The following is a 141735-nucleotide window of genomic DNA, read 5'->3' on the forward strand; positions in this document are numbered from 1 at the left end:
AAGAAAGGGAGACAGCAGCAGTTGAAAACATAAATGTATGTCAGGGTTTTTCTGTCTGGAAAACAGCCAACTGAAAACAAACTACATGGGTATTTTATAATAAAGCCTCACCAGAAAGCTACATAAAATCTACATCTGGCTATGTTTTCCCAGACAAGTAAACTGCATTTGTTCCTTAGGCTATTGCCCCTCAGGATTTTTTCCACGGTTTTCAAATTACAGGAGTTACCACATTCTTTTAAGTCTTTGCATCCTGAATAAAACAGTTCTCAGAATTATCAAAACAGTGAACTGGGCCAGCTACCTTTCATTCCTAACAATTCTCTACATACCCAGAGAGAAAGACAGACAAATGGGAAAATAACAAAAAAAAACCCCAAGTTTAAAAGGACAGAGAGATAGGCTCCATCCTTTATATCAAATCAAATCTGCTTTAGCAGGTCTTTTCTGAGCTCCCCTATCCTTTCTGGCCATCACACTATTTTACAAAGCTGTCACCATATGTGAGATACTTTGCTTCAGGGAGAAAATTATCAAGATGAAAGAATTACTTACTCCACTTCCACCAACCCTGTGAATCATTCATGTTCCTTACCTGAACCACAGCCAAGTGCAGTATTTGTCTCATTCTGGACCTAAGCCATGTACAATGTAACATTTACCAACGATTATTCAAAATATTTTAATAATCCTCTTTCAAATACACACGTTGTGTTTTGGCACACACCACAAGAAAAAACTGTTGATTGTACTGTTCAGTATCTTGCTAAAGTGCCACAGTTTTAGCTGAAAGCTAAACAGCTTTCTCTATAAAGCAAGGAGTGACTTTATTTATTATTTTTCACAAGATTTATCTGAGACTAAGACACATTTTCCCCTGGGCTTTAGTAACAGCAGGTTTTAGACTCTCAAATGAATACTGAAGTAGGTGAAACCCAGTAGTAAAAAAAGTCTGTACCTATGATCAGACTAAGTCGTACCAAAGGTGCCTGTATACCAACAAGCACTTGTCTCATCTAAAGCTCCCAAATATTGCTGGGAATGCCCCAAGTTCACCTTGCAGAGTATTCAAACTCTGTTTCCAGCAGAATCTGGATGAAGTTTCATGTTGTGTGACAGGAAAATCAGTATTGTAGTATGCCATGGTTTAAAAAACCATCCTCAGACCCATAATATTCTCTCCACAAAGAGACACTGCTTTATGGCCAATTAAGATGTTTTACAACAAAGTCCCTGAAACACTTACATGCCCCAGCAGGTCAATTTAGCCCTGAGACTTTTGTGTTGCTGGTGCCAGCCCAGGTCTCCCCCAGGTAGAGCACAGGCAGCACACGTGGAACTGCCCAAACGTCTCTGCAGTAATGGGATTACAGTGAGGATTGGTTTAAAGCCTTCATTTACAGCCATTAAAATAGTCACTGGCTGTCAGATTATTAATCAACTGTCATAATATTCTTAGGGGTGATTACAAAAAGTGTATTTCTGTGCAGTCAGAACGCCCTGCTGTCAGACAGTGAGGGAGTGAGGAGGCAGCAGCAGGAGTGCTGAGGCACAGAAACACTGCCACCTCCTGATCCCCACACACTCAGCTGGGTGAAACCATGCCAGACAGGTCTTCTGACGTGCCTTGGACTCACCTGTTGGGTACAGGCACTGTTCAGCCAGCATAGAGCAATTCATTAAGCTGTACTAATCCACCTTTAAGCCTGAGCCCTGTCAAGCTGGATCTCTTTTCTCACAGCCACACAATTTGGGTGTTTCATTGCTGTAGCACCAGACATCAGCAGCTGCTCCTGCCACCAGCCATGGAAACAAAGCAAATTTAGTTCAGGGAGACTGCAGAGGGATGCAGTGTGAAATGGTACAGAGCCTAACATGTTTTCTTCATGCAGAACTTGTTGCTAAATTTCACACAAAAACACAGGGCAAAGCAGCACATCCTGAGACAGACCTGCTGAGGACCAACCCACCGTGCCCAGCCCTGCCCACCTGCTTTTGAACACTGCTGGGAACCAGGGAAAAAACATCCTTGAAGCCTTGGGTTTCTCAGCCTTTACAAGGATAAGAAATTATAACATTGATTAAACACCTGCAGGGTGTGTGAGATCCGTGTGAGTGTCTTGTGATGTTTTGCAGAAAGCATGTTTTCAAAGAGGTGTTGCCTTCTTGCACCAATGAGCCTTTTCTATTTTGCTTTTCACGTACTACCCTAAATAAAGTGTAGTCTTTCATTAAATAAAGCTCTCTCCCTTTTGCTTCTCCATTCCATGAGGAGCTGTGCTGCATTATCCTTTTTGCTGCTCTCCTATAACCTAAAATGCAACACCTACCAAAAAGCTGCAACTATTGTGACTGTGGAGAGCATAAAAGAGTTTTGTTGTGAAAACTCAAGCATCTCACTCACTGGAAATGAATTATCTCTTTTATAGTCTTTGTGACTCAGTTAATAGCTTTTTTTCCTTCTGATTAATGCCAATATGATCATGGTAAGGACAAGAGTACATTTTATGCTTAGGCTGGTTAATTTTCATTATTGTTTTGCAAGGCATCAGGGTCTCCTACTGAGGCATCCATGTATTCATTACACTTCAGCAGCACAGAATGAAATTGTAAATGAATACTACAAATTTGGGCATTCTGGTTCAGTGGGAATATGAAATTGTGTCAATGGAATAAGTGATCTGTTTCAAATTTCTGGTTATGATATATGGGAGAAAATGTAAAATAAAGTAAGGGGTATTACAGACAACAGCTATCTTAAAATAGTATGTCCTTGAAATAGAGAATAAAAGAAAAATATTCACTCACTTTAGGTAAAATTTCCAGTCTATCAAATAAAGACTATGTTAAACTTCCAAAAGCAGATTTAAGTCAACACCAGAGGTTCAGCTTCTGGAAGTCCATGGATTTTTGATGTGCCTTGTCATACCCCATTTGCACTGGAATCTGCTCTCAAAATTGCCCTTAACACCTCATCATGGGCCATAAATTTACCAAGAGTCTGATAGAATAATTGGCATGTGTGGTATTCTTTTTTTTTCTAATACCAAAGTTGTCAACACTGGGAGAAATGATCCAGGCAAGTATTAGGTTATTTGAGACCAAGAGAAGCATTTTTATGGATTTCTGTAGGTGAGGCTCCACACAGGATGAAATTCAGTAACTGCAGCTGCAGACAGAGACAGTAAATGGTGTTTACTGCTTGTTGCAGGAGTCATGCCCTCATATCACAGAAGCCCTAAAAGTTTTGGGTTGGAGAGAACCATTAAAGGTCATCTAGTCAACCCCTCTGCCACAGGCAGGGACAAATGCACATGTACCCAAAACCACTTTCAGAGTGGAAATTAATTAGAACTGGGTGAATTAGTCTCTGTGAATAATTTAGCAGCTACATTTTACATTAATTGTTGAATAATTTATTCACAAATACATTTTCTCAATTATATGACCTCTGCTGCAAAGTAATGAATGTTATTTGGGAAATAATTTACTGTAGAATATTTATGTGAACACATTAATTCTGAATAAATTTCGCTATTTCCCCATTACTTCCAAATTCACTGTTGGAGTTATCTCAGAATAGACAGCAGCCATCTTTTGTAAGTAACTTGCATTGCCTGCTCTGGTTCATCCTAATTCAAATGTCTCAGTACATATTCCAAAATGTACAAATGAAAAAAATGAAACATGTACAAAATGAATGTACATTTGTACAAAATTTACAAAACGAAACAAATTCAGCTTGTTCTGGACACATTCCTTCTGGATAAAGCCTGGGGACCTGGAATAAACACAGTGATGTGCAGATACAGATGGATAGACCAAGGATGTGGAATTGGATCTGCTGGGTGGGAGCAGGGATGGCTTCACCTGCAGATACAGGAGATTTTAACCTAAAACCATGGGACACACAGGGGCATGTAAGGCTATGCTCTAGTTTGGGTTCCTGATTGGATCTTTGCCCTCAGGTGCCCCTATGGATTGTTGAGTTCACCACTCCTACGGGTCTTTGGATGTGAGAGGAATTACAGATTTGTTTTTACAAACAAGCTCTGGGTCTGCTGGTAGATAAGAATAGCACTGAGAGATAAAAGAAACAACCAGAAGGATTCCACTGAGTGATGAATGGAAAAAAAAGATGTTTGCCTTTACAAACAAACTGTAGGTTTGCTGATAAATGAAACTGAATATTGAAAGATGAAAGAAACAATGGGGGGAAACCATGAATTCCATAAGAATTAAAAATTAAAAGGGAAGGTTATACATTAGAGGGGAATCTTAGGCATTCCAGGAAGTCTCAAGTACCTCAGCCCATGGGGAAAGAGTGGGAAATGCAGCTGGGAAATTGGGATAAAAAGGGAGGCTGCATCCTCCAAAAATCAGAGAGACCCAGGGGAATGCCCCATGGCCTCTCCCTTTATTCAAATAAAGTCAAAGGACTCCTCTGTCTCCTTTTGGACACAAACCTCTGGTGCTTGTGGATTAATTTTCCTGACAGATGTGTGCCAGCAAATCATGGGTGTATTTGTTATTTTTGTTTTGAGGCTCCTGTCTCTCTATATTTATGCCAGGGATTTCCCAGCTGGACCAGTCCTGTTACAGCCACCACAGGGTGGTTATACGGGGGGGAGCAGAAAACCTGGGAATTCTTCAGAAAACAGAGGTTTTAAGAGGGGTTTGAAATGTATCTGTGAGTATTCAAAGTCTCCTTGAGATCTGAAAGGACTAAACACATTAATTCCAAAGCTCTAAAGAAAGCCATAGCCTTTGCTGAAATATCTTTTGTCTCTGTAGTACAAAGACTTAAACTGCTCCTTATTTATGCACCAGGATAGCAGATTGGGCAAAGATGGAGTCACAGTCCCAAAAAATTTTCCAAAAAGATGGAAAATACCCAGGCTGCTTTACAGACATCACGTACCTTGGGCCTTTAGAAGCAGGTGGGAAACTGGCTGCAAATACATAAACTGGCCTGAAATGTATGTAATCAAAACAGCCTTGGGAGCCTTTCTGAAAACAGCTCATTGCTCTCTCATCTTAAAAACTTTATTTCTTCTAGCCATCCTCTCATGGCATTCTGTCCAGCAGTTCTCCTAGCCAAGAGCACCAGAGGAACATGACACACACAGGCACTCTGGCTGGAGGGCTCCAAAAGGGTATTTTGCTGCAATCTGCAGAAAAAAGCAATGCAGAAGCAAAGCCAGGGACAAGTTCTGCAGGATTTCATCACCCTTTACTTGCCATTTTTAATGAAAAGCTGACATCTTAGAAAAAAACTGCTGCTGAATTTGCTTAACCAAATTGACAGTTAAAAGCAAGAGTCCCTTGCTATTTTCAATCACACTGACAGCTGATTTTTTTCTCTAAAAGAGGATAGCATATTTGACATAAATATTTAACAACAGCAAAAAAAACCCTGTAAATATGAAGACTGGTAATTTTAAGCTTCTTCTATTTTTAACCAAACAAACTACTTCTTGGGCTGTCACTGGGGGACTTGTGATTTCCCATGTTCATAAATCAATCAACCATCTGGGACAAAGAATATAAGCAAAGGGATTCACCATCTTCTGAGTCCCTTTTCAGCAGCATTACACGTGGGTGCTATGGAGCTTATTTGTGTTTGAAGCAACCCATTTGATGGCCTGCTGCTCTCTGCTGGGGAAGGAAACAGGGAAATCCTCATCCTCTGTAATTTAATGCCACCACTGGAGGTTGGAGTCCCTCAGGTAAAGAGTATAAGGAAGAGAAACAGCACTGTGTACATTTGGGATGATTTCATCTCCTTCATTCAGAGAGTAAATGTTGACCAAGACAAGACCTTTATCCTGCAGGGATCATACATAGTCCCTGCCTTTCTTGTACCTTTTGCATGCTGTATTCTGAACAGAGAAAGCCAGTCTTTTCTTCCCTGGATTTTGAGCTTCTCTTCCCTTGAGTTTGAATAGAAACAACAGCCAAGACTGCTCAGGAGCTGAAGATCTTCTTCTGCTTTATTTCAATTTATTCTTTTGTTTGTTTGTTTTCCAAATGTAACTGCTTAAAATTATTTTTCACTTTCCTGTGGCAGCCTTTTGATGAATCTGGAGAAGGCTTTCTCATGCACTATTTAGAGTCACACAGGAGAAAGTGAGCAATAAAAGCTTGGGCTGTCACTGCAGTTCAGGCTACATGGCTTCCCTTTTCTGTGATCCCCTCCTATTCCAATAATGGTTCATATAATTTATCCAAATACATACAGAAAAGAAAAGATTATCTGTCCCACAGACACTCAGCTGTTGAGTGGACTTGGCTGCAAGAAATGATTGCCAGGTTGCAGCCAGCTCTGAGCACAGACACCAGGCTGAAAACTTGGGGAGTCACCTCCAGCACCACCCCTTATCCATACCACAGGGTGAGTGATTAGATAGCAGTTCTGGATCTTCACACAACAGCTGTCAGGTGTATTTTCGATCCTTTTTCTGTCCCATGAATTGTGTTTCTAGTATTTGTTACTTTGGTTTTAATACCTCCTGTCTATAATTCCCCTCTAAACAATTTATCATGTAACTGATCTGCAGCTGGAGGAAAATGAGGGAGACTGGGAGATTTGCCACTTTCATTTTACACCTGCTTGGTTACACCTACAGGGTGCTTCTTTTTCATGCTCATTCTCTTCATGTCTCTCTCAATTATAGACAATCTTCTTCAAAATAACATCTCTAAGTAGTTTCCCAAGGGAGACTAGCTTCTTTTTCTTCCTTGCATTTGACCCTCCAAAAGATACCATTAATAGTGACCCTTGGGATACTTTATGGTTCTCTTAGGATGGTGTTTCCCCATTATTTTCATCTATTTTCTCTATCTCTTGCTCCCTGTGTTTGGCTGCTGTGGCATTCCCCAGAAAACATTTTTTTCTGAATTATAATAAAGCTGGATCTGCTAGAAAATTTGCACCATTGCAAAGACCACAAAAGAAGTTGTCCTTTAAGGATACATAGATCTCAAGACACTCCAGTAAAAGGGGACACAGTTTGCTGACAATTCATTTCCTACAGTTTAGTTCCATTTGCTCCCATTCATGGCTACAAATGATGGTGTTCTCAGTTCTGGATCTGTGAACAGATGACTCAGAAGTCCTTAACTGAGGTTCTAGGCTGCATCACAAAATAGTCTTTTTTATAAACCAGAAATGATTGCACAGTGTTGAGCTTTGTTTGAGCTGGGTTTGCTTGACCTGGTAGTTCTCATTCTCACATGACCATGGACAGTGTAATATCATGTAACATCTCATTCTCTCAGTAACCAGAAAATACATTGATCTGCTGAGAGGAGCCCATTCAGTTTTGATTTCTCTCAACACTGATTGTCAGAGGGGTGTGGAGGAGGAATAGGGCCAACTGTGGGTTTTTTGTTGTGGTTTTTCGTTACCAATGAATGGTTTCGTTATCAATGAATGATACAAGGTTGTCTCAGATGACTTAATTTAATTCTAGACCACCTGTTTTTAAAATAACTCATCACCATTCCCCACAGTGGAAGGTGGCATCTGCTTTTTCACCAAATCCTCCAAATTCATCAAATTTCATTCACCAAAGGAGCATCATTTAGTACACAGTCAGAATAACTCAGCCCTCCCTTTTACTGTCTAGCTCTTTTTCCGCTTTGGTTTTTGAAGATCCTGAGGACAAATCTCTTGAGCAGCTTCCTGGGAAGGTCAGGATGCCCTTGGTCCCAGCTGGATTGATGCAGGAGGCTTCAAAGCACTCAGCACCCATTTTTCCTTACCATATTCATCTATATCTTTCCTTGTTCTCCCATAACTCTATCACCTGAGATGGTTTGGACATGCTCAATCTGATTTAGTTTCCCTTTATTTCTCCAGGGTCTTGAATTGCTCTTCATGCCCCATTTAGTATTCCTTTAGAGAGAACACCATTTGGTGTAGATGTAGTGTCCCCAGCCTCAGGAACAGGAGTATGGAGCAATTTCAAGGCTGCTCAACTTCTTTGGCCCTTACTCTGCTCCCTTCCATCCATATAGAATCCCCCACTAGACCAACAGAGTTTTGATGGAGCAGCTGTTTGATTTCTCTCATTTCATCCATTCTTTGCATTTTCTGTTTGAAAACATGGCCCAGACAAGCTTTTGCCCCTCAGTTCAGCAGTGAGATATCACTCATTCTCAACCACACCACCTCACCCTGAAAAAATGAAAAGATGAAAAAAGAAAGGGAAAAAAATCTTCAGGCAAGTAAAGAGCATTAAGTTCTATAAAAAAGCAGGCTGTGTTTCTTAATCACCACCTGCTGCCTGCAAGGGCAATATTTCCTTTTCTTCTCTTAGGAACTTGTTTTATTTCCCTTTTTTTCTCAGCTGACAGGATAGCAGCTCTTCCTCATTACCTTCAGGGAGACAGACAGGCACTGCTCAAAGCAGTGAGAGCAAATCCTCTGCCCTTGTCCAAAGGCACTGAGAGGAGAAATGCAAGCCCCCAAATTCCCTCTGGATTTCCAGCTATGTGCAGCTCACCTTGCTATGCTTTTCCTGTCCTCTCTGCCTGACCTGCAAACACCTGAAGCCCCCCATGGTGCATGGCACTAAAGAGCCTTGTTACAAATGCTCTCACTTCCCCAGATGAAATCTCCTGATCCAAGATGGGAAATGGGATGGAACCTTGTAATAAAAACCAAGCCAGTAACTCTGGAGTGTTCCCAACCAAGGCCAGTCCCTTGCTGCTCTTCTGGGCTGCTTTGCCAGCACCCTGAGCTGCCAGAGTGAGGGAGCTGGATGGGAGCATCCTGAAGAAGTGCATGCTTGTCTCCTAGGAAGGATTTAGAAATGTAAACCCATGTAGGAGGATCTATGCTTCAGGCTGGCTACTCTAAAGTGAACAACTTCTAATTAGTTTCTTTAAATACTGCTACAGGCTTCTCTCAAATTAAGGCAAAGTGTCTTCTACATGGTGTGGTAAATTACACTTAATCTGATTAGGTAGGGGAAAATAAACCAGCTGTACTTCTAGGAGCTTTAAATGTGGCCTTTTAAGCAGCATTTGAAAGAACACTCTTTATATCAACTGGCTTTAATATGAGTCAAAACATATTTAAACAGTCAGTTTAAAATAACACACAACTAAAATAATATTGCAGACCCCTTGTTAGGAGGACACCTTACAGGGGGAAAAGTATTTGAGCAAAAACTGCTGTCACCAAATTGTAATTTACTGACTCTGAAAGTGTTAAAAGATTAGACCAATAGAGATTTAAGATTATCCACCAAGGAAATGAGCCTTGAAATCTGTACCACAATGCATTTGGCTACAATTTCATTTCTGAGAGAAGTTATATCTTTTTAAAAATCACAGAAATATTTCCAAATATGGAAAGATATACTGGGGAATCAGGAAGAGATTATGTCTCCTGGCCATTTCCTCCATCCAGAGGGCTTTACTTTGCAAAGCAGATGAATCACCTTACCCAGATGAGCAATGAAAAGCCAATCCATCATTTTAAATCAATGGTCTCTCCTAAAAGAGGTCAGGACCACAAGCACAAGGAGATGTTGAAAAGAAATTTCAAACTGACAAACACAAAAAGGGTTTAGCAGAATCCCACCCTGTGACCAAAGTGGAATAATTTGTTATAGAATTTACAGAGATCCAAGAGAATATGAAGCACTTACAAGTCTGCCATGCTGAGGAGAATTCATTTTTGAAAATGGCTGGACAGTGGCATTCAGGAGTGATTTGCTGGCTCTATTATTTTTTTCTTGGTGACCTCTTGTCACCTGACACTGAGAAAGCCAAGCAAGGTTACACTTTGTTGCTGCTTTCATATTGTTCCTTCCTCATTAACTTCTGAACCTCAAGACCTAAAGCACTTTTTTTGGGGGGGTAATGGTTGTCAGGTGGGGAATCTGAAGACAATTGTTACTGCTAAGTGCAGAAAATCTGGATCCTTTTCAACTCTCTCAGTCCCACCCAGGCTCTTAAGAGAGAACTTGGCCCATGACTCTAAATGGAAAGGACAGCACAGTTGAGAAGTCAGTATTGTGGAGATCAGATCACCTCAGGAAGGAGGATACCTGTCATTCACAAGAAGTTCTTATTGCTATATACTTTACCCAGTGCAAAATGACTCATCAAACTTCATCATCTGTAATCCATGAAGAGGTAGGAAATGAGGATAACTAGCAGCAATAACAGAAGTCTCCCTTCTTGGAAAAGTATGGCACTTCTTTCACTCTAACCAGCACTGGTGCACAAAAATCAGCCTGGGTCTGCTCATTTGGTCAGATCTGATCAGAGACCCACAAACCAAATCCTACCTCTTAGGGAAGGATGCTGATTAATTTGTTACAGAATCATCCACCTTCTAAACCCATGGAAACCTAAACCAGTTTAATCCTCCTCACTAATGATTACCAGAGCTTTAACTACTTCCATTTTGAAATTCAAAATAGACATAACATTGGGCACCTGTACTTATCTTCATGGAAGTGAAGATTTACATTGGGTTAGGGCACTTTACACAGATAAGGCAGAAAAATTACAGGATTCAGGGACCAAAACCTGAGAACTCACAGGCTCTAATGCAAAACAGGATTCACATTTCTGGTGATGAAGAAAATTAACCACAGGAACACAGGAAGGTGATGGATTCACTTCCTCTATAAGAATGGATGGCTTTCCCATTGGTTTGCTGTAGTCCACACATGAGACAGTAGAAAAATAGTAGTTATTAAATGACATTTTCCACTTTGTTATAGATGATGTCCAAACCATGGCAATGATTCCTCCTGCCTTTACTGTTGACAACATTTGCAGTGGGTACCAGTCCACATTTGGATGCTTTATCATAGAATAAAAGAGGAAATTATATTGTTAAACCCTGGAGCTCAGCTGAAAATATCAGTACATGGCATGCAGCTAGTATTAAAATTAAGTTGTAAAATTGGTATGTAAATATCATACTATCTATCATTCAAGATTCAAAAAGCAGCCAGGAGAACAGGAACCAAAATAACAAAAGGTATGAGCTGTAATTGCATCAGTAGGCATCCTTTAAACCTCTAATAAAGTACTGGAGCTTAGTTGCTGCTGAGAGGAGGAAAAGATGATAGTACCCTGGTTGATGTTGCAGTACAAAGGAAGCAGAGAATCCTCATCTGCAGATAAAAGAGACATAAGCACTAATGAAGACATGCTTAAAAAAAAAAAAAAGAACTCCCTCCCAGTCTAGTAGCCTGAAGGCATCTTAAGTGAAACGCCTGAGAATGAAAACCAATCTGTTTAATTAATGCTGAACACTAATTATTAACACCAATTACATAACAAAATCTATCTCAAGACAGGGATTCATGCACTAGGAAACTGGATACAGTAGACAAAGCAATAATTAAAGATCTGAACATACTTGGTTTTCTTACAAGTTCTAGTGCATTTACAGTGGTGTGAATGCAGGATTGCATCCCTCAGCTGTGGCACAGAAGAGCCATTGGGGCTGGTGAGCTCTGTGATGGAATTCCAACATGACCTGTGATGTTCACTGCCATGGTTTACCTCTATTCCCCCGGTGAAGCCAGAGGCTGCTATTTCCCCAGCTTTTCTCACAACTGGTTTGGTTTAACTGGTCTCTGAGCCAGCATTTTGGGAGTAGAACAAGCCAGAGCTGTCAGCAGCAGCTGTTCACATTCTCTTCTCAAGCAGCAGAGAGGTGGCATCAAATGGAGACAGGAAGTGACAAGTTTAAAATACATGGAGTTACCTACTTCAAATGCTGCAAAAGGTTGAAGATGCTACAAAATACAGCAAAAGTGCAACTGCAAATGTCAGAAAACAGCATAAAATCTGAGGAAGTGGGGAATGAATTGCTTGTTCACCCAGTTTTTCCCATTCCTATTGCCTGAGGCTGGCTGTACATGAGAGAGAATCCTTTCAAGGTTGTCCTTGTACTTGGAACTTCTGAGATTGCACCTCTCTTTTTTTCTTATTCTCTATTAGAAACCAATGGTGATCTTTACAGTGAATGCTAAGGGGGGTTACTATACCTTACTATACTATATAGGGTTTTCAAACAGCTGGGTAACATGGTTACTTGGTGGACACACACTATCCCATGGCAAATGGCAAACACTGGGGCTGGTTGCCTTGTCTGTGGCATGCTCCCATTTTATTTACACCTTTTTCCCTCTGCCTTCTGCTGCTGCAAAGCTGAGAGAACCTCTTAAGATGGAAAAGGCAACTCCTGCCTCAACAGCTGCAGGCAGCTCTGCCCACAGGTAAAATAAGCACAGCTCACCCCTCCACCAGACAGGTTATGCAATTCTGATTGCTGAGTCCTGCCAGCTGCACTTCCAGAGGTGCATATCTGTCTCTGGTACAGTAATCTTCACTTCCAAATAGCTGCAGGGATCCCTAGCTGTTCTTCCTCCTTCAAATCTAACAGGAAAGGCTGAGATGCCCAAAAGCAGACAACCCAAATGGATCATTTTGTTGTCTGACTCGGATCTTTGCACTGTGCAAAGCTCACAACTCCTGCTGACTGCTGAACCCCAGGCATAAAACCTCATAAAACCTCAGCAGTGTCTCCAAGAGATATAATAGTTGATGTTATCAAGAAATGCTGAGCAGCTGTGTCTGATACACTGCCCATAAAGCACTTCCACCCAGCCTAACACAGCACCCTGGATCAGCTGCTCACTCCCTTCCCAGCTCTGAAAGATGCTCACTCAGGTCAGGTCATTTGGCCAGAACTGGTTCTCTCTGGGCATGTGAAAACCCAAAGCCCTTTCTCTCTCTCCCTCTCTGGTTATATTTCCTCTGCCTTCCCCCTAAAAGAATCAGAGCAGAATTTTGCTCAGTCCATCCACTCCCTTCTGTTCCTGCTCCCCATTAGCAGCAAAAAAGCTTTCCTTTGTCAGATTTGTTGGTCTGTGACTGACAAGCAATTACAATAAGTAATTTCATTTCAGTGGAAGATAATAAAACGTGATACCATAACTACCCACAGAGCCCCCAAAGTATTCATGTTCACTTTAATAACCTGGAGAGATGCTGTTAATCTTGACAGAGGCTGCCCAGCAGGTGCTGGGGAGATGAATCTTCATATTCTTTCACTCTTTGATGATCCTTCTACAGGGAAAGCCTCAAGCTGTTAAAATGCAATGGCCCTGCTCTATTTTTTAATTACATTTAGTTTATTAGAGATGCAATCTGATGCATAACTAATCCTGGAGCCTGCCCTACCTTATTGAGAGAGAAAAGGTGGATCTGCATCCCCATGGATCCCATGGGCTGTGGGTGGATCTCTGCATCCCCATGGATCCCAGGGGCTGTGGGTGGATCTCTGCATCCCCATGGATCCCATGGGCTGTGGGTGGATCTCTGCATCCCCATGGATCCCATGGGCTGTGGGTGGATCTTGGATCCCCATGGATCCCATGGGCTGTGGGTGGATCTCTGCATCCCCATGGATCCCATGGGCTGTGGGTGGATCTCTGCATCCCCATGGATCCCATGGGCTGTGGGTGGATCTCTGCATCCCCATGGATCCCATGGGCTGAGGGGCACAGCTGCTTCACCATGGTCTCACCACATCCTGCAGAGGAATCTCATCTCTGGCACCTGGACCATCTCCTGCCCCTCCTCCTGCACTGACCTTGGTGTCTCCACATTGTTTCCCTCACATGTTCTCATCCCCTCCTCTTCTCTGGCTAGAAAAAAAAAAACTGTGCCCCACTTTGTTTAGATTTTCTTCTTGAATATTTTATCACAGAGGGGTTACCTCTCTAATTGGCCCAGCCTTGGCCAGCAGCAGATCCATATTCCAGCTGCATCTCACAGAAGCCACCTCTGTGGCTCCCTACTACCAAAAAACCAGGCTGTGCAAAACCAACACAGAAAGTCATGGGCATCATTTCAGTCTTCTTTTCTTCAACCAATGTATTTCCAAATCCTATGGAAATCGGATTCCTATGTGGAATTTCAGGGGAACTCATTTGTGGTGAACACAGCTCTGAAGCATGCTGCACACTTGCCTCAGAGAGTTAATTCCCCTGCACTCCTGTCATTTCTTTACAGAAAATGCAGCTTTAGAAGAGAGGAGAAACAGATCTGTTCAAGATTGCCCAGATGTTTTTATCCAAATATTTCTCAAAGCAAAACTACAAAATGTTCCTGGTATTGTCTAGAAATCTACTTAAGTTACATCATTAAATATACTTCCTCTTATTCTAGAGGGTCTTCTTGAGTTTGCACAGTGAACATGGAGAAAATTAACTTCTGTATTTCCTTCATATTGAAAACTTGGGAAATAAATAACCTTGGGTTTTCTGTCTTCCAAGAAGAGAGGTGATGTAAGAACAAGCTAAGTGCACATGACTTACCTCAGTCTGAACCAAAGGCAGAGCCTCTTGCATAAAATAAAAAGGTCAAGAGTATAAAGATGTGATCTCGATGGGGAAGAGAGCCAAGAAAACAGTGCAGTATTTAAATAGCTGATTAAATAAAATATAATTAGGGCTAAGTTGGCCCCTTTCCCAGAGTTCATAAACGCACACAAGGAATCTTCTCTGGGGGCATGCAGCCCTACACGTGCCTTGGTTAAATCAGCCCATTTAAACAGCTGACCTTTTTTAGTGTCAGCTTCTGTTTGTTCACCCTCCTCAGTCCTCTCTGGAGCTACCCTTTCATGCTGCTTGCCTCATGTCTTCCCTACCTTTAGATGTGCCAGGAGACAAGTTAAATAAACCAGAACTACAACAGAATGAGAAGTTCCACAAGAACGCTTTTGTTGTAATTTATTTCCCAGGTTTGTGGAGCAGCAGCCTGACTCACACGGCCTCAGAGGGTTTGGTGAGCCCAGCTCCCTAGAGCTTGGAAATCCCAAATTGTAGAAGACTAAGCTGTTTTGAGGGAGGTTGCACAGAGCTGACCCAGGCAGGTATTTGACCTGCTCTCATCAAGCTCCCAGGTTGTCTTGGGTTGCAATACAGGATGTGTCCAGCAATGTGTGTTCTGTCCCCATCTGTTGAACTGGGTGGGGCAGTGACCCTGATCTCCTGGCACATATTATCTGCTAATGGGCCAGCTTTAAACCAGCTGGGGCAATCATCTTTATCTTTCCACAACCCATCCTCCCTCCAGGAAGAGATCATCTGCTGCTGACCCATTCAGTGCCACTGTGTGACTGATAAAATTACATCATCCCACTGGGAGATGCTCCAGCCAGGGGAGCAGCCAAGCCTTTCCTACCCAGATAAAAACTGAGATTTTGGACAGCAAGGTACCTTCTTTCCACTGGATTCCAGAGGAAAGCCAGACCTTCCCACATCATCCCTGGACCTTCAGAGGAAACTGCACCTTCTCCAGGAGCACTGCTCCAGCTGAACCACATCTGCCACTGCAGGAGGATGCAGCCACCATTGAATGGGGCTGCTGCCACCACCCTGACTGACTGACAGGTGTCAGCTTGGATTCTGACTCTGCCAGTGTTTGGGATTGTTCTTTGTAATACTGCATTTCTATTTTAATTTTTCTAGTAAAGAACTGTTATTCCTAATTTCTATATCTTTTCCTGAGAGCCCCTTAATTTCAAAATTATAATAATAATTTAGAGGAAAGAGGTTTACATTCTCCATTTCAAAGAGAAGCTTCTGCCTTTATTGGCAGACACCTGTCCTTCAAACCAGGACACAGGTACACCAAAGCCTGATTTTGTGAACTCCAGTCAGTTGATGTGCTCTCTGCTTGACTGGCACCAGTATCCCACTGCTCTGCTAAGCCTGAGGAACTGATTTTTAGCAGCAAATTAAATCACTTGAGCACAGGCCACCTCCACCTGTTTCACAACTCCTAGACAGGTGGGGTTTATTACATTAGTCCATTTCTCAGGCAGAGAGCTGGCTTCCTGTGTTGACACTGACCATATGGACATATGGTCCACATGGTATGAAGCACATCCCACATTTATAAAGAAAAATTCACACCAGTAAAAAACCTGCAGGTGCCCAGAGAAAAAATAGGTGAAGAGTGGGATAGAGAGGTTGTAACTATATTTCTCTCTGCTTAAAAGACTAAAGTTTGATTTTAAAAACTTGAAGTCAGAGTCTTTGCACTGCCTACAGGGGACTTTGAATCCCAGTTTGATTTGGGAAGAAGGGAGAGAATTGCAGCCATCAAGGCTTTTTTCTCTGAAATGAAACAATGACTCGGGCTCTAGAGCTAGAGGTAATGGAAGGACAAATTATGCTGCTCAAGGAGGTACATACATTTACCCTGCAGTGTCTTGTGCAGGACACACCTCCCTTCCAGGATGTTTTTGTTTAACTCTGATTCCTGTCAAAGTTCATTTGAAGGAGAATAATATAAATTCAGAACACAATCTCCTATCTATATATATGGAAAAATGTGTTCATCCAATAAGTGCAAATTCTAGTCAAACATCACCTCCCAGTTATTTACAATGCTACAAATATTGATTTAATATATACATTCATACTGATGTTCGTATTAATTGATGCTCCACATATTTTGCACACATGGATGTTTTCACACTCATCAGAGGAATAAAATATCAAACACTTTGAGAGGAACACAGAGTGAGCAGAGTCCTAAGCAAACAGACAAATTCTAACAAGTGTTGAATGTGGGTAATGGAGAGGATTTTGTACATTTTGTATCAGATCCTGAGAAATGTCTCAGGAGTCTTTATTATCCCCATTACAGCAGCAAAGATGAATCTGTGAGATGGAAGGCCATGAACAAAATGAACATAAATATTGTAGAGCTACCTAAGGTTAGAGTATAACTCACAGGAGCCTTACCAGACTTGCTGGGCTTACCATGTGTTTCTCCATCCATCCTGTATAACATTCTTTTAAATTGTGTCTACTGAATGTCAGGACCAGGCTGCCCACATGAAAACTGACCCTCCTGGCTGGTAGTTTTGCACTCACTCAGTCTTCCTTTCAGACCATTATTGCCCCAAGCTGGAAAGATAAGAAGAAACTGCTTAGAGACTTTGGCCCATTAGTTTAAAAGTAAAGAGTAAGAAAAATGGAAACTCCCTTTCAGTGGCTAACAGGGGGTTTCTCAGAACCTGTGAGCAGGCAGTGTCATTTGCCAACATTATTTACAGTCCTGTCCTTCTGCAATAAAAAGATGGAGTTCATTCTTCAATGCTGAGAGGAGGGAGAATAGCAGGACTGCCTCTCAGCTGCAGCCTTCCAGCTGCCTGCTCTGCCTCTCACCTCACAGAGCTCTCTCCTACAGCCCTGGGGATGGTATCCCCACAGGTCTCACTCACAGCACCCAGGGATTCAACTGCAAGACTGTGATTCAGAAGGAAACTGCTCAGAAAAAATGTCCTGGTGTCTAAGCAGCTCAACACACCATCTGTAATAGAAATCCTCTCACTCACCACCACCCCAGAGCAGAGACTCTGGACATAAGCACCTGGCAGAAAAGAAATTAAGTAGTGTATAATTGATTTAGACAGCCTAAACTCTTTTAAAGGATGAAAACATGCCTACTTTCACTGAGATCCAGGTGCTGGCACTGTACCATACCTGCAACCCTCCAAGTCCAAAGACATGTTTTTGCCATCTCACTGACTGGCACAATCACAACATTTGGTAAAACCATGCAGAAGTCTCTGATTTTTTCCATTCTGCTGAGTTAGAGAGCTTATGGGCTAAGAGGAAATCCTCCAGTTATCTAAGTACAACAGAGGCCCAGACCACAGCAGTGTGAAAGAAGAAGACACAGCCACCCACCTTGCTCCAGGCTTTAGTCAGCAGCCAGCCTGCTGGCTAATGTCTGAAGACATTCTTTTGAATGTCCAGCTGTGCCAGACATGAAAAAATGACCACAAGGATATTTTTGTGCTAATTCCCTTACCCATTTAGATTCTTTCTCCTTAACCTCCCTTCCACTTGGTTTTTCTGTTTTTCAAATGCATCACAATTAGCAACATTTTCTCTGTGATTTCTCATGTGCTCCCACCAATTTTTTTCTATCCTTTCTGCCTTGTTATACTTTATAAGGAAAGGGACTATTATCCAGATCTAATAACCTAGAAACTCAAATGTGCTTATGAACATTTACCTTCTCCAGGGTTGCAGGAGATTCTGATTTCACTGAGGGAAAGGGGCTATCTTGAACATAAACAGACCAAAATAATTCAACAACCATCCCAATTATCCCAAATTTTTGTTGTTCCCTACTCAGTATATTTCATTTGTCCTGGTACCCTGGCACTGGCACTGGAGGGAGGAAAGCTGGTGTCATAGCCATGAAAGATGAGCTATTCCCCACCTCCAGTACAAGCCACCTTTGCCAGGCTCCTGCTCCCACTGCAGGGCAGTGACACCTCTGCCATTTGCCCCTTCCCAAGAGGATGGCAGGTTACAAACCCACTCCAAACACCTGACAGCAGTCTGACCCAGTTTTCAATGTCTGTCAGAGAAAGAAATCAAGCCACTCTGCTTTCACCTTCCCTACTTGTGGTGGAGGTTACCCTGCCTGTGTCTCTCTCCTTGCCAGGAAAACACCACATTTCCAAATGACAGAGTGCAAAATGTAGGTTCAGCACATTCTGCAATTTATCTTGACTTACACATCTGCATAATGGTACTCCTCCTCTCAGGAAAAGATTCTGATTGCCCAGATCAATCTATTCACAAAGGTGAAGAGAACTTCCTTTTAGCCCTTTAACAAAATAATCTCGGTCATCACAAGATCAGCAGCAGGCATTGGTTTCATTCCTTCCAAATTTGCAGAGTGTGCTTTTTTTTTTTTTTTCCTTTCCTCCTCCTTAAACCTTACTTATATAAGGCTTATTTATCACAGCCACACAGTCTAATTCATGTATATGTATTTAGTATAAAAGCATTTGAATTAATGTTCCCAGCTTATTTACTTTGAAGGACTGAATGCCCCCTCAGGAAGACATATTGATCTTAAAGGAGGCCATTCTCTGATGAACACTGGTTCCTGCAATATTTATGGCATCTGAAGCCTTTTCTCTCCTCTTGATCTTTTGAAAAGAGATCCCAAAGGAGAGTGACAAAGCCTGGAGCGTGGAGGAGGGAGAAGAAATACAAGAGGAGTCCCTTTGCTCTGGGTACAACATCAAAATGTAAACAGGAAGGTGATCAAGGACTGTGGTCGTTTATAAATTAAGCATTTAAAATGGATATTAATAAATATGAGAGGAAAAAACCCATTGAGCCAATTTTGTAGAGAATGTTAAAATGGAGGGGGAAAAGTAAAGATCTGCAGCTTTGTTAAATTTTGGAGCTTAGTTCTGCTAATTTAGGGCATATCAACTGTAGTTTTGAGGCCAGCCAGAAGAACTGATGTCAATGGAAACATCAGAAAGCAACTCCTGCACAGTCTAGCACTTGCCATCTTTTTAATTACTCCATGTTTCTTATTAAAAATAAAATATTAAATACTTCTCTGGCTTCTTCAGAACAGAGTTTGCACTCCATATGAGCTGAGATAGAGAAACGTGCAATTGATATCCATGTGATGTTCTCCCTCCTCCTATATCCTGAAGGGAAATCACAGTTTCTGGCTTGGTTTCTGTTTTCATGGCATAGTACTGAACAGAAAAGATTTACCCAGTGGAACAGATTACCCCAAGGTACTTGGAGGCCAGTGAAAATTTTTTTTTCAGGAAGCTGTGACAAAACCTATTGGATACTTCTGTGGGTGATTGCAGCTTGTGTGCACTCACAGCAATGTATTTCCTCATCTACAAACCTTCAGGTGAGTCTTACTAAGGAAATCCCTCTAATTAGATACCCAGAGATGTCATTTGACACATGTCCTGTGCTGACCTGCAGCTCTGCATTTCCACATTTTGTTTCAGTGTCAACATGAGGGGAAGTGTAGGAATGTGTTGCCAAGAATTTTACTGGAGGAATTAAAATAGCCAATTTCAGGTTAGTTTTAGTTGAGTTACTTGTGGCATCCTGTCACCAAAGAGCCTCTCTTGGCTGTATAAAGCACTTCCTTGGCTTAGGCACGTGGAAGATAGATGTGGGAGCACTTCTCTCATCAAAATGTTTGTTTTAAGGGGAGAGCAGAAAACTGAACCGTGGCAGAGGCTCAAGAGGAGTGATGGGGAGTGTTTACCAAATAGTTCAGCACTGGAGAGATAAACGGACATTTGAGCTCATTTCACTACATAATGTTATTAGTTATATGAAATTAGACTGTCAAATACAGCTCTATAAAATGCAAGGGGAAAGCAAGAGGGCAAAAAGGAGAATGAACACACAGGGGACAAATCACTGTCACTCACAAAGAAGTGCCTGGCAGACTAAGAATTAAGTTCACTCCTCAGGGCAAGCCATCCCCAGCTGTTATATAAATACATTTTAATGCCTCTGTCAAGAGTATAGCAAGAAAAAGGCAACATTCCCCAACACAGTGTGTCAGGTGTTCTCTGTCACTCACAGAGCTTCAAAGAGCCACATTTATATTGCAGTTTTGTCACTTCTCCCTGTAGCAGTGCTCAGGCAGCTCTGGGTTGGATGGATCAGGCAGTGACTGTGGAGAACAGCCAGGCACAGGCAGCAGCAGTAGCTGGGGCCAATCCCCTGAGTATGAGTTACCTCCTCTTGCCATTACTCCAGGTCCTGCTGCTCCCCTTCCCTAAGCTCCAGCTTGGTTACAAATGATTTTGGGGTGACTGTGAGCTGGACTGGAGTCAATCTCTGATAAAGCTACTACTTTATTTTTCATTTTCAAGAGCCCTGCAGCATTTTCTTCAGAAATATTTGCCAGAAGGGTACTTTCTCTTGCCATCACATGGCTGACAGTGCTACAGCTGTCAGTCCTAAGCCCCAACCTTCTGCAGCAAAATCAGAATCATTACTCCAAAACTGGCTCTGTTTGAGATGAGCAGCTCTCAGACACAGCTCCATCAGCTCAAGAGGATTGCAATCACATCCCACCTTGTAAATGCACTTTTGGATTTCTGCTGCCTTTCCCTCTGAAATATGAGTTTGGCCTCAGCTAGTCTGTGATCTCCGAGCATGTGAGAAATACACAGTGGAGACCAAGCAGAAGGATTTCATATGATCCAGCCATGAATAAGCAACTCAAATGGAAGACTATAGAAGAGGAGCTCATTTCAGATGCAAGTATTTCCATGGGGGCCAATGCAAGGCAACCTGCAGCCACTGCAATCCAAGGACCCAGACTTACAGGGAGAGGCAGGTTTTGCAATTACCTTTGGGCACAAATCAATAATTTTTTCTCTTCCTGGCATTAGACCAGTGGAGGATATGGCTCAGCCATCTCTTTCCTTCAGCCAGAACACTGAAAAAAACAAAAGGACAAAACCACCAAGCTTGTGAAAGTCACTGTAACCCTTGTCACGGCACTGACTGGGGAGTGCAGCCCAAATAATTACTCAGGTAACAACAAGCAGGAAGCAGCAAATATCACTTTTACTGCCAGAGAAAGCCAGCATCAGCATGAGGCACAGAGCCACAGCCCATTCCTTGGCAGGCAGGTGTTGCCAAGATCCCACCAAGTCACTGATAAGATGATAATTGTGTTTGCTGCTCTTGTGGTGTGACTTCTGCTGCTTTGCTGATGTGAATATCTGACCAGGCACAAACTGACATCACCTGCTTCAAAGATGGACAACAACACTGAGCTAATCCACAGGATTGCCAGGGCTGAGGAACAGAGGCATCCTTTAGACTCAGAAAGGTGTTGCTTCCGTGATTTGTTCCATTTTCATTTTGTTTCTAAATGGCTCTTGGTTTCCTGCAATTGCTCCAGCAATAGCTCACGTGCAGCTACATGCCAAGCTCTCACAAACCATGTTGGGAAGAGCTTTTTCCCTGGGCTCAGCACCCTGGGAGGGAAGCCCCTGCTGCTGGGGGCTGTGCTCAGCCCCAGTGATGCACAGGCTGTGCTTCAGTGTGCTCCCCTGTGAGAGGCACCTTCCATCAGCCCCACTGCAGCAGCAGCTCTGTCAAACACACCCTGGCAGCTCCTACTGCTGGGAGCACGTGGGATTTACAGCCCTGCACCAGCACAGCTGGCATTGCTCATCCATCATTTGCAGGAGGGGAAGGTGGTTGCTGAGGCAGAGGGAGGTTTCAGTTGGGTGAGACTTGTTCATTGTATGAGTAAGTGCTTCAGGCAGCACACACAAAGCTTCTTCCTGCCCCTTCCTTACCTACACATAGCCAAAGACTCCATCAGAAATACCACACCAGGGATTCCACCCACAAATGCACACAAGGCACAGAGGTGCCTAGTGAGTTGGCCTTATCTTCCTGAATTAAGGGACCAAAGTCCCATGTTAAAAAAGGGATTTCCTGTTCTCAACCACATGCCACAGAAACAGTAAAATCCTAAAAATAGGATCATTTAAGTTGCAAAAAAAACCCTCTAAGGCCATCAAGTCCAACCATTCCCCCAGCATTGCTAAGTCCACCACTAAATCATATTCCCAGGTGCTGTATCAACACAGCTTTTAAATCCCTCCAGAGGTGGTTACACCAACACTCTGCCAGGGTTTGATAATCCTTTCAGTGAAGAAATTTTTCCTAATATTCAGTCTAAAATAGCCACTACTGATGATGGCATAACAGCCTAAATGATTTCAAATTGCATCTTCATTTGCTATGAATATTAACCAGCAGCACAATGAGAGGAAGAAAAGTGTTTTCTAGAGATATATTTTCACTTGAGAGGCCTGACCATAAGGCTGTTGAAATGTAGGATGGAGTGAAGAAAGGGAGGGAGATCATGATTAGCCTGACTCTGTCCATATCCTTAAGCATATCAGTGAAGAGCTTAATGGAATCATAATGAACATGTTCTTGGGTACATGTGCTTTTCCAGCAGGCTTTGCAGCTCTTGTATAAGACAGAGAGCTCCATCTCCTGGGATATAGCTCAGTCCCTGGAACATTAACAGAGACCTTGAAAGGGCTCATCTTTGTAATCTATTTTTTCCCCAGTGTTGAAGAATCCCCTGTGAAAGTACTCATTGATTGTGTGGGAGTAGGGGGGAAGGAGAACATATTTTACTTTTTAGACAGCAGCCTTTGTCTAATACAGCAGTGCCAACAGCCAGCTTGCAGGCTTGGGGTTTAGAAAGACCATAATTCATTGGTTCATTCCAGTGGACTCTAATTTTTGTCCCTGGATTTCCCACTCTTGAGGGCACTGTTAGGCAGCCAAATCACTATCCTTTCCCTGAAGGAAGTCAGCACTATGGTGAGCTGGCACTTCTGCCCCCAGGGAAGTTCCCTTTTTTGGTCTCTGCTCAGACTGGTGGGGTTCCTCATAGAAAATAAGAAAAAAAGCAGGTGGATGCCAAACTGGAAGCTTCTGTGACTTCAGGGTTTTATCACTTATGCTGCACCACTCCAAGTTATTTGGCTCTTGAATCTGGGAATTGACACAAGGCTCACAATAAAAACACAGAATGGTTGGCTGAAGTCATATTAATATGATTTCACAATATTAATCCAAATATGCCATATAAATGTGGAAGTAAAATAATTAAAGAAAATACATTACAAGGGTTAAAATTTATAGCAAACTATGGAAATGGTCTAAAAATACTTGCTGCTAGTACTTGTAATGAAATAATGACAAGATAAAATTGCAGCTCTTTTTATTAGACAATATTATTGAGTCCTTCTGAGGACAGTGTCTGGCAGCTTTAGTTGGGGCACCACTCAGTCCAAGGCATGCACATTACATAAATTCCCACTGCAGGCTGTATCTTTGGAGGGATGGCTGAAGGGCTTTTCCAAGGAATGCCTGTTGATCAGTGCTGCTCAGGACCTGCTGAGCAAAGCTGTGCACACTCAGGTGTGAGTGTTCAGCCCTGTGCCTCTCCAGCCATCCCTGGTTCCTTTCTGTATTGACAGCAGTGTCAGTCCATGCTGGTGCTAATGGATGAGCAAAGGCTCAGTGCTGGAGAACATTGAAAGGCAAATCATAAAAAAAACTAAATCACTCTACAGCTTTACAATAAAAATGGGCATATAAGGGAGATTCAGAAGACATTGCTACCTTGTTCTAAACCAAGTCTGAAATTAGGTAGAATTTATCAGACAGCTTTTGGGCCAGAGATACAACAAATGCTGATGTCGTTATTGCATCGGGTCTCTCATCTATTGTTCAGAATAGAAAGCATAAGATGATCTACAGTGCATCTTTTTTGTTTTCACTGCTTTTCTCTTTGCTTTGAACAATTAAATGATGTAATATGCAATGCTCTCTTTATACAGGTACCCCACAAGTGGAGTGGTGGTACTATGAACTTGGCAAAAATAAGCCATTGCATTATATGCTGCAGAGGGCTCCTCAGCTCATGCCAACAAAGGGCAGTGACATGCTTCACTGACAGAAATTGCCCTTAAACACTCCTAACTATCTGGGGAAGGAGAGAATAAGGCAAGAGGAAAGTGTGCCAGTGTGCAAGACAGCAAATGTATTGCTTTCTCCCAGAAGCAACTCACCATATCTCTAACAACTAATGAACAGCTTGATGCTTTTTTCTGCTGGAGTTATATCTTTAGTTGGATAAGAATTTATTATTAAGCAATATTTTTTAAATGTGAACTCCTCTTTCTCATTTCAGAGACAAGGAGGGTAGAATAGATAAGGTCCAGAGTGAGGTTTTCCAAAAGTTCTCACCATTGTCACCTCTCTGCTCTTCGTAGCAAAGTCACAGCTGATCCCTGAACTGTACATAGCTGCTCTGGAACATGTCAGGGCCTTTTAAATGTGCAGGATGAGGAAAGGAAAGAGCATATCCAACTGCACAGCAAGGTGAAGTGCTATCTGAGAGCAACATTGATTTGGTCAAGACCATTCCGGATAATGTGGTGTCCTGTTTGAAGGACAGGTGTCTGCCAATAAATGCAGGAGCTTCTCTTTGTAATGGAGAATATAAACCCCCTCCCTCCAAATTATTATAATTTTGAAATTAAGGGGCTCTTAGGCAAAGATATGGGAATTAGGAATAACAGTTCTTTACTAGGAAAATTAAAATAGAAATGCAGTATTACAAAGAACAATCCCAAACACTGCCAGAGTCAGAATCCAAGCTGACACCTGTCAGTCAGTCAGGGTGTTGGCAGCAGCCCCATTCAATGGTGGCTGCATCCTCCTGCAGTGGCAGATGTGGTTCAGCTGGAGCAGTGCTCCTGGAGAAGGTGCAGTTTCCTCTGAAGGTCTGGTTTCAAAGTTATAATAAATTGGAGGGGAGTCACATTTTCCATTCTAAGGGAGGTTCCTGCCTTCCTTGGCAGACACCTGTCTTTCAAACCAAGACAGTAGAATTTAACAAACAACATAAAAAGATTATCATACAAGGTTATTATCTCCAGGCTAGAAGGAAAATGAAGAAGTTAATTGGCTGGAAATTAATAAACAAAACAAAAAACAAAGAACAATACAACCATGACCTAGAAGTGGGTGAAGCCAAGTACAATCCTGGGTTGGAAAATGTGGATTTAGAACAAATGTTTAAATTAATGTGTTCAAATTAATATGCATGAAACAAGTGTTTAAATGAATAATGATTTTTTTTTACCCCATTCTTAGAAAATATGCAAGACTTTTTTCAAAACAAGGAGATGTGAATATTGGTAATATAGATAAACATGTCTCCAACAAGAAACCCCTGTGGTTGCAGTCAGCCTGGGCAGTCTGTTATGTGGTAGCCTTAAATATGAATAGAGCAGCTCCTTTACTCCCTTGACTTGCACAATCCATCAGTGTCTGTGCAGCCCTGGCTCCCTGTGGGCTTCTACCACAGCTCATTTCTCATGGCACCAGTTAGTGCTTCAAATGCACCACCAGGAGTGAAAAATGGATAAAGAAATTGGATTTGCCAGTGCTTCTCATGCCAGCCAAAAGAACAGGAAAGAGAAAGGGAAGGAAAAAACTTCCTCCATTGTCAGGGTGTTTGCTGGAAGAAAGACTTTTTTTATTTCCTTGGGAAGGAGGGAGTTAAGGGGCAGATCTGGTGCTGGTGCCAAGACACTGTGTGGAAGGGGATCCCTGCTAATGAGAGGCTGGAATTACTGCAGCACTGCCTTGCCAATGCCCCCAACATTTCCTACCTGCAGAGACAGAACCAAACCTCGTGAGATGGAGCCTAATTAAATTACTGTGTAGCTTCTGAGTGCATCCTAAGACTTCAGCAGCCCATCTTGATGTCTCAGTCATGGAATCAGAGAATGGTCTGGGCTGGAAGTGAAAATAAAGCTCATTTTGTCCCAACCCCTGCCACGGGCAGGGATACCTTCCACTGGACCAGGTTGCTCAGAGCCTCATTCAGCCTTAAATACTTGAGGAAATGAGGCATCCATGGCTTCTCTGGGTGACCTATTTCTCATAGGGAAGAATTTTTGCCTCATATCTAATCTAAACCTACTCTTGGTTTGAATGCTATGACTACATGCTCCTGTAAATAGGTCCTCTCCAACTTTTAGCTTCTCCACATACTGGAGGGCCACAATTAAGACATCCCAGAGCTTTTCCAGGCTGAACAATCCCAATTCTCTCAGCCTTTATTCCTTGTGGGAGCAAAGGCTGCCTTGCAATCACAACAAAATCCACCAGCACAACTTGTGAGAGAAAATAATGAAAATCCCATCTTGATCAGCACAGTGAAGACAGACATCACTCCTCCAAAACCTGCAGCCCTAAAGACATAGCAAATCATGTACCAGAGAACAGCTAGCACCTTAAAATCTCAACTGACTTCTGAAAGCACTGGCTACTATTTTTGGAAGGCAATTCCTTGCTCTGAAGTATCTTATTTTAAAAAATCCCAGTTTTTCCTCCTTTCTGTTGTACTTGTGACAGGAGGATCTCAAGGTGTCAATTACTCTGCCCAGCTGAACCCTGCAGAGATACCGTGTTGCAGTCACCCTGAGAGGAGGCACTTAATGAGATGATTGAAAGGAGTAATCAGGAGCTGGGTGAAACACAAATCTCTGACTATTTGGGATTACTGGCTCTAAACCACAAGTTGAATTTTATTTTTTTTTTATTGCATTTTTTCACAAATCCATGCAAGACTTTTATCCTTGCTTCAAAAATGCAAAATGAAGCAGTGTGCTTCAGAGAATGACATTCCCTGTCATGGCTGGGACCACAGGTCACTGTGGATGTAGTTGGAGATACCAATACTCCAAGAATGGAGTCAATGAACTGGTGAACATGAACAACTCACTCAGCAGGTCTTGCTTAAGGAACCTTTCCTTCCTCAAATCCCTCCTTTCCCAGTCAGTTCCCAGACACTACTGAGCAACAGCAACATCCCCATATTTTCTGTGCTGGTGTTTTCCACAGGGATATTTTCCCTGGTGGGAGCAGCTGGGTTTGCAGCCACAGGGAATTTGCCAGTTTCTCCACAATCCCACAGAGCCCTGTGTTCAGAGGCAGACAGCACCTTGTGCCCATTAGTAGAAATGCTGTTTTCAACAGTGGAAGCAGATGGGAACAAACCTAATAAAAATGAAAAAAAAGACCTGCAAGACAAGGACTCTCATCCAAAAGCTTTCACAGATTGGCAGTGAAAAAGAAATGGGAAATCTAATGAAAAAAACCTCAAACTGACCTGCATGGTGGAAGATGTTTCTCCTATCTCTTTAGCATCAAATATATGACCATAAAGGAGCACAAGTAAGAAACTGCATGGTCTCTGGAAGTTTGACAAGAACAGCAAATAGAAGAGTCTCCATCTTGGGCTGAGGAGAAGCAAAGAGTGAGAGGTGAATCTGTCTGGGATGTATCTTGCCTTTCACAGGTAGGATGTGTATCACAGCACCTGCACCTGATGGGTCTGCTCCCTCCACAGTTTTCCTTTTACAGAAATGAGAAGCACCACCAAGTAGATAAGCACTTCATTACAGTACATAAATAAAAACCAAAAGCAACCAGACCAGTTTTCCCATTAAATGCATATTGTCCCCATGAGCCTGAAATGAAGGCCTGGGTCTGAATGTATTGTTGACAGGAATCCATTTGCAGAGGCATCAATTATTATGACTGCAATAAATCATTTACAAAGCACTGTAAATTCCAAATAGAGTTGAACAAACACAAGGCTTCATCATTACCCATTTCTCTTACAGCCAGAGCTGGGCTTGGAAGAGGTGCCTATCTTAAACAGGATTGATTGGAGGTATTGTACTCAGGGACCTGCACTCTGAAAAAGGGGTTTATTTCAAACTTTGTAAACTAAAGGGTAAACCAAGGTTAAACCTCACTCAGGCAGCTGCAGTGTTAACCCACAGCAATGCCTGAATTTGGAATTTAGAGCTGGCTTGGGAATGCCTGAAGGGGAGGTCCAGATACAGCTCCTTTGCTATGGGGATATGTGTGTACAGAAGAGTTCTCACACCTCTGGAGATGATCAGGAAAACACTCCATGGCACCTTCTGCCTGGCCCCAGGGTGTCACTGTGCTAACCAATGCCTAGGCTCAAGTCACCAGTGGGACTTTCTCCACCAACATTAGGACTCAGAATTTCTCACTGCACCTTTTTAGAACCACAACCTGGGACAGATCCTGTGAGCGATGCTGTGTGAAGGTTTCACAAGTAATGAAGTAATGAGCACTAAGAGTCTGCCCTGCATCCCTGAGCCACACAGTGACACTCTGCAGGCAGCCAGCATGAGGGCAGATCCTGCTCCAACAGCTCCAGTGCTCCTCTGTCTCATCCAGCTGCTGTGAGCACAATTTGCAGACCCTGGGAGCTTCTGCTCAGCCATTAGTTTGCAAATCCCCACCTTACAAATAAAAATAAAGCAATAGGTAGATGGTACTAACACTAGAGAGCAGCAAAATCAGCTCACCTGCTGAAATCAGTTGCTCTTTGGGAAATATTTGCTCTGCCAGACTTTTATTTTGAGTCCTGTGGCTCACTTTCCCTTTCTTTTCTGGGCCAAAAAGTTACTACTGGTTTCTCTGAGCCTGGACACTGCCGACACCTTTGTCTGGGCCAGCCACATTTGGAGCTGATTTCTGCCAGTTGTATCCACTGCAAGATCCACAGAGGCATTTAAAAATTTGCAGCAAGCCACAAAGGCCTTGTTGATCATTTAGCCAAGCCCAGGGCTGTCTGCTCCTGACCCACATCAGAGCAGAGTGACTCCAGCAGGATGAGAGGTGATGTGACCCTGAGGTGGATCCAGCCTCCTGTCAGGGAGGCTGCAGCCTGATCTGCAGGTTTGAGAGGCCATCTGGCCCAGGTGTGAGCCCTGGGCTCCATTTTATCTTCACAGGGGCATCACTGGCAGTATAACAGAGCAGAATCAGGCCCTTTGGAAGCAATGGAAGCTGAGATCCAAAGTCACAGGAGTTGGCACTGATGGTTAATCACTGAGCCAGCAGTGATTTTCTCACACAGACATACCTTGAAATCATCCCCAGCATGCTGGCAGGGACATGGAGAGCCATGCTGATATATTCTGCAGTATGCCATATATCTCTATGCAATTTAAAGGAGTGCTATATCAGCCAAATCTCCACAGAATACTAAAAATACAAAAGAATTTATAAATATTTTACATTCAAGTTCTCTGCTAACAGTTTGCAAACGTCCTGATGGAGCACAATGCAGTTGATGGGTGATTAATTTTCCTCAGTTTTGTGGTGCATTTATCAAGTTGTGTTATTGCTCAAGTGTGGTGGGCAGTAATGGTTTTCTTTGGGGTCCATGTATGGCACACAGCCCTACAGACTCCTGGCCCACAACCCACCCCTGATGCTTGGTCATTGAGTTTAATAAGATAACGGATGCTGGGGAAAAGAATTCATGAGAAAGAGCAATGGGAGGGTGGGCTCTCATGATGAACAAAGGTTACTGAAGACACCAGGAATTCATTCCTTTCTCCCTTCCAAGGCTCACAGGAAACCTCTGCCATGAATTACTTGCAGCCAGGCTGTCAGTCCACACTGCCCACATGGTCCCCTGGCTGCACTGAGCCTCGGGTTGTGTGTGCATCCAGCTTGAGCCTGAGCTCCACCTTGTCACTGTGCTTCCAACCAGAACGAGCAAACTGCACAAGGACAGTGAGGGGGGCTGGAGTTTTCCCAACAAAGGACAATAAATGTGCTATTTTTACCAGAAAAGGCACAAGGATAATTAATTTTCTGTCTGTCTGATTCACATGAAGGCATGTGAAAGACATTCTGCTTCCCCATTTTCTTTCTGTTCTGCTGGATCTGAAAGCATGTCTTTGCATTTCACCAGCTGGTTTCCTTTCTGGGGTATGTTTAAGTTATTTGTGAAGGGAAAAAAAATGCACAATTTGCCTTGCTTCCCCATAAACCCAAAACAAATTCAGAACACATCAGACCTATTCCTCACTGGCCCCACCTGGCACAAGGTGAGACAGGGCACAGGGTTGATACTGACTGAGCTACACAGCTCATTTAGCATCTATGGCTTGTGTCCCTTTCTGAGATCTCCACAGGGCTCAGGGAAGCCCGAAGGAAAGCAGCAACAAGGACATTCCTGCCCCTTTCCCTGCCAGGCTCAGCTTGAAAGGCCAGGCAAACACATTAGACCAAATTACTCACACAAAGAGCTGGACAGAGAGGGAGCCTTTACTCAGCACACATGAGCTTTGGGATCAATACCTGGGGAAGGCAACAGCCAGCTGCACCACTCCTCACCCCAGCTACATTTTGGGAATTCAATACTTCCAAATACCACCGAATTTAGCAGGATTTTGGCAATTCTTACAATGCAAGCTGCTGCTGTGTTTGCCTACACAATTTGATACTGCCTGCCAGCTGGTGGCAAAGCTCCTGGCTGCACCTTGTGAGAAACTCTCCAGTACTCCTCTGCCCTGGATCCCTGAGCTGCCTGGACTTGGGGCAGCTTAAATGGACTCAAATCATCTTAGAAGAGAAGAGTGCACACCTATGGCAAGATTTGAGATGTATTTCCTGTTTGCAATCCTGTGTAAATCCAAACCTTCTCCTTTCTCACAAGCCTTTTGAAAGCATGTCCCTTCAAGCTTGTGAAAAAGTCTGAAAGTACAAAAACTCCTACCCAACTCCATCAGTGGGAAGCCCTACAACAGAAAGAAGTAAACCAAAGCTCTTGCCCACAGGTTGGGAATTTTCCAATTCAGGCTTTTGTGGCTCCCACTCATCTGCACTAATACAATAGCAGGGCCATGCTTGGCTCCGTGGCAAACTCAAATGCAGTTGGCAAAAATGGGGAAAGAGACATGATTGTGTTACTCCAGGGAAAGTTGGTCATTAGGAGGGTATTATCTGGATAGTGGTTATATAAACTGTGGCTGAATGGGCTTTATTTACAATAAGAAAAATTGCCAGAAAGTGATCAGAACACATGCAGTCTGATGAAAAGACTGCACTTGAGCAACATGAAAAGCCAATAATCTGGGAGGAAGTAGCTGTTTGATAGCTGGGAATTTTAAGCAGGGATAATGCTGGGGGGAGGGGTATTTCAAATCTAACCAAAACATCAGTGTCAAAATTTCTCAGCAGTCCCAAACCTTGTGTGAAATTAGAAGGCTGCTGCAGCCCATGGGCCAGGCTCACACCTGATTTAACTTTCTGCAGGGTGTTGACAGTAGTGCATCCCCTGCCCTTTGGCATGTGGCCATTTAACACAGGCAAATCTCATCCTCACACATTTGCTGCCAAGGAGGTCATACAAGCCTGAAGGAATGAATCTGCATTTATAATACAGTGGATTTCTTTTTCATGAGCATGTTCCAAGTCCCCATGAATATGTATGAACTTGTGATGACCTGACTTGTGAATCTGATTCCCATGCCTTCTCTCTTTCACACACAGGTTTTTAGACTCCAACAGAGAATCAGAGCTTTCTAGCTTGTTCAGTATGTGAAAGCTAACTCTTGGTAAGCCTTGTTTCCTTCTCCTTTCTCCTACATGCTTTATCTGATGCAGAGATCAGAACTGCCTACAGGCTCCACTGTGTGGGCCACCCATGGATTTGTACAGCTGCACTGAGAGATGACCCTATTGCTTTCCTAATCCTGCCAGGATTTTGGGATTTCTGCTAAGCATTGGCCCAAATTTTCATTTCCATTTCAGCCCTTATATCTTCATTGGTAATGGACAAGTCAAAGCCCACTGTTTCCCATAAGATCTTATGTTTCTTTTTTCCTCAATGGCTTTGTGTTACATTATGTTGTACCTCACACTTCACTGCTCACTCACTACCCCTCCTGAAGATGTTCACAGGCTTCATCCCCTACCCTGAAGAACTGAGAATGCCAGAACTGAGACAAAGAGAGAGACTGGTATCCTCCCAAGACAGACATTTCAGACAAGCAAGCTGTGAAAGTTTCCTTTTCTCCACAAGATGTCTGACTTCTAGACAGCAAAAGTTAAGCAGGATGGATGCTACTGCAGAGCTCTAATCCCTGAGTTCACAGAGGTCCAAGGCACAAGAAAGATTCTGTGGTGTCAAGCCCCTCTATACAACCAGTCAGAAAAGGGGGTCTGCAATTACCAGCAGAGCAGAGTTAGTTTTAGAATTAAACTGAAGAAGGATTTAAAAAGCATAAGTTTCAGTCCTTTACCTCCACAGACTTTCCCTTCTTCTCATGTGCAAAGACCCACAAGAGTGTCTTGCACCTTCTACAGACAAAGCTATTTACTGACAGCAGGTCAGTGACTGTGGAGCTTCCACTTCTGCATGCAGGATAGGCATAAACCTTCTGGGGTTCAGCTTCAACCTTTTCCTGCTCTTAAATTTAAGCCTCAAATTTACAGTCTGAGATATTTCTTCCTCATAGATCACACACCATACATCCCCTTCCCAGGTCATAATGGTCACCTGCAATGTTACACAGAGCATATGGAGGGAGATGGCTGGATTTGTTCAAGCCTTGTTCCTCCAGCATGATTAGTCCTACATATCCCAGTGTAGGTGCTGACACATATGGCCACAATATTCATCATGCTCATCAAACACACAAGACCAACCTGTTCCTGACTTTCAGCTTTAGAATACTCACAGATTGACAGAACTTACACCAGTTTCCCTGATTATTTTTCTTCTCTGTTTTCATCTGCAGTCCCTGAACTGAAGAGAGAAGCACATGGATTGTTCATTAGAAAATGGGTGCTTTATTTTATGCATTGTTCTGTAAAAAAGAAAAAGAAAATCTCTCAGCTGCCTTGCAGTTATATAAGGTTTTAGTCACACAATATTTAGATAGGTGATCTTTAAGGAAAAGACAGGCTTTGAACAAATTGTCTCCTTTCCTTTCAGGGTTAATGGTGAGCAACATCCAGTTCTGCAGTTGGCTGCAGATTGGTTTTGGAAAAGTGACAGTGACATGGTCCAGCTCTTCTGCCTATTTGTATTGTTTGATAATCTAATGCCAAAGCACTGAGCACAAAGGAAATTATCTTTATAATGCTGTTTGAAATTGTCTTTAATTTATTATCTTTCAAAATAGTCTCTTTTTAAACAAAACTCTCACAGCACTCAGAGATTTGAAGGCTTTTCTGCTGTATTTGAAAAACCCATTTTGAAGACCCTTCTTGAAGCTAAATGAGATCAGCAGTTTCTTTTCAAACCAGAAGAATAGTCATGTGCAATTTCTAAGATGTGGCCAAAATCAGACCAAAAAAAAACCCAATCTCAGAACTAGAACATATCTATCAGCCATTTGGATGCTGAAGAGTTCTGGTAAAAATCTGCTTAGCATAATTACACTCTGTACAAAATTCCCCACCAGCTAACCAGAAATCAGGTGCTGTTTGTCCTGTCTTAGCAAAGAGATGTCTGGTGGCATGGCCACATCTTTAACTGGATGCCTGCTGGTGCTGCTTGGTTCTTAGCAAAATACACAAAATACCTATGATACATTAATGTATCATATTCCCATGACAGCTAGCAGCCATTCCTTGCTTCCTAAAATATTAGGAATGTATATATAAATGTATTCTTCTTTTCCCAGATGCAAACAGTGAAAAGGGAATCAGCCTGTGGAGAGATGAGGATAAGCTACAAATCTCTCTGATCATTTCATGTCTGAGGAAATAATCCTCTGGGATCTCCATAACCCCAAAGAAAATAATGGAAGGTCTCCCAGAAGGATTGAGGCCTCAAGTCAGAAACTCCACCCCATCATGGATATTCACAGGTGTATTCTTACAGTGCTCTAATAGAGCAGGGCACATTTCCTTTGTTCCAGGGAGGGGCTGGGATAACAGGCAAGGTTTGAATTTGACCAAGACCTGAAATAACCACTGGTACAAAGTATGACTCACAAAAACACACAGCCAGGAAACTTCTTTGCCAAATCTGCATCTTTCTGTATTTAATTTCCTAAAATCTGCTCCTAGGTGAATGCTGCTCTGAATGCTATCTGCCTTCCACAGCTCCTTTCCCTGTTCAGGTGTCAGCACCAGCAGAACACCAGGGTCACACAGATGTCCCAGGGCACACCAGCTGCCCACAGCAGACTCACAGCTGCCACCAAGGCTGGGGCTTTCCTGCAGAATGATTATTATAGGAGATTAGGCAAAAAAAAATAAAGAAACCAGCCGGACCTCCTTGGCAACCTGGGGTAGATTTGCAGGATTGTCAGCAGAGGGAGAAGGCTTTGTTTTGTTTGCCTTGTTACACACACTGTAAAGAACATTATTCCTACCCCCATATCTTCTCCTGAGAGCCCCTTAATTTTAAAATTATAATCATTTGGAGGGAGGGGGTTTACATTCTCCACTCCATGGGAGGCTCCTGCCTTTCCTAGCAGACACCTGTCTTTCAGACTGAGACAGGGCAGAAAACATCATCTTTGTCAGTCTCTTTTCACTCCTCAGGGACTTGGCATGTTCCAAGATCCATAGAAAAATCCAACAATCACAATATCTATCTACTTTGAACAAGCCACAAAGGACTTGGCCAGGCCAGCACTGTATCAGAGTACCTGCTGCCAAGCCAGCTTCTCACTGTCTGGCTATAAATCTGGGTCTGACATATGCACATGCCATGTTTTTCAGCTTTCTGGCTTTCTAGCCTTTATTTTTTAATTCCAGAATGATTACAGTTAAGGAATACAATCTCATCAAAATGCCTATCAGCACACAAGCTTGTAAACACTCATAATAAGAATGGCTAATAAAATACAGTTTATTAGCCAACCTTGTACAGTATTTTTACAGCCTTTTCCACTCATCATTGAGGAAAAATAAATCCTTTGCAGCTGTTCTGAAGCTGGCATTGCCACCAGCCTCCTTTGGTCTCACTTTTAACAAGCTGAGTAATTGGAGTCCTTAAAGGAGCACCAGGGTTTTTTATTGCCCACCACAATCCAGTCCTCTGCTCTCTGACTGACTCAGAGAGGAACAATTTCCAAAATAGATCAGCAACAAAACTTGCTTTCCTTGTGTTAAATGATGGAAAAATTCAGCTGCTCAGCTGCCTGAGAGTCCTTGTTTCCTGTGCTAGGATGCCAAGGAAAAATCCAGTGACCCCCTCAGAAGTGTGGTGGATCAAAATCCCTGGCCAGGATTGTGGAAGAGCTGCCCTTGAATCACTGGTGTTAAAATGGCAACAAGCAAATATTTGGAATTAAGTAGGGTAGGGGAAGCCTTCACTCCAGGAAGCCCTAAGGAATCAGTGGAGTGATGGTGGCTAAGTGGTTATTTGTTTAGGGTTTAAGCAAAGTATAAACATTTTGCTTTTATTTATGCCATGATCTTGCTTGTTCTCAGGCACCAAACTGGGCAAATGAGCCACTAGATAAAAAAAAATTGTAAAAAGCTTAAACCATTGATTCACAAGAGAATGTTTTCCTTAGTGGAAAACCATGCATAGGCTTCTCTAGAACAAGATATTTTTTTGTAGGCAACTCTGTTTTTTCCAAGGTACTTGGTGAAGTCAATTATCAAGATATATGGAGTTACTTTCCATGAGGTAAACATAAAACCAACTGCTTGGCCATGAACATAAACCTCCTAAGTTTTCCTCCTCCTTCTGTCCTTTTATCTCTTTTTATTGCTACATTCAGAAGCATAAATTGGTAATTTATTGAAAAATGAATGGTAACATTTACCAAAGTAGCACTATTTGCTACTGGTTTTTACTATGGTTTTAGCAGCTTTTTCCTTTATGTTTTTTAACACAAGCATAAACAAAAAATGATCCTGAAAAGATGACCAAAATTACTTTGTTTAAAAAAAGAAAGCAATAAAATCACAGAAAGGAATAAGGTTTCTTTGTGGAAATGCTTTTCCCTATCAAGCTCCCAGTGTGGCAATCCAGCACTGCAGCCTGGAGGAGGTACTACAGGTAAAGAGATGTACCCAGGGTACCTGGGAGCCAGCCAGCAAAAATCCTCAGTAGCTTCAGTCTGGGATCCTTATCTAGAGTAAGAAAAATCCTTTTGATTGCAGGTACTAATTTAGACCATTGCTTAAGGCAGCCAGATCATCCAAGGGATGCACCCAAGCCCAGGGCACACTCACCACAGGAAATGTGTGATTACAGCAAATCACTGCTTCAGACCCTGCCCAGGACAGGGTTTGCAGGGCACAATTTACATCCCTGAGCAAAAGAAATAATCTTTGCTCAGGGTATAAAGCAGCCTCTGTGCTTAGGGGCCATGTGAGAACAGTGCTGGGTTTTGGTTAGATGGCCAGGATGGTTGCCCAGCTTCCCCTGAGGGCTGCCCTGCAGAGAGGGTGACAAATCCTTGAGGAGGAGCTGCAGGAGGAGCTGGCATCCCCTCCAGCCCAGGTCACAGTGATACCTGGTGCTGCTTATACAGAATGCTGGAACTACCAATTCCAACAGAGTGAAGATTTCAAGATTCAGAGCAAACCTTTGGTCTTCCTGAAGCTTTTCCTTCCCCCAGCACCCATTACAGCCTGGCTGCTCAACTGAGAGCATTCCTCATGCTATCAGCACACTTTAATAAAACCCATTATATTAATAATTCCACATATGTGAAGTAAGTCAGCTGGACTGGAAATTGTCCACATAAGTCATCTGTGACTACACTCCTTACATTTTAATTCTTCCATTTCTTAAGGCAAATCTCTCCCACCTTCTGCTATGTCCTGGAACTGAATAGACAGTGATAACTTTCTGTGGGACAGATAATTCAATTAAATCCATTCAATCCCAGGAGTTATCACAATTCAGAAGGAGGAAGTCTTTGTCAGCTAAACTTTCACAGTGTATAACAAAGGGTCTAATACACTATATATAAAATTTATATAATGACAAGTGTATGAAAATTGTATAGGATTTTTTCTCTAAGAGCAGCATCCTGCATTGAGAGAAAACATCTCATTATAAATACAGCCTCTGAAGCACTCTAACAATCTAAAAATATGGCCTAAGAGTGAAGTCACACTGTATTTAGTAGTGTAGTTTTCTATTTTATGCAGTACTTATGAAACCCCATCCACCAGATGCTTTAGGCTGTGCCCTTGAAGGACTCAGGCATCCTCTGCCATCCTCTCACCAGTGGACAACCCCATAGGAGTGGAAATGCAGGCAGATTTGGATTAGGTTCTCTGCATAAGTGGATTTCATGCTGCTGCCCGTTGCTCTGGGTTAGTACCAGAGATGAAAAGCCAAACAGGGTGCACGGCATGGAAATGCAGAACAGATTTGGTTCAGAGAATGACCTACAAAAAGCCACGAGGCAATGAGCCCTGCTCTTCAGCTGAGCCCCAGGAGCACTGCTGCTCAGCCTGCAGCTCTTGGAAGGCTCAGAAAGGCCCTTGGAGAAAACAGTTGTTAAGGGGAGGTATGATACTGCTAGGGAATTATTATAATTTTGAAATTAAGGGGCTCTCAGGCAAAGATGTGAGGGTAGGGAATAACAATTCTTTACTAGTGTGTATAGCAAGGGAAACAAAACAACTCCCAAAAACCACAGGGGTTCCCCCTCCTCAGTGTCTCAAACACCCACCCATCAGTGCCTCTCAGCAGCTCAATGGGAAAAATATCCACAAATAATAAGGAAAAAAACCTCAATCCCCAACAGGTGGTCAAACCAAGCAAATGGGTGAGAAAAAGGTCTTCAGCCAGCATAACAGCAGCTAAAGACAACTACATTATTGACTGGGTAAATCTGTAATATCTCCTCCCCTCTACATAGGATGAGTTCTCAGACTAGCACCATTAAAAAAAAAAATCAGAAAACCATTAAAAAAATTATCTCCAGTACTGCCCATTAATACAGGGGTTTGAAAATCTGACCAGTGTGGAAGTGGCTTTCTCTAGCCTCACATTTCTGTTTCAACCCTGGGAGAAGCCTTTGTGTGGAGTTAATCCTGATCTGTTGAAGATGATGTATTAAATCAACACCTGCCAGTTTTCAGTAATTTCTCAAAGGGAACAGCCTTTGTGATGGATTTTCTCTGGCAAGGAATGTAACAGAAAGGAATTGTGGTAAACGAAGGAATTCTGCTGAAAAGCCACTCCCAATTTAAAGAAGATAATGAGCACTAGAGCTATTGTGAAAGCAATTAATTCTAATCACTCACCAGACAATAAAATTTAATTATGGGTTCTTTGAAAACGAAAAACCCAACAATTATTCTTAATAGGCTTTTCTTGATGGCAGATAGGGAGCAGAATTTGTTGAGGCTGGTTTTCCTGCAGTTAATTTTTCAAAAAATCATCTTTCAGTTAAGGATACCTAAGCTTACATTAATATATAAACCAGATCTATTGTGCTAAGCTGAGATCCCACAGGACAGAACAACAATCTGCAAGGAACTCCTCAATATGCTTTTATATAATTGGCATTCTCCCCTCTGACATCTCAGATTTTATTATCTATTCAGGGGTGCTTTCAGCTCAGAACAGCTGGATGTCTCCAGCTTCAATTCAGGTACATTCCTGGTAGTAAGAGCAGAAATTACAAGTGTTTGTTTTGCCATGTAGGTGCTGTTTGTGAGCTCAGGTGAGGAGTGCCAGTGGTGTAGCCCAGACCCCAGCACAAGCAGGTGACTCCTGCTCTGTGTCAATGTGGCTGTGGCCAACATCCACCTTCTTCCTGCACCAGGGGCTGCTGCAATTTCACACAGAAAATTATCTACTCTCCTGCAGTCTAGCAGCCTGTCTCACCCAGCCTGAAATACATGAGGACAGCATGAAGGTGGAATTTCTCATTTTGATGTCCTGCTCATCTGTTTCTCTCCCAACCAGCTACAGAGCACAACTGCTTTTGCACCTGAAACAGCTTCCAACCCCTTAAAAAACTAACAAGATGTGAGGCAATCCTGTCTACAAGGAGTTGCTGAAAAGCCTTTACTTGCAATTAAAAAATTTAGAATTTCCCTAATGACTTTAGTGTCAACCAATCTTCCCCTGTTCACTTTGGGGCTCGTGCCTGTGAGAAACAATGCTCACTTTTTAAATTTTCAAAGGTTTATTAAACCTTAACAAAATACAACACAAGGCTGAATAAGGGAGAATTACAGTGCTGGAAATGTTTGTGACCAGCAGCCACGTGCTCATTTACAAAATGCTGCTCTGCCTTTTATTCACACTTCTGTGACACCAACAACACAGGGTGGGGGGAAAGGGGGCTATGGGGAGAACAGAGGACATCTAAATAACAAACCACAATAATATAGCTATACATCAATAAAACTTAATAAAAATTACAAGAGCCAATGATCATATTGCCTACCATGCCCTAGTGCCCTCAGGGTGTGTGTTTTCTCTGGTTTGCCCAGTTTTCAGATGGTGAATGGCAATACTCTCCTGTGTGTCACTGAAGTCTAGGATGACACAGGCACACACCTCCTCCTCAGCACCATCTTTCTTCTTCTTGCTTTACCCATGCTGAGCTCACAGCCATGGTTTGTTACTTGTGTGAAAACTGCAGTGGGGCACTCCATATGTGGTACTGCTCCTGAGGTGCTTGGGGATCCAAATGGGATAGAAATGACACAGCACTACTGACATCTTCATTCAGGAGCAGCAGCTCAGGCTAAGCTGCAAATACCAGATATTTATATATAACATATATATAAAGATACCAAATACTGGTGTCTTTATAGCTCTAGGAAGAGCACTAAAAAAAATCTCAATGCCTGTTTCAGGCTATACTAAGAAATCAGCCCTGCTGGCAGTACAAACACACTATTCATGTCCTTTCAGCTGGCCACATCAATGAATTCAAAATTTGACTAAAGGCTCAGGTTTGATCCTCAGCAAAGGGTCCACTTCACCATTTTGTCTCCCATGAATCCTGACAGGCAGCAAACTCTTCAACCCACAGCCTGTGCTGCTTAGTCAGAGCATAACCCACTTTTCTAAGAGTTGTTCCCAGTGCTTCTGTCAGAAGCAGATGGATTGTAATGCCTCTCAAAGACATTGAATAGCAGAGGGACACTTTTAGCTAGAATGAGGTCTCATTAGCAGAAGAGATCTTGAAGGAGAAGAGCTTGGCAGCATTTAGCAATGCTCAGGAAATCAGAAAAAAAGAACAAGATTATCTAGAGCTGGAAGAGCAAATATTTTTTCCTGAAAAGGCACCTGATTCTCAGTATGAATATCTTGGGTGGTCATTCACCCCAGAGGCTAAAAGTGAAGTAAAATCAGCACAGCAACATTATGCTGGCTTTGCTCTAGTGCAAGCAACTCCACAGAGATCACCACAATCCCATATCCATAAGAAACTTCATGGTATATGAGTAAAAACACTGGCCTTTAATAACAGGAAACTTTCCCTGGGAGGATGAATTCTGACTGAAACACAAACCCTTGGCACTCCTTGCAAAACAGCTGCACTTGCCACCCTTGGATATTGTTTTAGACAATCCAAGATTACAGTAATCCCAAAGCACTAGGACTACTTCCTAGAAATTATTCATTGTTTCCCAAAAGTTCCTTATTATAAAGCTTGAACACGATTTGCAACAAATGCTTTTGTCTTTCAGTTTCATCATTACAAACTTCCTTAAATTAAAAGGGTTTATCTCAAGTGGTATTATCAGCCTGCAGAACTCAGTATGTTTCAATTATGAGGATGAGTGAGAATTTAGCCTACCTAGATAATGATGAAATGTTCTCCATTTAATTAGGCCTCTGTGCAAGCACAGAGAAATAAAGCACAAATGAACCTTGAGAGTGCAAAATACCCATGGTATGTGGGGGAAAGAAAAGAAGATGCCTTCAAGGCTGGTGGCAGTCCAGGAGATCCAGCAACCTGCAGGTCAAGCAAGACTCATTTCTCTGCTCATTGCCAAGAGCTCCTTCAGATCATTGAGTCATTTCTACTTCCTAGGGCTGTCACAAACCTTTGACTGTTTTAAATGGCCTCAGAGCAAGGAGGTTTCCTAAAGTTTTTCACATTTTAAAAAAATTTATTTATATAAAGAATACACTTTTATCTTGCTGTGTTTTAAGAGCTCTATCAGGAAAGCGGGAAGTGGTGGCACTAAGTTATCCAATCTCTTACATTATTTTCTTTTTGCTTTCATCAAGCTTTGCTCCTAACCTGTGAAATGTTGCCTGAGCAATCCCTAAGTGATTTAAAGGGTACTAAGCTCAGAAGAATAAATCCAGGAAGGTGATCAACTGGAGGAAGACCCTGACTTCAATATTCAACAATGTCTCCTGGAAAACCAAGCCTCCAGAACTTCCCATCATTCAGCACACTTGGAGAACTATCCTCCAAAGTGTGCTCAGCAGACTGACTACTGAGAAAAAAAACCAAAAATTAGTTCCCTTTATATTTCATCGCGGCTCTTGTCACAATTTCTTGTGCTTATCTCAGAAGTTGTGCTTTGTACTGTCTCTTGTACCTTCATGAATCTCTTTTATCAGCTCTCTTTTAAAAGAGTAAAAAAGAGTAAAATTATTTGAGTGCTCGTAGATGAGGATATTTCTTAACTCTGAACAGCCTCCTCTTTCATCTGTCATTGTCAACTTCCCCAAGATTAATAAGAAAAGGAAATTTGTAAGAGAGAATCTGTTGAGAGCAGAGATGAGCTTGGTACAAAGGATACTAATTGTAACTTTTTTTTTAGCTCTGCATTGATCCCAACAGCTGTAGATACTTAAAAATCTTTTCCTATCGTGTCCACACAAAAAAAAGAAAGGCATATAAAGAAAAAAACCAGCCAAGCATCACTGTCAGCCTGAAGTAAGCTAGAGGACGATTTCTTGACTCCTTCTGACCGTGACAGAAGTTGGATTTCATCTTGCATCAGTCAGAGCAATGGAGAGGGAGGGGAAGGCACCAAAACAAGATGAAACAAAGGCAGGGGATGGTGTATGAATAGATGGGTCTGAGTGGGAAAAGACATTCCTGTCACTTGCTTCACAGTGGGGGAAAGGACCCAAGGTTTAGCAGCAAAACATTAACATTACTGCAATAATGACAGAGTACTCAGTGTGTGTTCAGCCCCGTTGTGTTTTTCTACAGGATTCCACTCCAACTGCATGAGAGCCTGAGGACACCAAAGAAGCTGTGCACTGAGTTACCTGCAGCAACAGCTGTGTATATAGACATGTACACATAGAAATGATGCCTTGGGTTTCAGATTTTATATTTGTCAGAATCTCTGCTGCTTAGTGTGTAACACTGAAACTTCAGATTAGGAGTTAGGAAGGTCTGTTCACAGGGGAGTTGGACAAAGTAATTCCTTTCTAGCTAGAGAATCAAGGATAACTGGTACCCAAAAAGCAGAAACAACAGAGAGGGAAAGGGGGCAAGGCAGGAGGCTGAGACTCCATAGCCTGGGGCTGTGGTTGGATAATTGACTCCAATATGTAGATGAAACAAAACTTATTAAAATGTAAAACTCATGACCAGAATCCATCTTGAATTTGATTTGGCTCTTGCACTGCCTAAAGTGAATCCTTTCAATAAATACCTATTTTATTCATTTTGCTCTGTCTAGTCTCTGTTCCAGGTCAGCCTTTCCAGGCAATAGTTACACAAATGTCAGCTAACTATCACACTGACTAACAAAGGTGAATTAACAGCAAAGTTCTCATTTTTCCAGAACTGGCAGCCCCTTTACAAAAGTTCCCATCTCTCCAATATCTGCTAGCCCACTGCTCTATCTTCTATCTCTTCATTTGTATTTCACATTTCCATCTCAGGGGATCAGGGCTTCTCCCTTCTCTTGAATGCACACAGCTGAAGGTGTCCTACTGCTCTTTTCCCAGCACCTCCTCACCTCTGGGGCATTTCAGCAGCTCTGCACTAAATGATGTGGTCACTGTCACATATAAGAATGATGGTTTCCTGGCAGATCACTGTTCAGTGCTTTAAAAGGAAGACTTTAAAAAAAGGACAGAATGCAGGCCATGCAGAATTTAAGAATGAGTAGCTGTCACACTCTGGGCATTTATTTCATTTTCAACATAAGATGAGTGACAAAATAAAAGAAGAACATTGCTTTTTTCTCTACTAGAGGTGAAAGCAGGAGAGGTGGATGTGAGATGACACCAGCTGTTAATGGGATTTTTGCCACTGAAAAAATATGTGCAGGTTGCCTTTGGAGTGCTGCTTCATTAACCACCATTAGTCACCCATTTCACAACTGAATGGGTGAACAATTGATGCCTTTGGGCTCTTCTGGAGTTTTGGTTGGTTTGGGGGCTTTTGTTGTTGTGAGTTTTTAAAATAACATCTCTAAAAGTGCAAAGCTCTCCCTGTGCACAGCAGGCAGGGCTGTGGTCATCACAAAAGATAGTACTGAAGAAATACCAAGAGCACTTGGGATGGCAACCAGAAATAAAGCCTGGCTCAAAATTTGGTTTTGGCAAAACCAAATGGTTCAGAGAGTCCTTGGTAACTAAAGGCATCACAGACTCTACACACACCTTTGTGCATATCAGTAACAGCTGTCATCAGATTTTATATCCTGATATGTTTCAGCATTAATTAAAAATAAAAAGAAAACAAACAAAAACAACAGAAAACCTCTTCACCCTGATTCTCTCTCCCTATTCAAAGCTTGTTGGGACTCAAGGGAACTTGGGAGCACACACAAGAAGCAGCCCAGGTTTTGGTCATCTCATCCACACCACCTGAAGTGCATTATTTGCAGTGCTGATGTTCATATAAGGATAACACACCCCACATGCTACAGCAGGGATCTGCCTCACAGACAGCGGCTGAAGGTGCTGCCAGAGCTGAAAAAGCAGCAGAGAAGGTGGGAATGAAAATGAAAGTGTCATTTAACTGGAAGGGGGTAAAGCAGTGCAACACTTTCACTTCATTTTCAAAGGATTTTATTTTAATGCCCACACTCGCGGCACAAAATGTGGGACAGCAACATGTGGAAGTCCTTGGGGAGTTCTCCCTTTCTGAAGCCAGAAACAAAGCTGAGAAAGAGATTTTATGATACAGGGAGAGGCACCTGAATTCACAACATTTAACAAAAATGTAAAAAATAGTCACGACAATAGACTGAAGGACTGAGCAGAACTTGGAAGAAGTTATAGGACACACACATATACAGCCTTCTTCTCCCATCAAATCTGCAGGCTGGAAAAGACCAAACAAAAGCAAAATATATAGAAAGATGGTTAGGTGGATGATGTGAAATCCACTCTTTTTCAGGCACCAGGAGCAGTGAGATTGCAGGCTGGAGAGAGTTCTATGCAGAGTTTCCACTCTCAGTCTGTCTGTAGTGGAAGAGACTCCTGGAGTCCCATTTTCCAGAGTATTTGAGAGCTTCAGCAAAAAGCTTTGTCACCTGTCAACACAGAGCAGAGGAGGAGTGAGCATGGCAAAGGCTGCATGACAGAGCAGGCTCCACACTTCTGCTCTGGCACCTTGAAACCTCCTGGAGCAGGTCCAGTCCTTGAGTTCATCCAAACCAATACCAATCTCAATCTCAAGGTGTATGTGCACAGGAGCTACTCCAGCCCTCTGGAGCCTCTGTGTCCAGCTGGAGAGATGCAGATGTGCCCAGGCTTCCTTGCAAGACATCTCAGTCCCATGAGAGCTGTTTTTCCACCACAGCCCAAATGTAAAGAGAACCAGGGTTACTTTTCCTCAAACTCAGAGATTAAAACTCTACAATCCAAACAATTCAGTGAAAGGCATCAAGCAGGTGTGGTAATAAATTTTGGATGGGTGCCCTTGTGGTTGTCAGAATGTTTTGCTAGTAGGCAAAGGATGCTTCTTCAATTCCCCATTCCTGCTAATCATGTCTGGCCATTATCCCATGGACCTTCAGCTTGTTCCCCCTGCTCTCCACTCACTCCAATCACAGCAGAAGATTTTGAACAGCTGGACACCAGTTCAAGTCACTGGGTTCCATGTCAGTGCCCACCAAAATCAGTGGGAGTTTGGCTGCTGTGCTTAATGAGAACCAGATGTGAGTCTTTTGTGACAGCCAAAGCCACTTGCAAAGGTACTGCTGGCAGCAGGAGTTCCACTTTGCATGGCCTAATATCTGTTCCCCATGTGAAATATCTTTCCCCAGTGTGAAAGGGGTTTGTCAGGAGCTACAAACCCATAATAGCTGGCAACTGGGACTACAATGGATGGCTCTTCTGAACTGGACTGCCCCAAGGATCATTCAAGAAAGCACATCTACATCCTGCTATAAGGTTTAAGGACCATGCCAGGATAATACTCCACTAAAAACTGCTTCCCATGCCTAATTTAAGGAAGTTACGTGCAACCCTGTGTGAGATGTTTGCTCTGAAGTGAAAATGATGCAGCAACAATTTCAGCTGCACAGCACAGGACTCAGGACTTCAGAATTTATATTATTTTGTTTGGTTTGATTTGGTTTGGTTTTGTTTAACTCAGAGCAATGTCATTTTGTACACTAGCAAAAAGAAGATGTATTTAAACCACTGTGTGGTCATGATTTTCAGATACATTATTTGTCAGAGATAATGAGGGTCCAAACAGACTGGAGTCACAGGGGCTTGGAAGCTCTGAAGGCTCTTATGTCCATGAGGAGAAATAACAATATGGGAAGTACCTTGAAGTCAGTGAGCAGAGCAATCCCACTGTCAACAGCCATCCTCCGGATCACATAATTGTCATGGACAAACCTGGTGTTGCTGTTGGGCAGGTTAATCACCAGATCTATTTTGCCATCCATCACCAGCCTGAAGAGACAATGCACAACACAGTATGACAGTGTGTCCTTCCTAATAAAAGCCTCTGATGAATAGAACAGGCAAGCAGCTAAACAATGCTGGAAAATGTCATTTGAGATTGGTCTTTGCTCAAGAAAAAAAAGTTGAGGAGTTTAGGCACTAAGCTCTATTCAGGATTTTGGACTTATTTCAGTTCCAGTCAGCAATGCAAAGCAATATTCAGCCTTGATACAGCTCAGCACAACACTGTTAAAGGCATGACTGACTGTCATTAACAGGCTAAATATTCAGATTTCATGTGTCCTTGTATGAAAATACAGCATGGAGCAATACATCTAAGCCATACTAAGCTGAAACCTCCCTACTGTGGCAATTCCAGACAGAATCAGAAAAACAAAAAGTTTTTAATTTAATGCAAAGTCCTATTAAATCCCTACCATTGATGTCAACAGGGCCAGCAATTTGCTGTCCTGGATTGCAAACACAAATTTGACAAGAGCAGTGGTTCTCTTACCTCCTGACTGAAGGGAGGCTTGGGCTCTGGCTCTCCTGTGATGGCCATGCCACAGGATTTGCTGGGATGCTGTTAGCATTGAGCCAGGCTGAGGTTGCTTCTGTGGCATAAAGCTGTCCCAGGAAAGAAAGGGTTATTTACTATGGACTTCACAATACAAAGCTTTTCACTGAAATCATGTGGGCCTGACCCAACACACAGCCTTGTTGTCAGAGCTGATCTTGGAGGGCATTGTTCATAAAAATGGTGTCTCTCCATATAGAGAGACATACAGAAAACAAACAGAAAATTACTTTCCCAGCTTTCTGTTATCTGTGATTTCCTGATGGATGATAGTCAATGAATGGTAGCACTTCCAGAAGCAGTGAAGTGGCTTAGGAAAACCTAAATCCCTGTGACTTTCAATAGGAATGAAGTTCAATCACCTGTAGTTTTTTTTGCCATGTTTATTTTCTTTTTAATGTTTAGCTTTAAGTTTTGAAAACTAGAACTCTCACCAGTGGCTGTGCTGCTTTTCCATAAGATATGGATGCAAAATAATGCAGAGGAGTTACAAGAGTGATGTAAACACCATAAACACCAAAGAAACTCCAACATTCCTGTAGCAGGTTGAGGACATTTGAGATTTTGAAAGCTCTCTTGCTTTAACTAAGTGGAACCACCTACCTTGAAGCCTTGCTCATGCAGTAGTTCTGCCACACTGAGGAATCTGGGGCGGAAGGACTCCTGAAAAAAGGAAAATTTTTACATATAGCACCAAAAGTAGGACTTGGAACAGAACATTTTTGGGCAACATGAAGCTCCTCCACAAAGCCAAATACACCTTTCTGTGCTGAGTGTGTGCATGGACAGAAATGCCTGCATGTGCATGGACAGTACCATTCCCAAGACAGTTGTCTGGATCCTGAAGCCCAAGTCACTCTGAGCTAAGACATATTTTATTACACCAGAGTAAGTGTTCCCATACTAATTCAGAATGCAACCACTAAAGGTTTACTACTGTATATTAAATATCTGGGCAATTGCCTTCTCAAATATGGCAACTAGAGTCTCCTCAGTTCCTAATTCAATATATTTTCAATCATTGCTCAAACATTTGCTTTCTCTTCTGGCAGATAACATATATGGCTGGGCTTTGGGCCCTTTTAGAGTAACAGGTGAGCAGAAGTATCAGCCTAAGTATCTTTGGGATGTTGAAGGTCCAGCAATGCAAATATCAGATGCAACACATGCCCTTCTCACTGCCAAGGCAAGCCAAACCCTCCTTTTAGCTTTAACCTGGTCTGGTCTAATGCACATTTGCAAGTAAGATTATTACAAGCTCATTTGTTCCTGCTGGAGCTACTGATGACCTAACTTCTATGGGTGAGAGACCAATATCCTGAAGGGTCAACAATTTCCTAAGAAGAAAAGGACTAAACAGGTTGGTTTGTTGTGTTGTTTTTTTGGTTTTTTGGGGTTTTTTTTCTGAGCACTCATTCTGAAAGCCATCTCATTCTGTACATTAGCTGGAAAATATAAATACACAATGTGACAGGGTTGGCAGCTTCCCAATCAGAGAGAATGGGTCTGCCTTGTGGTCAGGGGTGTTGGCTTTCACAACAGCATTATAAACTTCTATCAAACATGTACTGAACACTTGTGACACATAAAGCAGCCTCTCTATGAAAAGAAATTACAGCTGTCAGCTTGCATTGGAGCAGCCTCAGATTTACAAGCTGGCTGAAATAACCTGTGTAAGAAACCATTAGTTACTAAAGGTGAAAAGTACAAGCAGATTTACTTAGTGGAAGGTATTTATTATAGGAGAATTGCTTTTTTTTTTTTCCTTTATCTGAAAAGTTACATTTCTTATAACCCCTCATGTTTTCCAGCAAGCCTTCCTATTTATAAAGGGCTACATCCTTAGTTCATTCAATACAGCTACAGCAGTTCTCACTGAGATCCAGCTCTAAAGGAAGCCAAACCATCCCCTGTGATAATCTTGAATTTTGTATCCAAATCCACTGTGGAATATGCAAAAATCATGGTATATAAGGAACCAAGGCAGAAGGTTATCTTGAAACAACAGACTTGGAGTGCAAGGATTTAAAAATAAAATACTCTATCAATGCTTTCTGCATCTGGTGGTCACCAGCATAAATGGAAGACAGATGGACTCCATCCCAGAGACATCATTGAATAGCCCAATCAGGAAAGAAAAAAACAAAGCTTTTCAACTCCTTTTGCATAAAATAGAAATTATTTAATGGTCAGATCAGGGTTTCAGCATCTCAGATTTCTGCAGATTGTGGGGAGATGTAGGAGATCAGCTCACATAGACTGCCAGAGATCCATTTGTCTAGCATGGAAGTTGTACTCCATGTACCCTGGGACAGCATCAGGCCTCTCAGGTCCTGGGGATCCCTGACCTGTGCAGGGGACTGAGTGCTCACAGCTGAAGCTGTGAACTGCTCACAGTCCCCACCAGCTGCCCAACCTGCCTTCTGCTGTCCCTGGATGCCAAGGAGCACTCACCTGCCTGACCCTGGGGGTGATAATTTGGTTATCCACAGCTCAGCCTGGCACCAGGAGGATTAGCACTGGAACTGCACTGGAACTGGAAGCTCCCCAGCAGGGTGGGTTCACTGCTGGGCATACTGGGCTCAGCAGCACAGTTTGACTCTGGATTTGCAAAGCACCCCAGAAACATTTGCAAGGAAAGCAAGATCTCCCTCTCTGCTCCTGTTAACTACATCTATTTGACTTTTACCTTCAAAAAGGCAGTGTCCTCTAACCTCAACATGATTAATAGCACAGGTGTAAATGTGCAGCATACCAAATCACTGAAATATGAGCCTAGCTACTTTGGGGAGAAGCAGAATTCAGGAACATTTTGCTTCTTATTTCTCTCTCTGCAATAGATAAAAATCCACTCTAAAAATCAGAGCAAGGTGCCAGTCATGAAGCAATGAAGCCTTCAAAACTGGGATGTGCTTTGAGTTCACCATCTACTGCAGGCTTTGTGCTTTCTGTCTTGTGCCTCTTGTTTCTGCAGTGAGGGGCTCCCCTCCCTTTTTTCCAGCCAATATTCAGAGCACTTATAGTCCACATGTCAGGTGAAGGTCAACATTTCAACCTTCCCTTCTCACAGGGCTTTATTTCCCTTCTGTTTCAAAGGAGACCATTGAAAAGTGTGCAGGTGACAATCTCCAGACTGGAGAGGGGGCAATACCTCAGAATCAACTTTGTGTCTCTTGATCTGGAGTTTAATTATAGGAGAAATATGCTGAGATGCAAGAGATCTTTAAGCGATTGATCTGATGTTTTTAAGTTTCTTTTGCAAGAAAATGAACTGTAAACCACTCATTAAAAAGACAGAATCCTACTACTTTTAAAAGGTTTGTGGAGTTAAACTTTTGGCTTTGTTTTCTTTTCCCTTTTTTTTTTCTTAGCACCTTTGTACAAAGAACATTTCACTCAGTTTAACAGCTACTGACACAGAACTTACATAAATGCTTTCTATAGCTAAAATTACTTTTTCTCTGCCCACTCCCCTTTAGCTGCTATTCAGAAAACACACTTAAATTTTCAACACTGGTCTTTTCTTTTTCTCCTCCTGGCTTTGCTTTTCTCCTTTTAAAAATGCTGTCTTAAAATATGCAGTACATACAGTAGACATACAGTACCTGTATGAACTGCCCAGAGTTTTATACTGAACTTTTAAACTTCATCTAGGTAGCAAGAATTTTTCTGCTAATTAGAGGTAACTTAGAGCAACTGCTTCCATGTCCAGATGTGTGTATATATGTTGACATTTAAGGACTCAGCAGTAATCCTTGTTAGCAGAAGTCATGTTCCTTTCTGGATGCTTTCCATACACTTCCTTCATATCCTCTGCTGGCACAAACAGCCAAAGACATTTTTCACACCCCAGTTGTCTCACAGGCAAATTCATCCATTCTGTGGTTTTGTTTTATCAGCTTCATGCAACCATGTAGAGGATGAGCTTAGTGCAAGCACAATGTGAAAATGGCAGGAAGCAATCAGATGGTTCTATGGGGCCCAAGAATGTTCTAGATGTATTGGAAGTCAATGAATTTTTGAGGAACATACATGCATCCTAAAGTTTACAAGTGTCTCTGATTTCAGCACCTTATGCAGTCAGTAACTATTCCTTGATAAAGAACCAAGACTTTTTTCTTTTCCTGAAACTACAGCCTCCTTGCTGATCCAGGCCTGGGAAAGGGGCAGGGCTACTCCTAAGGCAAACTCATCAGCAACTTCCTCACTTAAAGGCTTTTTGCAGAACCCATAGCACTGGAGAGCATTCCCATAATGACATCATTTAAACTTTCTGTTACACAGAGTAATTTTCAGTGATGACAACAAGAGATGAAGCCCTAAAGCCCACGCTTTAGGAGGTAGGGAATTGGGGTTTTAGGGAATTCAAGGAGGTAAGGAATTGGGGTTTCTCTTCAAAAGATTGTTCACCAGGGGTTTGAGTTTCACTGTGTGAGATCTGATGGGCTTCAATCAACAAAGAGAAGATTCCTAGGTTCTGAGAATTAAACACCTACAGAAGATACAGAGGAGGTAAATGGACATTAACAGACATGACCCCTTGGTGTGGTTGGAGACACCTGGTCTGGGAAAAGATTGAATAAAGTACAGCCTGATTCTCTAACACTTACAAGATGCTGCTGGAGAATTTCTTCTATTGCCACAGTTTTGGTGACAGACTGATGTCCTTTAACCCCACTGCACTCAAGTACATTCCCATTGTGATTCCAGTGAGGAGAGGAATGAGACAGTGCCATAGCTGAGGATGCCTCACAGCCCACCAGCATTACACCAACAACCAGTCCACAACACCCCCACAACATCAGCTTTTCTGCACTGTCAATGATGCTGCAGCTCTGCTGGAAGGAAATGTGCCTTCCTGGGGAAAGCTTAGCAGCATGGAACTGCCTCCCTGTTTGGGAGGTGTGGAGGAGAATGGGTTTGAAAAGGGCAAGAGGCAATGCAGAGATGAAGGGAGCTCATATGATGGGAATGTAACATGGAGGGAGCACAGAGGGAGCTCTGGGTTCTGGCTGGGATGTTTCTCTGAGCTGACCATCTACAGCCTTTGCTGACCCAGAAATGTCTCTCAGAGCATTTTGATCCAAGTCTCTGCTTGCAGCTATCCACGAGGGTTCCCCCAGCAAGCTTCTGTAGCTGCCAGTAGAAACTGTCAGGAGACAGAGGGGAACCCACAAGAGCAGCTTTACTGAACCCAGTGAAGATCTCTCCATGCTGTTTGCTCCTCACTGTCTTCAGGATGAAATGCAGAGCACACATTTAAGCCATAAAGCCACACGAATGAAAACAAGGCAAAAACTACTGAGTTCCTCTCTGTTGTTCCTTTCTCAGCTTTGATTTTTTAGGACTCACCTGGATTCCAATCAAAATTCCTTCCTTAGGAAATTTAAACCCTGTGGCAAGCAGAGCCTTCTGGAAAGCAGAGTACACATCGTCCCCAAAGCATGCAACCTGCAGAAAGTCACAAAGAATGCATGAGGGGAGAACCAAAACCAACCCAAAAACGCTGCTTTAAAAAGAAACAGGAATGGCACTTTCAAACAGGATCCTTTATTTCTGTGTGAAGAAGTCAGACTGCTCTGCATGGAGCCTGCAGGCATGTGGATGGGAATAAATCATAAAATCATCACAGACAAATCTCATCATTTTAATGAGGAAATAATGGAGGAATAAGCAGTGGTTTAGTTTCAAACAGCACACAGAGGAATAACAATTGATTCTAAGTTATTGGGATGCTGTATGCAGCCTCTGCTCCAGTGTTTGGGATTGCACTGGAAATTATTTAACATTATAGAAGCTTAGACACCAGTGAGAATTGTGCACACAGGCTTATTCCTCTGTGTGCCTGCAAATAAACTGTAATTTTAAAGAAACATTTGAGGAAGAAACCAGTAAGAATCATTTAGCAGCTTTCCAGCATTCAGAACAGGATGTGGAGCTTGGTTGCTCACAGACTATCACATGATAACAATCTTCTGAAAGGGCTGAGCTGCATTCCTAACCAAAATTTGGAATTCTGGTGACAAAAAGAGGAATGGATGAGCTTTTGTGAAAGTTTAAAAAGAAAAAAACCAACCAACCAACCAACCAACCTTCACTTTTTCTGGTCAATTCCACTTGTTGGAAAACAACCAGCAGCAGAAACTGTCACTGATTTTTCTCTTTGAAATAACAAATCTACCAAAAATACACAGATGGGATAAAGGAGCTGATTGAGAACTGCTCTCTCATTTTCCTCCTATGGTTCTTCCCATCCCAGGGTGAGCCCTCAAATTCATGGTCTCACCATGGTGAGCAGAAACCAGTATTTAATGAAAATAAATTATGATTTGCCAGGTCTGCTGAAGAAAAAAAAAAAAAAAAAAAAAAAAAAAAAAAACCCCAAAAAATAAAAAAAAGGGACCCCCAGCACTCTGCCTTCTCCTATTGTGGGAGCAAAGGCTTCCAGCAAAATAAATCTCTGCCAGACAGATGTGACAAATTCAAGGCCAGATCAAGTCATGTGTATGAAAAATGTCTGTGAGGAATAACTGAGCATTTTACCCAAAGCAAGTTATTATCCTTATTTCACTACAAGAAAGACTTTCATAACTGTCACACTTTATGGCATTTGTGAATATGGATCTTTCCAACTCATAAAAGTTAATAATCCTTCCTTTATGACCATGGTAATCTCTAACTCTGTATAAAGCCTGGAAAAATAATTCTTGTCCCTAGTTACATTTTTATTCTTTTTTTTTGGGTGAGGAGGTTGTCTGTGTATTCAAATTTGTTCTGAAAATCAGGAAGTCACAGAAGTCACTTGACTTCTTTCTGCCCATTAACTATACTGAAAGGAAATCTTCTGCAATACTGATTTCCAGCACATTATGAAGAGTAAAATAAAGTCATTCTGGAGAGATGTGGGAGACCTAGGGCTGTTCTTACTTTGTGCCTGGGTAGAGCACTTTTTCACATTCAAATGGTAATTTTCCCTAATGAAAACAGCTCCTGAAATCCCCAAGCTCACACCCAACAGAGCAGCCCAGGTTCTGCCAAGTGCCTGGTGATGGCACAGCAGACATGAAGCAGCCTCCCAGAGCCCAACAGCTCCCAGATAAACTCATTTCAGGCTGTCACACAGGTCCAACCCAGGGAGCTGACATGCAGGCAGAGAGGGACATCCAGTGGCTGAAAAAACTGGGTTTTCCAGGACACTGTGGCTTTTACAGCTGAGAAAGATGTTTTCAATTTTCTGAGGAAGCAGCAGATGCCATCACGATTCAGGCAGTAATAAGATCACTTTCAAAGATTCATGATGCTTAAAGTCAACTTGGTTTAGAAAAGAAAAAAGCAAATCTAAGACATACCTCCCCAGTAGAGGCCATTTCACATCTGAGGACTGGGTCAGCATCTCTCAGCCTGGACCAGGAAAACATTGGAGCCTGGTGAAAGAAAGAGGCAGAAGAGAGAAAGAATAAAAATGGGATCATTTAAAAATATATAAAAATTCCAGCTATGCTTGGAAGTGACAGAGAGAGACATTATTTCATCCAAAAAAAAGCAGTGGTCAAGGCTGATAAGCAAAGGACTATTTGGCAAAGTGGCTCCCTTAGCATCTTGATGATGGACTGGAAAAAATAACCATGTGTTCCACCAATAAATCAATTATCCAACTCTTGCATCTGCTCATATTCCAGTGGTGGATTTTCAGTCAGTGGTAGCCTACTATCAGTATAATTTTAAGGACACATTTTTAAACAAAAAGGCTGTGAAGCACTTAATTCATGGAACAAGGAGAGAAACTATCTGAATCCAGCTGTTTTTTCAGAGAACACTGTTCTCCATGAAATGTCACATTTGCAGAAATAAAATTATTCCACAAGAATGCACTTTTTTTTGTGCAAACAAGACAAAACTTTGCAGATTATTTCCTATTTTCCCTCTCCCCCATGCAGAAATATACATTTGTAATGTTTTTTGGCTTTATATGCTAATTGAAAGCCCCCTCCTCACTATTATTTTTAATTTTTAATAATTTATTATTATTATTATTATTATTATTATTATTATTATTATTGCTATTGTTATTATTATCTGAGAAATCTGATCACAACACTGAGTTCTCTAGTCTAATTTGATCTTAAAATAAGAAACATGGAAGGGAGGGAGAAGAACAAAGTCTCTGTTAAAGAACCAATGACCACATGTAACAAACATGGAAAAAATTTCCAACTGCTGAGTAATTTTCTGTAGGGTTTCTCCACATCTAAAACTACAGGAGAAATTCAAAAGGTTCCTCAAAAAATGTTGTGTGTCTTTGTGACTTTTGGATCAGCTTTTTCCCCACTGTAAGTAAAATTTTAACTCAAGAGGAGATATGGCAGACAAGACAGATTATTTTAATGTACATTAAAATAAGGTAACAAGCAGCAAAGCCTTCCACGACCTCCCTAATTTTTTATCAGCCATTAACATGAAAATGCATCACTGGGAGCAGACTCTGCTACTGCAACTAAACCCATTTTTATTTAAAATTCAGTCAGTCATTCCCTACCCAGGATTTATTCTTGGTCAGGCCCTGATACTTGCAGCAGTCTGGAAGCAAACATGGCAAGACATTATTTCAGTCACTAAAGCTCAAACAGTGGTGCTCTAATCCACAAAGGAGCAGTTATGTTGAGAAAGAGGAAAATATTTTCCTATCTTCTTCTAAGAACTGCTGAAGAAACAGGATCCTGTGTCCAGGCAAATACCACTAGCAATAAATTGTAAGAGGATTGAAAATATGATGCATGAATAACAACAAACAGGCTAAACTGGAATATTTTTCAAAGTTTACCATTTCCAAAGGTGCTACCAGGTCTTTATATTTGACAAATCCACACAGAATGCAAGCAGTATAAAAAGCTTTGTGGGGAAGTTTTCAAGAACAAAGCTGGGTTTTCTGTTCTGTAGACAGATTTCCCAGGAGAGACAAAACTCCTGACAGTTCAGCTAAAAACAGTGCTGAAGCCCCAGGTCTAAATAGTAGGAATTTATAAAAATAAATTAGACTCACCAAAAAAAAAAAAAAAAAAAAAAGTCTCAAATTTGAATTTAAGATAATGCTTATCTGTGGCATCAAAATGCAATGCAAAGCTGTATCTAGACTGACTGGCTTGGGACACAAATTTGGCTTGCACTTTAATAGTTTTGAACATTTTATTAGTAGAAAGATGCTAAGTGTTTTCTGCTTCCTCTGTTTTCACTTGAAATGAAAGCTATTAAAGCTTGAAAGTTTCTGTATAAACAATTCTCATTATCATTTGGATTTTCTGCATCACTGTTCTAGATTTTTTATGATTAGGAACTTCAATAGATTTGTTTTTCTTCCACTAAGCATTAAAAAATATCCACCATACAGTTTATTATGTTAGGTTCTATACAAGCTTAATAATTATGGAAAGCAAGACCTTGGTCTTACTGAAATCAAAGGATGCAAGGCTTTCACCCCTATTTTAACCAGTGGTGTAAATAAAGGGGATTATGTGGATTTGACAGCTTATGTCCCAGATCCTGCAACTAAAATGTGGGGGACAACACAAAGTTGAGGATATCCACATGTGTATTATATAGTATTATAAAATAGCCTAAATTTCAGTGTCCAGCTCTGCAAGTGTAAATTTATTATGCAGTTCATTGTCAGGATTCAGAGTAGGTTAGATGCTAAAAATAAAGGAAGATTTCGTTTCACTGGATAATTTTCCTCTGATTTTTCTTTAAAGTTTCCAAACAGTTTATCTTGACAGAAACTACAAAAGGCCAATTTGGTCTTTGGCCAATGAGTAAATTGTCCTCTCTGGGCATTAAAGTACTAATTGTATATTAATGTGTTATGTGCTGGCTCTGTGGTGGGGATTCTGTGGTTCTTTTGGAAACCTTACCTTAATCCCAACATATGTGGATGGAAGAATGGGATGTTCCATTGTGGGGAGGGATGACTCATTAACCTGTTTCCCAATCATCACTTTGGTGGCCACATCAATGAAGTCCACACCCAGAGTCTTGGACACAAAGGGGAATGAGCGTGAAGCCCTCAAGTTGCACTCTATCACCTGGTGGGAGTGAAAAAAGAGGAATATCAAGGTCAGGCACTGTGCAGGGAAGAAATAGATTGATTCATATATTTTGAAATCAGCCCTGAGTCCTCTTGGCAGACTGTCAAATAAGAAACACAGAAATGGGGATCATTATTAAAACAGGGAAGGGGGATGGGCAATGGCCAGCCTGAGATACAAGCAGCCTGTTCTTCAGCTGAGATCCAACTCTACTGTCTGAATATTAGAACTGAGGGGAAGCAGATTCACTCAGAAAATGTGTTTTAGTATATCCTAAGTTAATGTGCAAGAGGCATGGAAACAAATGCACAGGCACTGGGAACAGCTCTGGAAGTCCAGCCTGTTCTTTCTCTGTGGTAATGGCACATCCTGAATGACAGGACTATCCTTATTTCCCTCACCCACGTGTGGAACCATTCAGCCAGGCATGGAAGTACCAGAGAAGCTCTGCAAAGTGCTGAGAAGCCACCTGGGAGTTCAAGAGCAGCAGAGGAATTGCTGTGAGAATAAAGAGGAGTGAAAGGGTAAGAATAGTTAAGGTACAACTGAAAAGCAGGGGCTGCACAGAGAAAGACAGGCACTGCTGTGGGAAAGCAAGGAAGGGAAAACCCTGTTCTCTCCCTGTGTGGAGTTTCTGAATAACCACATGTGAAAGAACAGTAGTACATTTTACTCAACTCATAGACCAAACAGGAATTTTCACCAATTATGCATCTCTTCTGTTTCCTGTCAGGTTTTTCTTTTTATTCACTGTTTCCTCAATCACAAAGTCACAAAGGGTCAGACACCTGCTGTACTCCAGTTGCTAATAGCACTAGTAGGACTATGCAGATAACCATCCTAACAGCTTATAGTAAAGGTTTAAACACTTACATTGTCTTGCTTTCTTTTCAATCCCTTTGAAGGCTTAATTTAACATCAAAACAGTTAAAGATGAGAGAAGATATCAGAGCTCTGCAAGCCCTGATATCCAGTACATGGGATGAGGTGCAGTGCTGTCCTTCCTATTCCAAACTGATAATTTTGGGAAGGACAGCAGCCCACAGTGAAACACAGCTGACAGACAAAGCAAGCAGACTCTTCAACCTCAGTGAGAGATGCAGGACCCACACACCTCAGCACAGCAGGGGCACTGCCACACTCACAGCAGCTCTTACCAGCACATTGTTGCCTTGCACCAAGAACTGGATATTGAATGGACCAGAGATGGCAAAAGCCTTGGCAATCTTTTTTGTAGCAGCTTTCATCTATAAAGAAACAATTTTAAAAAGTGTAAATGTGTGTATGTAGAAGAAATAATTAAGTTCCACAAAATAGCATCATGGCAAAAAATCACTAGACTTGTGGTGGATTTCTTTAAGCATCATCTCTCTCTGCCTTGTTTTTCCTCTCTACTCACATTTTGGCAATAGCACTATTTCAAAAACAAAAGTTTAATTTCCCTAGTAACCTAGAGCCTGAAGTGCCATTTGAGGGCAGAAGTAAAAATCAGGTTTTGTGTGTGTGTGTGTGTGTGAGAGAAAGCAGAGAGGAGAAGGAGAAAAACAAAGAATCAAAGCCTTGCCCTGTAGCAATTCCTACACTGCACACTGGAGTCTTTATGCCTTTCCTGGTGACATAATGAATAATGTTTTGTTATTTGAGAATAACTAATAACTAAGTTTTTTAAGTGTCCTAAAAGTCTTTCACCAACATGCCTGTCCCATCACAGATGAGTGGGAGGTAGGTGTCTGAGTAAATACACTCTGGAACAAGCTGGGAGAAAAGTCTTATTTCCCAGGTGTGTCAAACCTGGGGTTTGAATAGCTTTGCTCCAGGAGATGACTATTTTCAGAAACAAGACTTTGGACATTCTTGGAAACAGAGCTGGAGCATAGATCATTGCATTACAGCTTTTGCTGGTTTCCAAGCAAACCCTTAACAGGATGACACAAAGGGGCATGGCACATTTCATTTAAAAAATGCATCTTAACAACTAACTCTGTATCACAAGGTTTATTCTTGAAAGGGGAAAAAGTCAAGATCAGGTGAGGTTCATTTATCCTGATTTTTTTTTTTTTTTGAAAAGCAGGCAGCTAGAAAGTCATACATCTGACATAATAATTTAAGTACTGTGGGAGAAAAGGAGGTGGAAAGAGAGTCATGGCATATGTATGAATTAGACAATCCTCTATTGCTGGTTCTAAACCAAGGAAACAAAAAAATTCCTATGGGTCTAAAAGTGTGCACTGCTCAGATTACTGGGATACAGTTCAGATGATCAAGCCAATCACAGGGGCACTCTGACATCCTTCACCTGCACATACCACTCTGGCCTTAAAAAATCAGTGGTGATTTGACTTCTCCACTGGTGGTGGAGGGAAAGCAGAGTCAAACCCTCATTTCCTTTTTCTCTTTCCAGTGCTGGTGCAACACATACCTTCTCCAAGGCTCCCTGGCTGATGGTCTGTGTGGGGAACATGAGGGTGGCATCTCCTGAGTGAACACCTGCATCCTCCACGTGCTCTGAAATGGCATGTGAAATAACCTGCACACAGCAGAGAGGGAGCACTCAGTCATTCCACCCTCTCAGAGCCTGCTCCTTCCTCCCAGCACAGCCCAGCCTCCTGAACAGAACTGTACCTCAAATGACAATGGGACTGGAGGAGGACAAAAAGTGAATTTCCCAAAATTTTGAAGAGAATATGCCTGAAGCAGACACTTGGCATATGAAGAGGAGATCACATCAGCATCTTTGCTACTGTGGTTAAGCAAATCAAAACCATGATAAAACCTAGCACAGCCTGGAGATCCTAAGGCTTCCTTCCTATCTCTAACACATGTGGGCTCAGAAGGTGAAAGCTAAGGAGGCTTTAAACCAGCTTCCTAAGTTCTGCTTGCCAAAACACAAAAAAGTCTTCATTCCCCAACAAGAACAAGCATGAGCTAACATCCATGGTGTATTATTTTACCCCCACTCTTTTGTGGTGTTTTAGGCAGAGGAAATCCAGGCCTAAGGATTTAAATTTAATTACCTGCATCAAGGCAAAAAAATCTCAATACCAAAAAATTTATTGTGTTTGCTGGTTAAAAATTAAAATTGAAAAAAGACTATTTCTGTTAATTGCAAAGTTTGTGATTTTTCTTTTGCCTTTGCTGAGTAATGAAAGGCAAGGTGAAGTTACAAAAAAATGGAATAACTGTGGCAATTGCATAACCCATGATAAAATTCTGATGAAAGTCATTTCTGAAGCCAATGATTTTCAAATCTGTTGAAAATTATATTCAAAAGGATTTGTTTACATGGATAAGCAATGCTTAAAAAATAACTGGCTAGATGCATACAGTAAGAGAGGTGGAGCTTTTCAAGCACAACAGTTTTGAGCCTAAGATGATTTTTTCTTGTTTCTTTACTATCCTCTGCATGAATATGGGGCTCTATAGTAAATGGTTCAAACTACACATTTTTGCAGGTCTCAGGTCCTGAAAAAACAAGTTTAATGTTAAAGAAAAGCAAAGTACTTACTCTTCCTGCCTTGGCTACAGCATCCATTTCCACCTCACGGGCATCTTCTATAAATTTAGTGAGTACCACAGGGTAATCCTGCCATCAAGACAAAAAAAAATTATGAAGTTTTTTTAAGAGAGTATTTGTAAACCACCTAGGACACTTTGGAAGCAAAAGACAGGATATCAATCTATTAATATCTTCATTTCCACAGATAAGTGAACTTTGCAAAGATAAAATGGGGGAAACTTGGTAGGATTTCCCCAAATACTGATGCAAAAAGTTTGAGATCTCCATAACAACACCAGGACAAGGAAATTTGGGGCAAAACCATAGAAGTCATGGCACAAAGGAGATAACAAGAAATGCATGGATGCAATGACCTCTAATCCTATCTCCTAAAGACAGTCCTTAATCCCAGGATCAATTCTTCCTTGGTCTGAGCCTCCCAGCCATCCCACTGGACATGGTGCTTCATAAAGGAACTGATCCTTGGCATCCTCAGTGACTTTGTAGAGTGTTTGTTTGCTATTTTAGAGAAATACATTTTATGCAACTGATCCATTCCTTTCTAATTTCTCTGCCTGGTTTCCTAAGTCTCCCAGGGAGAGGTTGCCACAAATTACAGGAACAACCTGTCTTTGACTCCCACTGCCTTCCCTGGTACTCATTGTTTTCCTTCCTCTTCTTCCTGCCTGTCTCTGGGATGCTAGCACACACTTTCACTCTCCTCTAATACTTTCTTCTTCCAGACACTTGCTCCCAAAAACTCTAATCTGCATTCTTCCTGGCCAGCTTTGTGCCTCAACATTTTACCTGTCCCATCCACTATTAACTGCCTATTATTTATTAGAGAATAAAATTAAATAAATGACAGTTTGTGCATGTTTTAAAGGCTCCTCTTGAAAAAATACCAAGCAACTCCAGAAGTTATAAAACACAATTCCTTCCATTTATCAGTGCAAGGGTAAATTCACAGGCAAGGACAATGCTGAAGCCTACACTGTTTCATAAATTTAGTGGCTTGTGTCCTGTTACTTTCTGTCTTGCTGCAATTTTTCAGCTGAAGATTTTATATGTGCACACAACCTTGTTTACTTCAATCTGTCTCAACCTGCATCAGAAGTTTGGAACATTATTGTCAACATAAATGCCATAATGCCACAACACTGAAAGAGCAAAGTCATTAAAACAACAGAACAAGAACCAGTCAGGGCCTTTACCTGGAGAAGGTCTGCTGGATGAAGCAGAACTACATAAGGCTTTGGAACCAGAATAACTAAGACTTTGTCCCACAAAGATGCTCACAATTAATACTGGGAGCTTCTGTGGAACCATTTCTTGCTGAAAAGTTAAACTTGCACCATTTGCCTCATGTACTTAAAAATCTCATGGTTTTGTTCTTGTTCAAGCTTTAACCACCTAAAAATCCTGAGAAAGCAGTAATATGTCTGCCTTCCGCAGCCAGTTATGTTTTCAGAGAGTTCCTCTTTGATTCATTTATTTGTAACTCCAAGATCCCTGGGACAGCAGTGTTTATTGTGCCACTGTTCTGAACAGTGGCCATTAAAAAATAAAATAAAAGAAGAGGAAAAAACCTTCAGAAGAGATGCCAAGATGAAGCATTTAGCTGCTCCAAGGAGCCAGGCAAAACAATAGAGAAAGTGGGTGAAAGATGCTCCTAGTTCTATGTGGTTGGCATAACCTGCCACTGGCAGGTCTGGAAGGGTCCCAGCTCAGTGGACTACATTTATTTACATAATTAAGTGGTCACAAATGTACCTGCAGGTAAAACAGCTGCCTGCTGCTCCTACTCCATGCAGGCATCCTGCTGGGGTCAGTAAAGGATATTTGCACAGGCTCCCAAGTTAGGGAACAAACTGAGGAGCCAAACTCAGCTCCTCTCCAGGCAAGGAAGGGAAAGAGTGAGGAAACAAGGAGATAGAAAACACAGGAAACATGAAACAAATAAGGGCAACACAAATGGAATTGGCAGCACAAAGAGGTACCTGAGAGACTCTGGTGGCTTCTGCTAAGAACTTCTTCATTTCCTCTTCAGTGAATACTACATTCATTGCAGACCCACTGGGAGAACAGCAAAGAAGATAACTCAGGTAAGCTTCCCTTGTGAATTCTAGGGAGAGATCAGTGTTAGGCACCAGGACACAGGCAGAGGTGGTACCCAATTACTCTCCACTATCCTTCCCAGAGAAGACAGGAGACTGCTGGAGTCAGTGAGTCAGAGGTCTCTGAATTCTTCAGAGAGAAATCAGAGTGCAGGGATTGAATAAGTTTTAGAGTGAGTTCTAATGCTTTTAGTAAGCAAGAGCTCTCAAATGCCACAGTAGCAGTGAGTGAAGGGAATCTGAGAGAACATGGCTCCAGAACAAGTGATTCAAGTCCATTTTAATGACAAGAATCTTACAAAAAAGATGTTGCATTTCTACCACTGCTGCCCAACTTCCCCTTTCCTTTGTTGGGCAAGTCCACAGAGGCTGTGGGGAAAAGTGGAAGAAGGATCTATCAGTCTAATCAGCCACTATATCCTAAGACAAATAGACACAGGTACCTAGGTGATTATATCTACCTCTTCAGTTGATATAAATCAATAGAGTTCAAGAAATCCATGAACTTGTGTCAGTAGTACCACTGAGGATGTGAGCTGGTACACACAGAACCTAACTGATGGGGAAAGGCATTTAATTTTCCAAAGAAACAGGCCAGTATTAAAGGCCAGAGGGTATCTGCCCAGAGGATGAAGAAATCCAGCTGTAGACTGCTGCTCTGCAGACAGACCAGGCAGAGGGCTATGCTAGGGCTTTTCACATACTCATTCCTCAAGTTTTACATCCTCCAGTTCCATCTTTCCCCCTGGAGTCCCCCTACCCTGCACTAACACACATGGAATGGGCCCAAAATGGTTTTAATACAGATGGAAACAGGCTAAAATAAGTATTCCCTAACAATCTGGTGAATTACATTAGCAGCACTTTTTACATTATATTTAGCTATATTCAACTGTACTCCTGACAGGAGGACTGCTTTCTAATTTTGCTTGAAACCTTACTGCAAGTCTTAGAGATCAGATAGAAAAGTCTCATTCAGGAGTATCTTCTGCAGGATATTTCCTTCAGAGCTGAAGAAACCCTTTTCCTTTTCTTTCTTTAAAATAAAAAGCGTGCTTGTCCCAAAGCCCCAAAAACTGATATTGAGCTTCTTCATTTTGATATGAGTGTCTTTCATATGAAAAGAATCCTGTCTCCAATTTATTTTCACTTGTAAACTGTGCCCAGCAAACTGTCTCTCTGTGCTGAGTCACCCAGCTATGAAGAAACTTCTCACAGAGAAGAGCAATCATTCACAACTTGTGAGTTTGCCATGTGCTGGTGTAACCTCCTCAAAAAGTCTGTCTGGCTGTTGGAAATGAGGGACTTTGTACAATGTCTGTTTAATGAGAAGCAGCTGCCACAGTGAAGGGACATAAAACATGCCTGTAAGCAGAGAAGCTTGGCAAATAAGAACCTGAATTCAAAAGATGCACTGTCATTTTCTGAAAACAGATGCCCATCTCAATAAACAGCCTCAGCAGGTTACTCTTTTTCCTGGTGGCAAACAATCTTCTGCCTTAATTGTACAGGTAACAGTCTCAGGAACCTGAAAGAATATCCCAGATGGTTTTGGCCTTGAGATATGCAAAAGGTAACACAGCTGAACAGACATTCTTATGATTATGTTCTACCTTTGATCTGTGCCTGATGGACTTCAGGGATCCATTGGCTTTATTAATTGGTTTGAGCAGTTGTCTCATGGGCAGCTTAATGCCATGTGCCCCTAGCACAGAGTTTTCCACACTGAAATTGTTCTCCCTTGTCTCAGAGAGGTTTTTGGAGTCCATACCCCACAATGTTGAGCCTTACCTCAGAACATAGGAGGGCCTCAGCAAACAGGGATAACTCACGGACCTTGCAAATTCAACTGCATCTCTCTAAAGAAAGGGAGGAAAAATATGCTGTGAACAAGAAAATATTCTAAAGTCATTCCAAAATTTCAGTTCTAACTGCATTTGCAGTTTGATGAGGGGAAAGTAGCTGGGGACTGCACAAATAAATTCCTGGTTTCAGAGCTGTCCATAGAGCTTCACTCTATGGGAAAAAAAGAGCAATGCCAACACATCTCTATTCTTTTGAAATCTCTACCTGCTAAAACAGATCTCAAGCCCAGCAGGATATCTAGACTAGCCTGTCAGTGGTGCTAACTTCTGCTGGGTATATAGCTCAGATTGTGTGAGAGGATTTAAAGACATTTCCCTTCCAGTTTCCACTCAGTGCCAGTGCTGCTGTAGCATCACTTTACAGGGATCAAAAAGTTCTTCAACATGGGCAGTAAAAAACTGCCAAAGGCCTTCAGAATCTTGAAGTGTCTCAGTGACTCAGTCCTTCCTGAGCAGATGCACATCCCAACCCCCAGCTGCTTCAGCATTTCCCAGATGCACATCCCAACTTGCCAGTGTGCTGACTGCCTTCCAGGGAGCCTGGGCCACCTGCAGCTCATCCAGGATAGCTGAGAATATGGAACGATCTTCTGCCTGGTCAATCTTCAAAGGGTTTGTGCCAAGAACCTTCACTCCACTCTGGTGCAGTGGTACTGCCAGGTTATTGGGAATCTGCCCACCCACAGAAATAATGCAGCCACTGCAACCCTGTTGGAAGACAGAAAGGAGTATGGTCATGTCCCAGTTATCTTAATAGGAAGAGCTGTCACAACAAAAATCCAGTATTTAGATTATGCCCCTTTTTAGGTTGCTGTGAACAAAGATCATAGGGCCACAAAGATGATCAGAGAGCTGGAGCACATATCCTACAAAAACAAGCTGAGAGAGATGGGGCTGTTCAGCCTGGAGAAGAGAAGCTCCAGGAAGACCACATTGCATCTTCCAGGGCTTAAAGAGAATTTCTTAAAAAAGAGGAAAGTGAGTTCTCAGGTGGGCAGATAGTGATAGGACAAGGATGAATGGTTTTAAACTGGAAGAGGAGAGATTCAGGTTGGATGTTAGAAAGAAATTCTTTACACTGAAGGTGCTGAGGCCTTGGCACAGGTTTCCCAGAGAAGCTGTGGCTGCTCCATCCCTGGAAGTGTTCAAGGCCAGGTTGGATGGGGCATGAAACAACCTGGGATACTAGAAGCTGTTCCTGCCCATGGCAGGGAACTAGATGATCTTTTAGATCCCTTCCAACACAAGCCATTCCATTGCTTTACCATAATTGTGCTGATCCAGAGGCACCCAGGCTGCAAAGTGTGATTTGCACTGTGTATCCTCCCTAAACCAGAAAAATCCTCCTCAACATCACACAAAACTCAGCAATAACTGGAGGTCAAATGCCAAGGGAAACCAGAGAAGTTTGCAGCTCTAAATCCTGCTTGAACCACAGGCTGTTACTTTGCATGTCATGTTTAGGTGCTTCTGCTTTCCCAGTGAGGATACAGCACTGAGCTGACTCGCCTTGCTTTCCAGAGGAAGGGCTCTGCACTAGGAACATGCATTGCACCCCAACAATCTGCAAAGCTAAGGACACATTAAGGGCTAACTCTTTTTATTTTAATCAAGGCTTCTTATTCCTGACTAACTCTTTTTTTCTGGTAGTGCCCTGGATGGTAGCAAGTATTTCAGCAAACTGTCATAGGTGTTCATTTCCACACAGGTTTTCTGTAAGCACTCCAATTCCAGAGGCAGATGGGGCAGAGCAGGTGGCACAGCATCCTCCAGCCACAGCAGAGCATTTCACATCTGTCATTGGGCAGCATCACATTTTAAGTGAGAAAATAATAAACAGTAAATAACAAGAGACAGTTGATCTTGCTTGCTAACACACACTTTCCTACAGGTGCAAATATGGGCTTTTTTTCTTTTTACACAGAAGCCCTAATGCTTTCAAGTACAATCTAGTCAGGTGTGAAAATTTTCAATAGAACAAAAGGAGCACTTTACTTTCAAATTAAAGATTTTGAAACTTTTCCCAAAGGACAATCTGGCCCACAGAACAACTCCAGTGAAGGGCTCTTTTGAACCAAATGTGTTTTATAGTTTTACCCACTTCTAACAAATGAGAAACATAAAGCAAGTGATCCATGGTTTGGCTCTTAAAGATAGTGAAAAAATGTTCTTTTAATTAACAAGTGTGTTTTTCCTGAAGGTCAGCCTCACTGGCTTTCCTGGAAGAGGAATTCCTTCATCAGGGATTTAAAGGGATTTGGAATGGCAAAACTGCAAACTGAGAGCAGGATGGACTGTAAGTGACTGGGCAAAAATAGATGATAAATGCTAGTACAGTCCCCACTCAGACCTGATGTGGTAATGTCCTACCATAATAAAGATACAACAGTCTGGCATTTGAGCAGCACTTACTATTCCAAGATATTTGCTCAGCAAGCTAATATACAGCATGAGATGATTATTCTTCTCCTTTTCACTGTGTAGTCACTTATGGGATGCTTATGGGATGCTGGCCAACAGCAACCATGTGAAAGAGCTTAGGTCAGGCAGTGAAAAAGGACAGGGGCTGTTTGTGCCCAAAAGTGGTTGTGTCATGACATCAGAGCTCACCATCTCCAGCTTGGAAGAGAAATCTATGCCTCAGTGCTTCCAGACCCATCCAAAACAGAGCAACTCCCCCCAGCCCCTGAACTCTTTATCATAACACATGGTTAAGAACCAGAGAGTGAATAAGTAAATCCCTCCTTGCAGCTTGGAAGGAGGGTAACAAGCAAAAGTACCTTTGCTTCCAAGGTCAACTAACATCTTAATCTATCCTTGACATATGTGAAATGTGAAGTATCCCAGCTAACAGCTTCTCCTCAGCTGCTTCTCATTTCTCTCTTTAAAACAATTTGTTACTGTGCATCTAAAATCCAAATACTGCCTACATCAAAGCTGGGATAGAATTAGGGACTTCAGCCCTAAGGAGACAGAGGAGATTCCTTATTCAAGGAGATAGCAAAGAATTATATACTGATTTTTACTCAAGTAGAACCATAAATTTAATCTGCTGCTTGCTTTAAAATTCTGCTGGTTTTTTCCCAAAGCATGTTCCCACCCAAAGAGCAACCACTGTCCTGACAGGGAACATGACTGCTCCACTGAGAAATGTGGGCAGGCAGAAAGGGACCCCACTGCATATCACTTTGTCATCAGCCATATTTTAATTATAAAGAAAATTAATAGCATCCTTGCCATTAGATATCTTTAAAATATATGCAACACATAATCTAGTGAAAAAAGCCTAAGAGAATTATTTTCCCTTTTATAACAAAAATTGCTCTTTTTATTACTACCTTGCTGTTATGTCATTAGTAATAGAGCTGGGGTTTCTTTTTCCCTGAGTTTGAAAACAAATTAGACCATTAAAATTGTACCTAGGAGCCTCCTTTACTTTTATGAATTGTTTCAGAATAATCTCCGAAACAGAAAAAAGAATCAGTAGAGGCCCTCAAGCAGATAGATATTAAAATAAAAAGGGAACATCTTCTCTGGAAACAAAAAGCCAATAAATCTGAGGGAAGGAATTTATTCTTTTTTAAATTATTGTCCTCACAGACTACCACCTAACTGCACATTTGCAGTAAATTAAACTTTCCTCCAATGAACAGCTCTGTTATGCAGAGCTCAGAGTCTGGTGAGTCACTGCAGCTGTGAATGCCAACTGGAGGTTAGAGGACACAAGGAAGTGAAAGAGGGGGGACAGCTGGGTGCATGACTAGGAGAGGGCTGTGAGAAGCTGTGTGCACTTCTTGGTGGGCAGCTTCCAGCTGTCTCAGTCCTGCTGGCAAACTCATTCCTTTGTGCAGCCTAATTTAGCTAATCAGAAAATCAGGGACAAAGCAGTGCACCTATTCACTGGGGCTTCACAGCTGCCCAAACTCTATTGCTAATCCCAACAATGTTTAGGGAGCTGTAATATCATCTCTGCAAAGGGCTCAGGGTTGTGTCCATTGTTGCCTGATGCTTTTACATACAGTTTGCCAATCATCCATGATTTTTCAGTTATGTCCATTGAAACACCAGAGGAGATTAAAAGAACAGTCTGAAATCATGACGCTGTTCATGCTTTGTATATGAAGTTGGGAGAGATGGCTGTCTACAGGATTGGTGAAGGATCTCAGAATCGAATTAATTTTTAACTTGATCTTTTTCTTAGGGGCTGAATTCCAGCTGCATTTGCCTGAGGAAGTATTCTGTTAATAGGACATTAGCATTTGGCTCATCCATTTTTCCAAAGAAAACAATGGAGGTCTGGGCTCTCCCTAGCTCTGCCCAGATTATTTTGTTTTACTCTGTGCAAGCCTATCTACTCCTCAGTTTCCCTACTTGAAAATCAGGCATAATTATACCATTACCTTGTGCCTCTGCTGAAGAAAAGTGGTTTTACTATTGGTATTTACTATTCAGCTTGGGAATTATTAGACAGTAAAGCACTGATTTTGGATGTTTAGGCTCAGACTCTGACAGCTTTCACACCTCCAGCACAAACAAGTTGGTTTTTTTCACACCCATGCCAGAGTAGCAGAATCCTCTGCAAACTCTGGGTACAAGAGGATGCTGCTGTAAGACCTGGAGATTTGCACTGCCTCCCATCAAACTGGCCAAGCCTTGCTCTGACAAGCAGGATAATGCAAGTTGCAATATGTATTCAGTATTCTTTTCACACATTTTTCTTACCCAACTTGCTAATTACTAGCACTCCATGTGGAAATGAGCTCCCTCATCACCTATCTCTACCTTCTCTTTGATCCTGCAGTAATTAGATGTTGTATTTCATCAGTGTTATTTGTCTGACAAACTGTCACAACAGTTTCCTCCACGCCCCTGTGCAGAAGTTCAGTTCTGTTAAGTAAACAAGAGTTCAGTGCTTTTAGAGCTCAGCCCCATGGATAATCCTAAAGCATTCAAAAATCACCCTTTAGTAGTCCAGAGAGACACCCCAGTCTTTTGGCCTCTTGAAAAATCTGTTTTCCAGTAGTAGTCTCCTGTTTTCACATAAATTTTAAAAATAGGTAAAATAACCTGTACAAACAGGAAAATATGAACATGCAATTTAAAAATGGTTGCAGACAGTATTTTGCAAATGGCTGGAGAGCAGAGCCTAGATCCTGGGACAATTTCTGATGTGCTTTGGTTCCAAATTTGGGAATGATCAAAACATGGCCAGATTATAAAACCATTTTAGAAATTTGCACCCATTCACAAAGGAGATAAGCTCAGATCACCAGGAAAAGGAGTCAAGAAAAATCACAAGTTTAACATGATCTCACTTCTGCAAAGTTGGTTCAGCAAGTTACATGGCCAACTCATGCTGAATTTTAGTGCAGATGAAGTTCCTGAAAGCACCTTTAAAAGCCTTAGCAACAAATGCAAGATGAGTGTGTTATCCACTAGAAATCAACATTTTCAATATTGGGGCCAACTGTTTACATTATATGTCCCCTCATTATCATTATTATCCCCTCATTATCAAATATGTCTGGGACTCTCCTCCATCTCTTAGATCAGCACTTCTGAACACTTGAAAATTGCTAAAAGACCAGTCCAATGCCTGGATGAGGAGCTGGAACATTTTATGGTTTGATAGCAATTCCAATGCCCCTCCCTGATCTGTATGCTGGACCACATCCACCTCCCAACTGTACTGCAGAACCAAGCCTGCAAGTTCTTGAGCACTCATTGGTGTGATGCACAGAGCTCCTTCAACTGCTCCAGGTGGAGGATTTGTGCTTCAAATCAAGGGTGTGCTTAAGTGCTAAAACCCAGCAGCCTAAGGGCAGAACAGTTTGTGCAATAAATGCCTGTGCAGCAAATCAAGCCTGCTTGTAAATATTGCACAATATGGCCTCTTACAAAACAATTTAGTATGTATTTGGCATTCTTTATTGAATAGCCTGCTAGGAGCATCAGCAACATTGAGACCCAAAGCAAACTGCTTTTGCTCTCTCCCCTCACCCCCAGCTGCTTCGCAAGCTAGCGACAGGAATTTTGAAAATCTGGCTTGCCTTGTGGCTTTTTATAGTGCTTCTGCTTCTCTTTACCTCATCTTGGTAGATGTCCAGGATCCTTTCCAGTGACAGCTCCTCAAAGTACAGTCTGTCACACTCATCAAAATCTGTGCTCACTGTCTCTGGGTTGCAATTCACGACCACGGTCTTGCTGCCGAGCTGACGCAGCGTGCGGATGCTGGAGACAGCACACCAATCAAACTCCACACTGCTGCCTGCCAGGAGACAGAAAAGTGGGCAAGCAAAGGAAGGATGCAGAGAAGAAAACATAAATAGATATTCTCAGCACTCGAGCCTAAAGAAGAAAAAAAGCCAGCATTGCCTCCTGTCAGCTCAGAGCTAGAAATGTAATTGTCCTCCCATGGAAATTAATCATCCATAAAATGTGAATCTCCAAGCACAACAGGTAAATTGGCTGAGCTGCTCAGGAGTGTCAGACCTCTCTAACATGTCTGTCATCCTGTGCTCATAAACACTTCAGTGTGCTCTTCTTTCTATCCAATCACTGCTGCCCCCCAACCAATGCACTCTAAGATAAACCAAAGAGTGGGATAAACTAAATTGAGTTCCTGTTATTACAATGCTGCTTACTCCAGGAAACACAAAGCATTTGCATAGATGTGGTGTGAAGAACAGAAGACTGAGGTGGTTTTCAGCTTGCAGAAGAGCTAAACCAACAACAGAAGAGTTAGAAGATCTCAGTGGGTTTGATGTTCCTGTACACTGACTCAGCTAAGGCAGATCAGTACAACACTTCTCCAGCCACTCTGTGATCCTTTGATCCTGCTTTAAAGGCTACAGTGGCTATGGCAACACAGTGGGACAAGCACATCCTACTGTCCCAGACCCTGAGTGAGCACTGTGGCCATCTTGAAAGGAAAGAGGCACAGAGGGGGCTTGGGTGGGCACCAGGACTTTGGGCAAGCTGAGCTCCCAGGGTTTGGGCAGTGCTGCAGACTCCAGGGAACACTCGAACTGAGACTTGTGCAAACAGCTATACCCCACAGATTCTATGCTCAAACATCTAAGGTACAAACAGAGAATGATCCATATCAAAGATCATTAAATGGTTATGCTAACAGTCTACAAGAAAACCCTGGCTCATCATGCTGTGTTCAGTCATTAAATGATCATTAACCACTGATACTACTTTTATATATAATTGTGTGACAAGATATGTTAGAAATTTGGTCTGTGCTTAGTTGTTGCCCCCACCCACCAAGTCACAAACTGATGGCTGGCACAGGTCCCTCTCTGACAGACACATGTTGTTTCCCCACTTCTGCCAAACAAGTACCTCAAAAAATGCCTCAACTTCAGTTACAACCCCACAGAAAAGACAGGAAAATCAAATCTGAACCTGGATGTTTCCCAGAAGGGACACCACATGCTCACTGAGTTTTTGTATTCCACTTCCACTACACAGGTATTTCTATATGCAGAAGAAACCTCAGCTTTGGAACCCAATGGTCATCTGGAGCCCTCATCTGACTGCTCCAGATAGAACCCGGGAAAACAGCTGAGCAGCTGCTAAGTGTATTCCAGGCACATCCAGTAATGATCATATCCAAACATGGGAAGAGGGGAGGCAGAAAAGAAATAGTATTATTGGTAATGACTGTGGTGACATAACCAGACACTGCTCCTCAGGAGACAATTACTACATCAACATATGCATGTTTTTGAACTCACTTTCATGTTTCAGTCTATGTGCACACCTTAAACAGAGCACTCTGCTAGCCCAGGCCAGTGATGGAAATAGATTTATACTGTTTTTAGGGCTGACACACATGCAAACCCCCTCCCAGGACAGGAGATGTCCTCCTGGAAGCAGGTGAAGAGTGAGGATTGCTGAGGCTATATGTGTGCAGGAAAGATGTGTTAAAGCAAGCACTGAAGTTCAAGTGTGTGTAACTGCATTGACTCATATCATGTTTCTACTTGGCAACTTAGTTTACAAGAAACTTCAAAGAAACTCACTTTGGTTTGAATAATTTTCTTTCTAAACATAGAATATAGCATGACTTTTGAAATGGCCTCACTTCCCTCAGATATTTTTACTTCTTTGCAGAAGTGTGAACATATTCAACATTTTCCTGCAATATATTTTCAACTGTTTTCAAATAAAAATCCTAAGGGTTGTTTTGGGTTTTTTTAACCTAAAACTTAGCTTTCACAGAGGAAATTAAAAAAATAATGTTACATGTTCAACTTCCATCCAAATCATTTAGCTTCTTCTAACCTGGAAGAGAACACTGAGTTGATCCCACCATTTTCATTTTTTGTAGCCTGTTGAACAGCAGAATCATTCACAAAAAAGAAGCCTAATCATGGAGTGCTGCCCCTGATTTCAGTCATCTCAACATTCACACTGGAAACAGAGTTCAAAAAGACATGTCCTACAAACAGCAAGAGGAGTGCAGCACATGACCTCTCCAATCCAAGCAAAACAAATGGATGGAGTTTTCAATTGCAGCTTTCATAACCCATCACGAGTTCTGGGAGATGCAGAGCAGAAATATTTCTGAACAACAAGCAGATTTTTTCCTTTTCAATAATTACAAGCTATTTGGAGAGTCCCAGGCAAAGAAAAAGTGAAAGTCATCACATACAGAATTCAGCAGTCTGTCTATCCAATACTCACAGCCACGAGGAAACTGTTACTCTGTATAATGATCTGAGTGGGTTGAAAGAAAAAACCACATACAAAGAATTGCTTATATAAAAGCAGCTGAAGAGATCAAAATATTTTCAGTCACCCACACTTACAGCTGTAAAATGCATAGTGACAATATCATGAGCTGGCAGTAAACATATAAGATAGGTATGGGAGCAACAAACTTCTTTACAAGGTATGAGGTTCTTAAGATCTTAACATGAGAAAAAAGTAAGATTAAAAAAAAAAAATCTGTAAAACTTTGTGGAAAACACTAAGTACCAGGTGAAAAGTAATCAAATTCTCCTGCTTTTTTCCAGGGTGTGAAATGAAATCTTCAAGCAAATATAAAATGCAAACCTTCTGTTAGGAATTGATGTTCTGTGCACTGTGCTCTGAAGGGTGTTTTCAGCACATGAGAAGAGGAAGAAAGGAACCACAAGAATATCCAAAGAAGGCTTGAGGGGATAAGGAAAACAGAGAGTTGTAAGAAAGATTTACCTATGTGATATGGTCCACAGCCCAACACCATCACTCCACAGTCATCAAATTTTACATCATGTTCCTGGGAAGGGAGACAAAAAAGTCATTAGGATCTGTACTCCACAGCACCTAACACTGTGCTTTTCAGAATAAACAGCTTCTGGTGTTCAGCCCAAATCCAACAATCTGATCCTTCAGGACTCCAGTCTGATCTTGCTCACTGCAGTGTAAATCAAGAGCAGCTCTCCTAGAATTAGCAGAGAAACAGCACCTCTGATATGGCTGCTCAAGCAGCCTAAGGACCTGTGAAGCTCCATGTAAAAATAATGTTAGGACACCTACCTGTGCATGTACAAGTGACATGTGACAGGCTCCTAACAGCATAGGGGCATAAACAGTAAATGCACTGGATCAGGACTGAAATGAGAGAAAGTTCCAGGCATGCTGTAAGGGGATAATATGTAAAACCATCCACAAGAATTGCTACAGATACCAAGGCATCTGCAAGATTTCCAGAAAAAGAGAAAAAAGAGATCAAACCAGCCAGCAATGAGACTTGTTTCTGAGGGTGCCTACCTGCCCATTGTACGTGACGTACAGGTAGTTAGTCACTGCTGGGTATTCTGCTGCCAGGGTGTCAATCTGTGCAAGAAAAAAAGGGGAATGTGACTTGGCCACTGCAAGAGTTTTGGGGTTTTCTCTTCTGCCTCCTTCCCTTTCTACTGCTGTTCCACTCCTATTATTTCCCCATCATTTCTTTCCTCATAAGGATGTGCCCCGAACTGTGCCATTAATGCAGCTTATGCCTGGCCTTGCCCCAACCCTACAGTTCAGTCAACACAGCACTCTACCATCTCTTTCTAAGCTGCAGTTTTAGCTCTGCACCTCTTTGGTGAAACACCTGCACAGCCCAGGAACTTCCCCTGCTTGCCAAGGCTCTCTAGTCTGTTCTAGCCATCACTCTCTAGTTTGTAAAGCAGATTACAGAGATTCCTCCAGGTCTTCTGTCCTTTATAAATAGATGTCTGGAATCTTCAGACTCTACTCTTGACCCCATCTTACTCCAAACACATACATGATATCACTAAGAAATCTTGTGGAGTGGCAGCTCAATGACTATGTGTTTATGTCACAATATAATTCGTGCTTTGATAATTAAATGGTACACAAAGTAAGAGTGATTTTACACCACTTTGTATGTAGTTTTCAACAATTTCTTATGTAATTAGTCACCAGAAAGCCCAGAAGAATAATTTGCCCACAAGGCTGTTCAAAAACTATTTGTGTCAACTACTAACCAGTAGTAACCAGTCAGAGTCACCAGCAACTGCTGAAGTTCCCTGAATGACCATCTGAAACACTCCTAAGAGACTACTGAATAAGGAACAATATGAAAGAAGTCTTGACATGTATTTTTATGCTATACTGCTGAAAAATCTGCCCAAACTTCAAGCCCTTCCAGGAATCCCCACTGGCTGTCCAAACCCTTGTCAGCCATGGAGAATGTGACCTCACATCATTAGCACCATGTGCTCTGTTGCTCATTATTGTTGCTAATACTGTGACTTGTACTTCATGGCCCAAGAAGAAATATATGCTTTGAAGGCACAGAGGCAGGCACAGGTAGAATGACCTTATTAAGTGTGCACACAAATCAACCCAGTGCCATATGCAGCTGAAAGAACACAGTGCAAGACCAGGCATGTTTCTGTGACCAGGTGAGCCACAGAAGAAAAAGAGCAGCTGGGGAACAGAAGAACATCAAACTGGGCCTGAGGACACAGGTGAACTCTTTCAGAAACATTCAATAATTTGGGTTGGTTTTTTTACCCTCTTTAAGGACAGTAAAACAGCTGGTGGCAGTTTAATACCAACATACCTTAAATTCAACAGAGCACCTAGTGACACTGCCATGAATACCAGATGAGCTCATTAGGCTCATGCTATCACAATGAATAGCAAGTGAGCCCATAACAATAGCACACTTCAAATCAAGTATTAGCCTGTACAAATTTACTACAAGAGAGGAGAGATATGTTCTTCATGGTCCTACCATGGTGGGCCAGCATTTTCAGCCTTTTCCCTCAGTCACATGTGTTTCTCCCTCAGCCACAAAGAATATGAATAAGAATATTCTGAGTCTCTCTTTGAGAATGTTCATGGCATTACACTGATGCCTGCAGTGCAGAAGGAACAGCTACATGGGTGAACTGTGCTCTCCTCATGTCAACATCTAAACTCCTGAGGGTGTTAACAGAGCCAGGGGTTTCTAAAGACACAGAGGTCTCCTGCCACTCTTGGAAGTGATGTTTCTCACATACCTGTTTCACCCAGGGCACTATATTCTTCTTCAGCCTCAGCTGGCGGCACTGGACTTCAGTCAGGCTCAGGCATTTCCCAATCTGCTTGTCAGAAAACCCCATCTGTTTGGCTCTCCTCAGTGTCTCTTCTGGAATTGTTTTGCTGGGATTAAATAAGAAATACACCTCTTAAGCATGAGGCTTTGCAGGAATAACTAGAAGATACATAAATGCTTTTGTCTCTACACTGCTTAGAGTTGCTATAGGATCATGCACTTGAAGGCAAGAAATGGAAGAAGACTCAAACATAAAACATCTTTTTTTGCCCTTGGTGCCCCTCTATAGTAGTCTGCAGGCAGGCTGCAAGCAGTAGGAAGTAAAACACTTATCTTCCCTGCATTTTTGAGACAGGAATCAGTGACTCATGAGATCCATCAGGCTGTACCCACATTAGTTTAACACAACCTGGCTTTCATCTTTTCTTTCCCCCTTCTCTGCTCAACTATAGGAGAGGAGAGTAAGTGAATAGTTTTTGTGTGTGCCTGGCTTCTAACCAGTGTCAAACCCTGACACCACAACAACTGTATGGTCATTTACCATTTCAGCCTCCACAGAGGACCTACAGTGATTCCTGTTTAGGATTCAGTATCCCTACAACTCCATGCCCAAACTTAATATCTCCCTTACATTCTTCCTCTCAGTCTAAATTTTAAACCTAGGCCTCACCAGGCTGAGCTGGACCAACAGTTGTGCATGTGCATCCATCTCCTGCCTCTCATTGCAGCTGCCCACTCCACTCAAAGGAATTAAATTCTTGAAGCTCTGGGATGAGCCATTCAGAGGCACAACTGTGTCCTGACCCTGTGACCACTGTGCTGAGCTGGGAGACATGCCTACAATTTATCCCAACCAAGTTTTCTTTCTGTTGCTGAAGATGTTCTGCCTACCTTCTGAAATGGCCAGTCTTTGGAAAAAAGCATCTCACTTCAGAGATACTTAGCAGAAATGACCTTTAGAGGTCACACAAAAGGTAGTTTTTTTCTTGTAACAATCTCAACATACCGTTTTCCATATCTTAGTGTTGCTTCTTGAATTAGGAAAATGGAGAGGGGGGACTGACCAGGTAAAGCAGGGGTACTTTTTTGATTTCTTATTTACAACCAGGATCTCCCAATGCTTCCATACATTCTTGTTCTCCTGGTTTTGCTTTTCTGAAGTCCTAGTTTTTGCTGTTTATTTCAAACACTTGTCTTCCCACCTGCCATATCTGAAGATCAATATTTTCCTGTCTATTTTGCTCTTCATAGTTTTATCTTCTCCATTCCCTCTACATTCATTCTACTCTTTTCTCTCCTACTCTTCATCCTTTTGTTTTGACTCCACCCTTACAGTTTCTTCCTCCCTCTCTTTCTAAGCTACCTTTTCTAAGCTTAGCTTTTGCAAAAACATAAAAAAGCCTGTACTTTCATCAGCAGTTCTGCTTTACACCTTCATTGCCAAGAGCATTATTGCCTGCCCAGTAAATCAATATTTTTCCAATAAATCAATTTTTTATGAGCAACCAAGCTCTGAATAAGGAAAAAGGAATGATTAACAAACAAGCGATTTTCCTAAATCAGAGTTTTTGAATTATGTCCTTTGCTTGATGGTATTTTTAAATAAATACTATTATTTTATTTGTATGGGAGAAGAGGGGTAAAACCATTTTATTTGAATGTGTCAGGAAACTGAAGCATGAAAAAGAGTCATTGGACTGGATTTTCCACCCTGGCTTGAGCACAGAGCAGCTCTGCTGCCCTCAGTCAAGTTAGGCTGGTGTGAAACAGGTGAGAGTCACACAAGTGTCAAACCAGCTGTTCTGAGAGCAGAAACTAGAACTAGAAACTTTTGAGTTCAGATCCCTGGATAGGCAGGATTTGCTATATGAATTACCCAATGCCACCTCCCTCCTTACCCTGGAGTATGTGAAGAGAGCACTCCACCTTCCTGCAACAGCACACAAGAAAGGGAAAGCTGGTGAGAATTTGCAAGAAAGAAACACTCACAGTAATTCCTCTCCTCTCCATGTCCCAGCCTGGCCCCACAACCTTGGTCTGCACTCAGGAGACTCCAGGCAAGAGCATCACCTGCACTTCGGATTTTTCTACAGCCTGCACCACCCTTCCTACTGCAGCACAGCCTCCTCTTCCTTAGTGTCAGGAGGGAAATTGTGGCTGCCACATCCCTGGAAGTGTTCAAAGCAGGATGTACAGGGCTCAGAGTAACCTGGGCAGGTGGAAAGTGTCCCTGCCCATGGCAGAGGGTGGAATCAGATGAGCTTTAGGGTCTCTTTCAACCCAAAGCATTTTATGGTTCAGTGAAAAAGTCCTGCCTAATCCAGCAGGTTGAGTTTCCCAGGTTTTGGATTTCCCAAAGTAAGATCCACTTTGTGGCACCACATTGTATTAAAACTCATGAGTTCTATACTCCAGTATCTCCACCAGGAACCCCTCTGCTCCTCTTCAGCCCATTCTGCGTTCTGATCTCAGCTCAGAGCCAGGGCTTCTTGCACAAATCATGAACACCAGAACTGAAGGCACGGATGTGTGTTTTTACAGCAAACTCCACCAATTCTCTGCCAAAACTGATGCTAGCAGTCACTGGCTATTAAGGACTCAGCCTCCTTAGAGTGAGTGAGCAGACCTGATGACCCCAGGAAAATGAGCCTCTTTCAGAGCCTTTTAGTCCCTTGCCCTCCCTCCCTTCTGCCTCAGGAGCACACATAGCTGGCTGTCATTTGATTACTGTCACAGACAGCAAATTGCCTTCATTTGCAGCTTGTTTTCATTCCATTTCTTGTATCTCATTATAACAATATCATTCACTGTCACCCTCTCTTCCAGCTGGGAGGGTAGAACAAAAGCAGTGATTATTTTGCACCATCATTCATTTGCCTTGGGCTAGCTGCTTAAATTAGGTTAGGCCACTTACTAATCCAGGCAGAAAGGTAACTAGTTTTTTTACAGGAAAACCAGCATGCAAAAGAGAAAAGACAAGTTCCTAGAGGGGAAATGAGACCATGCATTTTTTCCATGCACTTTTCCCTCTGCTATTCCTAAAGCATGATAGAAGAAAGCAGCAGAATTGGTCCACCATGTTTAATGGGAACTGAATCATAGAATTGTAAATCTTCAGCACTGGTATGGAAATCAGGCTACATGTACTGGACACACATTTTCATAACTGAATAATTTCCATTTACTAATCATGGCAAGTTTTAGCATTTATGTCTCAACTTTCATGAAATAATATAAAGAAATATGCAAACAGTATGGTAGGGAGGTGCTTATCTTGCAGATAGAAAACAGATATGCAGAGGTTAAGGGGTGTCAATTTTTAAGGGGCAGTTCCCACTGCCTTTGCTCCCAGACAGCCCTTTAGACAAGCTAGAGACACTAAAGCCAGCAAGAGGAGAATCAGGCTGATCTCTTTGAATATTTGAGAGCAAATAACCCTTCAAGCTCACCAGAAATCCAGCACTAAAAGACAAGACAAAAATTCTCAGTCCTGGATACACCAAATCACATGACCCAGTATCACATCCCTGCCTCCCACTTTCCCCTGGAGCATCACTTACTTTTCCTACACAGAGCAAAAAGTCTTCCAAAGATTAAATCCCCTCACTGGCTTAGAACAAGTTCTGAAACAAGGGAAGGCTAAACAACCATGGTTTCAGACTTCTGTAATGCTCCTCTTCCCAATGTTTGCCTTCCAAAATGAAAGTCAGGAATTTTAGAGCTTCAAACCCAGACAACTAGACTTTTGCACACTGCCATGATTATTAAATGATCATTCACCTCCTCAGAAAGCTGAAGTCCCCTGCTCATTTTGCAGTTTATAAACAAAGCAAGCCTTTCCCCAACCTTGCTTGTGTCTGTTACAGCTTCCAGCGTTGATTTGTAGTCGCTTTTAGTTTTAAATTCCACCTTGTCATCTTTGGAACTCCATCCACCCAACTCTTAATAATAAATAGTGAGAGAAAATGGAATAAATTCTGCTTAATGAAGAAATTTTCACCTGGCACAGAGAACCTGGAGAAATCTATTAACTGACTGGAGGAATGCTGACAGCACTGGAATTATCAGGAGACCCTGCTCTCTCCTCCACTTGACCAGCTTTCATCTGATCCACCAATAAAGATGCCAGCAGAAGAAACATTCTTTTTCTTGTCCACCAAATCAGCCTCTGCTTGTTTTTAGATATCCTGGATGTGCACAGAGGAGCTGCAAAGGTGAGCACATTCAGGCTCAGCCCACAGGCTTTAAACTCAGCTCCTCCCAGTCTGAAGTGATTTAAGCCCAGACTAAACTTTAAGTCAAATTTCATTAAGGCAAGCAAAGTGCACCAAAAGTAAGAAGTGCTGAAAGCAAAATGCATTATGCCCAGTCCTCAGAGAGCTCTTCCTTTCTCAGTAGTCTGATAAACCTGCTGAATTTCAGGCTGAATCATGTACAAAAGCATAATCTTTCTTGTTTCCTCACTGTCCTGCTCTGCTTCAAGGCTCCTAGTGGTTTCCTTGATTACTTCTGATGTTTTACAAGATTTTGAACATGCTGCAATTAAAATAATGAGGTCATGGTATAAATTCTCTCCCTGCTCCTCTTCTCTAGGAGACATATTGTTACCAGTTTTTCCCTCCTCAGAAACTCATGACAAAAAGCTGTCAAAGGAGCCTTTAAGGAAGCAGGAACTGTAAACCAACAAATCTCACCCACAGAACAATTGTCACTCCAGTTCTCTGCACCTTTAACATTCTGGTCCCTGGGCTAATAAATCTTATTGTGGACATTTTGATTTAAGTAACACAAACCTCACACTGTGCCCTAAGACCTGAATGACTCATGCATAAGATTAAGTGAGCTAAAGCAGCAGCTCACACCAAAACACAGCCAAGATATGGGTTGTGGATATTTCCTGAAAGCCTATTTTCTGCCCCTGGTAAAAAAGAGCTTTGAGATCTTTGCTGGGATGTAGCATTGTACATACTGGTTACAGAGACTCCCCAGTGGCTTTTTAAGGCAATGCCTGTATATCCTCTGCATCAGGGAAAACATACAGATTGCATTTTCACAAATGTACAGATGCTTTGAAAGAAAATACAGCTGTGGAATTATTACCAGTGGCTCTACAAGACAAACAGAAAGTATCTTATGTTAGATCCACACAAAGCACAAACAACAGTGCTGAATAGCTGCTTATATTTTATTCTCTTCATGTACTGAATTCCAAAATTCTTCCCAAGCCTTTCCTGCCCCACAGTTCACAAAGAAGACATAAGTAACCTTTTCCACTATAAATATGTCAAATTCTCCAAGGCATAAATCATCACAGCCTCATTTACTATCACTGTACCTTGATGCCCACACAAGACCTGTGTGACACACTCTAACCTGTCCCAAAAGCAGGAACTGCTGCTGAGAAAAGAGAGGATGCAGCAGAACCTGCTGAAGAGCACAGGTTATTGATGGTCTGAGTTTTCCTGCCTGCAGCCCTTCCCAGCTCACCTGCTGGTGCCAGGTTTTCATTCCAGCACCTGCATTTCTGTGCCTGCTCCACCACAGTCATGCTTCCAACAAACAGCTTTCAAAGCACACCTTGCAAGTACCCAGGGACAAGGGCTCCCAAAAGCCCTGTGCAATAAACTACTCCCATGGGCAACTGAGCAGAGCACCCAAGTACAAATACTAGGCTGAAGTGGGTCTGCACATTCCCACTTTTGTCTTTCCCCTTTATAAACCCATGTATCTTTGGGAATGGCAAGAGTGATAGTCAGGACTGCACTTACTCCTTCCAAACACACAACAGGCCAGGAGGTGTTTTCTCACAACGCCCACAGAGAAAGGATGTATTTTCCTTCAAAACAAAGCTCCAAAGTGTAAAATTATCAATATATGATTGGTGCCATCATTTCCCACTGTTAGCAAGCTGCCTAGCTCAGTATCTGCCAAAAAAAAAATTACCTGCTGTTTCCCATTAAGGTTAATTTGAAGAGTTGAGATGTCAGGTGACAGAGTTCAAGTCACTGCACTGCCAGACTGTCTTTGAGACTCTGGGCAAGCTCACCATCTCTGTCCTTTGCTCTTCACAATGGTGGTTTATTATGCTCCTCTTTCTTCAATTGAATTCTACTGTACAGCCTTTAATCAATATTGAATTGTTCCTCTTTGGGCAGTATACTCATACTTCTGTCTGCTGCTAAATGGCTTTCCTGAATTTTACATGGATTTTCTCCAGCAGTGAACCTGACCCCACTACCTCCACTTCTCCCCCATCCCTATGAGCTCTCAAGTAATGGAAAAGACAATCAATTGCAGGTTCCACTACTGCAGAGATACCTAAGTGACTTAGGAACTGAAGTCCTATTGATTTTCAACCAGGCTTTTGTCCCCAGGTCACTTGGGCCTGAGTGATGATTTCACCATAGCTGCTACCCTTTTACCTCTATTTAATCATGTTTGTTGTACATTCACCTTGCATACAGCCCTTCTTCCCATTTTCACTCATGGGACTGGCAAGACCCAATCTAAGGGAATAATCCCCAGATAACAGCACATCCTATTGCACTGCCACAGCAACATACACCATCACCTATTCATGGACTGACAGCATGGGATGGTGCTTGCTCTTCCCATCTCAGTGTGCACAAGTGGTTTTAGTTATTTATGTGCATGTGCAAGGTAGGGAAGGCTGATGTTAAAATTACATTCCAGGTATAAAGGTAATTGGTCAGATAATAACAACAACAACAAAAAACCCAAAAAACAAACACAAACCAAAAAAACAAAACTTCAAATGTAAGTTTCCAAAATAAAAAATATGTAAGGTCACAGGAGAGATACAGCATAGGCACATGTTTGGCATGTCTGTGAAACAACTTGTTATTCTCAAAGTAACTCAAAATGGCTTTCTTTTCCCAATTCAACTCAGGCCATTTGCTTTCTGCAGCCACATCACATATCTGAAACAACTATTTCTCCATCCTAGGGGGCCCAGAGGCAGAGTCAAATGGAACAGTGCTGCAGTGTGACAAAGCTATCTAGTCCCACCCAGCACCAGGTTCAATCTTCTATAAAAAAAAGTTCAATGGGACAAGGTAAATGGGGAAGAGGGTGCTTTTCCCAGTCCCTACAGTCTCTGCAATGCCTGTCCTTGCCTCTACACCACATATAATGCACAAACACTTATAGGTCAGGAAGTTTTTCCCTTAGCACAGCATTATCCCACATAGCCTTTCACATGTGTAAGCAGATCACTGCATGCATCAGTGACAGCTTCTGCTCACCTCTGAATTGCTGCATGTGGTGTGTGAGAGCTGCTTCCTCTCAAAGGCCTCCACCTGCCTCTGATCCCCTTCCCCATCTGTCACACCCACTTGTTCCAGCTCCTGATTTCCTCTTGGCAGAGACCATCTCATTACCAGTCTCTACAACAGCTATGCAAGGGCCAAATCAAGACTCTTGTTACTCAAACTGCATCCAAAGCCTCACTGCAAAGAACCCCCAGCCAGCAACAATGCCCAGGAACAGGGCAACTACTCCAGTCCTGGTAACTCTAACAACAGAAAGATTTAAAGCAGTGATGGCATCAGCTCTCGTTCTTTTCAACTGGAAATCATCCTGCAGCACAGGTAGAACTCATGCCAGGCATTATTGGGGGCTGGAAACAGCTGGCTGCAGGAAGAGCACATGTGTGCCAAGTCTCATCTGCATCACTCAATTAGCTTTCCCTTGGCTGTGGCACAGATATGTTTCCTGGTGTGGCTCACTGCACTAGCCTCTTAGTTCAAGTCCCAAGTGTTTTTCCCTGGCTCTTTGCCTTTGTGCCTTCAATGAAATGCAGCTGGACAGCCCATCCCCTCCCTCCAGTGGGAGTAAGACAGTTTTCTTGCAAAAGTGTGAGCAATTATAGTGGAGTGAAAATCTGCACTGGTAAGTGAATGAGGGTAAGATAATTTATATGCTCAGCCTGGAAAAGAGAAGGCTTTGGGGTGACCTAACTGCAGCCTTCCAATACCTGAAGGGAGCTGACAAGAAAGATGGAGAGAGATTGTTTTAAAGAGCATGGAATGACAGTCATGCTGAATTGATTTTTCCTTTTTTTTTTTTCTTTTATATATTTTCTATATTCTTTACACATATATTTGTAGCTCTGTAGCCTATTGTGGTATCTGTAGCTAGCATTTTACCTACTCTATTAGACAGAAAGACAACATAAATTCCCCAGTGGCTCCAAGGTTAGGTTCTCTGCAGAGCCACAGTTGAAACCAGCTCTCTGAGACACATTTTCATAAAAAAAGCTTAGTTCCTATCTAAAAGAGGGGGAATTCAAAGAGGGTTGAACCACAGGAGGAATAACCTCACTACTCATGTTTTTAATTGGGGATTCTTGTCAGATATGCTAATTTGCTAAACATATAAAAATTGTATATGCAATATGCTATGTGTGAATCTTTGGCCTTTTCCACCTGGCAGATTGTGCACCTAAGGATCCTTGTTAAAGTAACCCATTTAACTTAACCACCTAACTGGGTCTGGCTTTGGGTTCACACTGATAGGTGAACATGTCATGAAACAGGTTCACACTGACAGAGAGAAGCTTTAGATTAGCTATTACAAAAAAATTCTTCCTTGTGAGGATGGGGAGGCCTTGGCACAGGGTGCCAGAGAAGCTGTGGCTGCCTCTGGATCCCTGAAGTGTCCAAGGCCAGGTTACACAGAGCTTGAAGCAACTTGGGACAGTGGAAGATGTCCCTGCCCATGCAGAGAATTGGAACTAGATGATCTTTAAGGACCCTTCCAACCCAAACCATTCTGTGATTCTGTGGTACCACCCACAATCTGACTTGAATTGCAAGAGTCCACTTCCACTTGTGTCTGATATAAATGCAGGGCTGGATAGTGTGCAAGGGCTCTCTGTAGCAAGCTGCCTGTACAGCCTGCTGCCTGGGCACCTCCAGGATGAAAAACTGTGTAGGGTAGTACCAGCTACTGATCACTGCTCATATAATCACCTGCCACTCATTGCAGAGAAAGGGAAAGCAACCTCAGGGATACAGGAGGTTGAAAAAGATTTGCCTCTGTGGAGTGATGATGGATTTATACCAGCTGAGGTGCAGTTACAAGCTCAAACTGATTCTGCATATGTTGGGTTTTTTTCCTCAGGAGCTGCACACATTTGAGAGGCCACATACAAATGCAACGTGACAAAGATGTTAGAGGACAAAAACTTCTGCAGCCAAACAAGAGATTGTTGCAAATAATCAAGCTACTCCTTCTCTCCCACATCCCTCTCCACGTTTATTTTTGTTTAGCTCCAGATCCCGGCTGTTCCGGGTGCAAGGGAGAGGGAGAGCAGCTCAGTGAAAAGCTCACAGCTGGTCCCAAAGCAGAGATGCTGCAGGTGAACAGGAGCAGCTCAGAGCTCCCTGCCTGCCCTGGCTCCCAGTGCCATCGTGTGGTGACACTGTGAGCACCAAAAAGGCAGAAAAGCCAACAGCACTCGGCCAATAATTCAGCAAGGAGCCTCCCCCAACCTCGTAAAAACATGAAAAAAAGCTCAAGTCAGCAAGAGTCTGAACTGAAATATAGCCCACTCCTTTAATTTACTGCTATCTCTCCTGTTGGCTTTTATATGGTCATTTTTCTTGAAGGAAGAAGATTTATATTTAAATGTGTCTGGGAGCATAGATGTTTGAAAGAGTGGTACAAAAGCAATGCTCGCACTGCATGATCACAGCAAAGCAGAAAAGTTCAAAAATCAATAGTCCAGGTTGGCAATAAAATGCAATGTATGTGACCCTCAGGTGCAGTAAGTCAGGACAAGTCCAGTGCTGAGTTTGAAAGGTAATTCTGTCCTAGGGACATGAGTTACTCATTGCAGGCCATCTACATTTCCAGTCTTAGTCTCAGAGATAGTGAGGATTTTCCAAAATAAACTGTAACTTCCATAATCCAAGGAGCTATTTTACCAAAAAGAGCATGCTCCAAAATTTCTGCTGACTGAGATGGGTTTTGGGACAACACTGTTTATTCCAAGCACTTGAACAAACTTCTCAGCATTGACAGCATCTGTGCTTACCATAGCTTTCCAAGCAGGATTCCAGAAGAACTGTTGTGTCCTAGGACAAGTTTTTTTACCTGTTCACTTCCTTTAGGATCCTCTCCATGTTGGAAATGCTCTGCATCTTATACAGGAACCACTTGTCAATGGCTGTGAGTTTGTGAATGACATCCACAGGGACTTCATTATCCAAGGCCTGCCAAAAACAGGATAGTACCAAACAGCCCCTTTAACAGTCTGCAAACAGGTAGCATCAAGTACATCTCATAAAGAAATGAGTTTTGTAGATCAAGCTGCACAAATCAAGTGTTCATCTACCTCCTGACCCTGTCCCCTGCAGCAACAGAAACTGTGCCCCATGAGGAGTGCAGGGAGGAACCAGCCACTTCTCCCTGCTCTCTGTTTCAGTGAGAGAGGGAATTTGCTTTTCACAGGGCCAGCAGCCAAGCTGACTACCAGGCTGGGTGGCCACTGAGAACATGTCCAGCTAACAACAGGGAGCCACATGCAGGCTGCAGTGACCAACCCTCCATCTGCACCTCTCACCACTCAAACTGCCTAAAGCTCAGGCCCACTGCCAACCTCCTAGCTGCAAATGGAAAACAGGAAGCTCTGGATTCTCAATTGCTTTGGAGCATAGATCTTGATTTATCCCTGAAATACAGAGCTGAATCAAAGCATGTGGCCTTGCATTAGCTCTGAAGCAAGGGAAAGTCAGGTTCTGGGTGATGCTTGCAGCTACAGCATAGCTCTAGCTTCTCTCACTCTACCTCAAGATAATGTCAAGACCATTCAAATTTCTCTTCTTTGTTGCTGAGGTTATTGATTTTTTTGTTTTTTAATTAATTATTTACAACCATGGGGTTAAAAGAAACCCCACAGAGGTATTATTCATAAGACAATGGATTACAAAACATCATAATATTAAAAAAACCCCAGCACCTCAGAGAGACCTCAAAATGATGTATTTTCTATCAGTGCAATTTCTTGGGTCTCACCACTGGTGTACAGTTACAACTCTCCTGACAAAGCAACTATAATCAGCCATAACGATAATGCCAGCACAGTATCTTTGCTGAGCTGAAGTAATCAGGCTCATTAATTTCTTACATGCTTAATTGTTTTCTTGCAGGGCAGCATCCCTGGAACTAAGCCAGGGCAATGCCATTGAAAAAAAATTCCAGAATTAATGCAGGAATGAGGTTGCTCCACTGCACCCCAGCATTATTCCCCCGAGTTACAGAACCTGGGCACAATGTTGGTGTCATCACCATGTGCTTTCAGCAATGCCAGCTCAGAAAAATGGGCCACTCCAGGCAGGCACCACATGGACAAGGGATGGGGTGGCAGCTCTCTACAAAATACTGACACCACCTTCTGCCTTTTCTAAAGAATTCCCAGACAGCTTGCCTGTTCCTCCCTCTTGCAATTATCCTCTTGTTCTGAGAGCTAACAGCTGCTCACTGGAATATCCTGTGTGCTCACAAGCAGTGGTGAAAACCTCTAACACACATTTTGCTCCTTTAGAGTGTCCAGTCACATACACATAAACAAAAGGTAGCATGACCACATACTCTGTAGCTAGATATTTTATTTAAAAAGTCCCAGGGATCTTCATAGGAAACTGAAAAAAATCTATCCCTTCCATTCATTAATCAGGAGGAACAGAGAAAATCAACCATCTTCATCCCTGTAACATGAATCTGGAGACTGGGAGAGAAGAATGAGTTTACAGACATTTCTTGCTCCCTATCACCACACTCCAGGGGCAAATCAGGTTTACAGATAATTATGTAGAATTTGTCCAGGGAGGCCCTGAACTCCAATGGCTTTCCTCTCTTCAATCCTATATGGAGTACAGCCTAAACACACCATGGAAGCAGGATGAGTGAGACACAACAGGACAGTGTGACTTTAGATCCCTGCTCAACTTCAAGACCATCCCATCCTGTAGGGACTGGCCCATGTTGGGCAGCCAAGGGTTTTACAAGACTGCCTTGGAGCAAGCCTGGCCTCCAGGACAAGCAATGAAGGGCAACTCAGCTATGCTTTCTCTAGGACCCTCAGTTCCACCCAGACTCCTCACCAAAGAGTGTTTATTTGCCTATGGACAGCAGCACAAGTGCAAACTTCACATCTGCAGTGTGGACAGCTAGGAGAGCAAGGCCCTGGTGTGAAACAGAGCATGCACTGACTCCACAGCCTAAACCTTCTGAGGCCACTTGTACACAGCCTTAAGAGGAGCAGAAAATGCCTGACACAACCTGAGCATCTCTGCTCATCAGGCTGTTCCATCCTTGCAGCACTCCCACTCCAGCCAAGGAACAAGTCTCATCTATGTCAGCCTCTCTCCTGTGCCTTCTTTTACATGACAACAGGGAGCCCCATTACAACAGCAGTAGCTCTGAATGGCAGCTGAGCTCCCTTCCCTTGCACCTGAACAGTTGCTGTTGTCATCATCCAACAGGCAAAGGAGACAGAAAAAGTAAAAAGCCTTGGAGGGCTGACTAGTGGGATTGGAGTGGGGAGAAAACATAAAATATAACAAAGGTCCATCCTGTTTCAAATGGAGCTGATGGCTAATGGGGACTTACCTTGTGCTTTTAAAGGTCAACAAGCAGGGAAGAGATATCCATGCAGACAGCCCCAGCTGCCAGAAGCACCTCTTACTTATACTGCTTGCCTCAGTTATTAATGGGTATGAATTAATGCACTATGTTGGGCAGAGGCAACTCTTTGTAACGAGCACTGAGTTTGTCCTTGCTTTTTCCAACAGATCCCAGTGAAAGTAGCAGCAACTGGGGACACCCAGTGTTCAGTGGGACCCAAACTCACCTTCATCTCCCCCGATTCCCTATGTTAACATGGGTCTAATTTTAATCTTTCATAAAATCTCTCTGAACCACCCAGAGACTCAAGCAGTAAGATTTCTCTCTCATAAGAAAAAGGCTGTAATAAAGACCAAACACAGCTGCTGAAGGATGAAGACATGCACTTCCCCAGCTTGAAAAGCAAGAGATAACAACTGGACAAGCCACACATTTATAAAATACTTTGTGATTTTTTCTTCAGGCCATTTATAAGAGGAACAGCTATATGAAAACCTTTTGACTAGCACAGCACAGGCTCAGCTCCTCACTCATGTGGAGGTGTCACAAGAGCACAGAGGGCTTAAAGACTCCACCACACAAAGTCAGGGGCACAAAAAAGAGTAATTGAGCATTCCCTGCCAGGAAGGTCTTCAATCTTAAAAAAAATCAACAGGTAAGCAGGAGCTGTGAAAGACAGCTGTGCCCTCCTCTTCACAGAGGGTAAGGACAGATGGACATATTACCTGCAGCAAAATCAAAGTGTGAAATTGCACCTACCTTCTAAAGTAAATAACCCCACATTTACCACATGGTACACTCAGGCAAACACTGAGAAGATGAAGGCAGAAATAAATCCTCACCCCAGTCCCCTTACAATAACATTCTTTGTTACATGGGCACCTTCAAGGCTGAAGTGATTTCACCAGTGTGACAGGAGAGGGGTCAAAAGAATGCTACAGGGAGCTAAGCCAGTTTTGAAGAACAGGACATTTCTTGTCTGTGAAATTTAACATAGAGTTGTGTAGTTCTTTTAGTTTTAAGCCCATACCAATGCAACCATTGCAAGCAGACAGTGCAGCTTGCCATTCTTTATCATCCTTTGCTTCAGTTCTCAAAAGAATCTTTATTTATTCCTTTGTAATCTGCAAAACTGACCAATTTTGACAGGCACTTCCACTAGTATAAATCAGGGCTGAACACTAGCCAATGCTTAGCAGCCAAATATAATCTCATAGGAAAGTAATCCAGGTGTCCACCAGCACTGAGCTACAAACTATAGTAACATCTCTTACAGGACACCAGAATGGTCCTGATGCTGAATGCAATGAGCACAGGCTAAGCTTGTACCACCAAAAGGCAAACACATTGCCTGAACATGGAAGATGCAAAAAGCATAAGCAAGAATCCCACTCAAGGCATTCCCAGTGAGCCTGACAGAGGGAAGCAAGGGAATGAAGAACACTCAGCCTTTGTCACCTCAGCTGACCCAATCCAGTAGCTCCAATTCAAGGGATGTAGGTCAAGGTCTTTATCTTTTGTTACCTTGGCTATTGCATATATCCGAGTGCTGGATGGCTCAGACAGCTCCTTCTGGAAATCCACAATGGCCGGCCAGGCTTTATTCATAGGCAGGTGTGCAACAAAGCCATCCACTGAGGGGTGGCACATCCTCAGGGCCTTTTGGAAGCTCTCCTCAAAGGTGCGTCCGATGGCCATGACCTGTAAGGGAGAGCACACCCAGAGAGCTGCAGTGAGCCAAGCCTGGCTCTGCCCTCACCTTGGGCTGATGTGGCCAGCAATGTCCCCATCTGTCCCCATCTGTTGAGCCGGGTGGGGCAGTGACCCTGATCTCCTGGCACATATTATCTGCTAATGGGCCAGCTTTAAACCAGCTGGGGCAATCATCTTTATCTTTCCACAGCCCATCCTCCCTCCAGGAAGATATCATCTGCTGCTGGCCCATTCAGTGCCACTGTGGGACTGATAAAATTACATCATCCCACTGGGAGATGCTCCAGCCAGGGGAGCAGCCAAGCCTTTCCTACCCAGATAAAAACTGAGATTTTGGACACCAAGGTACCTTCTTTCCACTGGATTCCAGAGGAAAGTCAGACCTTTCCACATCATCCCTGGACCTTCAGAGGAAACTGCACCTTCTCCAGGAGCACTGCTCCAGCTGAACCACATCTGCCACTGCAGGAGGATGCAGCCACCATTGAATGGGGCTGCTGCCAACACCCTGACTGACTGACAGGTGTCAGCTTGGATTCTGACTCTGGCAGTGTTTTTGGGATTGTTCTTTGTAATACTGCATTCCTATTTTAATTTTCCTAGTAAGGAACTGATATTCCTAATTCCCATATCTTTGCCTGAGAGCCCTTTAATTTCAAAATTATAATAATAATTTGGAGGGAGGGGTTTTACATTCTCCATTTCAAAGAGAATCTTCTGCCTTTATTGGCAGACACCTGTCCTTCACATCAGGACAGCCCTGACTAATAGAGCAGGGAGAATTCCAACCACAAACACAATCACATATAGGGATGGCAGCTTTGGGACTCTTCCCTAAGATAGCCCTGCTGTAAGGGCAGCTGACTTTGGTACTCCCACTTCTAGATCTGACTCTGCTCATGGTATCAGTGGGGAGTTCAGGACAAGTGATTTCTTTTGGTTTCCATCTCCCTGTCTGTAACACACAAGAGATTGCTGCTCTCTGTAAACTGCTTTAAGGGAAGCACTCTGGTAGAGAGAAACATTATGTGGCAGCATGGGTATAGTAATATAAAAGAATATTTCTGTTTAACAGCCTATTAGAGATAGAAACTCACAGTGTGAATTTTAAGGTTCAAGAGAAATCTGCTGCTCTTCCTTTAAATTACATTTAACAGTAACTCTCCCCTGTGAGGGTTCTCTTAAATGATTACTCCTCCTTGGTGTAGCAGCACTGGGGTTTCCCTCCTTCACTCTTGACACCATATCTAATAAGAAAACAAGCCTTTCTGTCTAGAAATCTGTGAGGTAACAGAGCCCTATCTCAAACTTTTACATTTTTATTTCCCAGTGCAGTAAGACCTTAACAGCATAAAAATCTTCTCAAACACAATGCTGAAAAGTGTCAAAAATAAAAATAACATCACTTTCTCTTTTCTCACAGCTCCAGGCCCACTGCCCAGCACAGCAGAGCTCAGAAAAAGTCAGGTCAGGCTGTTCAATTAATAAAAATGCAGTAGGTGGTGTGATCTGGCTTCAAGTTCAGGCCTGGGGAGATGACTGTGCCATACTAATAGAGACATAGTGGCAATAAACTCTTTGCTTCAAAGATTCTGCCTCCTCCTACCCACAGGTCCTGCAGATAAATCTTCTTGCTCAGTACCCCCACCAGCTGCAAACTGCATCCCCTGGGCTTCTCCATCCCTGCTTCAGCTCACCTGCCCTGTTAGAGCACTGACTCTCCCTGTATCTCTGCCCTGCCTTTACCCAGCACCCTGCCTGGAAAAGGACACAGGGTCACACTCCTGTGACATATGAACACTGGAGGGGCTCAACATCTCCTTCTGCAAATGTGTATGGCCAGGAAGTTCCACAGCTGATGGTGCAACTGTATTTAGGAACTCCAGTTCTACAGAACAGTCCCAAAACCCCTAAGGAGAGAGGGTTAATATCAGGAAGCATCATCTTGCTGAAAACAAAAAACCCACCTCATTACCATTAAAAGCCAAAACTGGCAATGGAAGATCAAATTCTAATTAAGCTTTCAAGTTCTGATGAAGGCTTCTTGTTCAATGACAACAGTGATATTAGGAACATCTTGCATGTCAAAGTAATTTAATAAAGTAGCTATTTGAAAAGGCAACTGAAAAAATACACAAATAATTATTTTGCTTTGATAGCTGATACATAATTAACTAATTAAATGGTTGATTTACCAATTTTGCTTCATTTCCCCTTCTTAAAACGTGATCTGAAAATACTCTTACTGTCCAGACATCTTAAAATCTGATGTAAGAGACTTCATCTCTAAAAGAAATCAAAACTTGAGTGCAAGATGACAATTTGTGTTTGGATTTCAAGAGGAGAAATAGGCTGAGATCTGGCATATGGTTTTAACACAGAGGACAGATAGGTTTGGAAGAACTGAAAGCTGTTGCTCATGGGCAGCACTGAAAATCTTAACACACTACTACTAGTGAAATTATTCTGTTATTAACCACCACTACAGAACCTCAAACTAAAAAATAACTCTGAGAGTTTTCGAGTGAGTGTTAAGAATGGAGTCAACCCCAGGTGATCCACAGTGATCTCTTCCTTTAAGAATCAAACCATTTACGAATCCACACTGTGATATCCAACATTACACAGTCCTAATTTCCATTAATTATAGTACTGGATAAAAACCATTTGAGCTCAATATGTATCTTCAAGTTCATTAACTCCTTGAAGATGGACATTCTGAAGGCTTCCAAGCAAGAGAAATGGCTTTCCCAAGTGGTGGAATGGCAGGTGAGAGCCTCACCTCTCCCACACTCTTCATGGAGCTCCCAATCTGGTTGGAGGTGTGCTGGAAACGATCCAGATCCCAGCGGGGTATCTTGGTCACAACGTAATCCAGGCTGGGCTCAAAGCAAGCAGAAGTTTTTCCTGTCACTACATTCTTGATCTCTGGCAAGGGAATCCCCAAGGCAATTTTGGCAGCAATGAATGCTAATGGATACCTGTCATGGAGGAGAAGCAGAGAACAGTAGAGTGGAATGAACTTTGCATTTGCAAATCCCAGGAGTGGATCCAATTAAACAGATGTGAGGGAAGGTTCCTGTGCTCAAGCACATCAGGACCCATCCAGCCTCCAACCTCAACACATTGCAGAGCTACCTCCCAAAGTCTGGGACTTGCTTTTTTATCCACCATGCCACCCCTTTCAGCAGCTGTCACATCCACATATCTGACAGATATGTTTAGCTGCAACTCTGTCTGTCACTCAAAAAGAAAACAATCAAACACCCACTGTCCAACAACAGGGCTTATCTCCAGCCTGCTATGGCTCTTAAATAACCATAAGAGTTGTTGAGAACTGCAAATTAGAGATTAATTTGTGCCTCTCAACAGCATCTGCAAAGTGCAATTAAGAAGCCAATTTTTAAACAGCCTGCTTTGACCATCCTTATCTTGATTAGTTTATGATTAGCCAACAAAACAAAGGCAGCTAGCAATGCCATTTGCATCAATCTGACAGACAGCTCATTAATAACTGTGCCCTCTGGGTCCCAGAGATGATTTGCAGCCAACATATGGATATGGTGGATGTGCTTTGTAAGGACTAGGCTCCCACACATGTGCCTCCTGGGAATTTTCCCATTTGCAGAACAGCATCAGCAGGCTGGAATGACCTGGAGGGCTCACCAACCCCACCCTCCATCTCCCAGCAGGAACAACTCTCCAAGGGTCAAACCTAGCAGATGCTGACAAGAAGCTTCCCATGCAGAAATCTGTACCTTGATGACCTGACTGCTCCAGAATTCTAACAGCCAACTTCAGTCTTCCCTGATGAAAATGTGGGTTATGACTCCATGTTTTAGCTACATGGAGGGCAGATGCCACACTTCTTTTCCTTTGTAGCTGTCACCTACTTATTTAAACAATACATTGATCCAGATCCCTTCCTCTCTCTTTCTGTTCTGCTCTCCTCGATTTTTTTATTCATTTGTTTGTTCTGTAACATTTTGGGGTTTTTTTAAATAATCTTACCCTGTTGCCTTGGAGGCCAAAGCTGAACTTCTTGAGAGTCTGGCATTAACTTCAATGATGTAGTACTCCAGGGAAGTTGGATGCAGAGCAAACTGGATATTGCACTCTCCCACAATGCCCAAATGTCTGACAACTTTGATGGCACGATCCCTCAGCATCTGAAACTCCTCATTACTGAGTGTCTGGCTTGGAGCCACTACAACAGAATCTCCTGTTTGTCACAAGGCAGCAGAGAAGGAAAAGGTGAAGCAACTCAGCAGCAGGAAATTGTGGACACACAAGTCACTGTCTTTGTTAACCCACCACAAGTAATGATACTACCAGAGATTACAACTTGTGCAAGATGAAAAGCACAGATCATCAGAAGCCCAGAGTTGGAGACACCATATGGAAAACACCATCACAGGGGTAGGTTTAGTCTGTTTCACACCCTATCTGGCTGTACTCAGGACCTGAACTGTGTTTTCCTAGCCCACTTCATCAATGACAAAGCTCTGTCAATAACACCAGGCAGGACAGCGCATAAAAAAGTCATAGAGCCACCCTGTGCCCAAGCCTACCTGTGTGGACTCCCATAGCATCAATGTTTTCCATGTTGCAGACAGCAATGCAGTTATCAGCAGCATCTCTCACAACTTCATACTCTATCTCCTTCCAGCCAACCACTGACTTTTCCACCAGAATTTGGTTAGTCATTGCAAATGCCTGGGAATAGGTTAGGGAAAATAAACACCATATAATCCCACAACACCCCTCAAAACCTCACACCAAACCCCATATTGCACATTTAAGACTTCTGTGACTTATCTCCAGATATCCCAGACCAAACAAAAGATGAAAATAAGTGAAGTTCATAACATTGATAACAAGCACTTTTTTTTCCTCCTTCTTTCTTAAAAATTGCTTTACTGTGATTTGAAAGGTATGTTTGAAAACACTTATGATAGGATGGGGGAGAAAAGGGTTGGGCATGTGTGCTTGCAACAGTATATAAACAACAAATAGGACTATAAAAACATCTAAGGCTTCAATCATGCAACAGACATGCTTTTATGTGGGCAACCCCAAGGACTTCAATAGAGGAGTGCTGAAAAAAGCAAAATGACTGAGTGATGGGAGTGTTGGTGCCAGCAAACACTGCATAATTAATAGCATTAATAATGCTCCTTGTCATTGGCATACTAACCAGAGGCAAGGGTCATGATTTATTCTTAAACTAATCTTGAAAGTATTCCCCAGCACGAGGCAAAAATGAAAAGTACAGTTTGTTGGTAAATTAACATAATCTAAAAGAATACATGGCCTTAATATTAGCAGATAGAAAATATTAATCAATACTTGCTTAAAACCCCAGAAAGTGATGGGCACATTATCCATCCATCCTTTAGCAAAGCTCCTTGTTACAATGCTGCCCATGAACTGGCTTTTCAGCCTGCTCTGGCTCTTTCTCAAGTCAAGCTGTTACTTAAATGTTGCCCTTAGCTCAGTTGCCAAAATCACACATAAAAAATGAAGAAAAGGTTTGAGGAATGTCACTTCATGCCTGAGCAGGAACTGACTTGGTGGGGATGCAGCAGGAGCCCCTAACCACTCCTGCAAACCAGTCCTGGAGGCTCCTGTACCTGGTGCCTTCTCTCCCTCAATGAATAGACTTCAGAGACACAACCTCAAGGCCAGGTTACCTGAACTAGCTGTGCTATCAAACACCCAGTGTCCAGTTATGTAATTATAAACAGCTCAGTCCACTGCCTGAAAAGCCAGTTCTGAATTACTACAGATCACCTTCATAACTGATGGGATGTGGAAATGAGTATCCAAATTTGAGTTCATTCAACAAGACCCAAACTGCTTTTCACTGTGAATTTTGAACTATCAGTACTGAACTGGGAGGTGCTGTAGACTCTCTGAGGGACAGGAGGCCTTGCAGAGAGATGCAGATCAATTTTAGCATTAAGCTAGGATTAATGGGATGATATAAAACAAGTAGAAATGCCAGACTTCAAACTTAGGATGAATTACCACCTGGCAGAAGTAGTAAGTGGGAACAGCCCTGCAGACAGGAATCTGAGGGTGCTGGTAGGCAGAAGGCTTACTTTTTAAAGTAAGGTAAGATTAACAGGCTCAGCAAACCAGGAAAAGACAAACCCAAGGATCCTAGAGATCCATAGGGATAGAGTTTTATTTCCTGAAATTCTGCATTTTCAACAAGGAAAAAAGCTTTTGATTTTTTTTCCCCAATTATCTGATTACTTCTCACAGCAAATGTTTAAACAATCCCAGAATCCCAGATTTTCTATAGAAGAAGAGCTGCCTTCATAGCCAGAGACAACTACAGCTGGTAGTTGTCAAATTATGAAGTGTCAGACTGATAAATGAGTTTTTGACCCAGGAAATGTACCATCTTTAGACAAAAACACAGAAGAGGCCCAAGCCTCCCAGCTCTTCTGTCCCTAAGACTGCATTATCATTCAGCATTTCTAATGTTTCAACTTCCTTGACTCTGCTCATAATAATTTACTTTTGAAAGTAGGTGAATATAGGCCAAGATATTTCTTTCCAGACCAAAACTGCTGAAAAACTTGCTCAAATTATGACTTGTTTGTCATGATTTTAGAAGATCTGTCATTGAGCCATTTCCATTATCTGCCAGCAGGAAAACTATGAAAAGAGGGCAGATCCTAACCAGGGCAATATTTTACAGAGAAGATGAAATGTAAGATATGTACAATTCCAGTGTCTATGACATCAAAATAGTATTTTAAAAGTCAGGTGTTCAGGTCTATTCCCCAAGTTTGTAGTTCCAGACATACCTTTGTCCCAAGGTCCAGCAAACTTTCCTTGTCAGGACAGATGCCAGAGCCCAGACCACCAAGGGCATAGGCAGAACGTATCATGACAGGGTAGCAAATCTTCTCAGCTGCTTTCAGAGCATCTTCAACCTTCAAGGAGAGGGGAATACATTTCAGAAATAGACAGCAATTCAGATGAATAAGGTCTTCAACTGATCACAAGGTTAACCTGGAAATCCCATCAGGAAGACACTAGACTGAAGATGAAATGAAAATAATAAAAGTTTGATTTATAATATTCCCTTTTTCTGCCAAACAGCAGAAAACTGGAACATGCACTCAAGGAGGTGTTTTCTGTCCTCAGCTGTGTATGGACTGCCTTGCTGACCTGCCATGGGCAATGTCCTGAAATTATTTGTCTTCAGAAACTTCAGCATGAAATAACCTCTTCTACAGAAATCCCAGTTCAAGACATGTTTGATTTCCTCCAAACTTGAACAGAACTTTCCACCAAACTGAATTTTATGTTTTCATACTTCCTTCCTCAAGATTTCAATACTGCTGATTTTGGGGACCTGGAATCCTAACTCTAAATGGCTTGTATATGACATGTCACATACTTTAGTGCTGCAGCACAAGAGTTTCCCCAATATAATTTATTTTTCTTATAAATTGGCAAATTAGGTTAGGTTTTTGCAGCACTTAATTGCATTTTCACTCATTTTTAATCATGGGGACCCAGCATTAATCACCAAGGAGCTCTGCACACACTACAGCATCCACAGTTGTATTCAGCTTTCACTCTAGAAAATAAGAAATGCTTTTACTGAGTCAAATGGGCAACAGTAATAGCAATCTTCAAATTGATCTGATTTACCGATTCCACTGCAAGGCTTGGAGCAATCTTTTCATTTAGCTCAGTGAGTTTCTCAGAAAAAAGCTTTCTGTCCTCTGTAGCCATGATGGATTCAACTGAGGTACCAAGCACCTTCACACCATATTTCTGCAGCACTCCTTGCTTGAAGAGTTCCACTCCTGCAGAGTAAACAAAGACAGTTCTGAGGACTGAGAGTAGATGTAGAATCATGAAATTAGAGAAGGACAGAATGGTTTGGTTTGGAAGAAACCACAAAGCTCATCTCATTCCAACCCTCTGCCATGGGCAGGGACACCTTCCACTAGACCAGGCTGCTCCAAGCCCTGTCCAGCCTGGCTTTGAACACTATCCAAGAGCAGCCACAGCCTCTCTGGGCAACCCGTGCCAGGGCCTCACCACCCTCACAGAGAAGAATTTAGAACATTTAGAACAAAGAAAGCATTCAAATGATATCTGATTAGCTGACAACTTGTCTGGCCTCATCCACAGCTATTATTTTATTTTTTTTCAGAACTCCTAACCATAACATGAAATTTTCCATCCTCAAATCCATGAAACCTAGGACAATACTATAGTTAGTGCTTGGCCATCATCTGCACCACAGGACAAAGCAGCACAGATGAACATTGGTGCAAGAAGTTATAGGAAGGCAATTTTTCTTTTTGATCTATGCCTCAAGGTGGTCAAAATATCCCAAATAATGATGATAATTAAGATTTAAGATAGAAAGCAGGATATAGGAATTACTTTAAAGTATGAAACCCAGCAATCAGATGTGAAGTTAATAAAATCATCCAGGATGGAAAAGACCTCTAAGATCAACAAGTCAAATGATAACCTAGCAGCACTCTGTACACCACTAAACTATGTCCCCAGGTGCCACAACTACACACCTTTTGAGCACTGTTTCAATACCTGCCAATCCTTTCAGTGAAGGCATTTTTCCTAACACCCAATCTAAACCTCCCCTGGTGCAACTGAAGGTCATTTCCTCTGGTGCTGTCTCTTGTTATCTGGTAAAACCCATGATTTGGGGTGCAGGGAGTGCAGGAAAGGCACCTGTCTCCCACTCACCACAGTTGAGAGCAGTCTGGCCACCCATGCCCAGAATGATTCCATCAGGATGCTCTGCCTTGATGACCTCCATGACAAACTGTGGAGTGATGGGCAGGAAGTAGACAGCATCAGCCTGCTTTAAACCAGTCTCATTGGTCTGCACTGAAGCAATGTTTGGGTTCATGAGGACAATTTTCACATTTTCTTCCTGAAAAATTAAAATCTGTGTTAAAAATTTAGTGGGGAAAAAAAGTTAGCAGCACAGCAAGAAGAGATGGAGTTCATCAAGCAGTTTACCAACAGCAGATTTTAAAAAAAATTATGTATTGTCCTGTAAGACTTCTGGTCTGAAGGCTGAGCTAATGCCAATTTTTACTGTTGTGCCTGTGAAACTTGAGGGAATGGAGGTTCCAACATGATTCAGAAATTTGATTGAAATTGTTTAACACATTGAGGAGTTATGTAGGAGTTAGATAGGTACAAACTTCAGCATACTCGTGTCCATCTTCCTTTGGAAGCCAGATTAAAGGTGCCAAAGCAAAAAAAGTTAATCAAAAGCTTATCTTTTCTTGCCAAGCAGTAGGTCTTGGAATTTCTCAGATTTTTGTACCAACTAGTAACAGTAACAAAAATACATTTTTTTCTTTGGCTTACCACAGAAATATTTTATTGTCCTGGTATTATCAGTTTTAAAATCTCATCCCATAACTTTTTTAATCTGATATTGCACATATTAAAAGACAAAACTCTGCCTTTTTATGCAAGATGAAGGTTAGCCAAAATTTTGCATTGCTCTTTGTCACAGATGAGAAACTGAGATAGAGTGATAATAGATTATCTGTTTATTTTATCTGTTCCCTGCTATAACAGTCTTGCTGCTCTTTAGCTACAGACAGAAATGCCCTAGTTTGCTCATTAATAGAAAATTCTGAGCCAGAGCTGGGCTGATCAATCCTTCTCACTCTTGAAATACTAGCACATAATGAGGAAACCAATGAAGTTTTGCTAAAAATGATGAATGTGGCCAAGCTTAAAAAAAAAAGTGCCAGCCACATGCAGCAGACATGCAGATACAGAAAGTTGTTCTGCTGCTTTGTTGAAAAGGTGAATTGAAAAGTGCAAAGGCTGTGGCCTCATTTTTTATAAGAACTCATTCTAATCTCCATCAAATTCATGTAAGGTTAAAAACTGCAAACTAACATAATTTGCAAAAAAAAAGCTAGTTATAGGTGCAAATTACATTTCAAAAGAAAGATTTGCTATATGGAAGTTGTTAAAAGGTTAAAAACTTACAATTCCCATTGAAAAGAGGAACAGTGATGATATTTTTAAAATATTATAAAGAAACAGACTGGAGAAAATGCTATGGAAGTGTTGCATCAGTACAGAAAGTGCTGGTTTCCCTCAGTTCACAATAAGCATGAAAATGCCATAGGATTTTTCTATGTTTGTTTATAATTGATGATTGTTTGTCTCACTGCTTTGGAGGAACAAAGAAATAGCTCACCTGGAGCAGTGGTACTCTCACTCAGAGCTCTCAGTGTTCAGGTGCTGGATAACATTTCCTCTCCTTTCTTTGAAAACTTAAAATACTGCCTTAAAGACTGGCTGTAAATCTCTGCTGACCATTTTTCCCTGTGAAAAGTTGGTTGTTTTTTTTTCACTGAAGCACACTCTCCTTGGAAATGTGTGAAACAGGGGTGGGAAAGAAGATATTAAATCTGTATAGAAAATATTTTGGATTTAGCCAAATGATCCTTAACTGGGTAGTTTTCATGGTGATGGTGAGGGAGGAGATCAAAACATTCTTCTCTAATAAATGTACTCAGAAATCCATGGGTACAATTCTGTTGAAACAGATGGGGCAGGGAAAAGGTTATCACTTTTCAACAAGCTGGACTATCTGCACATCTCAACTCTTTCTTCCCTGATGATCTGGGACAAGGTATCTAAAAAACTAACTAGCAGTGATGATGAGGATAATTCATGAGAGAATTTATGCTCTCTGTGCTGAGAGACAGGTTTCATTGATATCACATCATTCTGCCCCAATTGCTTGGGATGTTGGATTTTAATCCACATGCTGTTTGTCCTTGCAACCCTTTCCTTCAACTTCTTTTAGTTCTTCATAAACAGCACTCTGTTTAATGGCCACCCATCCTGATGGAGAAAAATTTGTTACAATTAATTAAAGTAATGAATTAGTAATACTCCAGGAGGGCTCCATTTCTCTTTTTGTGTCATATCCACTTGTATTCAGCTAAATTGGGATAACTCCCACAGAAAGTTAACCAGAAGATTTTCCAGGTGACCAAAAGCTAGTCTGTTGTCCACAGATGCTTCCAGGTTTTCCTCTTCAGGGGATGTTCCTGCCTTTGATGAATATTTTTTTCAAATACAGATTTACTGACTGAGGAAGTCCCATCTCCTCAAGGCCTTTTAGTCTTTAAAAGAAGCACCCATTTAACTGTCAAGGACTGAATATTAGTATCAGCACCTTCTTATAATGAATCAGCATCCAAGAGCCAATGAAGAGCAGCAGCACACAGCAAAATGAATCAGAACATCAGCACTGAGAATCAACGCTGATTCATAACAAAATGTAAAATAAAATGAAGAAGACTAAGGAGAAATTTCTCCTCTCTTCTGTTAACTGTCTGTTCTCTCCCAGCCATGTTCTGCTTTCCTGGCAGACTGACCAGCCACTCCTCTCTCACATGCAGCCCTAAATGCCTCTGCCTGAGGCAAGGTCAGGAAGGGCAAGCTCTGCCTCTGGAATGGCTGAACAGCCTACAGATCACAGCAGACTCTGTGGGAGGTCAAGATGGGGAGATTTATCATTTTAAAAATCCCACTTTATTCCACAATCCCAAACTAAGTTTAAAGAACAAAAGAGGAAGAAAAAAAAATTTAAAAAAATTTAAAAAAATTTTAAAAGGAGATAACTCCTTTCCAAATGAGTCATTATTGACACTCCCCAACTCTGGGATCCTCCACTCCTTGTCTCTTGATGATGTGGGAGTAGCCAGCAACAGCAATACAACCCATCACAGGACATTCTTCTCTTTTACACCTTCTCCTAGCATGAAATTTTGCCCTAGTAACCTTCCTAGGACCTGTTGTGGAAACAAAACTTGACATATGACCTTTAAATAGTTCATCCCATTTAAAATAAGCACCATTTAGAAAACCTGCTTTGATGAGGGGCCTTTTGTATAGCAGTAGACAACCGTTCAGCTGTTATTGGCTTTCTACCTTGCAGTGTGTTGACATGCCACAAAAGTTCCAGGTTTTCAGCTCATATTCCTCCTCCTCCATTTCCATTCAGTTTAACAAGCCTGGAGCAAGCAGGCACACATCACAAATAAACTGCTTGAAGACTGCCATGGAAACCCCAAGAACATCTTTCTTTGAAAGATAATCCTGAGTGGTTTATTCACATCACTCAACCAGCAAGTTGAATGACAAAAATTTCTCATTTATAGTAATTTATCCTCACCAACTTCCCTGGACACAGCTGGACACAGCTGGATCAGTTTAGCTGTGAGAAGGGAAAGATGAGGTTAGTATTTCCACAGTATCTCCTCACCTTCAAGGCTTTCACAGCCTGTGATCCAGAGTAGTCAAATTCCCCTGCCTGTCCAATTGACAGACCCCCAGATCCTAGAATGAGAACTTTGGAGACCTGCAAGGGTCAAATGGCATGAAAACAATCAGTCCCAGTGTAGTGAATGTGAGACTATGCAGCACTGAACAGTCTTAAATTACAGAACATAAGTTTTCAAAAGAGAAGTCACTTTCAAAATCACCTCAGTTTTACTTTATACAGTATTTCTACTAGAATTCTTCCATATATCTCCATTTAGAGAATTATGTTACTCGTGGATAGAGCAAACAATAAACATGTTAATTGTATCATGTGCTCATAGACAACCATGCCTCACTTTGGCTGCCCACAAAATCCTGCTGCCTCTAAGACAGCAGAACTGTATGAAATTCAGTTCACATAAGGAATTTCAGACTTATTTGCTAAGCAACCAAGCACCAACATTATACTGCTGGCACAAAATCTCATGGCCAGATTATCCCAGGGCACCTCATTATACTGCTAGGAGAGTACCTTTCTCAGGAGAGCTGCAAAGAAAATACATGAAACATCAGAACTTAAAGCTCTTTCAAAGAAAACAGAGTTGATAACACAAGAGAGGCCAGATGACTGTGAGATAAGCAGCTGTCAGGACTTTTATAAGAGAATCCTCCTTTGACTTCCATGTGCTATTTCATGCTGTGGGCTCAGAAGGAATTAACTGGCTCCCAGCCTTACTGACAGGAATGAAAATATGTGTACACTGACCTCCACTCTAGAAGGTGTCACTCCAGCCTTGGGAAGGACTGAGGGAATGGTGGTGCCTTTCCCTCTCTTAACCAAGGAAATGAATGAATCAAACAGGAACTAGGAAATAAAAAAACCACATGTATTTACTGCCAAAGGTGAACTAAATATATACCAAGCAAAGAAGGAAAAATCAGGCCATTTGCGAATCCATGCAATCAGCTCTGCTCTGCTGCCTTCAGCAGGCAGATTTGCACCATCTCAGAAGAGGAGATCATTATTTGAAATTTATATAACAACTTTAACACATCTGACAAAGCTGCATTCAAGAAAGTGAGGTCATAATCAGGAAGAAAACACACATCAATCATGTCTGTGTGCTCTATGTGGCTGCCAGTGCAATGAGTGAACGTGCACCAAAAGCTAAAACACAGAGGAGAATACAATGAAATAGCTCAGGGAACATCTGGAATGGTGTCTACTGCAGAGCAGAGTTCTGAACAGGGGTAGCTAAACATCAGTTGTGTGAAATCAGTGTTGTCCCTCCAGAGGAGGTTCCAGAAAGTGCTCTCCAACCAGGCAGGGCAGGCAGGCAGCAGGACCCTCACTGCAAACAAGCAGCTACAGGCAGTGGGACAAACTCCCCAGCCACCCCACAGCTGCCAGGCTTCTGCCACACAGCCCCTGGGGCTGGCTGAGTGCTGGGAATTACCTGTGCATGGATCCTGCAAGCCTGTCAGGATAGGCACTATTTTATCCAACCATCCCAGCAGTGGGAGTGCACACACAGCTGAGTGTTTTGAGCTCTCTGATACACACTAGTCAATCAGATTGCCATGAAAGTTTCTGATATCAAGAGATTTACTTGCAGATTTAATCAACATCATCAAATTAAGATTAAAATAAGCATTTCTAGGTATTCTTCCATCTTTGTCTCTCAGGGAATGCTAAGTAGTTTATTTATGTTCAGACATGCTTCCTCTGCCTTCCACATCCCCTGATGCTGCTTAGTCATATTCTGTGACCACGAAACCAGTTGTTACAGAATTTGTGTGAAGTCACAGATGGGGGATTAAAATTTTATTTCACTTAGGAGAACCAGAGTGAGGAAGTATGAATCCATTTACATAACTCTACAGTAATTATAAAATTTGAAAGTGGAACTAAAGTGTATTAGAAAGTTAATGATTTTATTACAAAGCATCTGGCTAGTATTTTTTACTGTTAAGATAAAATCCTATACCTTTTGCAGTTTCTTTTGCAAGAGACTTGAACCTGATCCTGCAAAGGCTTAAGCACTTTAGTAACAGAGATAATCCCACCAGGACTCAATACATAGACATCATATGAATGGAAACACTGATCCAAAGCACTAAGAAGTCAATAGACCTCTTGCTGCTGATTGTAATTAGCTCCAGATCAAGCAAAGCAGACACAAGCCTGTGCATGACTGGGCCCTTTGCTAGGATCCTGACAATCCCAGACCCAAGATTTAGGGCCATCACCAACTGGTACACCTGCTGATAAACATCTGCACTCACAAACCCATCTGAAAGCAAGCCCAGATCAGCCCTCATACATTACCTCTGTGTCCCTGGGCCCAGGATTTGCATCTGGATAGAACTGAGCTGTGAAAATCGATCTGGTCTCATGCATAATTCCCTGCAGGAATAAAAGTGACTCTCTTAGACACCTCTTGACAAGCAAGTGAACAGAAAGCCACACCTTATCCCTGTAAGCACTGAAGGCCAAAGAACTGATGTGTTTCTAGGGGCTGTCAAATTGACATTCCCACTCTCTTGCTCTGCTGTCAACCCTCAGCTGTCCATGGACTGGGGGGCACAGTGGAGACAGAGCTTTCTGATGAGCTGCAAGCATCTGGCAGAGCAGGCACACAGGGCTCCCTGTGACAGAGCCCTAGGACTGGGCAGAGAAGAAAAACATACCTGGCAAGAAAAGATCATCTGGGACAAGGCTGTTATGGAAAGAATGGTTTAACCATCCCAAGCTGATTGGTTCTGTCATTAAAAAAGTGGATTTTGGTCACACTCTTGATTTCCATAATTCACTTTAAATGCTGACACGAGGCCTTGATCTCTGCCCTGGGTTGGGTAGAGTGGTGAAGGGACAAACGATAGCTATGAAGGACCTGAACTGAGTTTAGAGATATGTTTGTAGTTTTAGTTGGAGCCAGGAGAAAATGATTTCTCATTTGAGTGGCCTGATAGCACCAAGAAGCATGATTCACAGGGAGACTACCCCATAGGTGTCATTGCTCATGGTCCCCAACTCCAGATGGGGGTAGAGAAGCTCCTCATGAGGAAATTCAGGGAAAAGAGTCCTGATCCAAGCTACCCCCCTTAGGAATGGGAAAAGGAGCCCAAACAGTCTCACATGGAGCCACAGTGCCATCCAGAGCCTCAGGGTGGGATGTCAGGATAGGACAGGGATGAGAGATGAGGTACTGATCACAACATTATGGCATGAATTTCTGCTCTTAGAGTAAACAATTCCACCAGTCTGTCATATTTTCTCTGGATGTTCACATTTCTTGTAGTTACATGCAAATATCTTTTAAAAGTGTTCACTCCATGCCTTGCCAGTATTTGGAAACCTGTGCTGGCCCTGTCCAGCTGTGATAGGTCAGGTCAGCCACAAGAAATGCTTTATGTTTTTCAAGCAGAGGAATGCAACAGAGTGCACATGATAGACTGTCCAGCCCTAATCCTGTTTGTGCATGCCAAACCAACACAATCCTTGTCCCTTTACATCTATGAAGATTTAGAAGACTATTGCTGCTTTGGGGCTCACAGAAATGTTTTTTAGCTCACATGAGCAACTAGATCCAGAAGACTCATGTCCAACCTTACCACCTTTGTCTCTAAATTCCAGCTAAAGCAAACATGAAAGGCCTGGGAATGAACAGGTTTAGTTTGTCAACACAGTGAAAATAAACTCATTTCAAAAATTGAGCCAAACAGCTATAAACTTTATTTATCAATGTTTTGTTTGGTAAAATTAGTTTATGTTTAGATGTCCTTCTGTGTTTAGATATCCTTCTGCAAGGATAAAGAAAACAGTAAATGACAAACAAAACTTATTCTAAAATCAGCAGATGGGTAGCTCAGAACAGCACTGCTCAATCTGCCAGACTCAATATTGGGCATTAATATAAAACAAGAGAAAAAGGCATATTTCCATGAGGGAAACTGCTTTGAAAATACCTTCTTTTCATTGATTTCCTGATAATTAACATGATTTCACTAACTTGCACAACACTGGACATCATGGAAAATATTTGATGTGGGCAATTACAAGCCTGAGATCTCAAACACTGATGTCACTTGACATTGGACTTCTATCTTAGATGGTGTAAGCTATTCTCTAGGGGCATAGGGGTTAGCTATTCCCCTCTTCCTCATGAATTTAGTCTTTGGGCTTTAGTCATTGGAATTGTATTTACAATAACAGACCCAATTAGAAGGCAATAAAATCCCTTTTTTGTGCTGAGCAACATAGAACCAACACAACAAACTTTTGACATAGGCTTGCACTACTGTGGCACAAGCCCTAAGAGAATGGCAGCTAAGTGAGCAACACCAGCAGTAGGGAAATCAGGGAAATTAATAAGGCTTCTGTTCAGGGAAATGATAAAGTCACTGTTGCAATCCAGTGCAGTGAGGCTGGCACAGGGGTACCCATCTTATCCTGGCTGTATAGCAGGGCTCCAAGTAAAGCATATGGCCAAATCTACAAATTTAGCCTTGACAATGTGAGAGCAGGCTTGCAGGAGGTGAAATGAAGCTTACAGAAGGTGAAATAGAGGCTTGTCTGTGCAGAGCTCACCTCATTTGTTTGGTCATTGGCATTCACAAAGAGAGGCTTCCAGCCAGGAGGGAGGGCAGAGCTGCTGATGGCATAGCCATGGTTCTGAGCAGTGATGACAGCCTGCCCATTCACTGCATTCAGGACAGGCTGGTTCTGGCCTCTGGAAGAAGAAAGGACAGAATTGCCAAATGTGCTCAATGCCACAATTAGGAGGGGCTCATAACTGTGGGGCTGTACATAACAGTTCAATAGCAGCAGTAAAAGACAGGCAGCCAATCTCAAAATGATAAAGCCTAGGAGAAACTATGCTATTCTTCAACTTGATAGGGATAAATTAGATCAAATACCTTCAAAAAACACTCAAATACAGTAGAGCATGGCATGGCAGTTTAAATTAAAGGCAAGGAGAATGGCTGGGATGGAGGTCCTAAGGCAGCACAGCAGCAGAGCACAGCTGTTCAGAGCCCCTTCCAATGCTGAGCTGCTGTCTGGGAAGAAGAGCTGCCATACCTGTTGGCCACCTGCATCTTGTAGGAAGTAGCTCCAGCTGCTATTCCAGTGATTAGATGCCCCATGCTAATTCCAAACAGGGGTTCTGGACGATTGCTCTCCAGCACCTAAAAACGAAAAGGTTTTCAACAGATATTGCAGTGTCTCTGTCCAGCAATTCCAGCATAAACCATGCTGTTCCTTCACATACTTGGGAAAAAGCTCAATGCTAGAGTGGCAATAGCCTATGAAGGAAAGTTTCCTCCTTTTCTTCTCAGAGAGAAGTCTCAGAGCAGAGCTTGGTGTCAGACTATTCACAGGGAATAAGCAATGGCACTGCATTACAGCCATTTAGTGTGTGACAAATCAGTGCTGTTCTTTCCTAAGGTCACAGAGGACCTGAAGGAGCACAGGCAACCTCAAGGCACTGGTATGGTAATTGTGGTCATCATGTTTGCCATGTATTGTTCACCAAGATCTATAAAGCCTTGTTGTCACTATTGGGCTGGAGACAAATCCCACAGGACCAACATGAAGAATATTCCAGGCAGCTGAAAAGCCTCAACAACATTTGGGCCATAACAGGTTAGTACTGCTACTTCAAGCACCTGAAAAAAAGACAAAATAAAAAGTATAATGAAGCTATTGGCATTGCACTGTACCTTTCTGACATTCTGAATCACTTTCTGGGCCTTCATGGGATCCCCTGGACCTCCAGAAATTAGAAGTCCATCATAATCCATGCCAGTGAAATCATGGTCCCATGGAACCAAATGCACTTCTGCACCTCGCTAAAAAAAAAAAAACAAACAAAAAACAAGTAGGGGAATAAGAAATTAAGAGAGGATGGGAACAAATGAATTTTTGTAAGGAGGTTCTTTCCATGCTGTCATGTCCCAGAGCTTGAGTTTGTGTTTCAGTCATCAGTTACCTCTTTTGCCCACCATGCAGCTTCTTTCCACTATCTGACCATATTTCTTTCACAAAACTGATAGACTTGAGCCACCTCTGTGTTTGTCATGTTACTCTGAAATTCACTGAGATCAAAACTTACTAATGGAAAGCAAAATAAGTGTGTATGTGCACACATGTTCACTTTCAGTGCATTAATCCTAACTGCTAAATTAGGGTTACACAGCTTTGTTCCATGACATGCCAGAAACAGCCCTACACATCAAAACTGAGACAAACATCCACATTAATTAAAAATTTAATTCAGGGAAACCCTGTGCATCTAGAGAATATGAGGACATTGCCTTCTGTCCTCCTGTGTGGATAAAGAAGCAAGAACTGCTACATCACTGTGCTAAGAACAGGAAAAGCTTTCCCCAGAATTCTAGAATCAAAGAATAACTTGGGATGCAAGAGCCTCATGAGGTCACCAGGTCCAATCCTTGTGCAAAGCAGGGGCAATTTCCACTTTAAGGCAGGTTGCTGAGGGCCTGGGGGAACTGTGGTTTTAATATCTTCAGCAATGAACATTCCACAAGTACTTTGGGTCTATTTTAACCATTCATCACCATCATTGCATTTTCCCTCCCCATTTATTTCTTTTTAACAGTGTTGGGTTCATTGTTCTTTAGGGAAGCTGTGCCTCATTTTTTGAAAACTCATGTTTTGGGGTTCTTCCCATGGCTGAGAGGCTGCTGTACAGGTCCTCTTCCTTATTCCCTCAATACATTGTATACCAAGTGCAGAAAACAGCTCCCAGTGCATAGAAATCATCCTAAAATTGGTGTCTCACTTTAGGAGGGCAGCTAACTTTAAAAGACCAGGTGTGGAAGGTGTGTCCAGGTGGAAGGAAGGCTCATGAGCACAGGTGAGGCTCTTGCCAAAGCAAAACAAGTGACAGGGGCCACCAAGCACTGACCTACCTTTACCAGCAGACGGATAATATTGTGCTTCAACCCACAGTCAACAGCCACAACTTTAATTGGATTCCCTCTGCCATAAATCTTGACTTCCTATAAAAAGACAGACCATGCTGTAAATGACAGATCACAAAACACAGAGAAGATGGGCAGCAGAATAACTTTTCACTGTGCACTTTTCACTTTTCCACGTGCAGCAACTGGTGCTTAACAATAAATTTATGTACAAATCTCCAGGGATACTGCAGACATTAGTGCTTCCTTCATCTTTCTGTGAAAGTAGAAGTTATAATGCTGTTTTATATACTGTTGATTACAGCAGTAATGCAATTCCTAAGCAATCACTTGTTCCCATAACTAATGACAAGCTTCTTTCCTGTGTGTCACCTCATCAGCAGTGAAGCAAAAAGCCAACTCTCACATTACTGCAGCCCAAGAGAAACAGGCCAAAATTTATCTCACAACTTCTCCTTTTCCAGCTACTGTTCCTTAACCCATTCCACAAAATAAATTGTTCACCAGTCCCAAATCTGTACCATCATGCTTTGTACACCCAGTTATCTACTGTCACAGCCAGAATGGAAGAAAGTGAAGTCAAACCACTGTATGTTATATGGCCTTGATATTGTGCCATTGCAGACTCACTGTCAGACAGCTCTAGCTGATGTAGGGTTATTTATGGACAGGTTCTTTCTGAAGCTGCTGAATTATTTTACCTGACTGCAGGTAGCAGTTATTGATGTTATTCATCAATAAGCACATAAGGCTGCCTTCTTCCTCCAAAAAACAAGCTCTGTGCTTACCTTCACTTACACTCAGTTTCTGAAAGTTTATACTGACAAATGTACTTTGTCCAAAGTGGCTTTTCTTTTGTGCATCATGGAAAAAAACAAGTTGTTGGGGGGTTTTTTGTTTTGGTTTTTTTTTCTCTTTTAGACTAAGTAACCCCCTTTTAATCAGCTTCCCTGGCATCCATATTTCACATCTGGGCCTCCTCATGAAAAGATACTAAAATCCATGTCCAATGGCTGGTGCAGAGTGACAAACTGAATTTTTTAAAAGGAGAAATATGGCCAGCCAGAAGGAAAGACATCCCCTCAGCAGATAATTCATAATGAAGTTTGTTAGCAGAATATTGCAACTCCTCCCCGTGTGTTACCCTAACTCAGCTCTTGTTTGAACTTTTATCTTTGTGGAGATTGAAATGCAGATGTTTCTAGTGATGCCTTAGGATTTAGCTTTTGCTTTTTTTTTTTTTCAGATCCTGTACTGCTTTAGTGTACAACTTTAAAACTCCACAGCCTGTCAGCTACTGTTTTCCTATTTTATTTAGACCAAACATTTCTTCTGTAATTCAAGGACACCTTACAGTCTCATACCCTGAAAAGTATAAGCAAAAGTGAGTTGTGGGGGAGCAAACTGTTCATATGACTTCATTTTATGGGTCTTCTACCTACTGTCCTTCAAGCTGGTGAGTTTCAAAAATCTCAAGAATATTAAGGTGCTTAGTTTTCACAGAAACTAGCTAGTGTTCTGTGTCAGAGACCCCTAAGAAAAGCTCACCCTCCTTTTCAAAAGGGGCTTTTGAAGATCCCTCAATTTCTCACAATACCCATACTTTAAAAAATAAGAAAACATTATGAAGCAAAGACTTCCTTCAAAGGTTCTCCTTAGCTGTTCTCATCATCAGAGGGAGTTGTGGGGCAACACTACTTCAAGATACTTTAATTAACCTTACTTTTAAAACTCTTATCACTCTAATTAGCTATGATTTGTTACATTTCCTTCAATAAATTATTTTAGACGTTGCTGTCTCCACAACCCACCTGTCACACTCTGTCCTGCAGAGACCTGACCTGTCCCCTGCATCTGGCCAGGGGTGTGTTTAGAGGGAGAGACTGGGAGCTGGATCAGAAAACTGTTAAAATACATCCCTTCTAAAGCCAGAGGATTTCCCTCACCCATAAAAAACTGTCCCAGTCTGAAAGAATTATGTGGAAGGGCTGCAAACCAGTGGTTGGGGAGAGTAAAAGCTCCTGCTGGCACTAGTTCTAAGAACAAAAACAGTGTGTGAGCCTGCATGTGTGGAGAGATGTGACCTTTTAGCTTGGACTGGTTAACTATCTCTCATCTGCTCTGCCACCCTGGCAATCACACACACCAAAAAAATCCAACAGGAGTTGGAATACTGGCAGTTTTACACATTCCTTACCTTGGATAGGCAATGTTAGCAAGCACAGTCTACATCACTAGCATTTAATCAAGGTGGCAGGGGGTGGGTGGGATATAATAAGAAAATCAATCACTCCCAGTGTACAATAGATAAGCAGATTGCAGATCATGCTGTATGTTGATTTACATGAAAATCACCATTTGGCAACAGATAGATTATCATGTCCAGTAATTACCAACATTAAACAGCTTACTTCATTTACAGCTTTATATGTGATGTTGGTTTTTAAGCCTATAAAATGAAGCTATAAACATAATGAGACCACCAAAGTGCTGTTAATCTTATTATATCTCCCTTTAAGAAGCTATTTTCAGCACCTTTACAGTAATTCTGTCTTAGCAATTGCAGAGTTTAGCATCAGCAATCTTACTGTTTTGGAGATGCTGACTTGAAATGGCTCCACCTGCATCTTGCAATCCTAGATCACGACCTCAGAAAGCAATTGCCATCATTCTGTGTAGCAACAAAGCCCTTACTCAAAACACAGTGGATGTGCTGGCATGAGCTGGGGAGATCCCCCAGGATGCCAGTTACTACAGTAAATCCAATTTCCATCCATCTCCTGGATGGAGAGTGCTCCAAACTCTCCCTGGCTCACCAACCAGTCTGTTCAGGACTGCTTTTCATCCAGCCCATGAACACACTAGCTTGTGTGCACAACAGTACACAAGCAACTATTTACAGAGCTCTTCCAGAGCCTCACTGATCCTGAAGGACCTGCAAACACCACAGCAAACATGGAATTTGCAAAAGGGACTCATTCTCTGTCTTTGGAACACACAATCAGAATGTGGTTCAGACCACATTCAGCTCAACACAAACCATTTTTTATCTCCAACATTGCACCTAAGGAGCCACAGGAATACTGAGAAAACAGTCCATAAAAAGTCTAGAAAGGTGCATGGTTTAGAAAAACATCTTCAAATTGTTTGTTTAGAAAAATTGGTTGATCCCCAGAGAAAATGAAAAGCAGTTACTACCTGGAGTGTACAGCCCTAATACTACAGAAAAACTCCTCACCTTTGTTGAAACTTCTGCAATTAAGTTTTGCTCATTTGGGTCTGAAAACTCCACAGGTTGACCATCAAATTCAATCTTCCCAAGCACTGTGCCCTGTGGAAATACACCAGAAAAAACAAAGCATGAGCAAAGGAGAAGCTGTGAACACTGGGACAAGGTGTTGACAGGCCCAGCAACTGAAACAGCTGTTTAAAGATGGTGTTTCTTAGTAGTTTATAACCATTTTTAGCATTTTCACAAGTTTATGAGCCTTCCTCAGTATAAAAAATCTGTTTAAACCCCTTCATTCAGGGGAGTGACATTATCAGCAGTGATATTTGTTAATAGGCAGTCTGGAAAGCTGTGTTGTGACATGAAATTATCTTCTGAGAAGATCAGAATCCAGATCCCCACATAACTGTCATGTAGATATGGGAGAAATCCACAAAGCAGCTCAAAGATTTTTTTGGTTTTGGTAACCCACTGTGAGGTTTTCAGCTGCCTCCTGTGGATAGCTACAAGGAAGCAGAACTGCTCTAAGGCAAAGCTATGTAGGAGGCAGGTCAGCCCAGCTGATTTCTGAATAAGCTGTTAAAAATAAAAATCACCTCCAGCAAGCCCTACTTTATATTGCTGTTATTACCTGAGAGAAGCTAGGACACTCTTGTTCTGCCAGCAGCATATCCTTCTCATTGAAGTTCTCAGTGTAAAAACAACCCCAGCTTTGGCTTTGCCCCACTCCTGCAGTAAGTGGAATTAATCTAGGACTAACCTCTTCTCAGCATGGGAACAGGCTGTGCATTATAGAACTTTAAGGGTAGAAAGTAAAACAGAGGAAGTCAATGTTTTGTGGTAAATTTATCACATCCCAATTTCATGGCCAAATATGTTAAACTCAGCTTGCTCTGTGGATATTACACCAGTATTCACACTGGGATTGCTCCTTGGATTTAGTGATTCTCCTTTGAGATACTTCCCTGGCTTGCCATACCTGAAGTATTCTTGCTATTTCTTTAGGGCAAGCAACAGCCAAGATCTTGCACTGCCCTGCACACTAATAAGGGCAAGTTTTAAAGAGAGTTTTGTCCCTAACAGTGGCTGACATCCCATGTCTTCTTGAGTAGCACCTCACATTGAAAGCTGCTCCAAGCTGCTTCACATGAAGCAGAAGATAATCATCTTCACCAAGTTTTGTTCTTGTAAACCAAGGTCCTGAGTAGTGCTTGAGAGCCATGGTTCTGAATGCCACCATGCAGTGAGTCCCACAAAAGCTGATGACAAAGCTCTTAAAGCCCTTGTTCTCAGCCAAATGGTGCCCTGCATCAATTTAACAAGCCATTGCTTATTTCTGCATTTATCATAAGGAAGCCCTGTTCTCACCCCCAATTTTTATAGAAACAGGGAGTGAAATTCTAAGTAGTTTTTTTCAGCCTGAGAAAACTGGGTGAAGAGGTGAAATTATGCACTTTCTAAAAAGCCATACACCAACACCACTCATGGTGTAAGTCATGGTGTAATGGGAGTCACTACCATACACTGCTAAGTTACAGGACAAACACTGGAAGTATTAATTTTGGATAAAAGGAACAGTGATCTATTATGTCTTAAGAAAGCAGAAAACATTTTTCCATTGTGCATTGTATTAAATTGTACTTGTATGCTATCTCTAAGAGCAGGACAATGCCAACTCTTCTTAAAGAATTCATTTCTACAAATATGCCTCTATTCAAGCTGGGCCATTCCTGTTTTGTTCTGTGGAATGAAAGGGGGAATAAGGTTGGGCTGCAGACTGAAAGTTGATCACCTGAAGAAAAGAGCAGCTTCAAATAATCCATTAGAAAAGAAGAGGCTCCAAGGTAAATTTACATTCAGACTGGCTTTGATCACCATTTCAGCCAGTGTGAAGTGCAGCTTCACATCAACCTTCACTCCATAACATAATCCTGCCCATGACCTTCAGCTGTCAGCTCTTGAAAAACAGAGGAAAGTAATGACTATTGAAAACAATAGCAGGCTTCAGCCAAAGAAAACCAGGTTAGGAATCCTTCTTAGATGACTATAGGCATTCCTTTGTCTCAGAGGAGCAGGAGAATTTCCACTGACCAAAGGTGCCACCATCTGCAAACAAATATCCACAATACCCCACAGACTTGTTGCTCTCTTTGGCTGTTTCTGAGCTAAGACATGCTTGATACTTCCACCTGTTGTGTCTGACACTCCCTGAGGCCTTTCATTTACATCACCTTTGCTGGCTGACTTATGCAGGGCAGGAAACCCAGAGCAGAGCCAGGGAGAGGAGAGGGGGCTCCTCGGGATCAGAGCATTGCCCAGCAGTACAGGAGCCTTTGGAAGAGCAGCATCTGAAGTCAAGGTAGCCCAGCAACACCATTGCTACTCCAGGTTTGGAAAGAGGCCAGCATCAGCAAAGTTCATGCAGCTGGATCAAGGGAAGCATCTCATACCTTGTCACGAATCAATTTGGACAACATCCTGGTATCAATCCCATACAGTGCAGGCACCTGAAGAAAACCCAAGGATAAATTAGAGAACAAGCAGTTAAAAATAGTTAGCTGAGTTGCTCAAATCTATTTTCTGCTCTACAAAGCACAAAATCAAGAGCTCATCTTTCCATCCAGGTCAGTTCTTATTGTGTTGTTACACCTAGATTGCTCACCTGTTCTTCTTGCAGCCACTCTCCCAGGCTCCTAGTAGCCTGCCAGTGGCTGTACTCATTGCTGTAATCCTGCACCAGTAAACCTGAAACCTGCAGAGAGAAGAAAAATCATTTTGTACTGTAGGATCACCTTTGTACTCATCCAGTACCTTCAATTTTCACTATTTATTCTCCACAAAGCATATCATGGACAGGCTTCAGGCTATCTCATGACTGTACCTGGGCCTTTTGACCAGGAAATCTATAGAAGAATAATCTGTTTTGGTAACCAAATCTGCAAATTGCACTGAGCTGACAAAACACTTCTCGTCAAAAGAAAGAAAATGGAAATTTAAGACAAGGCAAAATGTTATATTTTTATTCCTTTTTTAATATGAAAACATTTCACTTTTAAGTAACATTTCATTTCAAAAGTCAGCTCCATTTTTCAATAGAGTTAGTGTATAAAACAGTCATTTCACCTCAGAACAGATACTTCCAGAAGGCATGTAGCTTAGTACAGAAATCAAGATGGAGTATTTTTTGTCACCATTCCTCCAAAGACTAATATCCAGAAGAAAAAAAAAAGTTGAGTATCACTGATTCCTTCTATGAGGGAGCCAGTAAACTCTTATACACACTTTCAGGCTGCTGGGCACAACCCTTTGATCAGCACTGCTTCTCCCACTATCACCTTGATCCCATCAGACTCCAGAAACCTCCTGAGGCCCATTTCATCCAAAGCAGCTGTGTCAGGCACTCCACCATTCCCAACTGTGGGGTTAGCCAGGGTAAGAATCTGTCCTTTGTAGCTGGGGTCTGTCAGGGCTTCGGTGTACCTAGGTGAAGAAACAGTAGAAGAAAAGTACATTGGTCTGGAGTCAAAAGGAAAACAAAGACAGGTCTGAATTCCCATATGACAAAAAGACAGAAATGGTATTAATGTGAAGATATTCTCAGAATAAAAAGAAACACATCTGTGAATATGCACTGACTCTGCCATTTGTGGTTAAACATTTGACATGGAGAACAAGGAAAGACTTTGGCTCTTATGTATTATTTAAGAAAAGCACAGAAGCTATCAACAAACTCAGAGTCCTTTGACTTAACATGAAAAACAAGTAGAGAGAGGACAGGGAGGTCTGAGCCCTGCACAGCATAGTTTCTATCTCCTGGCACATATTATCTGCTAATGGGCCATCTTTAAAACCAAGTAAGACAATCATCTTTATCTTTCCCACAACCCATCCTCGCTCAAAAAAAAACCCAATCATCTGCTAATGGCCCAATGAGTCCCACTGTGTGACTGATAAAATTACATCATCTCATTAAAAGATGCTCCAGCAAAGAGGAAAAGCCATGCCTTTCCTACTTAAATAAAAACTGAAATTTTAAAAAACAAAGCACCTTCTTAGCACTGGATTCCAGAGGAAAGCCAGACCTTTCCACATCATCACTAAGCCTTTTAAAAAAAATCTGCACCTTCTACAGGAGCACTGCTCCAGCTGAACCACATCTGCCACTGCAGGAGGATGCAGCCACCATTGAATGGGGCTGCTGCCAACACCCTGACTGACTGACAGGTGTCAGCTTGGATTCTGACTCTGCCAGTGTTTGGGATTGTTCTTTGTAATACTGTATTTCTATTTTAATTTTCCTAGTAAAGAACAGTTATTCCTAATTGCCATATCTTTGCCTAAAAGTCCCCTTAATTTCAAAATTGTAATAATTTAGAGGGAGGGGGTTTACATTCCCATTTCAAAGAAAAGCTTGTGCCTTTCAATCCCCATGTTCCCACCCACAAAACAATCACCTTCCAAGTGCTTGGAAGCTGGTTTGTGTATCCCTGAGGAAGGCAAGTTGAAGACAATGCTTTGGGATTCAGCATTCCAATCCCACTCACAAGGCCCCAGAGCATGTCCTATCCTTAGCCCAGTCAGAAGCCTAGCAGTTTGTTAAGCACCTGCCTTAATGCCCTTCTCAGCAAGGACAGGTCCAAAAGCACATTGGAACACTCTCCTGCAGCAGAGGACCAAACCTAGAATCCCATGAAATATTATCTCTGGACCTAGGAGATCCAATCTCACTTTCAACCAAGGGTAAATATGGTCTATATGCTCCTATTCTTCAGCTTCAAATTAACAAACAGACCTTCACTTTCTCCCTTAACTAGAATACTGTTGCAAATATCCCTTAAACAATTACTGTCTTTCAACCCAAAACCAGATGCAATTTAGCAACAGATGAAGTTATCCCCACAAATATTGAGCCAAATGCATGAAGACACTTCAGGATTAATCTGTCCTATACAAAATATAATTTACTACTGTCATTATCATTTAAACAATACTTAATTGGCAACTCCAGCTATCTACCAGATATCAGCAAGTCACAAGAGACATTTTTATGGAACACCAGACTTACTGCCAGAAGATTAATTATCAAACACTGGGAAACTCTTCACAAAAGCAGGACTGGCTGCCGGCAGATATAGACAACGCAGCACACCAGCCAGCTCTGAGAAATGACAGGTCAAACAAACAATGGGCAGGAAATATTTTCAGGTAAGCCTCTCCTGATGTTCAAATCTGTATTTGCTGCTGCAGGTAACCAACCACACAAAGCACAGTGTGATCTCAAAACTGCAAAAGGTACCAGGCACATGGCATTGTTCTCTCCTTCTGAGCTAATTGGTTATGCTTCCAAAAGACTCCTCATTACTGGCAGAGCTAATGTAATTAACCTTTGCATGTCATTTGAAGGACAGAGAGCCATTGGGTCTGGGTGGGGTGTGCAGGCAGAGTTTGGACAATGACCTTTGGGCAGGAGCAATGTCATGTGGAGCACAGAGGAGGAGGTGGAAACTCCAGCTCCAAACGTGCTGCAGCATCAAATCCTTGCTGTGCCTGCCCAAAGGTCTGCCTGATTTCAGTAAACTCGCATCAACCCATCCTCTCACTAGAATATCACAGGAAACACACACATTTTTTGGAGGTAAACACCTTTATGGGTTGCAACTCCTTTCTTAATTGGAAATCTCTTTTTGTTCCTATATCAAACAGATGGCTGCAACAGTAGGTTTCTTTTTTTCAGCAAATGCTTCTGAAAAGTTTATTTTCATGTTCTTCTATCAAAAATTCAACATTTCACCCCCAAAAGGGTGCTCTTGGCCTTCTATTCCAGAGTAGTATGTCAACATTTCAGCAAGCTTCAGCTACCTCAAGCCTGAGAGCTGTATGCTCACAGTATGCTTTGCCTCCCATCTCTATAACATGAATCAGAATGTGGGAGTCCAAATGAGGAGACACAGTGGAAAAGCCTATTAATGACCCCAGGACAGAGCCCATGCTGACCCACTCAGCCCCTGGAAACACCCACTTCACAGAAAGCAGGTCTGAAGATTGTCAGCTCCCCTGCACTAACCTCTTGCTCCCTATTGTGACAAACTGCTGCCTGCCCCAGCAGCCTGGACTCTTCTTCACCCTGGCACAGCCTCCTCCTGTGTCAAGGAGAAGGGACAGCTGTGTCCCTCTGGACACACAGATCTCTGTGATCAGGAGGTACAGCTACAGGTTCCTTCCAACAGACACCAACCCCAGCACTGGTAGGAAACCTGCCACTTTTATGTTCTGCAACAATGCTGCAAACTCTTGTCTTCCATTTCTCTGAATCAATCAAGATCATGTTCTGTGTAGGGGGCTCTGAAGACACCACCTTACATTTTGAATGCTTTCTCCATGCCCATATGCCCCCTCAGTCCAGAAGAGATCTCTGTCACAGCATCCTCTCCAAATGATTAGACAATGAACAAACACAACTTCTACTGCCACAGTAACATGTGGAGAGGAAATTAATCTTTCAGGTCCTCCTAGACTTTTGTGATGTGCCAAGATTTATGGCCCATAATCTATCAACAAGAAGAGAATTCTGGCGCCCTCCATCATTCTGATCTATATTAAACAGTGCCTTGTTGGCAGGTATATTAACACTGCCAGTAATTAGTGCTGTCGAAATGCTTAAATAATTGTCTCCTAATGCAAAACTCTGCAAACTGATTCCCCTCTGCAGCAATTTAACATTCTCAACAATGATGCCATTTAAAATTCATCCTGTGAGTACTGAGATCTCAAAAGGAGAGCAGAATTTAGAGAACACAATACAAGCAAATGAGCAAAGACAGCTATGAACTACTGCAGAAGAAGCTCAAGCATTAACAACTTCAGAGATGTCTTATCTCCCCAAGAACCTGTCCCTGTCCTTACCAAAAGCCCCATTCCTCAGGCCAGATTCACTCTGCTCAAGCAGTTCAACAAAATCAGTATTTGGCTGCCAACCTAATTCAGCACAGGCTTCTACCACTCAAGAGAATCAGGCTAGGTTAGGCATGAATTTCCACCCTTTAGGTGGAAAGGCACAGAATGCAAAAGCATCCTTACCTGTGCCATGAGCCAACAAATTACATAAGAGATGGGTCAGAAAGGTGACCAGCCTGGGGTTCAAAAATGTTGCACTTGGAAGCCAAGTTCCATTGCCAAGAAGGCTGCAGATGCTTCAAACCTCTATAGCTGATCTGGGCACAACAAACAGCTTCTCTGCTCTGACTCAGCAATTCAGTAGGAAGTGATCAGAACCCTATGTATCTCATTATCATTATTAGATTAGTCTTTAAAGGTGTTTATCACCACAAATCTTTGGCACAACATATTTGCCTGAGACATCAATTCTGTCTCTCTCTCTCTCTCTCTATATATATATATCTGGACTACAATGTAGCCTTATATAGAAAACTACCTGCTTGGATCAGGACCATACCAGCTTGGGAAAAGCAGCTTTCACACTTCAACAAGCTTCCAGAGAAGTACTGATGCTCATATGCCACTTGCTGTTGCCTTACCCAGAGAGCCCCGTGTTGAACACAACTTCCCCTGCTGTGGAGGATGGATAGCCAAAAGAATAGCCCTTCATCTTCATCCCATTGTCCAGCACCAGGCTCGCTGTCTGCACCTAGAGAAAGGCAATAAAGAGACTCAAACACAGGAGGAAAGGCTGGATGTTTATACAGGTGACACCTGGGATACCTGCTTTGCATGCCTAACACTGTAAGTATTCCTGCCTTCTCCCACTCCCAGCTGCCAAGACACTATTTCTTTTACTAGTCTGATGCCTTTTTTTTTCTAAGACTTAGGAAACACTGTTATCCTAATGAGCTGGCAAATCTCACTGCAAGCAGAGCATATGCTGCTGTTAGTGTGGTATCACCCTTCCCTACCCCTTAGCTCATTTTCTTCCACATATGACATCTTGCAATTTACCAACATCGTAACCCTGTAAGGAAAGGATCACTTGTGTCCTCAGTGTTTGCTCAAGGGCTGCTGCTGATTCTGCTGGCTTTCATCCAGCTCTGACCTTTGATAGGTGCTTAACTTCTGGTGCAACCATACAGCAATGCCACTGAAAATGAGTGTGGGTTTAGTTGAACTGGTGTGAGACAGCAAAAACCAAAATACTAGTTTATTCTGCTGCAGGACACTAGACCAGAGGAACTCATAGATCAGATGGATGCTCTGTAACCTCAGGGATAGTATAAATTGTCCTGGAAGAATCAGCTATGAAACAAGCAGCCTAGAGCAAACCTTACTTCTTCCAGAGAGTGTTTAGCAGAGCTGAGTCCCACACTAACTGAAATCCCTCACAGGATACATCACTATTTTACAGCCAAGGCAAATGGGACAGAGTGAGTTTAACAGAAATCCTTATGAGATTCATTATCACAACTGGGTCTTTGTACATGTCAGACTAAATGTACCACCCTCTTTGGCCCCACCTGGAAACTAAACCTTTCTTACCCTGTCCAGCCACTGGGTGGGAAACCACCAGAGAACTCCACCTTCTAATAAATAAGTGATGACTACATGCACAGCAGATAGGACAGAATGAGCTGGGAGATACCCTCAGACAGCAGGATCACTGGTGACATGCAGAGGAAGAGAAAGAGTAAGCAAAGCTGTAAATAGATCTGCCAATGAATTCCTGGACTTAAAATCATTTGGATGATGAACTTTCAGGACCCTCAAAAATCTCCACTTCTGGAAGGCAAGTACAGCTGTCTCCTAGGCACAGGCAGAGTGACCACCAGTGCAAAAATCCCAGTGGTCTTGTGCCACAGGAAATGTGCCAAGTGTGTCCACAAAAAGAAGCTCTCGTGATTTAGCTTCATATTTGTTTCTTTCACAGAACTATTCCTCTTACTGGGATTTTTAAAAGAAAAATCAAGATCAATTTTCTGCAGAAAGGAGCTGGAGAGCTACTTTCCATTAGCTGTAAATCAGATGAGCAATCACAGCAAGGAGAAATTTCATTCTCAGTATTGAACATTTTGTAGCCATCATGACAAACATTCATTTAGAGCCCCTCTGCAGTTACAAATACCACACAGATCAATTACTAATGTACTGCAAAATACACTAAAAATCAAACTGCACTGCCAAGTAATTGAATTCTGTGCATCTGGGATGCTTTTAGCCTTGCCATTTTTTCCTCATTAATGTCAAACACCCAGTCATTCTGCAAAGATTTAGCCATAAGTTTTGGAACCTTCCCACATCATTGGACAGTTCAGTCAGCCACACCAAAATCTCCTCCCTCCCCAGTCATAAACAGAATTTTTGGGGCTAAATCCCTTAGGTTTGGACCAAATTAAAATGACAGGTTGGTGGGCTCTTTAATCTCCCTGCACTGCAGAGAGCTGCCAGACATTCAAAACACTGCACAGGGTGGTGTGGGTACTTGGGTTTGGACAGGAAACAAAGTCCACAGTGGTAGAAGGACCAGAAAATTTAAGATTCATCCAAATGGTGAAGGCCAAACCCCAGAGAAATCACTGTGAGCTCCAGAGCCTCACTACTTGACAGGGATCTGCACGACCTTCCTCCCACCACAGCCCACCTCCTTTCCATACCAGACAGCACAGAAATCATTTCTGTTGAACAGAAACCCTTATTATACTATTAGAGCCCCTACACAGTGTTCAAGTAATGCAGAAAAATGTCCCTGAGTAGCCATAACCTGCCTGCAAGTTCAGCTGTAGCAGGGGATAGATGTTCAAATGTTTTCCTCCCATCCTTGATTTATTATTCTTAATTAAGTGGTTGGTTCACTGAGCATTCTCAAAGCAATTATTCTTGCTCACATTTCCAGTGGAGGTGTTACCATATCCCTAAGCTGCCAGCCTACCTTGTTTTTTCAGTTTTGTTTTTGAGGTGAAAAATGATTTACAGGCTAGAGTGAAGGCCTGTGGTTGGCTCAGTCAGGGATCAGCTGGGAGAAATACTTTCAAAAAAAGAACAAGCAAGAAATAAACAACCCCCGAGAGCCTCCATGAGGTCCTTTTGTCTTCACCCTTTATAAAAGCATCCCCACATAGCCTCAGATAAATCTCTGTTGTAATCTTAACTAAATTGTTTTTGCCACACACTCCCAATGTAAGATTTGCAATCTGATTTCTTCTTCCTCCACATCAGTAACTTCACCTTTAGCAGAGGGCCCTGTGCTCCAGAGAGGTTGCAGCATTCTTCAAGAGCTTTGAGGATGAAGATGGTGAACAGAGAGGGTCAGGCTGTTGATGTTGTGTTGATAGATTTTGTGTATTTTGTCAAGGCAACTTGAAGAGTCAACTAGTTCAGGTCCCACTTCACTTCACACATCAAGTAAAGGAAGTTAAGAAGTTAAAAGAAAAACAAACTTAAACCCAGTAAGAAAGTAAGAAAGCAGATGAAATTAGTTCCAGTTGCTTCCTTGCTGTATAGCAGCTCTCCCCATCTAAAAAATGGATGATAAAGATCTGCAAAACCTCCAAATATCTACAGTACAATTCCACACAGCACAACAGTCTCTGCCACATTTCTTGGCTCACATCTGTCTTCTGGCTGCAGAACAGCTGACATATCAGAAGCAGAGAAGAATCCAAAGCTCCAAGATTCCTTCTACAATAAAAATCTACTGCAAGGACTGAGCTACCTTTCACTCTCCCAAGACCAAATAGCCAGCAACAAAGGAGTAGTTTTCTCTTTGATGAAAAAATCAAACTGATTCTTACTCTTCTTGTGACTACTATGCCATCACAGGCTGGAAATCTGGATATGGCTAACAGTGAAGACTTTCTTTGCCAAACCTGTGCAAAAATATCTGTATCTATTTGATTTTGCTCTGGCACATTTGTCTCTGGCTAATATTGAGAGAAGACAGGGCAAGAAGAAGCTTCACACTTAGGATATTTTCTGGGGAGAAGCACTGGATTAATTCCTTTATCATCCAAGAAAAACCCAAAGAAAAGAAGTACAAGAACCATGGTAGAAAAGTCACAGTTTCTACAACTTGAACTCTTCTCAAGGCTGTTCACAACAATGCCACAGACATTTGTCCATCACAAAACTCAAAGAAGAAGAATGAAGCAAGCCAGATGAGGCACCTGTCAAAAGTTACTGAGGACCCATGGAAATGAGCACCCCTTCTCCCCCCAACAGTAGCAGTGCACTAAGTTTCCCCATCTCTAGGGGAATGGGCCCCCTTTTACATCCCCTTCACCCCGAAACAAGGAGTGTAGTACCTTGTCACTCATCTTTAGCTTCCTCACCCATCTCTCTACTCTCCTTGCAGTCACTGTCCCATTTCTTTCCACCTGCCTCAAATATATTTGAAGAGTCCTTTTGCAGTAATCTGAAATAGTTTCTAAGGCCAACACTCTAAAAAATCTTCCTTGTCTCCCTCTCATTTCTGACTACATTTTTAGCTCATTCCTGGTGGTTTTTATAGCTCTCCCAAACCTCTCTTTACTGAGCCAGCTATACTGTTAAAAGCCACCTATTTATTGCTCATACCACCTTTACATGCCTATTTAACTGCATGGGCCTCAGAAGAGCATTAAACAATAAGAGCTTCAACTCACAGCCTTTCTGCCTATTCCTGAATTTTAAGCAAGCTTGATTAAGCTGAAACCAGTGATGCCAAACATCCCTACTGAGAGCCCTGAGGGGTCTCTGGTCTGCTCTCTGCCCCTCTTTCACTCATGGATGCCCATCTCTTCTTTAAAATGGAAGGATGGGGTGTAATAAGGAAATATGGACCTATAAGTGCCCACATCTAACACTACTCACCTACAATGGTGAGTTTAACTGGACAGAATACAGACTTGGGAGAAGTATTATTAGGCATTCTTCTAAAACTACCACCTCTCCCTCAAGCTGTCTATTTAATACATAGGTTAGATGTTTTCCTTGTATTTTGTTATGCTTCCTAAAGTAGCCCAGTGAGAAAAAGCAATTAAAGGCAACTAAATGCTCATTTAAGCCTGCAATAATGGAAGAATGAGACCATTACCCAATACTGCCATTAGTCCAAACACTGCATCATGGATCATAGAATGTCCTGAGTTGGAAAGCATCCACAAGGCTCATCAGGTTCATCCAACTCCTAAATGTCCTGCACAGGACAACCCCAAGAGTCCTACCATGTGCCTGAGAGTATTGTTCAAATGTTTCTTGAACTCTAGCATGTTTACATTGCATTTTACACTTTGCTCAAATTTCTCATAAATACCCATTAGCTCTAATACTGGTTGGAACACCAAACCCAGCCACAGGTCACTGCTTGGTCACTTGCCTCACAACTAGACTTAGCTGCCACACTCTGATGCAAAGAAACTGGCAACTCATGCGCTGAAGGAAGGTGTATAAACAGGAACACTTCTTGCCTTATCCTGAATTCCTCTGCAGAGGAATTTTTGTTTTAAAAGTATCATAGAATCATAGAATGATGCATTATTTTAAATATTCAGCTAATTCATTCTCATATGGATGGAGAGATCCGTTCTGTTAGCTATCAGTCCTATAGAAGGGTGAGGTGTTTCTAAAGAAAATACCACATAATAATTAACTAAAACCCTGAACTTCCACCTTTTGGTGTCATTTACCCTATAACTTCCACTCCAGACTAGACAAAAAGTATGTTTGCTTAGCTAATAAAACCATTTAGCCAAGAACCCCCATGCTTAGGGTTCAGACAAATTTCCTCTGGTTCATGTTTCCAGGTAAGCCCTGTTATCTGCAGCAAGTTATCTCTGCATGCCAAAGACATCTATTAGACATAGTTCAGTCACTGTTACCTTGATGCTCAACAGTCTGGTACCTGTCCTTGAGAAACTCCAGTGATCAGCAGACATGTTGCAAAACTTCAATCTGCCTTCCAAAGTCTTCACCACTTTGCAAGCTGTCAAAATTCTTGTCATCTTGAAAGCTGCAGATGGGCAACTAAAGTTTAAAGAACAAAAGAGAAAACAAAAATCTGCTTCTATGTATTTCTTCAAGCTTTGGTGCTGGCAGTAATATACTCTTGTAGATCACAGGGGAAGGGAACAGAGGTGCAGCAGGCACACTGAACTGACTGTACAGCACTGCCCTCCACCCTCCCATTTATTCTGCCCTTAAAAGTCCCAGGTTCAGCCCCAACTCCTCCCACCCCTAGCACAGGTTCCAAAGTGCTGACTGTCTTCAAACAAATGAAAAATAATATTTTCACAACAAAAAATAAATGGTTGCAAAAGAAGAACATCTTTGGGTGATATTTCAATGGTCAGCACATGAAATAAGATTAAATTTTCCACATATTATTCCCTAACTACACCTTTGTGACTACAATATTTTGCCTATAACACTACACTCTTCATAAAGAAAAATACTGCTCATTAGCCAGAGATGAAAATGCCTCATTAAGACAAAAGCTGGGGTAGAAGTATGCCCATTTATTATTCTTCAGGAACTTTTGAAACCCAGGTGATCAAAGTTGTAATTGTCTCAAAGCAATATACACACAGATTTTTGTGCAGCTGGACACATTCTGCTGTAAAGGATTTGGGTGACTTAATCAGTTCTGGTTTGAGATTAGTCTAAATTGACACCAGTACCACATAAAAATATTTCCTGTGCAGCTCATTATACATTCACCGGGTTGAACAGTCAAGACAGAGAGAAGAGAGCAATGGGTTTGGGTACTCTGCATGACATGAAAAGCTTTTTTGGATATTTGAATGAGAAACACCTAGAAAAGACCCAAATCCAGATGATTGAAAGAAAAAGAGATAGGGTAGAAGACAGACTGAGTGTAGAGAAGTTCATTGCTTCAACATGGGTTTTACAGGTGTGAAGAGCTGGGAGAACCAAGCCAACAACTTCACTGTGGTTTAGGACATAATAATTTTTCCTACAAGAAGATATCCGACAGTCATCCTGATTCATTGAAGGAGCTTGAGAGACACAGGTTTTGCTTTTTGCAAACAAAGAAAAACAAATAAATACAGAGGACTGGAAAGTGGTTTTGTTAGCTCTTCTTCCATTTGCTTGGCTCTAGTCTACAGTGATCCAGAAGCCAAAGCCATTATAAGTGACTGGATTGAAAAAACCTATACCTTGAACAAGAAAGGTCATCTCAATATACCAGCATGTGAGCTCACACAGAGACTTTCTTCCAAAGTCCCATTTCACATTATGTTAGCTTCAAACTGCCATGAGTGTAATACAGAGCATTTGGAAGGTTATTTGTTATGGCTATACTGAGCAGGAGATTCCACACTCCACTTTGCTCTCTGCCAACATCAGGGAGTGACCTTGGGTCCTGGGAGAGATGCTTGAACCAGAATCAAACCATTTTGGCAGTTTTAGCACCCTAAGTGCCCTGTTCCATCATGTGAGCTGCAGAGAGGCTGCACCATGAAGCTGATGGATCCACATGAAGACCCAGCCCTTCCTTCCACCATGAGGCCATTCATGAGCACAGGACAGAAGGAATGAGCAGAAAATGGATCATGCCTTTGGGCAGAGTGGCATTTTGCAGGTGCAGACAGCTGCATAACCACATACACACTGTGTTCAGTGTGTCAGGGATCTACTGCACACATACAGACCTAGTGTGGCAGCTGTATATTAAGGGATAAATGCTATATGAGTGAACCACAGGCAAAAAAAGTTTACTTCATCACCTACAGAGCAAGGATGTTCCACTGGCTACTGCTTTATATTTGACTGCTGTCTTCCCTATTTTCATGCATGTTTTATTACCAAAATTGATTAAGTCCACCTCAGACTTTCTGAGGTTAGGAAGGTTATACCTCCAGTATAAGAATCTTAAAACCTCCCCCCCTGTGAAGGACTTTCCCTCTGCCAAAACCAGGAGAAAACATCCAAGGTATTTGTCTCACTGCCAACATGCTAAACAAAGGTCACAAACTATTGACACCTTAAGCCCAGAAAATATATAATATATTCCCTAAAGCAGCTTCAGCGCTGAAAAACCTGTGAACACACAAACAAGCTTTCTGTGGTTTGGACAGATTTTAAGTATGCTCTTTGCCTAACATAAAGACCAGAAAAGGTAGGATCACTAAGAGATAGAATCTCTTAGGAAAAATAAACCATAGAATGGTGGGAAAAGAGCAGAAATCCACGGTTTTATGAAAATGCAACCACACTGCTAAGTTTAGAACTTGCCAGCCAGTGCATAATTCCAATTGTAGCACCCCTACAGAAAGCTTGGGCAGGGGCTCTGGAGGGAAGATGTCTCAGAGAATTCAGGAATGGCAGAAGATTCACTCGGATGAGAACAGTTCAAGTACTGGAGGACAAAGTGGGAAATTGCAGTTCTGGCTTCCTTACCATGTCTTGGGTGTTCAGAGAAAGGCTGAATGCCTTTATCTTCATGTTCAGTTACACTGTTTTACAGAAAGAGAGACTGGGGGGAAGAAGAGCAAAATGCTCAGCAAAATGGAGACCTTTTTGTTACTATTTACAAGTGGAAAACCCCAGAAACAATATTCATCACATAGCCCCACTGGACCATAAAAAATGAAACAAAACCAGTGGTCTGTGGATTTGCAAATCCCCAGGGACAAGAAATTCAAAGAATGCTAAGTACCTGCATTTTCAGAGGTTTAAAACAAACTGCTTGATCTTAACAGAAGAACTCAGAGCACATGGGGCCCTGCTTAGATGCCCCTGAAGTGTTGCCCCAAATTGGAAGCACCTAAAGCCATTTGTCACAGCTGGGGAAGCTCTGCTTTAAGCAACCAAGCTATGCAAGATTTTTCATTTCCAAGTTTTCTGTGAAAAGCACAAGATAGTTCCAATTTTGCTTGAGAAGCAAGAGATCAGGGCCAATTTGTGAGCATTTTGGGCCAGATCCACATCAGTGCAAGTCTCAAGTAATTGCCTTCAGCTCAGTGGAGCTTCAAGTGGCATAAGTCTCCCCTGGATTGGGACAAGTGTTAACAAGCAGCCCACATGAATTGATTGGACTCTATTTCTTATGGGTGAGATCAGAGAAAAGCTTTTTCCCCTCCATATGTCCTTCAGATACTTTTGGAAATCTCTCCTGCCATATGTCAGATTGTGTCTGATTTCTGACCACCCTGTCTTGTCTCCACTAAATTACATTTGAAAAATATTGACTGGGAAAGCAGGATAGTTGAAAGTTCCAGCAAAACTGCAATTCTCTGCCACCACTGGGAAGAAGACAAATATTCTCCTCCACCTCTACAGCTCACACCAAATCCCTCAAAGTGATTTTGAAACATTCTCTTCTATTTCAAGGCAAGCTCCACTTGCTTCCCAAGGAACTTACAATGCAGAGTTCTGAAAGCACCTGAAAAATACCGAGATTTCCCATCTATTTCCTAATCAGGTGTTAGTTTATCAAGAGAAATCACTGCAGAACTAGGTAGCAATTTTTTATCAAATCTCATTACCTCAGAGATAATAACTTACTTTTTTTGCAGTATGTATTGGGGGAATAGACAAAGTTTTCTTGTTCACATGCAAATGAAGTAACAGCATCCAGACATCCCCCATCACCCAGTCCTCTTGGATTGCTGCAGGTGAGAAAGTTGCTTTGATCCAATCTTAGATCAAATGAAGCATTTCAAGAAAACCCTTCAATGTTTAAACCTTATTCCTAAATCCCAACCTTGCAGCTCTCATTTGCATGCACAAACATGAGCCCTAAGGCAATGTAAATTTATCAAAAACTCAAGGTGCTTTGAACAGGACATGCAAACTTCATGTGAGTGAGGGCTGAGAAACAAAATTCCAAAATCCAGGCTCTCCTTCTCATGATCTGTGGCTGACAAAGGCCCAGTCTGAAAAAAACATTTATAGTTAGGGATGGAAAACACAGTACCTATAACTTGAAACTGAATGCCACTTTTTGTTTGGGAGTCCAAATAAACAAAAGTATTAAAAAAGTTTTAAATTGAGTTTCTCAAGATCTGATTTTATTAAGTACTGCAAGTAGTTATTTTCACTACTACAGAACACTTTTTTTTAGAGATACTCTTTTCCCTTTTTTAAATTAAAAAATATTTCCTTCTATTTGTTTTTTTTTAAAACACAAACATAAAAGCAAATTTCAGTTAGCACAATAACTGAAGAGTTTCATTTTGATATTTTAATTGAAATGTCAAAAAGCATCAGAATCAAACTGAGATGCCATGTCATTTTCCTTCAAAAACATTAGTTCAGTCCAGCTGACAGCTAAGAGCAATTCAGTTCTGTGAGGTAAATAGTTTGCTCTGGAAACAGACTCTCATGCCCTATTCACAGTTTCAAAAAATGAAAGAAATATGCCTCAAAACAAACAAAGTATCCAGGGGTGGTAGCAAATACTACTGGAATTCAGGATACAAAAGTGTTTGCAATCACTTAACAGGCCCTGTGACAGTTTCAATTAACATCCTGTATGATAGTTTTAAAAGCTAATAAAGATTTTTCATTTTGTAAGGAAAAATAATATAACAACATCATTGAAAATCTCAAACCAATGCCACATGAAACAGCTTTCTAAAAAAATAGCAAATTTATTGGTAATTCTGAATTGTCTAACTTGGCACCTCCCTTCTTTTCCAGATTTTGTCTTTAAGCAAAAATCAAGACAGCCTTTTGATGAATAAAGAAAAATTATAAAATGCTTGACAATAACTATTCCCACATTAGAAAAAATATATTTTCAGAGAGATTACACTTTTTATTAAGGCTTGAACAGCCCAGACTCCTCTATCTGGGATACAGAGCCCATGCTTCACCCAAACTTGACAAAGATAAGGCTCTTATCTGCAGCAAGAGAAAAAGAATCAACATCTTGAAAATGGGTCAAATTTCATTGCTGCTAAGATTAACAGCTCCTCTTAGATCAGCTGACTTGGAAGAAACAGAGAAAACCCTTGCAGTGTCTGGAAAAGACTGATATTACTCCAGGAGGTCAATTCCAGAAAGTCCTTAGGCAGCAAAACCCCAGACTGGCAGAGGCTGTAGGAGGGTGATAAGGATAACCCAAATTGCAGTTTGCTCCCAAAGCCACGCCTTGGACACAACTCTTATCCCCATGGTGATGCAACCAAGGCAGGCTGGCCCCAGGAATCCCACAGATACCTGGAAGGTGTCTGCAGTGTTAGACTTCAGGCTGAACTCCATTTACTGAAAGATGTTTGGAGGGAGCAATATTCCTCATTCCCTGACATTTTCTAAAAAGACATTTTTACAAATGGGGGCCAGGATTGGCAGCAATCCTTTTTCCCCTGTGAGTCCAGAGGCTCATACATTTCACTGGCTTGTTACTGTGGATCATTAAAAAGGCCAAACTGGCTTTATGAGAAGACCTACACAAATCCAGTCTCCCCATGCTACACATACTTTACAGACTCTAGAAATAACATGATCTTACAATGCAAGATTAGCTCCATTTGCTCAATATTCCTGTCAAACTTCTTTCTGTAGCAGCCCTGTTGTGTGATAGGTTGTCATACACCAGTGTGTTTGTTGTATCAAAGAAAAACAAAATTGACTTGCTGTTGATTATATTATAAAGAGATAGGCTTTTATCTAGGATGAAGGCTACAACATACACTGTCCCCAGGCTGCTAATTTATGCATATAATTGTTTATGTGCATTTGCACAGTGTTCATTGGGCAGTTTTATCTTTTTTCTTTGACTTGATCATCATCCTTTCCCCAGTTATATATGATTTCACTAAAAACAAAAATTCTATGACTGAATCATTTTCATGGACATTTTGACCTGAAACAGATCCCCTGGTCCAGTCTTCTTTTTGGGTATGTACAGAGCATCCTGGCCAGCCCCATCATACACAACCCTGTGATGAGTGATCTTGGGTCTATGACCAGGGCAAATTTCCCAGAAGGGGGTAAGGAAATGAGTAGAGAGAGAAAGCATCCATCAAAAGAGATAAGCACCACAACAGAAATGTGTTACAGGCATTTCTATTTCCTAGAACACAAGGTACTCACAGTCAGGCATTCTAAAGCTGACTCACAGGAACTGCCACTGGTAGTAAAGCTACCTGCTGCCTGGACTACAACAAAACCCAGATAAAAATGGGTTTCTTGCTCCCAGCACCTTAGTGGGTCAGGCCTAAAGCTGCCCTCATTTTAAGGAAAAAAAGCAGCTCCACTGAAATGGTGTAACACATGACCAGCCCTGATGATTAGCTCATGGGCTTGTACCTCAAGTATCTGGGTAAAGGGTCCTCTGCCAGCCTTATTTGAACCATATGCCCTAAGATCTCTTTTAGCACAGCAGATATACCCAGTGACAGGACAGGCTCAATGCTGCATCTGGGGAGATTCAGACATGACATTAAGGAAGATTTTCTTTACTCAGAAGGTAGTCAAACACTGTAACAGGCTTCCCAGAGGTGGCTGATGCCCCAAGCCTGTCAGTGTTTAAAAGGCATTTGGGCAGTGCAATTAATATATCTATATTAACTGTAACTCTTGGCCAGTCCTGCAGTGGTCAGGCAGTTGGACTGGATGATCCTTGTAGGTCATTTCCAACTGAAGCATGCTAAATGAGAAGAAACAGAAAGTTTTCTACAGAAAGCTTCTTCCCTAATTTCCTGATAACAAAAGTGAATTAATCATCCCTCTGGTTTACCCATTGGAAAGGATATATACAACATATCTCTCCAGTCCAGTTTCTTACCCTTTAGCACCTGTGCAGTGCTAGCTGTCTCTGCTTTTGTGGGAGGGAGAGTTAACATTTCAAAGGAGTTACTTAATGTGGCCTTGGCCTCTCACCTTATATACAGCATCTGTGATCAATCAGCATTTTCCTTGTTGCATCATGCCTGGCACTTCAAATTGGAAAGATTTGCAAAATTTGTTTGTCTTAATCTTGTCCTCACTCCTACCTTTTTTTTTTTTTTTTTTTTTTCCCTGTGGATACCCTGGGGAGAAAAGATAAAGATAAAAAGCTTTGACTGTTGCCCACAGGACTATGTACTGAAGCATTTTCTTTAACTTACACACAGATACACATTAGGCAGATACACACATGAGGATGCAGATCTCTCTTCAAACAGCACAGCAGTCTTGCTGTATGGATCTGTGCTGTCATTTGAGAAGGGATGTGATTTTGGCTGATTAAAAACATTTTTAGGGCTGGAGAGCATTGAGGTTTGAAGAAGTAATTGATGCTGTCAGGTAAGCATTCAGGACTTCAACCCCAGAACTCCAACACAGTCAATCCAAATAGCATTGTTGTAATAGCAAGGGAGGTTTATGAGCTAAAGTCTTAAGACTGTATCATGATCCATGAATACAGACACTAGATAAAGGTTTTTACCTGAATACACAGAATCCAGGATGGGTCAGGTTGGAAGGGACCACACTGGCTCATCTGGTCCAGCCCTCCAGCTCAAGCAGGGTCAACCCAGAGCAGACAGCACAGGATTGTGTCCAGATAGGTCTGGAATATCCCCAGTGAGGGAGACTCCACACCCTCTCTGGTCTCTGTTTGAAAAGTTCTTCCTCCTGTCCAGGTGGAACTTCCTGAACATCAGTCCCTACCCATTCCTCATGAGGCATTGCTGGGTCACACAGAGAGCCTGGTCCCTGCTCTGAGCCCTCCCTGCAGACGGGGACAGGGATGAGAGCCCCTCTCATCTGTCTCTCCTCTTGAGGTTGAACATCCCCAGTTCCCTCAGCCTTTCCTTGTCCAAGAGATGCTCCAGGTCTTTCTTCATCTCTGCAGCCTCCAGGACCTGCTCCAGGAGTTCCTTGTCCCTGATGAACCAAGAAGCTGAGACTTGGATACTCCAGATGTCCCTCACCAGAGCTGAGTAGGACAGGATCACTTCCCTCAGCCAGCTGGCAATACTCTCCTAATACATCCCAAGATTCCTGAGGCTTTCTTGGCCACAGGGGTGCACTGCTGTCTCATGGAGAGCTCAGTGTTCACCAGGATGCTCAGGTCCTTCTCCACAGAGCTGCCTTCCAGCCTGCAGAAGTGCATGGGGTTAATACATGCTGCTGTACTTTAACAAACACTGCATTTTCCTTAACAAAATCCCTGGGAACAGTCCCCTCCCCACAAAGACCAGCTGGCTCAAAGAGAATCTGTGCTTTTGAGCAAGGGCTTTCATTGCACATCTTAAAAGAGGTGTGTGGGGCTGATGTGTCCAGCAATGTGTGTTCTGTCCCCATCTGTTGAGCTGGGTGGGACAGTGACCCTGATCTCCTGGCACATATTATCTGCTAATGGGCCAGCTTTAAACCAGCTGGGGCAATCATCTTTATCTTTCCACAGCCCATCCTCCCTCCAGGAAGATATCATCTGCTGCTGGCCCATTCAGTGCCACTGTGTGACTGATAAAATTACATCATCCCACTGGGAGATGCTCCAGCCAGGGGAGCAGCCAAGCCTTTCCTACCCAGATAAAAACTGAGATTTTGGACACCAAGGTACCTTCTTTCCACTGGATTCCAGAGGAAAGCCAGACCTTCCCACATCATCCCTGGACCTTCAGAGGAAACTGCACCTTCTCCAGGAGCACTGCTCCAGCTGAACCACATCTGCCACTGCAGGAGGATGCAGCCACCATTGAATGGGGCTGCTGCCAACACCCTGACTGACTGACAGGTGTCAGCTTGGATTCTGACTCTGGCAGTGTTTGGGATTGTTCTTTGTAATACTGTATTTCTATTTTAATTTTCCTAGTAAAGAACTGTTATTCCTAATTCCCCTATCTTTGCCTGAGAGCCCCTTAATTTCAAAATTTTAATAATAATTTGGAGGGAGGCGGTTTACATTCTCCATTTCAAAGAGAATCTTCTTCCTTTACTGGCAGACACCTGTCATTCAAACCAGGACAAGAGGGCACAAAGCACTGGCATGTGAGTGGGATCAGTGCTGAGGCTTTAGATGCAGTTAGGCTGTCCTTCCCCTGAAGATATTTTATACTCTATTGTTCCTGTCACCCATTTCACTCTGACACCTAAAAATGTTCAGCAAGATTTAAATCAAACAACCCATGGGATCATGGAATCTCTCTAAATCCCAAGGCAGCAGGTCCTAATTCTTTGTTCATTTGAAGAAGACAGGATCTCAAATACTGAACAGTTTTGTCTGTTTCAGCTTCAGGAAAGACAAAGCAGGTGATCACTGAGAAAAATTAGGGAGCTCCAGTTCACACTGAAAAGGCCAAGAGAACACGAGATTTTTTCCTTCTTCCTCTAAGCATGCAGATCTCTACTTCAAAGAGCACAGGAACTAACCACAGTGCTGAAGACACCAAAAAGGCCTGGCTGGGTTGAGCTGTGCTCTGAACTTCTTGGGCCAAGTTCCTTGCACTGAGTATATCAAATATATGTAAGGGTTTTAAGCCTACTTCAACTAAGAGCCATAAAAACAGGGTTTAGTTTTCAGATAGTTATAATTATATCATATATATTGCTATAAATATATCAATATAATTATTTCTATTTCAGTAAAATGAGAAATCAAATTGTAAAGCAGAGTAGTCCAAAGGTAGCCTGTTCATTTTCCTGTACTGATTAAAGTAATTTACACACTCACTTTTCCATCTTTATCCACTGCCATAAATAAATGAAAAGCAATTTATTTATTTCTACTTCCTATGGATTCCATCATACTACAATCCATTGTAACCAAAGCAACCATAAACCAACACATCCAGTCCAATGGGTGTTACAAAAAGCCTACAAAAATCCACAAGAGCTAAGTGCTGCTGGGAATTTTACCTTTCCTTACTCTGATCACAGAGATCTCAGCACCCGTGTGTGCTTCAGAGACCACAGCAAAGGGTTGATTTATATAGGCCATACATGGTCAGGAAGAGCTTCAGTTTGTAATTTCTGGCTTGAGGGAGAAATATGGCTTGAAAAATACAAAATACTGGTATAATGGAAAGCAAATATCAGCTGGTAAGAAGGGTGAGTGCAAAGTTGTAGGGACACAGATCCCAAGAATGTTTTTACCCAAGTGTTACCTTTTTCCTCTTCTAGCCAGAGTGTCAGCCAGCCACACACTCCTGCAATCACATTTAGCAATAACATTTCCAGAGAGCTAAATTCTCTCTCTCCTTCCTCCTACCCCTAACAATCCCCTGCAGCTGTGACACACTCAGGAGTGTGCTTTGAAGAGTTTAGATGCTCATTTTGGGCAGCTTGGGTCTGATTTCCAGCATCAACAGCAGAAGAAATTGGTCTCAAGCCATGATGTTGGAAAAGATTTTAAAAAAGACTCAAACTTTTTATTCTGTTGATTCCTGTGAAGCTTAAAGCCTTTAACCATACAAATTTCTGGCTTTTCCCTAGTCCTCCTCCTTTCCTGACCATTACCACATTACTTTATGCTGGCCAATACAGATTTTTCATCAGACTCTGACCCTAATACATTTACCTGTGCAATCCAGCAGGTGGAACAGCAGTGCTGACACATTGTGAATGCTTCCAGTTTTCTGTTTACCACCATCCTCTCATTATCAGCTTCCTGCAACAGATGGACTGTAATTTTACAGGCACAAGAAGAGTCAGTAACTGGGTGGGAAAGGCAGGAAAGGCTGCTGCTTTAGTAGCAAGAACCCAGGGGGAAAAATAAAGGCAGAATGTTGTGGAAGAAATATGAAAACCTATGTTTAAGCATTAGCCCAGAATCAGACATGAGGCAGCTGGGGCAATTCAGACTGTCTTCTCTGCCTTTTTTTCCATGGAAATGGGTTCTAAGAGATGCAGCTGAAGACATAAATAAATCTGTTTAAAGCTATGATGTTCCTTTTGTTGGGACAGCACCCATTTTGATAGCATCAGCTACAGTCCTCTCCAGTAAAGGTCCTTAACAACATTTCTATCCATACAGCTAACATACAGTCTTTCCAAATTTGCAAAGTGTCATGGGGGGAACTGAGATTAAACTTGATCTTTTCATTGCCTGCATGTCCCAGGAAAAATCACAAAGCACTCCTTTTAGATTCCTCCCAAGGGCAAATAAACAATAACTAAAAATCAACGAAGCAAAAGAAGGAATGATAAACTTTTTATGCTTTGACACTTGTCAGCTTCCAAGCTTAGCACACTGAAAATGCTATTGTGTAATGTATTCCCTTATCCTCCCCTCTATGCACCTATAATAATGCATGTGGAAGGTAGGAAGCCATGAGGCTGAGAATCTAATGAAGAAACTTTGCTTTGAGCAATGTTATGAATTGGAAAAATATTTTCAATCCCTAGTGGCTAAGCTTTAAAAAGCTCTTCTGAAACCAAAACCAGGACAAAATACCTCCAATGCACGAAGAGCAGGAAGCTCTCTGACACACAGCAAGCTCTGTTCCTGTGTTCCAGGCAGTGACCCATCAAGAGATGTCACTTCCCAGAGAAGAAAGAGTGGTGCTGTGTCCTGGCAGGGCCAGCAGGCTTGTGGCTGAGTGACAGGCAGCTGTGCTGGCCCTGTGCCAGGTGGGGTGAGCCCTCCTTTCAAAAGGAAAGCACAGCAGCTCGCTCTTTTAAGAGAAAAATATGAAATAATATTCTCAGGTGCATATCCAGGCCTGCCTTTCTGCAGTGCTTTAGTCAGGGCCAGTTGTTTTGAAAGGGTCAGTGAAGTCTGGTCTCAGCAGAGCTCTCTGAGGGTCATCTAGGAAAAGCCCTGCTGATCCATTTTCTTTTTGTGCTGTGCCTAAACCTCAGGGGAGCACACAGCAGCACCAAACCCAGCACCACAGCTGAGGAAGAGGACCTTCACCACACCTGCCTGTGGAGATACCCACGAGCTCCAAAGGCTCTTTACCACCAATTCCATCTTTCTTATGTTAATGACTATTAACACTCCAGTCCCTGCTCAGTCATATAACTGTCAACACGATTAAACTCATGTCAGAAAGGACAGTTTGATCCATCCTCTGCATTCAAGCTGACTCCAAATCCAGCTTCACTCCAAGAAGCAACCAGCTGCATCTGGGGCATTGCAAACACCCAAAGTCTTTGCTGTTCTGAACATCTGAACAATGATTGTTCAGCACACATTTACAGCCTCTGGAGTGTTCCACAAGAGACAGGAGTCTATAAGAAATTGGACTGATTACATGGCATCACACATTTATGGGGGCAAGATTTAAAGTAGTTTATTTAGATGTTGCAGGGCATCTGTGCACTGTTCCGTTAATAACAGCTATTAGCAGCACAGGGGTTGTGTTAGATGATGCTAATGAATGCATACCTGTGTCTTGTAGGTGACTCACTGATTCCTGCAGGAGGGGAGAGTGGTTGCAAGGGGATCTGTAAGCTACAGGAAGACTTCTAGTTGCAAGGAAACACTTTGGGCTGAAATTGAGCCACAGATTTTATCACAGCCAATCTCTGAGAAGCTGGAGACTGTCACCTGCTGTGACTGGCTTTGCATCAGAATGTGAATCTCTCCTTCCTCACCAGCTGCCTTTCCTTTGGGATCTAAAGGCCTGACAGAGCTGAAGAAGTGTTTGGACCATACCCATGGGCACATGGTGTGGCTCTTGGGGAGTGGGACTCTGATGACCCTTGTAGGTCTCTTCCAACTCAGATAACTCTGTGATTCTGTAATTTCCCTGAAGGAAATGAGAAGCTCTGGATAAGTTCCTCCTCAGTGCTATCAATTCCCTCTCCAGTCACGGGAAGGGCCACAGAAACAAAACAGTCAGACAAAGCCTAGCAGGAGCAAGGCACAGGAACCAAGGTAAGCAAACTCAATGAAAATCCAGGATGAGATATCTTCTGAGAATTGTCATTACAGGATCTCTAAGAAACAGCAGATACCTCAAACCTACCAGGATGGCAAACCTAGGACCTAATGGCACATATTTACTGACCAAGACAAAGCTAGACAAAACTATTCCCATAAAGGTGGATGTGGATAATAAACATCAAGATACTGGAACAGGTTCCAAATCATTGCTGGATCAGGACACATTTGTAAAGCTGCCTGGGTGTCCCTATTGTTGATAGTATAAACACTTGGGATTGAAGGTCCTTTAAAAACATGATACTCAATAGTTTTTCACAAAAAAAAATTGCACACTCTGTGCAATAGCAGGCTCCATTTTAAAGAAGGGGTAAAATGCACCAAATGAAAAATTGAAATTGAAAAACTCCCCTCAGAGTCCTTAGAGCATTGTAAAGCCTAACTGCATTGCTCAGTGTCACAGAGACCCTGGTCACTGCCACCCCAAACTGTTCACACTGCTAAGCAAACAAGTCAAATCATATTTACCACAGCTCATCTATACATATGCAAAGGTGAATGGAGGTTCAGACAGATGTCAAACACAGAGTGAGCCATCAGTCATATCCATATACTGGCAATCACATCCAACCCTCTCACTAAACTTTAAAGACAGGTTTCAGGATGCTCCACACAGAACTGCTTTAGTCATTATAGCCAAGCAAAATAAATCTGACTTGATGTCTGTCCTATCCAGGAATCAAATTCTATCAAAGTCTCAACAATCTCTACTGTCCTCCAATTACCTCATCACCAAAACAAAGTTCTTTATCCAGTTTTTTAGCAGTTTCCTGACTGGTTTACTTTGCTCCTGACCATATGTAGCCCTTACTGATCACCTCTTCTGCTCTCAACTTCTCTCTTCCATTTGGTAAAATGGATTCTCACTGCTTTGGGGGATATCGATATCTTACTGTCCAGGAGGAGGAGAAAATGATAAAATGTGACAAGATGATTGCTACATGCAGAACCACTGCTCCGTGCTCCTTACACACTGAGCAGGGCAGGGATGCCTTCCCGGTGTGCCAGGCTGAGGACACAGGCACTGGCAGCTCCTCCAGGTCCTTCCTTGTGGGACAGAGGCATCTAGTGGCTGAGCGCTGAAAGAGCAAGAAAACCACCACATCAGTCAAGGCTGAGTTTAAGCGGGATGCTGCTGCATGCAGACAGGTTGTTACAGAGCTGCTCGGCTGTTAACTGCTCTGCCCAGGCTCACATAAAGCAAAATATAAACACATGGCAGCTCAGAGAAAACCCTCTCAGGGCCCAGGCTGTGTTGGATGCTCAGGAACACATGGCACCAGCAGCCCCCAGCACAGCCACCAAAATCTCCAAAGTGGGAGGCTCAGCACCTACTGTGCACAGCTGTGTCTTTGTACTTTCCACCTGCCACAGCATAACTCTGTGAATAATCTCCTCTGAAAGCTGCTGCAGGTGATGTCCCCTGGCTTTGAGAGCCAGTGGGTCACCCTCCTCTGGTCATGCTCATGACACTGTTCAACACTTCACAGACATCCACTGCAGCCCTTTTCAGACACCTCTTTTCCAGCCTTAGTCCTTGCACCTGAGTCATTCCACATAGCTGATGGTCTGGTTTTTGTCCTATGACTTGTACCTCCTGCTTCAAGTTCTGCTATCTTGTTTGAGTGGAGATCAGGACATAAAATAGTATGTGAAATGCAGCTGAGCCACAGACACATACAACAGCATTCCTAGTTTTGTGCTCTTTTCCCTTCCTACTTTATTTTTTTTTTTCTTTTGCCTTGTGAGCAGTGTTTTCACAGCAGTACCTACTACAGCTCTGAGATCTTAGTGGGAACCACTAGCTCAAAGCCCCCCACAAAAAGTGTTTGTGCATGGAGTCAGAATTCTGGGTACTGAATGCTTGGCTTAATAACCTGGCCACAGGTGACACAGGAAGATACAAGTGAGCTCTGCTCCCCAGAAACAGTATCAATAGAATAAGCTAGAACAGGTCAAATTCTGTGACTAATACTTAGCCTTTGATCTCTTGAGCTGCTAAAATAAAAACAATCAATGCTATACATAAAACAGGGAAAATACAATAAAGATGTTTTCCCCTTCTCCTGGATATCCCTCTAAAAGGAAAAAAATCCACTCATAATGCTGAGATATAACACTTGTCTCACCTTCTTAGCTTCGGAATGGCATTAAGACAATTTCTTGATGTAGGTTTGCATTTTTACTGAGATTGAACATGGGGAGCTGTGGCTCTAATATAAAGAATGGCAAAGTTTTTAGAGTTATTTCTAGTTTACATGTAGCACCATGGCAGAAACAACATCTGATATCCAAAATTGTTATTTAAAATTAAGAAAGGGCATCTTTGGTTTTGATCTTTTATATGTCCTAGGACACTTTGGACGTCAATCTTAAGTATACAGTATCTTTAGCTATGCTGCTGCTGAATAAATAATGTGTAAGAGAGGCTAATGAATACAGCTGGGAAGCTTCTTGCTTTTACTCTGTGCTGTCTGAAACAGGAACACAAAGAAGCCAACACCAAAAAGAAACAAACCAAAGCAGAGATGGGGAAACAAATGCCACAACTTGGATTAAATCTCTTAAATGTCCACAAAAATCTTGTAGTGCAGTAGTTCTGCTGAGACATCCCTTGGGCAACTTTTCAGCAGATGAAACCCCTCCCACCACCCAAGTACTTCGCCAGCACATTTTTCCAGGACATCCTCACACACCTTGAGGATGACCGTGCTCTGTGGAACACTCCCACACAGCCTCTCCAATTCCTTTTTCTAGCTGACGAGGCTGTGAAGGACACTCTCCCCTTGCTCCCTGCACTCCCTCACATCCAGCACGCAGCTGCACAGGAGAACAAGCAACCCTCACATTTCCTGTTATGGGGTTACCATGCCAAGCCCATCTGGCTCACAGCATGGAGCCTGCTGTGTCAGGTTGGTCTGACCCTGAGAGGAGGCTGTGGAGAGGGCACAGATGGCAAGCTACCATTCTGGAAAGGCCACTTGCAAGCCCACATCTACACTGCCCACATCAGGCAGCTGCTGCCTGGTGGAGATTGGCTGTAGGGGAGTTCACAGAACTGATGGATGCCTGCAGGCAGTGAAGGACAGTCTCCAGCAGGAAGATGTTTCAGTATGCCCTCAGGCAGGATGCCATGTAGTATGCAAGCAGCTGTAACATCTGCTTGTCAGAGATTCTGGGTTCAGAGCCTCATTGGAATGAGGTTTTCTTCAAGGAGGACTGTGAAAGATCCATTTCATTCACGTAATCCACAGATATGCTACCAGTCCAGCTGGGACAATCAACAGCCAGGATTCTTACATTGCTAAAATTTAGTAAGGATTTGTCTATTAGACAATGCTGTGGAGCA

General features: G+C 42.2%; 1 protein-coding gene across 1 annotated transcript; it reads right to left on the minus strand.

Moving 5' to 3' along the window:
• Positions 1-44232: 44232 nt before the first annotated feature.
• CPS1 (carbamoyl-phosphate synthase 1) lies at positions 44233-120254 on the minus strand. The gene is made up of 37 exons (XM_079310611.1): positions 120154-120254; positions 115954-116098; positions 115281-115370; positions 115069-115125; positions 112628-112720; positions 109378-109467; positions 108166-108294; positions 107525-107631; positions 107033-107174; positions 104771-104848; positions 103208-103306; positions 102443-102538; positions 98872-99061; positions 97798-97955; positions 96942-97070; positions 94692-94836; positions 94132-94342; positions 92903-93101; positions 89932-90108; positions 85876-85994; positions 75722-75863; positions 73977-74042; positions 73419-73482; positions 70295-70476; positions 64718-64916; positions 64135-64198; positions 62227-62302; positions 60236-60313; positions 59150-59257; positions 57888-57977; positions 56557-56727; positions 54001-54075; positions 52004-52102; positions 47255-47314; positions 46589-46701; positions 45954-46083; positions 44233-44708 (listed from the first exon to the last, which is right to left on the minus strand). Exons 1-37 carry the CDS (start codon positions 120228-120230, stop codon positions 44610-44612), a joined length of 4347 nt encoding a protein of 1448 aa, XP_079166737.1. The 5' UTR covers positions 120231-120254; the 3' UTR covers positions 44233-44609.
• Between the last annotated feature and the right edge of the window lie 21481 nt (positions 120255-141735).

The sequence above is a fragment of the Erithacus rubecula genome (genome assembly GCF_903797595.1).
Source record: "Erithacus rubecula genome assembly, chromosome: 8".
NCBI classification, from domain to species: domain Eukaryota; kingdom Metazoa; phylum Chordata; class Aves; order Passeriformes; family Muscicapidae; genus Erithacus; species Erithacus rubecula.

Bases quoted from the DNA above. Each gene is read 5' to 3' on its own strand.
- CPS1 (XM_079310611.1), bottom strand. From the start codon at position 120,230: ATGAAGATGAAGGGCTATTCTTTTGGCTATCCATCCTCCACAGCAGGG. The intron at 75,864-85,875 runs GTAAAAAAACTT...ATTTAATCCCAG, and splicing joins ATCCTAAAGGAAGTGAACAG to CAAAACAATTCCAGAAGAGA. The intron at 56,728-57,887 runs GTAAGAGCTGCT...CACTCCCACCAG, and splicing joins TGCAAGGCAACAATGTGCTG to GTGATAGAGTGCAACTTGAG.